General features: G+C 42.9%; 3 protein-coding genes across 5 annotated transcripts; 2 read left to right on the forward strand and 1 right to left on the reverse strand.

Moving 5' to 3' along the window:
- The first annotated feature begins 14151 nt into the window (after window positions 1-14151).
- Window positions 14152-78680, forward strand: LOC124134154 (inactive polypeptide N-acetylgalactosaminyltransferase-like protein 5). 2 transcript variants are annotated; one of them, XM_048403711.1, is made up of 11 exons: window positions 14152-14277; window positions 26681-28701; window positions 49576-49742; window positions 66891-67068; window positions 67621-67824; window positions 69719-69836; window positions 71240-71425; window positions 71712-71846; window positions 73266-73370; window positions 75692-75826; window positions 77383-78680. In XM_048403711.1, exons 2-11 carry the CDS (start codon window positions 28367-28369, stop codon window positions 77569-77571), a joined length of 1752 nt encoding a protein of 583 aa, XP_048259668.1. In that variant the 5' UTR covers window positions 14152-14277; window positions 26681-28366; the 3' UTR covers window positions 77572-78680. The 2 variants fall into 2 exon arrangements, with proteins under 2 accessions (XP_048259668.1, XP_048259667.1); XM_048403710.1 differs by lacking the exon at window positions 14152-14277 and having other exon boundaries at window positions 26538-28701.
- Window positions 78681-85599: 6919 nt separating this feature from the next.
- Window positions 85600-88273, reverse strand: LOC124134157 (zinc transporter ZIP1-like). The gene has a single exon (XM_046498836.2). The coding sequence runs from the start codon at window positions 88059-88061 to the stop codon at window positions 86991-86993; it is 1071 nt and encodes a 356-aa protein (XP_046354792.1). The 5' UTR covers window positions 88062-88273; the 3' UTR covers window positions 85600-86990.
- A 1166-nt stretch (window positions 88274-89439) lies between these two features.
- Window positions 89440-119761, forward strand: LOC124134156 (BTB/POZ domain-containing protein 3-like). Of its 2 annotated transcripts, none has more exons than XM_046498835.2 (3): window positions 89440-89523; window positions 108774-109109; window positions 109683-119761. In XM_046498835.2, the coding sequence occupies exons 2-3, from the start codon at window positions 108799-108801 to the stop codon at window positions 110725-110727; spliced, it is 1356 nt and encodes a 451-aa protein (XP_046354791.1). In that variant the 5' UTR covers window positions 89440-89523; window positions 108774-108798; the 3' UTR covers window positions 110728-119761. The 2 variants fall into 2 exon arrangements, with proteins under 2 accessions (XP_046354791.1, XP_048259674.1); XM_048403717.1 differs by having other exon boundaries at window positions 89468-89762.
- Window positions 119762-144179: the final 24418 nt, after the last annotated feature.

Here is a 144179-nt window from a genome sequence, read left to right on the forward strand (position 1 = left end):
ACGTGGAAGAGAGTGCGCGGCAGTCAATGTAGTCTCAACATACAGTCTGAACACTGCCTTCCTGCCGTGGTTATATGATGTGGGTAGGGCGGGTTTATTTCTTGCTGGCACATCTGGCAAATCGGAAAAGCCTGAAAACGTGAAAAGGAAAAGCTGTAAAGCAGTTTCACGTTCAACCCCTGTTGTTCTTACTATTGAACTGCACACTTGAGGGAAGTCGGCATGAAGAGGTTCACTGGACCAGACTCACGCGCCATAAATATCTCACCAGCATGCAGCCCTTTATCAATGTGTTGTAGCATCCAGTCCTGGTATAAACTCCACTTAAACAATCACTAAATCAATCGCATGATTTCAGGCCAGCGAACATATAAAGTAAGTCAAATGTGTACCTAAAGATGCCAGGGAGGTTGTTAACATTCGGCGTGGATGAAAGCTATATTATGCAAACACATTCATCGTTTTCCTGGGTCAACATTGTGATGCATGTACAGACTCGGTCAAAGCTGTACAAATCCTGTCAAACATTATGTACATACTTAATCAAACATACGCAAGCCGAGTCAAACATTATATACCGATTTAGTCAAACACGTACAAACCGATTCAGAAATAATGTACAAACTCAGTCAACATGCATACATGCACACACACACAGACACACACACTAACACAGACAGACAGACAGACAGACAGACAGACACACACACACACACACACACACAGACTATTATTAATGACAAAACTTGTGTTACTTAATTTGATTCACATGTCTGTTTTGTCTACAAAGCTGACCGATGGTTGCCTTTCATGAGTGGCCGACGCCGTGACCAGGCGTGCTCGGTGCTGCCGGGCTCCTAATGGCCTCTGAGATCCAGTAATCAGCGGAAATGACAAAACGGCCACTTCCCGTCATCATGTACTCTGGTTTAATAGACGTGGACTCCCCAATGGTGGGGCGCTGAGAGAGTCCCTGTACAGATACAAGTTCTCATAAACACATGTGGCAATAATACACCTACTCATTAAATACTCATACACTATATACGCGAATCACATGAAACAACACTTTGGGGGAAAGTTTCATTATTATAAACTCAGCAAATGAAAACTGGATCTCAAACAAAATATATTTACGAACGCTGTTTTCGTGATTTCCATGAGTTAATACTGGTTAATACTCGAACCCCTCTCCTCTTGTCCGTCAGTGAAACACTCTCTGTCAGTCAGTGAAACACTCTCTGTCAGTCAGTGAAACACTCTCTGTCAGTCAGTGAAACACTCTCTGTCAGTCAGTGAAACACTCTGTGTCAGTCAGGGAAACACTCTCTGTCAGTCAGTGAAACACTCTCTGTCAGTCAGTGAAACACTCTCTGTCAGTCAGTGAAACACTCTCTGTCAGTCAGGGAAACACTCTCTTTCAGTCAGTGAAACACTCTCTGTCAGTCAGGAAAACACTCTCTGTCAGTCAGTGAAACACTCTCTGTCAGTCAGTGAAACACTCTCTGTCAGTCAGTGAAACACTCTCTGTCAGTCAGTGAAACACTCTCTGTCAGTCAGGGAAACACTCTCTGTCAGTCAGGGAAACACTCTCTGTCAGTCAGTGAAACACTCTCTGTCAGTCAGGGAAACACTCTCTGTCAGTCAGGGAAACACTCTCTGTCAGTCAGGGAAACACTCTCTGTCAGTCAGTGAAACACTCTCTGTCAGTCAGGGAAACACTCTCTGTCAGTCAGGAAAACACTCTCTGTCAGTCAGGAAAACACTCTCTGTCAGTCAGGGAAACACTCTCTGTCAGTCAGGGAAACACTCTCTGTCAGTCAGTGAAACACTCTCTGTCCGTCAGGGAAACACTCTCTGTCAGTCAGGGAAACACTCTCTGTCAGTCAGGGAAACACTCTCTGTCAGTCAGTGAAACACTCTCTGTCAGTCAGGGAAACACTCTCTGTCAGTCAGTGAAACACTCTCTGTCAGTCAGTGAAACACTCTCTGTCCGTCAGGGAAACACTCTCTGTCAGTCAGGGAAACACTCTCTGTCCGTCAGGGAAACACTCTCTGTCAGTCAGGGAAACACTCTCTGTCAGTCAGGGAAACACTCTCTGTCAGTCAGGGAAACACTCTCTGTCAGTCAGTGAAACACTCTCTGTCAGTCAGGGAAACACTCTCTGTCAGTCAGGGAAACACTCTCTGTCAGTCAGGGAAACACTCTCTGTAAGTCAGGGAAACACTCTCTGTCAGTCAGTGAAACACTCTCTGTCCGTCAGTGAAACACTCTCTGTCAGTCAGGGAAACACTCTCTGTCAGTCAGGGAAACACCCTCTGTCAGTCAGGGAAACACTCTTGTCAGTCAGTGAAACACTCTCTGTCAGTCAGGGAAACACTCTCTGTCAGTCAGGGAAACACTCTCTGTCAGTCAGGGAAACACTCTCTGTCAGTCAGGGAAACACTTTTGTCAGTCAGTGAAACACTCTCTGTCCGTCAGTGAAACACTCTCTGTCAGTCAGGGAAACACTCTCTGTCAGTCAGGGAAACACTCTCTGTCAGTCAGTGAAACACTCTCTGTCAGTCAGGGAAACACTCTCTGTCAGTCAGGGAAACACCCTCTGTCAGTCAGGGAAACACTCTCTGTCAGTCAGTGAAACACTCTCTGTCAGTCAGGGAAACACTCTCTGTCAGTCAGGGAAACACTCTCTTTCAGTCAGTGAAACACTCTCTGTCAGTCAGTGAAACACTCTCTGTCAGTCCGTGAAACACTCTCTGTCAGTCCGTGAAACACTCTCTGTCCGTCAGTGAAACACTCTCTGTCAGTCAGGGAAACACTCTCTGTCAGTCAGGGAAACACCCTCTGTCAGTCAGGGAAACACTCTCTGTCAGTCAGGGAAACACCCTCTGTCAGTCAGGGAAACACCCTCTGTCAGTCAGGGAAACACTCTCTGTCAGTCAGTGAAACACTCTCTGTCAGTCAGTGAAACACTCTCTGTCAGTCAGTGAAACACTCTCTGTCAGTCAGGGAAACACTCTCTGTCAGTCAGTGAAACACTCTCTGTCAGTCAGTGAAACATTCTCTGTCAGTCAGTGAAACACTCTCTGTCAGTCAGTGAAACACTCTCTGTCAGTCAGGGAAACACTCTCTGTCAGTCAGTGAAACACTCTCTGTCCGTCAGTGAAACACTCTCTGTCAGTCAGGGAAACACTCTCTGTCCGTCAGGGAAACACTCTCTGTCAGTCAGGGAAACACTCTCTGTCAGTCAGGGAAACACTCTCTGTCAGTCAGGGAAACACTCTCTGTCAGTCAGTGAAACACTCTCTGTCAGTCAGGGAAACACTCTCTGTCAGTCAGTGAAACACTCTCTGTCAGTCAGGGAAACACTCTCTGTCAGTCAGTGAAACACTCTCTGTCAGTCAGTGAAACACTCTCTGTCAGTCAGGGAAACACTCTCTGTCCGTCAGGGGAACACTCTCTGTCAGTCAGGGGAACACTCTCTGTCAGTCAGTGAAACACTCTCTGTCAGTCAGGGAAACACTCTCTGTCAGTCAGTGAAACACTCTCTGTCAGTCAGGGAAACACTCTCTGTCAGTCAGGGAAACACCCTCTGTCAGTCAGGGAAACACTCTCTGTCAGTCAGTGAAACACTCTCTGTCAGTCAGGGAAACACTCTCTGTCAGTCAGGGAAACACTCTCTTTCAGTCAGTGAAACACTCTCTGTCAGTCAGTGAAACACTCTCTGTCAGTCCGTGAAACACTCTCTGTCAGTCCGTGAAACACTCTCTGTCCGTCAGTGAAACACTCTCTGTCAGTCAGGGAAACACTCTCTGTCAGTCAGGGAAACACCCTCTGTCAGTCAGGGAAACACTCTCTGTCAGTCAGGGAAACACTCTCTGTCAGTCAGGGAAACACCCTCTGTCAGTCAGGGAAACACTCTCTGTCAGTCAGTGAAACACTCTCTGTCAGTCAGTGAAACACTCTCTGTCAGTCAGTGAAACACTCTCTGTCAGTCAGGGAAACACTCTCTGTCAGTCAGTGAAACACTCTCTGTCAGTCAGTGAAACATTCTCTGTCAGTCAGTGAAACACTCTCTGTCAGTCAGTGAAACACTCTCTGTCAGTCAGGGAAACACTCTCTGTCAGTCAGTGAAACACTCTCTGTCCGTCAGTGAAACACTCTCTGTCAGTCAGGGAAACACTCTCTGTCCGTCAGGGAAACACTCTCTGTCAGTCAGGGAAACACTCTCTGTCAGTCAGGGAAACACTCTCTGTCAGTCAGGGAAACACTCTCTGTCAGTCAGTGAAACACTCTCTGTCAGTCAGGGAAACACTCTCTGTCAGTCAGTGAAACAGTCTCTGTCAGTCAGGGAAACACTCTCTGTCAGTCAGTGAAACACTCTCTGTCAGTCAGTGAAACACTCTCTGTCAGTCAGTGAAACACTCTCTGTCAGTCAGTGAAACACTCTCTGTCAGTCAGGGAAACACTCTCTGTCAGTCAGTGAAACACTCTCTGTCAGTCAGTGAAACGCTCTCTGTCAGTCAGTGAAACACTCTCTGTCAGTCAGTGAAACACTCTCTGTCAGTCAGTGAAACACTCTCTGTCAGTCAGGGAAACACTCTCTGTCAGTCAGTGAAACACTCTCTGTCAGTCAGGGAAACACTCTCTGTCAGTCAGTGAAACGCTCTCTGTCAGTCAGGGAAACACTCTCTGTCAGTCAGGGAAACACTCTCTGTCAGTCAGTGAAACACTCTCTGTCAGTCAGTGAAACACTCTCTGTCAGTCAGTGAAACACTCTCTGTCAGTCAGTGAAACACTCTCTGTCAGTCAGGGAAACACTCTCTGTCAGTCCGTGAAACACTCTCTGTCAGTCAGTGAAACGCTCTCTGTCAGTAAGGGAAACACTCTCTGTCAGTCAGTGAAACACTCTCTGTCAGTCAGGGAAACACTCTCTGTCAGTCAGGGAAACACTCTCTGTCAGTCAGGGAAACACTCTCTGTCAGTCAGTGAAACGCTCTCTGTCAGTAAGGGAAACACTCTCTGTCAGTCAGTGAAACACTCTCTGTCAGTCAGGGAAACACTCTCTGTCAGTCAGGGAAACACTCTCTGTCAGTCAGGGAAACACTCTCTGTCAGTCAGTGAAACACTCTCTGTCAGTCAGTGAAACATTCTCTGTCAGTCAGTGAAACACTCTCTGTCAGTCAGGGAAACACTCTCTGTCAGTCAGTGAAACGCTCTCTGTCAGTAAGGGAAACACTCTCTGTCAGTCAGTGAAACACTCTCTGTCAGTCAGGGAAACACTCTCTGTCAGTCAGTGAAACACTCTCTGTCAGTCAGGGAAACACTCTCTGTCAGTCAGGGAAACACTCTCTGTCAGTCAGAGAAACACTCTCTGTCAGTCAGGGAAACACTCTCTGTCAGTCAGTGAAACACTCTCTGTCAGTCAGGGAAACACTCTCTGTCAGTCAGGGAAACACCCTCTGTCAGTCAGGGAAACACTCTCTGTCAGTCAGTGAAACACTCTCTGTCAGTCAGGGAAACACTCTCTGTCAGTCAGGGAAACACTCTCTTTCAGTCAGTGAAACACTCTCTGTCAGTCAGTGAAACACTCTCTGTCAGTCCGTGAAACACTCTCTGTCAGTCCGTGAAACACTCTCTGTCCGTCAGTGAAACACTCTCTGTCAGTCAGGGAAACACTCTCTGTCAGTCAGGGAAACACCCTCTGTCAGTCAGGGAAACACTCTCTGTCAGTCAGGGAAACACCCTCTGTCAGTCAGGGAAACACCCTCTGTCAGTCAGGGAAACACTCTCTGTCAGTCAGTGAAACACTCTCTGTCAGTCAGTGAAACACTCTCTGTCAGTCAGTGAAACACTCTCTGTCAGTCAGGGAAACACTCTCTGTCAGTCAGTGAAACACTCTCTGTCAGTCAGTGAAACATTCTCTGTCAGTCAGTGAAACACTCTCTGTCAGTCAGTGAAACACTCTCTGTCAGTCAGGGAAACACTCTCTGTCAGTCAGTGAAACACTCTCTGTCCGTCAGTGAAACACTCTCTGTCAGTCAGGGAAACACTCTCTGTCCGTCAGGGAAACACTCTCTGTCAGTCAGGGAAACACTCTCTGTCAGTCAGGGAAACACTCTCTGTCAGTCAGGGAAACACTCTCTGTCAGTCAGTGAAACACTCTCTGTCAGTCAGGGAAACACTCTCTGTCAGTCAGTGAAACACTCTCTGTCAGTCAGGGAAACACTCTCTGTCAGTCAGTGAAACACTCTCTGTCAGTCAGTGAAACACTCTCTGTCAGTCAGGGAAACACTCTCTGTCCGTCAGGGGAACACTCTCTGTCAGTCAGGGGAACACTCTCTGTCAGTCAGTGAAACACTCTCTGTCAGTCAGGGAAACACTCTCTGTCAGTCAGTGAAACACTCTCTGTCAGTCAGGGAAACACTCTCTGTCAGTCAGGGAAACACCCTCTGTCAGTCAGGGAAACACTCTCTGTCAGTCAGTGAAACACTCTCTGTCAGTCAGGGAAACACTCTCTGTCAGTCAGGGAAACACTCTCTTTCAGTCAGTGAAACACTCTCTGTCAGTCAGTGAAACACTCTCTGTCAGTCCGTGAAACACTCTCTGTCAGTCCGTGAAACACTCTCTGTCCGTCAGTGAAACACTCTCTGTCAGTCAGGGAAACACTCTCTGTCAGTCAGGGAAACACCCTCTGTCAGTCAGGGAAACACTCTCTGTCAGTCAGGGAAACACTCTCTGTCAGTCAGGGAAACACCCTCTGTCAGTCAGGGAAACACTCTCTGTCAGTCAGTGAAACACTCTCTGTCAGTCAGTGAAACACTCTCTGTCAGTCAGTGAAACACTCTCTGTCAGTCAGGGAAACACTCTCTGTCAGTCAGTGAAACACTCTCTGTCAGTCAGTGAAACATTCTCTGTCAGTCAGTGAAACACTCTCTGTCAGTCAGTGAAACACTCTCTGTCAGTCAGGGAAACACTCTCTGTCAGTCAGTGAAACACTCTCTGTCCGTCAGTGAAACACTCTCTGTCAGTCAGGGAAACACTCTCTGTCCGTCAGGGAAACACTCTCTGTCAGTCAGGGAAACACTCTCTGTCAGTCAGGGAAACACTCTCTGTCAGTCAGGGAAACACTCTCTGTCAGTCAGTGAAACACTCTCTGTCAGTCAGGGAAACACTCTCTGTCAGTCAGTGAAACAGTCTCTGTCAGTCAGGGAAACACTCTCTGTCAGTCAGTGAAACACTCTCTGTCAGTCAGTGAAACACTCTCTGTCAGTCAGTGAAACACTCTCTGTCAGTCAGTGAAACACTCTCTGTCAGTCAGGGAAACACTCTCTGTCAGTCAGTGAAACACTCTCTGTCAGTCAGTGAAACGCTCTCTGTCAGTCAGTGAAACACTCTCTGTCAGTCAGTGAAACACTCTCTGTCAGTCAGTGAAACACTCTCTGTCAGTCAGGGAAACACTCTCTGTCAGTCAGTGAAACACTCTCTGTCAGTCAGGGAAACACTCTCTGTCAGTCAGTGAAACGCTCTCTGTCAGTCAGGGAAACACTCTCTGTCAGTCAGGGAAACACTCTCTGTCAGTCAGTGAAACACTCTCTGTCAGTCAGTGAAACACTCTCTGTCAGTCAGTGAAACACTCTCTGTCAGTCAGTGAAACACTCTCTGTCAGTCAGGGAAACACTCTCTGTCAGTCCGTGAAACACTCTCTGTCAGTCAGTGAAACGCTCTCTGTCAGTAAGGGAAACACTCTCTGTCAGTCAGTGAAACACTCTCTGTCAGTCAGGGAAACACTCTCTGTCAGTCAGGGAAACACTCTCTGTCAGTCAGGGAAACACTCTCTGTCAGTCAGTGAAACGCTCTCTGTCAGTAAGGGAAACACTCTCTGTCAGTCAGTGAAACACTCTCTGTCAGTCAGGGAAACACTCTCTGTCAGTCAGGGAAACACTCTCTGTCAGTCAGGGAAACACTCTCTGTCAGTCAGTGAAACACTCTCTGTCAGTCAGTGAAACATTCTCTGTCAGTCAGTGAAACACTCTCTGTCAGTCAGGGAAACACTCTCTGTCAGTCAGTGAAACGCTCTCTGTCAGTAAGGGAAACACTCTCTGTCAGTCAGTGAAACACTCTCTGTCAGTCAGTGAAACACTCTCTGTCAGTCAGGGAAACACTCTCTGTCAGTCAGTGAAACACTCTCTGTCAGTCAGTGAAACACTCTCTGTCAGTCAGGGAAACACTCTCTGTCAGTCAGGGAAACACTCTCTTTCAGTCAGTGAAACACTCTCTGTCAGTCAGTGAAACACTCTCTGTCAGTCCGTGAAACACTCTCTGTCAGTCCGTGAAACACTCTCTGTCCGTCAGTGAAACACTCTCTGTCAGTCAGGGAAACACTCTCTGTCAGTCAGGGAAACACCCTCTGTCAGTCAGGGAAACACTCTCTGTCAGTCAGGGAAACACTCTCTGTCAGTCAGGGAAACACCCTCTGTCAGTCAGGGAAACACTCTCTGTCAGTCAGTGAAACACTCTCTGTCAGTCAGTGAAACACTCTCTGTCAGTCAGTGAAACACTCTCTGTCAGTCAGGGAAACACTCTCTGTCAGTCAGTGAAACACTCTCTGTCAGTCAGTGAAACATTCTCTGTCAGTCAGTGAAACACTCTCTGTCAGTCAGTGAAACACTCTCTGTCAGTCAGGGAAACACTCTCTGTCAGTCAGTGAAACACTCTCTGTCCGTCAGTGAAACACTCTCTGTCAGTCAGGGAAACACTCTCTGTCCGTCAGGGAAACACTCTCTGTCAGTCAGGGAAACACTCTCTGTCAGTCAGGGAAACACTCTCTGTCAGTCAGGGAAACACTCTCTGTCAGTCAGTGAAACACTCTCTGTCAGTCAGGGAAACACTCTCTGTCAGTCAGTGAAACAGTCTCTGTCAGTCAGGGAAACACTCTCTGTCAGTCAGTGAAACACTCTCTGTCAGTCAGTGAAACACTCTCTGTCAGTCAGTGAAACACTCTCTGTCAGTCAGTGAAACACTCTCTGTCAGTCAGGGAAACACTCTCTGTCAGTCAGTGAAACACTCTCTGTCAGTCAGTGAAACGCTCTCTGTCAGTCAGTGAAACACTCTCTGTCAGTCAGGGAAACACTCTCTGTCAGTCAGGGAAACACCCTCTGTCAGTCAGGGAAACACTCTCTGTCAGTCAGTGAAACACTCTCTGTCAGTCAGGGAAACACTCTCTGTCAGTCAGGGAAACACTCTCTTTCAGTCAGTGAAACACTCTCTGTCAGTCAGTGAAACACTCTCTGTCAGTCCGTGAAACACTCTCTGTCAGTCCGTGAAACACTCTCTGTCCGTCAGTGAAACACTCTCTGTCAGTCAGGGAAACACTCTCTGTCAGTCAGGGAAACACCCTCTGTCAGTCAGGGAAACACTCTCTGTCAGTCAGGGAAACACTCTCTGTCAGTCAGGGAAACACCCTCTGTCAGTCAGGGAAACACTCTCTGTCAGTCAGTGAAACACTCTCTGTCAGTCAGTGAAACACTCTCTGTCAGTCAGTGAAACACTCTCTGTCAGTCAGGGAAACACTCTCTGTCAGTCAGTGAAACACTCTCTGTCAGTCAGTGAAACATTCTCTGTCAGTCAGTGAAACACTCTCTGTCAGTCAGTGAAACACTCTCTGTCAGTCAGGGAAACACTCTCTGTCAGTCAGTGAAACACTCTCTGTCCGTCAGTGAAACACTCTCTGTCAGTCAGGGAAACACTCTCTGTCCGTCAGGGAAACACTCTCTGTCAGTCAGGGAAACACTCTCTGTCAGTCAGGGAAACACTCTCTGTCAGTCAGGGAAACACTCTCTGTCAGTCAGTGAAACACTCTCTGTCAGTCAGGGAAACACTCTCTGTCAGTCAGTGAAACAGTCTCTGTCAGTCAGGGAAACACTCTCTGTCAGTCAGTGAAACACTCTCTGTCAGTCAGTGAAACACTCTCTGTCAGTCAGTGAAACACTCTCTGTCAGTCAGTGAAACACTCTCTGTCAGTCAGGGAAACACTCTCTGTCAGTCAGTGAAACACTCTCTGTCAGTCAGTGAAACGCTCTCTGTCAGTCAGTGAAACACTCTCTGTCAGTCAGTGAAACACTCTCTGTCAGTCAGTGAAACACTCTCTGTCAGTCAGGGAAACACTCTCTGTCAGTCAGTGAAACACTCTCTGTCAGTCAGGGAAACACTCTCTGTCAGTCAGTGAAACGCTCTCTGTCAGTCAGGGAAACACTCTCTGTCAGTCAGGGAAACACTCTCTGTCAGTCAGTGAAACACTCTCTGTCAGTCAGTGAAACACTCTCTGTCAGTCAGTGAAACACTCTCTGTCAGTCAGTGAAACACTCTCTGTCAGTCAGGGAAACACTCTCTGTCAGTCCGTGAAACACTCTCTGTCAGTCAGTGAAACGCTCTCTGTCAGTAAGGGAAACACTCTCTGTCAGTCAGTGAAACACTCTCTGTCAGTCAGGGAAACACTCTCTGTCAGTCAGGGAAACACTCTCTGTCAGTCAGGGAAACACTCTCTGTCAGTCAGTGAAACGCTCTCTGTCAGTAAGGGAAACACTCTCTGTCAGTCAGTGAAACACTCTCTGTCAGTCAGGGAAACACTCTCTGTCAGTCAGGGAAACACTCTCTGTCAGTCAGGGAAACACTCTCTGTCAGTCAGTGAAACACTCTCTGTCAGTCAGTGAAACATTCTCTGTCAGTCAGTGAAACACTCTCTGTCAGTCAGGGAAACACTCTCTGTCAGTCAGTGAAACGCTCTCTGTCAGTAAGGGAAACACTCTCTGTCAGTCAGTGAAACACTCTCTGTCAGTCAGGGAAACACTCTCTGTCAGTCAGTGAAACACTCTCTGTCAGTCAGGGAAACACTCTCTGTCAGTCAGGGAAACACTCTCTGTCAGTCAGAGAAACACTCTCTGTCAGTCAGGGAAACACTCTCTGTCAGTCAGTGAAACACTCTCTGTCAGTCAGTGAAACACTCTCTGTCAGTCAGGGAAACACTCTCTGTCAGTCAGGGAAACACTCTCTGTCAGTCAGGGAAACACTCTCTGTCAGTGGAGTATACAATAGTACAGGTTGAATACGCCATGTTTATTGTGGGACATTAGAGCAGAACCAGACGAATGCTTATGTTGGTTGATTGTATAATTAACTGTGTCCACTTGAATTACGCTGATGAATGACACAAGTACAATGTTGTGTCTTGTTGTAAAATGTTGTGTCACGTTGTGAAATGTTTGGTCGCGTTATACAATGTTGTGACACATTGTACAATGTTGTGTCACGCTGTAAGATGTTATGTCTTGTACTATGTTGTATAATGTATATATATGTTTATTCATGTATAGGAGGCCATAGGCCCATGTACATTTCAGTTATATATAGTAACACACAATTGAGGCAATTTACATTGAAAACAATACTAAGGGTCCAGTATTAGGTCTTTGTACGTAATGATAGAGCTTCCTTCACACACTTAGCTACATTTCTGAGTAAACAGTCATTTTGGCTATTTAAGAGATTGCTAAAAGTATTAATACATGGATTGTTATAGAATCTTACAGGAATATACTTTTGTCTTAATGATGCGTAAAACGGGCAGACAAACACAAAATGGACTTCGTCCTCAATACAACCATTGTTACATAGCCGACAAAAGCGTTGTGAATAAACAATATCCTCTCTTCTGTCCAGATTACTCCGTATAGGCAATTCACCTAATCTCAACAGGCACAGCATAAGACTATGGTCTCTATTTCTGAAAGCTGTAACATAATATTCCAGATCCAATAATATCTTGACGTGTGAATAATACCTTAATTTACAAGACTCATAAATGTTCTTCTGTATTCTGTATTCTCCAACAAACGCTGTCTAAACAGCTGCAAGAAACACTTAACATCACCAATATTCTGTTCGTGCCTCACATAACCAAATCCATAAATGTCGACTAAATATTTAACATGAGTTGCCCAAGTAATTCTACCACATTCATCCAGCTCCTCCATTAACAAATAACACTGTGTCATGCTGTACAATGTTGTGCCATGTTGTACAGTATTGTATTACGTTGTACAACGTTAATTCATATTTGTGCAATGTTGTGTCATGTTGTATGATATTGAACCATGTAAGTGCAAGGCTGTGTCATGTTATACAAGGTTGTGTCATATCGTACAATGTTGTATTATGTTGAATCATACTTGTGCAAGGTCATGTTTACAATGTTGTATTACGTTTTACAATGTTGAATCATACTTTTACAATGTTGTGTCATGTTGTACAATGTTGTGTCATGCTGTACAATGTTGTACAATGTTGTGTCATGCTGTACAATGTTGTGTCATGTTGTACGATGTTGTGGCATGTTGTACAATGGTTTGTCATGTTGTACAATGTTGTGTCATGCTGTACAATGTTGTACAATGTTGTGTCATGCTGTACAATGTTGTTCCATGTTGTACAATGTTGTGTCATGCTGTACAATGTTGTACAATATTGTGTCATGCTGTACAATGTTGTGTCATGTTGTACGTTGTTGTGTCATGCTGTACAATGTTGTGCCATGTTGTACAGTATTGTATTACGTTGTACAACGTTAATTCATATTTGTGCAATGTTGTGTCATGTTGTATGATATTGAACCATGTTAGTGCAAGGCTGTGTCATGTTATACAATGTTGTGTCATGTCGTACTATGTTGTATTATGTTGAATCATACTTGTGCAAGGTCATGTTTACAATGTTGTATTACGTTTTACAATGTTGAATCATACTTTTACAATGTTGTGTCATGTTGTGTCATGTTGTGTCATGCTGTACAATGTTGTACAATGTTGTGTCATGCTGTACAATGTTGTGTCATGTTGTACGATGTTGTGTCATGTTGTACAATGGTTTGTCATGTTGTACAATGTTGTGTCATGCTGTACAATGTTGTACAATGTTGTGTCATGCTGTACAATGTTGTTCCATGTTGTACAATGTTGTGTCATGCTGTACAATGTTGTACAATATTGTGTCATGCTGTACAATGTTGTGTCATGTTGTACGATGTTGTGTCATGCTGTACAATGTTGTGCCATGTTGTACAGTATTGTATTACGTTGTACAACGTTAATTCATATTTGTGCAATGTTGTGTCATGTTGTATGATATTGAACCATGTTAGTGCAAGGCTGTGTCATGTTATACAATGTTGTGTCATGTCGTACTATGTTGTATTACGTTGAATCATACTTGTGCAAGGTCATGTTTACAATATTGTATTACGTTTTACAATGTTGAATCATACTTTTACAATGTTGTGTCATGTTGTACAATGTTGTGTCATGCTGTACAATGTTGTACAATGTTGTGTCATGCTGTACAATGTTGTGTCATGTTGTACGATGTTGTACGATGTTGTGTCACGTTGTAAAATGTTATCCACGTTTGTGTAATGTTGTGTCATGTTCTACAATGTTGTGTCATGCTGTACAATGTTGTACAATGTTGTGTCACGTACAATGTTCAACCATGCTAGTGCAAGGTTGTGTCATGCTGTACAATGTTGTGTCATGTTGTACGATGTTGTACAATGTTGTGTCACGTACAATGTTCAACCATGCTAGTGCAAGGTTGTGTCATGCTAGTGCAATGTTGTGTCATGTTGCACAATATTGAGTCATGCTGTACGATGTTGTACAATGTTGATTCATGTTTGTGCAAGGTTGTGTCATGTTGCACAATATTGAGTCATGCTGTACGATGTTGTACAATGTTGATTCATGTTTGTGCAAGGTTGTGTCATGTTGTACAATGTTGAATCATGCTTGTGTCGTATTATTCTGCCCATGTTTCCAGTGAAGCTGACGTCAGTGCAGTGTAATGGGTCAGCGATCAAACGCACAGTCGGAAATCCTGCCTAATTGCTTGTCTTTCACATTGTCCCAAGTCTCTCAGTCACTCTTACATTGTTAATAAGGTTCATGAAGGAACCCAAGCAAGCGTGTCAACATCATCACGGGCTCGGCGTCAAGAAGCGAGGAGAAGCATGCAGCGCCATTACGACATGACTTCCCTGAAGATGTAGGAGTTAATCAATACAGGGCGGGTACGCTGGGAGGGAAGGAGGGAGCTAGGGCGGGGAGGAACACTGCTCCACACACCGCCCGGCGTAGGTCCATGGCGGCGCTATTGATCTCAAGACGTTCTCAGACTCATGCCTGCTCATGCAGCCTCGGGTGGTTTCACAGCGTCCAGTCTGCGAGGTAGGTGTACTACAAGATGTTCTATGTTAGGAGTGGCCGGGGTCAGTTGATGCCTGTCCTAGGATGTTGTTATGTAGCGTACTTTCGACTGGTTGTTGTTAAACGGTGGGGTGTTTACTTCAGACATCAGTAAGTTGAGATGAACACTCCGCTGCACGTTATCACACTCCCGACGAATGTCGTACACCCGCCATAAACACCAAGTCAACACAAGCCGTTAGGATGACATCGTCACTGTGTCAGTGTGGCGTAACATTGAGATGGCATCGCCTTTACAACACTGTGTCAGAATGGCGTAATATGCAAATGACATCACCTTTACAACACCGTCACTGTGTCAGAGAGCCGTCACACTGAGATGACATCTCCTTCGCAAAGCTGTCACTGTGTCAGAGTGGCGTTACATGCAAATGACATCACCTTTACAACACCGTCGCTGTGTCAGAGTGGCGTAACGTTGAGATGACATCGCCTTTACAACACCGTCGCTGTGTCAGAGAGCCGTCACACTGAGATGACATCGCCCTTTCAACGCTGTCACTGTGTCAGAGTGACGTAATGGCGTAATGTTGAGATGACATCGCCTTCATAAAACTGTCACCGTGTCAGAGCGACATAACATTGAGATGACATCGCCTTTACAACACCATCACCGTGTCAGAGTAGCGTAACATTCAGATAACATCTTTACAACACTGTGTCAGAGCGACATAACATTCAGATGATATCACCTTTACACCACTATGTCAGAGTGGCGTAGCGTTGAGATGACATCACCATTAACAACACCATCACTGTGTCAGAATGGTGTAACATTGAGATGGCATCCCCTTCACAACAGCATTACTATGTCAGAATGGTGTAACATTGAGATGGCATCCCCTTCACAACAGCATTACTATGTCAGAGTGGCGTAATATTGAGATGACATCGCCTTCACAACACTGTGTCAGAGCGACATAACATTGAGATGACATCGCCTTTACAACACCATCACCGTGTCAGAGTAGCGTAACATTCAGATGACATCTTTACAACACTGTGTCAGAGCGACATAACATTCAGATGATATCACCTTTACACCACTATGTCAGAGTGGCGTAGCGTTGAGATGACATCACCATTAACAACACCATCACTGTGTCAGAATGGTGTAACATTGAGATGGCATCCCCTTCACAACAGCATTACTATGTCAGAATGGTGTAACATTGAGATGGCATCCCCTTCACAACAGCATTACTATGTCAGAGTGGCGTAATATTGAGATGACATCGCCTTCACAACACTGTGTCAAAGTGGCGTAACATTGAGATGACATTGCCTTTACAACACCGTCACTGTGTCAGAGTGGCGTACCACTGAGATGACATCGCCTTTACAACACCGTCACTGTGTCAGAGTGGCGTACCACTGAGATGACATCACCTTCACAACACCGTCAATGTGTCAGAGTGGCGTACCACTGAGATGACATCACCTTCACAACACCGTCACTGTGTCAGAGTGGCGTACCACTGAGATGACATCACCTTCACAACACCGTCATTGTGTCAGAGTGGCGTACCACTGAGATGACATCACCTTCACAACACCGTCATTGTGTCAGAGTGGCGTACCACTGAGATGACATCACCTTCACAACACCGTCATTGTGTCAGAGTGGCGTACCACTGAGATGACATCGCCTTCACAACACCGTCATTGTGTCAGAGTGGCGTACCATTGAGATGACATCGCCTTCACAACACCGTCATTGTGTCAGAGCGGCGTACCACTGAGATGACATCGCTTTTACAACACTCACTGTGTGTGAGGTGGTATGTGTGATGTGAAGTGATGTGTACTAGATGTGTGTGAGGTGTGTAATAAGGTGAAATGTGTGATGTGTGTGCGGTAGTGTGTGTGAGGTGAAGTGTGTGCGTTGGTGTGAGTGAGGTGAGGTGTGTGTGGTGATGTGTGTTTGATGTGTGTAAGGTGAGGTGTGTGTGGTGATGTATTTGATGTGTGTGCGGTTGTGTGTGTGTGGTGATGTATGTGAGGTGATGTGAAGTGATGTGTATTAGATGTGTATGAGGTGTTTAAGGTGATGTATGTGATGTGTGTGCGGTGGTGAGTGTGGTGATGTGTGTTTGGTGTGGGTGAGGTGTGTGTGGTGATGTGTGTTTGGTGAGTGTGAGGTGAGGTGTGTGTGGTGATGTGGGTTTGGTGTGTTTGAGGTGAGGTGTGTGTGGTGATGTGTGTTTGATGTGTGTGAGGTGAGGTGTATACGGTTAGGTGTGTAGGGTGATGTATGTTTTATGTGTGTGAGGTGATGGGTGTCAGATAAAGTGTGTGCGGTGGTGTATGTGATGTGTGTGCGGTGGCGTATGTGATGTGTGTGCGGTGGTGTGTGTGAGGTGATGGGTGTTAGATATAGTGTGTGAGGTGGTGTGTGTGTGATGTGTGTGCGGTGGTGTGTATACGGTTGGATGTGTGGGGTGATGTGTGTTTGATGTGTGTGAGGTGGGATGTGTCAGGTGATGGGTGTTAGATAAAGTGTGTGAGGTGGTGTATGTGATGTGTGTGCGGTGGCGTGTGTAAGGTGAGGTGTTTGAAGTGAGGTGCATTTGATTTGTGTGTGATGAGGCGTGTGAGGTGATGTGTGAGGTGAGGTGTGTGAGTTGAGGTGTGTTTGATGTGTGTGAGCTATATTAGTCAGCTAATTGGGTGAGCTGATGTGTTGAAAACCCAGCCGACACCCTCCGATCCCAATGGCGAGATGTGCTCCATATCCCTGGACAAGGATACGCTGTCCATTAGCCGCTGTACTCGGCACCTCATAATCTATTGATTAGATAGAAACTGAACATACTCGTGAATTAATCTAAGTCTGCGACATTGATTTCTTTCCAGCAACTGCGGGGCTGTTATTCCAGGGCTGTAGTAGATTAAGGGTGTCCTGTATCTGCCGCACATCTGCGCTCCAGACATTGCGTGATGACGTGCGTCATCCTAAGCCACACTGGAATAATATTGTACGACCGTATTTATCAAGCCTAATTGAGTCAAAGATTCCAGTGAGTTTTCTCTTCAAACTGGTCGGTAATTGTTAACAACATTCGATTGACTGAGTGTACTTCGTGGCAAATAATAGCTCAAGTCAGAGAATAAGTATATACACCAGACCTTTCAACTCGGCGTGTACATATACACTAGTCAGGGACTGACCTACGTACACCGGGCCTTTCGCCTATTAAAGCGACAAAAGCATTTCCATAATTATAGGAAATTATGGGAAATCAGTGAAAATGAATTGGTTCTTTGGCCATGATTGAACGATATCAGATCAGGAATATATCTAAAGCCTAAGTTCCCGTGTTCTGATTTTGCCAATCTGAGCACAAATTCTGATCCATATATGTAACCATATCTCCGTCCATCACTTTCAGGGACACATTCCCCTCGAATCAAGGACTGAATTTTGTCATGTGGGATAGTGTTATACAAAATGGAAAAGTGTTTAATTATAAAGACGTCAGAGCATAATCTACACATACAGACCTTTAAACTTGGTATTGACTGATTGATTGGTTTATTCAGTAGAAAGGCCAAAGGCCCTTTTAGAAAGATCATTGAAAAAATTAGACAGTGACAGATGGCAAAATTACCAAGACATTGTTCTTAAAGTATGAGCTTCCTATACATATTTAGCACAGTTAATGAGTATGAGCTTATCCAACAGCCAACAAATATTCATATTTTGATTACATTATAATAAGTAAATAATACTGAGGTTAGTATTTCTTATGGTACAAAAATACGGACAAACTACTAAGAAACGATTGGGTACAAAATTTCTACCTGAACGTACTATCAAACCAATTCTTGGAGAGTTGCGTCCTTTGGGCACGCCAGAAACCTATGATTGTGGGTTCGAATCCCGGTTCGCTCCGATTATGTTTCTAGGTTTGTTAGCACCATACCCGTGCTCGTGGGTTTCACCGAAGGGTAAACGCCTGACACCTGCATAACTTCGGGCTTTTCTCCCACATTAAACTGACACGCCGTGATATAACTGGAAAACTGTTTAAAGTGGTGTTAAACACAACTCACTCACTCACTCAAAGAACTGATCTTTTCGTGTTCGTCCAACATTCGAGACTACTTAGGGAGTGGCGCACAAAGAAGGATAATGAAATATGTGTATGCCCAACATTATTTAAAATTTGTTTCATAAAGTGTAACCATGGGTACGTATTCGCATTTAAGCCACTGTCTTATACAATATGGGATAATCTGGGAGGACCATTTCCAAAAGAAAGCTGATGCCGAGAAGATATAACAAACTCAAATATTAAAAAGGTTCTCGGCCCAGTTCACCATAGACCGTAATGTGTGGTGTTGAACTGCTGAGACCGGCTCATTTAATTTAGAAGACTTGGCTGCCCCCTCTTCCAATTTGTTTTTTTGCGTTGTTTACGTTGAGTTTCCACGTTGTACAATAATCATAAAATGTAACAAGAGTATTCTGTAGTCCCTGGTGCGTTTCATCGAAAAGAACGATGCCATCAGCATAAAGAAAGATGATACACTGAAACCAAAATAGAATATTCGAGATATTAGAGTTATCAGCACAATTAATGTCAATGTTAATCCATCGTCAGCCTTTAGATATCAATGTCATTTAAAAATATTGAAAATAGCAACGGTGACAAGTTCTCTCCCTGCCTGACACCCGTGCAACGAGGGAAGTAGTTTGACGACATATTGTTGCTTGTGTCAGTGATTTTATATTGCTATACATATGTTCACTGAAGTTACCTACAATACCACTTTTATGCATTTTGGACGAAAGTCCTACCCTCCAAAACAGTGTCGATAACCTTCGTAAAATAAATAAATGCACAATACCATTTCTTTTTCGAAAATCTTAAAATATGTATTTAAGACCAAAATGTTACCAACAGTCATAAGCCTGTTTCGAAAACCCCTGGGGACAAGATACCATTATCATCTAGAACATTTCTTATGGCGTCTGTTTTCTGAATTTTGGTAAATAATTTTCCAAAACAACATGATGTATTGTGAGTCCTCTGCAGGATATCCTGACACATGATGTATTGTGGGGCCCCTGCTAGATGTCCTGACACATGATGTATTGTGTGTCCTCTGTGTCCTGACACATGATGTATTGTGGGGCCCCTGCTAGATGTCCTGACACATGATGTATTGTTGGGCCCCTGCTAGATGTCCTGACACATGATGTATTGTGGGGCCCCTGCTAGATGTCCTGACACATGATTTATAGTGGGGCCCCTGCTAGATGTCCTGACACATGATGTATTGTGGGGCCCCTGCTAGATGTCCTGACACATGATGCATTGTGGGTCCTCTGCTAGATGTCCTGACACATGATGCATTGTGTGTCCTCTGTGTCCTGACACATGATGCATTGTGTGTCCTCTGTGTCCTGACACATGATGTATTGTGAGTCCTCTGTGTCCTGACACATGAGGTATTGTGGGTCCTCTGCTAGATGTCCTGACACATGATGCATTGTTGGGCCCCTGCTAGATGTCCTGACACATGATGTATTGTGGGTCCTTTGTGTCCCGACACATGATGCATTGTTGATCCCCTGCTAGATGTCCTGACACATGATGTATTTTGGGTCATCTGTGTCCTGATACATGATGCATTGTGGGTCATCTGCTAGATGTACTGACACATGATGCATTGTGGGTCCTCTGTGTCCTGACACATGATGCATTGGGGGTCCTCTGTGTCCTGACACATGATACATTGTGGGTCCTCTGTGTCCTGACACATGATGTATTGTGGGTCCTCTGCTAGATGCCCTGACACATGATCTATTGTGGGTCCTTTGTGTCCCGACACATGATGTATTGTTGGTCCCCTGCTAGATGTCCTGACACATGATGTATTGTGGGTCATCTGTGTCCTGATACATGATGCATTGTGGGTCATCTGCTAGATGTACTGACACATGATGCATTGTGGGTCCTCTGTGTCCTGACACATGATGCATTGTGGGTCCTCTGTATCCTGACACATGGTGTATTGTGGGTCCTCTGCTAGATGTTATGACACATGATGCATTGTGGGTCCTCTGCTAGCTGTCATGACACATGATGTATTGTGTGTCCCCTGCCAGATGTCCCGACACATGATGCATTGTGTGTCCTCTGTGTCCTGACACATGGTGTATTGTCGGTCCTCTGCTAGATGTTATGACACATGATGCATTGTGGGTCCTCTGCTGGATGTCCTGACACATGATGTATTGTGGGTCATCAGCAGGATTCCTGACACATGATGTATTGTGGGTCGCCTGCTAGATGTCCTGACACATGATGTATTGTGGGTCCTCTGCTAGATGTCCTGACACATGATGCATTGAAGGTCCTCTGTGTCCTGATACATGATGCATTGTGGGTCCCCTGCTAGATGTCCTGACACATGATGTATTGTGGGTCATCTGTGTTCTGTCACATGATGCATTGTGGGTCCTCTGCTAGATGTCCTGTCACATGATGCATTGTGGGTCCTCTGCTGGATGTCCCGACACATGATGCATTGTGGGTCCTCTGCTAGATGTCATGACACATGATGCATTGTGGGTCCTCTGCTTGATGGCATGACACATGTTGCATTGTGGGTCCTCTGCTTGATCTCATGACACATGATATTTTGTGTGTCCTCTGTGTCCTGACACATGATGCATTGTGGGTCCTCTGCTTGATGTCCTGCCACATGATGCATTGTGGGTCTTCTGTTTGATGTCATGACACATGATGCATTGTGGGTCCTCTGTTTGATGTCATGACACATGATGCATTGTGGGTCCTCTGCTTGATGTCATGACACATGATGCATTGTGGGTCCTCTGCTTGATGTCATGGCACATGATGCATTGTGGGTCCTCTGCTAGATGTCATGACACATGATGCATTGTGGGTCCTCTGCTTGATGGCATGACACATGATGCATTGTCGGTCCTCTGCTTGATCTCATGACACATGATGTTTTGTGTGTACTCTGTGTCCTGACACATGATGCATTGTGGGTCAACTGCTTGATGTCCTGCCACATGATGCATTGTGGGTCTTCTGCTTGTTGTCATGACACATGGTGCATTGTGGGTCCTCTGCTAGATGTCATGACACATGATGCATTGTGGGTCCTCTGCTAGATGTCTTGACACATGATGCATTGTGGGTCCTCTGCTAGATGTCCTGACACATGATGCATTGTGGGTCCTCTGCTGGATGTCCTGACTCATGATGCATTGTGGGTCCTCTGCTAGATGTACTGACAAATGATGCATTGTGGGTCCTCTGCTGGATGTCCTGACACATGATGCATTGTGGGTCCTCTGCTAGATGTACTGACACATGATGCATTGTGGGTCCTCTGCTAGATGTACTGACACATGATGCATTGTGGGTCATCTGTGACCTGACACATGATGCATTGTGGGTCCTCTGCTAGATGTCCTGTCACATGATGCATTGTGGGTCCTCTGCTAGATGTACTGTCACATGATGCATTGTGGGTCCTCTGCTAGATGTCCTGACACATGATGCATTGTGGGTCCTCTGCTGGATGTCCTGACACATGATGCATTGTGGGTCCTCTGCTAGATGTCCTGACACATGATGCATTGTGGGTCCTCTGCTAGATGTCTTGACACATGATGCATTGTGGGTCATCTGTGTCCTGACACATTATGTATTGTGGGTCCTCTGCTTGATGTCCTGACATATGATGCATTGTTGGTTCTCTGCAGAATATCCTGATACATGATGTATTGTGGGTCCTCTGTGTTCTGACGCATGATGTATTGTGGGCCCTCTGTGTTCTTTCACATGATGTATTGTTGGTCCTCTGCTGGATGTCCTGACACATGCTGTATTATGGGTCCTCTGTGTCCTGACACATGATGCATTATGGGTCCTCTGCTAGATGTCCTGACACATGATGTATTGTGGGTCCTCTGTGTCCTGATACATGATGCATTGTGGGTCCTCTGCTAGATGTACTTACACATGAATTATTGTGGGTCCTCTACTGGATGCCCTGACACATGATGCATTGTGGGTTCTCTGCAGAATATCCTGACACATGATGTATTGTGGGTCCTCTGTGTCCTGACAAATGAGGTATTGTGCGTCCTCCGTGTCCTGACACATGCTGTATTGTGGGTTATCTGCTGGATGTCCAGACACAAGATGTATTGTTGGTCATCTATGTCCCGACACATGATGTATTGTCGGTCCTCTGTTAGATCTCCTGACACATGAAGGATTGTCGGTCCTCTGTTTGATGTCATGACACATGATGCATTGTGGGTCCTCTGCTTGATGTCACGACACATGATGCATTGTGGGTCCTCTGCTTGATGTCATGACACATGATGCATTGTGGGTCCTCTGCTAGATGTCATGACACATGATGCATTGTGGGTCAACTGCTAGATGTCATGACACATGATGCATTGTGGGTCCTCTGCTTGATGGCATGACACATGTTGCATTGTGGGTCCTCTGCTTGATCTTATGACACATGATGTTTTGTGTGTCCTCTGTGTCCTGACACATGATGCATTGTGGGTCCTCTGCTTGATGTCCTGCCACATGATGCATTGTGGGTCTTCTGTTTGATGTCATGACACATGATGCATTGTGGGTCCTCTGCTTGATGTCATGACACATGATGCATTGTGGGTCCTCTGCTTGATGTCATGACACATGATGCATTGTGGGTCCTCTGCTTGATGTCATGGCACATGATGCATTGTGGGTCCTCTGCTAGATGTCATGACACATGATGCATTGTGGGTCCTCTGCTTGATCTCATGACACATGATGTTTTGTGTGTCCTCTGTGTCCTGACACATGATGCATTGTGGGTCAACTGCTTGATGTCCTGCCACATGATGCATTGTGGGTCTTCTGCTTGATGTCATGACACATGGTGCATTGTGGGTCCTCTGCTAGATGTCATGACACATGATGCATTGTGGGTCCTCTGCTAGATGTCTTGACACATGATGCATTGTGGGTCCTCTGCTTGATGTCATGACACATGATGCATTGTGGGTCCTCTGCTAGATGTCTTGACACATGATGTACTACGGGTCCTCCTTTCAAACAATACGTTGTGTCAGGGTGCAGGGGTGTGTTGCAGGGTGCAGGGGTATGTTGCAGGGTGCAGGGGTATGTTGCAGGTTGCATGTGTATGGTGCTGGTGTGTGTTGCAGTGTGCATGTGTATGGTGCCGTGGTATGTTGCAGCGGTGTGTTGCTGAGTGCAGGTGCAGGTGTATGGTGATGGGGTGAGTTGCAGGGTACAGGGGTATGTTGCAGGGTGGAGGCTTATGGTGCTGTGGTGTTTTGCAGGGTGCAGTTGTATGGTGCAGGGTACAGGGGTATGTTGCAGGGGTGTGTTGCAGGCTGCAGGGGTAACTTGCAGGGTACAGGGGTGTGTTGCAGGTTACAGGGGTATGTTGCAGGGTGCATGTGTATGGTGCTGGGTGTGTTGCAGGGTGCATGTGTATGGTGTTGGGGTATGTTGCAGCGGTGTGTTGCTGGGTGCAGGTGCAGGTGTATGGTGATGGGGGGTGTTGCAGGATACAGGGGTATGTTGCAGGTTACAGGGGTATGTTGCAGGTTACAGGGGTATGTTGCAGGGTCCAGGGGTATGTTGCAGGGGTGTGTTGCTAGGTTGAGGTGTTTGGTGCTTTGGTGTGTTGCAGGGTGCAGGATTTTGTTGCTGGGAGCGGCTGTATGGTGATGGAGTCTTTTGCAGGATACAGGGGTATGTTGCAGGGTGGAGGCTTATGGTGCTGTGGTGTTTTGCAGGGTGCAGTTGTATGGTGATGGGTGTGTTGCAGGGTGCAGGTGTATGGTGATAGGTGTGTTGCAGGGTGCAGGTGTATGGTGCTAGGGTGTGTTGCAGGGTGCAGGTGTATCTTGCAGGGGTGTGTTGCAGGCTGGAGGTGTATCTTGCAAGGATGTGTTGCAGGGTGCAGGTGTATGTTGCTGGGGTGTGTTGGAGGGTTGAGGTGTATGGTACTGGGGTGTGTTGCAGGGTGGAGGTGTAGCTTGCAGGGGTGTGTTGTAGGGTGGAGGTGTATGGCGCTGGGTGTGTTGCAGGCTGGAGGTGTATGTTGGTGGGGTGTGTTGCAGTTGTGCGTCGCAGGGTACAGGGGTATGTTGCAAGGGTGTGTTGCAGGGTGCAGCTGTATGGTGCTGGGGTGTGTTGCAGGGTGCAGGTGTATGGTGATGGGTGTGTTGCAGGGTACAGGTGTATGGAAATGGGTGTGTTGCAGGGTGCAGGGGTATGTTCCAGGGTGAGTTGCAGGGTGGAGGTGTATCTTGCAGGGGTGTGTTTGCAGGGTGCAGGTGTATGGTGATGGGTGTGTTGCAGGTGCAGGGGTATGTTGCAGGGTGTGTTGCAGGGTGCAGATGTAGGGTTGCAGGGTACATGGGTATGTTGAAGGGGTGTGTTGCTGGGTGCAGGTGTATGGTGCTGGGGTGTGTTGCAGTGTGCAGGTGTATGGTGATGGTTGTGTTGCAGGGAGCAGGGGTATGTTGCAGGGTGGAGGTGTATCTTGCAGGGGTGCGTTGCAGGGTGCAGGTGTATGGTGATGGGTGTGTAAAAGGGTGCAGGTGTATGGTGCTTGTGTGTGTTGCAGGGTGGAGGTGTATGGTAAAGGGGTGTGTTGCATGGTGGAGGTGTATCTTGTAGGAGTGTGTTGCAGTATGGAGGTGTATGTTGCAGGGGTGTGTTGCAGGGTGCAGGTGTATGTTGCTGGGGTGTGTTGGAGGGTGGAGGTATACGGTACTGGGGTGTATTGCAGGGTGGAGGTGTACCTTGCAGGGGTGTGTTGCAGGGTACAGGGGTATTTTGCAAGGGTGTGTTGCAGGGTGCAGGTGTATTGTGCTGGGGCGTGTTGCAGGGTGCAGGTGTATGGTAATGGGTGTGTTGCAGGGTGCAGCTGTATGGTGCTGGGGTGTGTTGCAGGGTGGAGCTGTATAATGCTTGGATGTGTTGCAATGTGCATGTGTATGGTGCTGGGGCGTGTTGCAGGGTGCAGGTGTATCGTGCGGGGGGAGGGGGGCGGGTGTTGCAGGTAGCAGGTAGAAAGTGAAGGGGGAGGGTGCAGGGTGCAGAGGTATGTTGCAGGGTGCAGGAGTTTGGTTCTTAGGTGTGTTGCAGGGTGCAGGTGTATGGTGCCGGGGTGTGTTGCAAGGTGCAGGTGTATTGTGGTAGGGTGTGTTGCAGGGTGCAGGTGTATGGTGCTGGGGTGTGTTGCAGGGTGCAGGTGTAAAGTGCAGGGTACAGGTGTATGGTGCTGGGGTGTGTTGCAGGGTACAGGTGTAAAGTGTAGGGGTAGGGTGTAGGGTGCAGGGGTAGGTCGGAGGGGTATGCTGGCGGGTGCAGATGTATGGGGCAGGGGTATGTCAGTGGGGTATGTTGGAGCGTGCAGGTGTGTGGGGCAGGGGTATGTCAGTGGGGTATGTCAGTGGGGTATGTTGCAGCGTGCAGGTGTGTGGGGCAGGGGTATGTCAGTGGGGTATGTTGCAGTGTGCAGGTGTGTGGGGCAGGGGTATGTTGGCGGGTGCAGGTGTATGGGGCAGGGGTATGTCAGTGGGATATGTTGGAGCGTGCAGGTGTATGGGGCAGGGGTGTGTCAGTGGGGTATGTTGCAGCGTGCAGGTGTATGGGGCAGGGGTATGTCGGAGAGGTATGTTGGAGCGTGCAGGTGTGTGGGGCAGGGGTATGTCAGTGGGTTATGTTGCAGGGTGCAGGTGTAAAGTGCAGGGTGCAGGGTGCAGGTGTACGGTGCTGGGGTGTGTTGCAGGGTGCAGGTGTAAAGTGCAGGGTGCAGGTGTATGGTGCTGGGGTGTGTTGCATGGTACAGGTGTATGGGGCAGGGGTATGTTGAAGCGTGCAGGTGTATGGGGCAGGGGTATGCCAGTGGGGTATGTTGCAGGGTGCAGGAGTATGATTTAGGGGTATGAAATACTCAACTGTACACAGGGATTTGAAGTCCGAGGCCAGTATTATTTACGTTAGTGATTTTTTTAAACGTTACTTTGAACAAAATGTTCAGTTCTACCACGACGCGTTAGCTCGATTTTTGGGGAAATCCCAATTTCATACATGTGATCATAGTTTTCTGGCGCGCCCAAGGGACGCAACTCTACATAATGAATTGCATCCCCTTCGTTGACTGGGCCACCCTTGTGTCTCGTTGAAGTAATACAGGCGAATAGAGGCTCAGGTAAACGGGACGAGCGTAAACCTGTGTTTACTGACAGTATCTGTGTAGTGTTGAGGTCATTTTATAAAGGTCTGATAACAGATACAAGAGGATTTGTGTACCTTTACAGATAATACCTCGAGGGTAGAGGGTGACGAGCCGGGAGCCTGAACGACGACCCCACTACATCCTTCCCCTGGGAACGCGTGCAGATACCGTGAGACTTGGGCGTCGATGAGATCTCAGTGGAAGTGGCTCGGCGACAGGAGACAGTCACGTTGTCACCAATCATCTTTTAATAAGGGATCAATGTCACTCGTGTTTGGCTAGTTAGGGGACGCTACAGGTGATGCCTGGCGACGATTGCAAGAGGGTCGCGCTATCCAGTTTCACAAAAGCAGCTTTCGTGGTGGCACTTGTGTGAGATGTGGTCGGTGTACGTGCAAGTATATCTCAGCAAGGAGCAAGCTTGAACCCGTGACGTAACGCTTCAATAGATTGAAAACGTCAATCGGCTCGCAGAGCGGCTTACAGGTATATGGGCGGACTGTGTAAAGTGACCGGGATGGTATCGTGAGTCGGTCTGTGCCGGGCGATTATCTTACTGTCCCTAATCTGGAGACGGGAATTTAAGGATAGGGCATACCACAGTGAAGACTCGTGAAGCGGAACGGTTGTGTGTGTGGAGCGGCATAATAGTGACAGACATACTACTGCATGTATCTCGGCATGCCATTGTGTCGCCAGGGCTGCTTCCGGCTTGGTGTGAAGTTTGATCAGCGTTATATCGAGGTGTAGGAGAAATCGGTGGGTGTTGTGCTTGTCCTTGCTACAGCCGGGCTGTTGACACTGACAGACTCGTGTTGTTGGCACTGTTCTCAAAGTATTCTGTCAGTTTGTCGTAACTACATTTGTCGGTATCCATTCGACGCTGCCTTGTGAGTACGTGTTCCGAGCGCTTGAAAAACCACACGGACCTCGTCTAAAGTGAAATGTACACAGGGAGCTAAGTCCCAGTGAGCTAGCTGTAGCCAAGGTAAACGGGGACTTCCGCATTAGGCTGTCCGATACTCCCTCGGGTAGGTTGTGGAGGAGCGCCGACAACCGTCTCCCTACTGGCTTCTCACCCCCTCGCCACACTGATCACCGCGCGTTACCGAGCGCCATTGATTGTATTACCTGGATTTGTGGACGGCTGATTGAAGGTGCAACCGACGCGGGATGTCCCACAGGTGGGTCGGAGGAGGGTACTCGCAGTGATGCCTGCTTCAGCGTCATGCTGCATGACGACGTGCCACAGTGTCGTTGTCGTCGTCGGAAAGTGTGGAGCTTCACGTGAGGCTGAATTCTAATTAAACGTTACTGGAATTGTTCAACGTGTGGCTGACATGGGCAAGAGATACACTCGGTGGAATCAATACCTGAACACATGTAGGACTGCCCACTCGGGAGGTACGTCAGGTTAGCGCCCGCCTCGCCTTTCATGTTTAAATCCAGAACAGAATCAGACAAAAGGTTTAATCACGTCTGTTAAATTACTTTACGTGTATAAATATTGGATGTGTCGCTGACACGTTCACAATTGAGGGAGAAATTTGTCAGGAACACTTTATGTGTGTGGGAATAACGAGTGATACATATTGGAATCGGCCGTTCTGATGAAATGACGAATGATGTCAGTGGTTGTCTTGATATACCTGTGTTGAACAATGACATGTTCACATGAGACTTCAACTAGTGGCGTAGGAAGAACACATACACAGACACTTGGTGACTGCGATGAAAGCACGTGGATCTCTGTCCATAGACATTGATAATGCGTATTCACCTCCGATACGGTCTGCTGCTGGGGACGGTGTTTGTTTTGCTGGTTGTGGGGAAGATATACCACTTCGTCAGTACAACTACTCACCGGACAGACAGCCTCAAGAGAGTGTACATCAACCATGGACACCCAAAGGACGACAATGCTTTAATTACGAAATATGGTACGAATGACCTTCGACTGGCAGGGGAGCTGGGGAGGGGCGTTGTCCTTGCACCCGAGGAAAAGCGACGGGCGGAGTGGGCGATGAAGAAATACCGGCTGAACGTCTACGCCAGTGACATCATTCCCCTCAACAGACTTGTCCCGGACTCAAGGCCAGTCGGGTAGGTAGCATCTGTGTACACCTGTGATATCATGTATGTAAGTCGTGCATGTCATCCACGTTCATCTCTTGTTTACAACGCCATTATCCGAGACATTCTTGTTACATAATCGTCTGGGCGGAGAACCCTTTGTGGGGTGCTGGGCCTGCTCGGGTCGTTGTGTTGTTCAGGTCGTGGGTTCCCATGGTTACACGGGCGATACACCATCATGTTTCAATAATACTGTAGTAAAATAGGTTTTGCTATAAGGCGGGGACGACTGTCCCCGACTGGGTCAGTGTCGAGAAACAGACCCGAACCAGTTGTGTGGAAAATAGGCACTTTAACTACTGAGCTACAGCAATGGAACCTTCTGCTGGAGTGTTACAAGGTATACAGGACGGGGAGGGATTGCCGCAGTTTCCACACTAAACTATCGTTAGCGTAATTGATTTGTAACAAACTGTTATATTCAGCCTCCACCACAACATAAAGACGATGCGGCTGAATGACATTGTTTCCCGATAGCTTCATGCTACCATGGTTACAGAGTGGCGCCCCTTAGCTATTAATAGACCGGTTGGTTGTGGATTGGTCTGGGTATACTTCAGATTGTTTCATAAAACCGAAACACCATGACACACCGTGACATCCCATGACACACCGTGACATCCCGTGACACACCGTGACATCCCGTGACATCTCGTGACACAACTAAAACAGCTTCACAGCAGCGTCAGAACCAACTCGATCTGGAAGCTGGAACTGCCTTCTGTTGCGCTGGGCGCCACGATTCGCTTTGCAGAGTTGCGCCCCTTGGGCACGCCAGACACCTATGATTATGGATTCGAATCCCGGTTCGCCTCGATTGTGTTTCTAGGTTTGTCAGCACCATACCCATGCTCGTGGGTTTCACTGGTAAGTGGTAAAAGTCTGAGACCTGCATCATTTCTGGCTTTCCTCCCACATTAAGCTGATACGCCGCGATATAACCGGAATACTGTTAAAAGCGGCGTTAAACTCAACTCAAGAGAAAGAGAAAGAGTGTGTCACTGCCGCAGTTCGCTGTGTAGAATGCATCCATCCCCCTAGGCTCGTCACAAAACTATGATCGTAGGGTCGAATCCCAGGTTTGTCAGCTCCGTATCCATGCTCGTGGGTTTCACCAAAGTGGTATACGTCAGAGACCTGCATCACTAGCTTTCCTCCCACTTCAAGAATAGGTGTTCGGCAACCCTTTGCTTGTCATAAAAGGTGACTATGCTTGTCGTAAGAGACGACGAACGGGATCGGGTGGTCAGGTTCGCTGACTTGGTTGATGCATGTCACTGTATCCCAATTGCATATATCAATTCTCATGATGTCAATCACTTGATGGTGTTGTCCAGAAGCGATTATTTACAGACCGCCGTCATGTAGCTGGAATATTGCTGATAGCGGCGTTAAGCTACAAACAACAGACAAACAAACCCACATCAAACTGCCATGCCGCAAGATATAGGGAATACCGTGCAAACCACCCTCACTCACTCAACCATACAGCGATAGTCACCTTACATTCAGGGTTACATCAGATGTGATAATTGCACCCGATTGGGGGACTAAAGCCACGCATACCACAGCGCGGACGCCCGACTACGTAGCTGGGAATTGTCAGTACTTGCTGCTGCTTGATGGCCAGTGGTAGTAGCATCAACAACCGCTAACTTGCAGCCTAGCACAGGAGAATGGCGTTAAACGAATTAGTGAAATGAGTGTCGGTTTGTCAGGGCGGTCAATAACTGACGCGATGTTAAGGATGTGTCTATCCCATTTCAGGGTGATCAATGAGCCCATGTGTCCTTCTCGGGCCAGTGTGTGCTATATTCCCATATAGGTGTACACAGTGACCCTCTATTGTCAGTGTGTGCTATATTCCCATATAGGTGTACACAGTGACCCTCTATTGTCAGTGTGTGCTATATTCCCATACAGGTGTACACAGTGACCCTCTATTGTCAGTGTGTGCTATATTCCCATATAGGTGTACACAGTGACCCTCTATTGTCAGTGTGTGCTATATTCCCATACAGGTGTACACAGTGACCCTCTATTGTCAGTGTGTGCTATATTCCCATACAGGTGTACACAGTGACCCTCTATTGTCAGTGTGTGCTATATTCCCATATAGGTGTACACAGTGACCCTCTATTGACAGTGTGTGCTATATTCCCATATAGGTGTACACAGTGACCCTCTATTGTCAGTGTGTGCTATATTCCCATATAGGTGTACACAGTGACCCTCTATTGTCAGTGTGGTATATATTCCCATATAGGTGTACACAGTGACCCTCTATTGTCAGTGTGTGCTATATTCCCATATAGGTGTACACAGTGACCCTCTATTGTCAGTGTGTTCAATATTCCCATACAGGTGTACACAGTGACCCTCTATTGTCAGTGTGTGCTATATTCCCATATAGGTGTACACAGTGACCCTCTATTGTCAGTGTGTGCTATATTCCCATATAGGTGCACACAGTAACCCTCTATTGCCAGTGTGTGCTATATTCCCATATACGTGTACACAGTGACCCTTTATTGTCAGTATGTGCTATATTCCCATATAGGTGCACACAGTGACCCTCTATTGCCAGTGTGTTCAATATTCCCATATAGGTGTACACAGTGACCCTCTATTGTCAGTGTGTGCTATATTCCCATACAGGTGTACACAGTGACCCTCTATTGTCAGTGTGTACTATATTCCCATATAGGTGTACACAGTGACCCTCTATTGTCAGTGTGTGCTATATTCCCATATAGGTGTACACAGTGACCCTCTTTTGTCAGTGTGTTCAATATTCCCATATAGGTGTACACAGTGACCCTCTATTGCCAGTGTGTTCAATATTCCCATGTAGGTGTACACAGTGACCCTCTATTGTCAGTGTGTGCTATATTCCCATATAGGTGTACACAGTGACCCTCTATTGTCAGTGTGTGCTATATTCCCATATAGGTGTACACAGTGACCCTCTATTGTCAGTGTGTTCAATATTCCCATATAGGTGTACACAGTGACCCTCTATTGCCAGCGTGTGCTATATTCCCATATAGGTGTACACAGTGACCCTCTATTGTCAGTGTGGTATATATTCCCATATAGGTGCACACAGTGACCCTCTATTGTGAATGTGTTCAATATTCCCATATAGGTGTACACAGTGACCCTCTATTGTCAGTGTGTGCTATATTCCCATATAGGTGTACACAGTGACCCTCTATTGTCAGTGTGTGCAATATTCCCATATAGGTGTACACAGTGACCCTCTATTGCCAGTGTGTGCTATGTTCCCATATAGGTGTACACAGTGACCCTCTATTGTCAGTGTGTACTATATTCCCATATAGGTGTACACAGTGACCCTCTATTGTCAGTGTGTGCTATATTCCCATATAGGTGTACACAGTGACCCTCTTTTGTCAGTGTGTTCAATATTCCCATATAGGTGTACACAGTGACCCTCTATTGCCAGTGTGTTCAATATTCCCATGTAGGTGTACACAGTGACCCTCTATTGTCAGTGTGTGCTATATTCCCATATAGGTGCACACAGTGACCCTCTATTGTCAGTGTGTGCTATATTCCCATATAGGTGTACACAGTGACCCTCTATTGTCAGTGTGTTCAATATTCCCATATAGGTGTACACAGTGACCCTCTATTGCCAGCGTGTTCTATATTCCCATATAGGTGTACACAGTGACCCTCTATTGTCAGTGTGGTATATATTCCCATATAGGTGCACACAGTGACCCTCTATTGTCAGTGTGTTCAATATTCCCATATAGGTGTACACAGTGACCCTCTATTGTCAGTGTGTGCTATATTCCCATATAGGTGTACACAGTGACCCTCTATTGTCAGTGTGTGCTATATTCCCATATAGGTGTACACAGTGACCCTCTATTGCCAGTGTGTGCTATATTCCCATATAGGTGTACACATTGACCCTCTATTGTCAGTGTGTGCTATATTCCCATATAGGTGTACACAGTGACCCTCTATTGTCAGTGCGTGCTATATTCCCATATAGGTGTACACATTGACCCTCTATTGCCAGTGTGTGCTATATTCCCATATAGGTGTACACAGTGACCCTCTATTGTCAGTATGTGCTATATTCCCATATAGGTGTACACATTGACCCTCTATTGTCAGTGTGTGCTATATTCCCATATAGGTGTACACAGTGACCCTCTATTGTCAGTGTGTGCTATATTCACATATAGGTGTACACAGTGACCCTCTATTGCCATTGCTCGTCACGATATGGCTGAAATATTGCCGATGTGACGTAAAGCACTACCTCACTCACTCTATTGCCAGTGTGTGCTATATTCCCATATAGGTGTACACAGTGACCCTCTATTGTCAGTGTGTGCTATATTCCCATATAGGTGTACACAGTGACCCTCTATTGCCAGTGTGTGCTATGTTCCAATATAGGTGTACACAGTGACCCTCTATTGTCAGTGTGTGCTATATTCCCATACAGGTGTACACATTGACCCTCTATTGCCAGTGTGTGCTATATTCCCATATAGGTGTACACAGTGACCCTCTATTGTCAGTGTGTGCTATATTCCCATATAGGTGTACACAGTGACCCTCTATTGTCAGTGTGTGCTATATTCCCATATAGGTGTACACAGTGACCCTCCATTGTCAGTGTGTGCTATATTCCCATATAGGTGTACACAGTGACCCTCTATTGCCAGTGTGTGCTATATTCCCATATAGGTGTACACAGTGACCCTCTATTGTCAGTGTGTGCTATATTCCCATACAGGTGTACACATTGACCCTCTATTGTCAGTGTGTGCTATATTCCCATATAGGTGTACACAGTGACCCTCTATTGCCAGTGTGTGCTATATTCCCATATAGGTGTACACAGTGACCCTCTATTGTCAGTGTGTGCTATATTCACATATAGGTGTACACATTGACCCTCTATTGTCAGTGTGTGCTACATTCCCATATAGGTGTACACAGTGACCCTCTATTGTCAGTGTGTGCTATATTCCCATACAGGTGTACACATTGACCCTCTATTGTCAGTGTGTGCTATATTCCCATATAGGTGTACACAGTGACCCTCTATTGCCAGTGTGTGCTATATTCCCATATATGTGTACACAGTGACCCTCTATTGCCAGTGTGTGCTATATTCCTATACGGGTGTACACAGTGACTCTCTATTGCCAGTGTGTGCTTTATTCCCATATAGGTGTACACAGTGACCCTCTGTTGTCAGTGTGTGCTATATTCCCATATAGGTGTACACAGTGACCATCTATTGTCAGTGTGTGCTATACTCCCATATGGGTGTACACAGTGACCCTATACTGTCAGTGTGTGCTATATTCCCATATAGGTGTACACAGTGACCCTCTATTGTCAGTGTGTGCTATATTCCCATACAGGTATACACAGTGACCCTCTGATGCCAGTGTGTGCTATACTCCCATATGGGTGTACACAGTGACCCTATACTGTCAGTGTGTGCTATATTCCCATATAGGTGTACACAGTGACCCTCTATTGTCAGTGTGTGTTATATTCCCATACAGGTATACACAGTGACCCTCTGATGCCAGTGTGTGCTATATTCCCATATAGGTGTACACAGTGACCCTCTATTGTCAGTGTGTGCTATATTCCCATACAGGTGTACACAGTGACCCTCTATTGTCAGTGTGTGCTATATTACCATATAGGTGTACACAGTGACCCTCTATTGTCACTGTGGTATATATTCCCATATAGGGGTACTCAGTGACCCTCTATTGTCAGTGTGTGCTATATTCCCATATAGGTGTACACATTGACCCTCTATTGTCAGTGTGTGCTATATTCCCATACAGGTGTACACAGTGACCCTCTATTGTCAGTGTGTTCAATATTCCCATACAGGTGTACACAGTGACCCTCTATTGTCAGTGTGTGCTATATTCCCATATAGGTGTACACAGTGACCCTCTATTGTCAGTGTGTGCTATGTTATTTGTTATATCAGTCAGTGCGAAAGATACCGTCAGATATCAGTGAACATTGTGTAAATGTTCCCGGCATATATCAGTATCTGTATTGTAAATGTTACGTCAGATATCAGTAAACACCGTCATGCTGCATCGTAACATGAACAAGCAATCAGCAATAGCATTACCAAAAGACCAACAAAATAATAAAACTTAAAAAAACCTACTTTATTTCACTGCATATGCACAGGAAAAGACTTTATGGTTTTAATCTATGACTCGCAGCAAACCATCGTCTGATATTTCAAGAATGTTTTACAAATACAAAGCATAAATTGTGATCCGATTTCCCATTAACATACTGTAAACACTTCCACGTGCCCACGTAATGCGATATTATTGAAAGCAATGGCTGGAAGCCGGACACTTCTTATCAATAGTTAATGGCGTATGTCCCTAACACGCCGGCGGCGAGAGTCGTGCCACATGCCAGCAAGCAACCCGCCGTGTCGGAGGAATGAAAACAGAAGCAATGTTCAACGTTCAGCACTCACATGTCAACACAGGTCAACACGAACATGATAATCATGTTCAAAAGACATTTTTTCGTTTACATGTCTATCATTCTGTGAACTGCTCTTGGATATGTAGACTCGGTCGGCCAATGTTGTGTCTTTGTCTCTCACATCCTTCCGCCCCGACATTACCGCCCCGACACTACCGCCCCGACACTACCGCCCCGACATTACCGCCCCGACATTACCGCCCCGTCATTACCGCCCCGACACTACCGCCCCGACATTACCGCCCCGACCTTACCGCCCCGACATTACCGCCCCGACATAACCGCCCCGACATTACCGCCCCGTCATTACCGCCCCGACACTACCGCCCCGACATTACCGCCCCGACATTACCGCCCCGACACTACCACCCCGACATTACCGCCACGACATTACCTCCCCGACATTACCGCCCCGACACTACCGCCCCGACACTACCGCCCCGACATTACCGCCCCGACATTACCGCCCCGACACTACCGCCCCGACATTACCGCCCCGACATTACCGCCCCGACATTACCGCCCCGACACTTCCGCCCCGACATTACCGCCCCGACATTACCGCCCCGACACTACCGCCCCGACATTACCGCCCCGCTCAGGAACCGAAAACAATGTTTGATATCCACCCATTCGCCACCGGTAGATGTAACATCCACTCTGCATATATATTTATATTTTGTTATAAACTCTCTACACGGTTACAACAATCCCTGATGTCACGAGTTTATATGTATATGCACAATGTTAAAACTATTGGCATCTAATATCGTGTTACATGTGTAACGGCCAAGGTTGTTTTCCCAAAATGTCTTTCCGGCTAACTGCCACTGTAAACCTGAGCACGGGATGGGAAACACATCGTAAAGAGGATGATCTGAGACTCGTGAAGTGCCAGTGTTACCCGCTCAGCTGGGCGAACTGGGCCAGGCGCTGCAAGAGTCCGAACACACTCACCGGGAAACTGATATGGCCCACAGCACGCCGTGTAACGAGTGTTTGACCAATTGTGGTGGTATGACCCGTTGATGATCAAGTCATCTCCAACGTTCATATTTTGACTACATACCCCTGTCGTCTTTCTGTTCTGGGGATGTCATGTTCCACCTGGTCCTTCCTTTTCCTCAACCATCCATAACCATCACTCGATACCTTATATTTCAGACACGCAGGCGGTGAAACAGCTGGTACAATGTGCGCGTTGAAAACATAATTATCGACAATGCTGTTTGTGATTTTGACGTTCACAAATATCAGAAGGACGTCATTAACGTACATATCAACACGACCCTCCGTGTCCGGCTGCATTACGCCTACGCCAATATGACCTGTATCAAAACGGAGAAACAGCAGTCAAACTTGACGAGTTTATGTGTGATATATGACAGTTTGCATGCACGTGTTTCACACACACACATTAAAAAGTTGAACACGCAGTCGGGAGGTGTTCCGCGATAAGGTGGACGAAGGGGTGCGCTTCGCTCCACATCGGAATTATATGTAGTATTACATTGATTCAGGCTCTTAAGCTGTCTTAAAACACTGCTCTCCTCCAACACTGTAAAACCTGTATGTCTCATGATGACATCATATTTTGCTTGGATTTTTATTGTTACTTAAATAATCTTTAGTTTATTTGCAGAAGATATTAGAATATAAGTGATGAGAGAACGTGACTTTGGCATTTTGAACTGTTGTCTACATATCCAGGTGAGCCACATTGGTGTGGCACTATTCACTGACGGGATTCCGGAGTAGAACTGGTACCCAGGGCACATTGTCCTAGAATTGGTACCTAGAGCCTCACTGTCCAAGAATTGGTACCCAGAGCTCATTGTCCAAGCATTGGTACCCAGAGCTCATTGTCATGGAATTGGTACCCAGAGCCCCTTTGTCATGGAATTGATTCCCAGAACCCCATTGGCCAAGATTTGGTACCCAGAACCCCAATGTCCTAGAATTGGTACCCACAGCCCCATTGTCCAAGAATGTGTAACCAGAGCCCCATGACGTCCCCCGAGACTATTATTGTCAGCTTATCGTCCTGCTCCTATCATGGATGGTAATGTTCTATAGAATGACACTCTGGATCATGACGCTCTGAATGATGATGCTCTGGATAATGAAAATCTCCATAATGACACCCTGGATGATGACGCTCTGGATAATGAAACTCTCCATAATGACACCCTGGATGATGACGCTGTGGATAATGAAACTCTCCATAATGACACCCTGGATGATGACGCTGTGGATAATGAAACTCTCCATAATGACACCCTGGATGATGACGCTCTGGATAATGAAACTCTCCATAATGACACCCTGGATGATGACGCTGTGGATAATGAAACTCTCCATAATGACACCCTGGATGATGACGCTGTGGATAATGAAACTCTCCATAATGACACCCTGGATGATGACGCTCTGGATAATGAAATTCTCCATAATGACACCCTGGATGATGACGCTGTGGATAATGAAACTCTCCATATTGACACCCTGGATGATGACGCTCTGGATAATGAAACTCTCCATAATGACGCTCTGGATGATGACGCTGTGGATAATGAAACTCTCCATAATGACACCCTGGATGATGACGCTCTGGATAATGAAACTCTCCATAATGATGCTCTGAATGATGACGCTGTGGATAATGAAACTCTCCATAATGACACCCTGGATGATGACGCTCTGGATAATGAAACTCTCCATAATGACACCCTGGATGATGACGCTGTGGATAATGAAACTCTCCATAATGACACCCTGGATGATGACGCTCTGGATAATGAAACTCTCCATAATGACACCCTGGATGATGACGCTGTGGATAATGAAACTCTCCATAATGACACCCTGGATGATGACGCTCTGGATAATGAAACTCTCCATAATGATGCTCTGGATGATGACGCTGTGGATAATGAAACTCTCCATAATGACGCTCTGGATGATGACGCTCTGGATAATGAAACTCTGGATGATGACGCTCTGGATAATGAAACTCTCCATAATGATGCTCTGAATGATGACGCTGTGGATAATGAAACTCTCCATAATGACACCCTGGATGATGACGCTCTGGATAATGAAACTCTCCATAATGACACCCTGGATGATGACGCTGTGGATAATGAAACTCTCCATAATGACACCCTGGATGATGACGCTCTGGATAATGAAACTCTCCATAATGATGCTCTGGATGATGACGCTGTGGATAATGAAACTCTCCATAATGACGCTCTGGATGATGACGCTCTGGATAATGAAACTCTGGATGATGACGCTCTGGATAATGAAACTCTCCATAATGATGCTCTGAATGATGACGCTGTGGATAATGAAACTCTCCATAATGACACCCTGGATGATGACGCTCTGGATAATGAAACTCCCCATAATGACACCCTGGATGATGACGCTGTGGATAATGAAACTCTCCATAATGACACCCTGGATGATGACGCTCTGGATAATGAAACTCTCCATAATGACGCTCTGGATGATGACGCTGTGGATAATGAAACTCTCCATAATGACACCCTGGATGATGACGCTCTGGATAATGAAACTCTCCATAATGATGCTCTGGATGATGACGCTGTGGATAATGAAACTCTCCATAATGACACCCTGGATGATGACGCTCTGGATAATGAAACTCTCCATAATGACACCCTGGATGATGACGCTGTGGATAATGAAACTCTCCATAATGACACCCTGGATGATGACGCTCTGGATAATGAAACTCTCCATAATGATGCTCTGGATGATGACGCTCTGGATAATGAAACTCTCCATAATGACGCTCTGGATGATGACGCTCTGGATAATGAAACTCTGGATGATGACGACGCTCTGGATAATGAAACTCTCGATAGTGACGCTCTGGATGATGACGCTCTGGATAATGAAACTCTCAATAATGAAGCTCTAGATAATGAAATTCTCCGTTATGACGCTCTGGATAATGATACTCTTCATATTGACGCTCTGGATGATGACGCTCTCGATAGTGAAACTATCCATGATGACGCTCTGGATAATGAAACTCTCCATAATGACGCTCTGGATAATGAAACTCTCCATAATGACGCTCTGGGTAATGGCGCTCTGGATAGTGAAACTCTCCATAATTGACACTCTGGATGGCGACACTGTAGAAGGTAACACTCTGGTTGGGGACGCTCTGGATGGCGACACTGTGGAAGGTAACACTGTGGTTGGGGACGCTCTGGATGATGACACTGTGGAAGGTAACACTGTGGTTGGGGACGCTCTGGATGGCGACACTGTGGAAGGTAACACTGTGGTTGGGGACGCTCTGGATGATGACACTGCGGATGGTAACACTGTGGTTGGGGACAATGCAAATGGGGATACCTTGGATTGTGACAATGTGTCCATTTCGAATTTAACTTAATTGATCAAATATAACCCAATTCCATTTGTCCAACGCATCGAAGCCGCCAGGCTGATTATCGGGATAGATGGGGATGTAACAGACGTGTGGAGCTTTAGGCTGCCCTCCCATCATTCCTTCCCAGAAGTAAACATGCCATGCTTTGATCCCTATTGATGTTTCACCGATTGCCAATCTGGTTATGCCCACGAACATCCGCGTTATCTGTTTTCGAAGTCGTTTCTTGTTCCGTTCGTGATTTACGAGAGCTGGGAATAATAATTTAATATCACTTGGTGATATTGCGTTCGTAAATCCGAAACCATTCTCAGCTTTACTAAAGTTGCACAGATTGTCTCATTTTCAGCGTCGTCTTATTGAGAAATGTGTAATTAAGCCGGGTGTATGTGTTCGCTGCTTGATTATAAGACAGTCGTGACCCCCACTACCTGTCTGAGTGTTCCATCTCATGCATACAATCAGAAATACATTTATTAAACACAAACTGTTTAATGCGATAAACATAAGGAAAATGTACATGATGTAAAGTCATAATCAAGACACAAACAGAGAGCAAGTTAATAATTTGTACTTGCGAACATACGGAATCGTATGTTTGCTTTCAATAATATCGTCTCCCCTAAAGAGAAATCGCAAATAATGCTAGGGGGATGCTATCTACAGATCGTGCCGCGATGCAAGGAGGGGGCGGAGTTCGCTGCGCGTGTAAACATTGACAGTGGTTGTGTTGGTAAACAATGGAGGGATGTTTATTGTCGTGTTTAGCTACAGCCTATTGTTCATATTCTAATATTGTCCCACCCCGCGGAGTTGACGAACTTTCTGGCAATACAATGAGTCGTGCACATAAAACCTCTTGCCCCTCCCGACCACGATATTGACCCTGATAATCAAGTCAGTACCTACCGTCCACTCTGGCTGTTGTATAGGGGGTCATGTTTAACGCCACTGTCAGCAATATTACAGCTATATGACGGCGGTCTGTAAATAATCGAGTCAGGGCCCTGTTCCACAAAGCGATCGTAGCGCTGAGACGATCGCGACTCCCATACTATATCATAGACTTACGGTAGTCTTAGCGCTAAGACGATCGTGACTCCCATACTATAACATAGACTTACGGTAGTCTTAGCGCAAAGATCGCTCTATGGAACAGGGCCCTGGACCAGAGAATCCAGTGATTGACATCATGAGCATCGATCCACGCTACTGGGATACGACGACATGCCACAACCAAGTCAACAAGCTTGACCACCCGATTCCGTTAGTCGCCTCTTACGACAAGCATAGTCACATTTTATGACAAGCATGGGTTGCTGAAGACCTATTCTATCCCTGATCTTCACGGGTCTGTTCCATGTGGGTCTCTGCTACAGCGCCGTGTTGGTCTATGCTACAGTGCTGTTTGGGTCTATGCTACAGTGCCATGTGGGTCTATGCTACGGCGCGTTTGGGTCTATGCTAAATTGCCATGTGGGTCAATGCTACAGCGCCGTGTGGGTCTACTACGGCGCGTGTGGGTCTATGCTACGGCGCCGTGTGGGTCAATGCTACAGCGCCGTGTGGTTCTACTACGGCGCGTGTGGGTCTATGCTACGGCGCCGTGTGGGTCTATGCTACAGCGCTGTGTGGGACTATGCTACAGCACCTGTGGGTTTATGCTACGGCACGTATGGGTCTATGCCACAGTGTCATGTGGGTCTATGCTACGGCGCCGTGTGGGTCTATGCTACAGCGCTGTGTGGGACTATGCTACAGCACCTGTGGGTTTATGCTACGGCACGTATGGGTCTATGCCACAGTGTCATGTGGGTCTATGCTACGGCGCCGTGTGGGTCTATTCTACGGCGCTGTATGGGACTATGCTTCAGCACCATTTGGGTTTATGCTACGGCACGTATGGGTCTATGCCACAGTGTCACGTGGGTCTATGCTACGGCGCCATGTGGGTGTATGCTACAGCGTCATGTGGGTGTATGCTACATTGCCATGTGTGTCGATGCAACAGCGCCGTGTGGGTCTATGCTACAGCACCATGTGGGTCTATGCTACGGCGCGTGTGGGTCTATGCTACGGCGCCGTGTGGGTCTATGCTACGGCGCGTGTGGGTCTATGTTACGGCGCGTGTGGGTCTATGCTACAGCACCATGTTGGTCTATGCTACGGCGCGTGTGGGTCTATGCTACGGCGCGTGTGGGTCTATGCTACGGCGCCGTGTGGGTCTATGCTACGGCGCGTGTGGGCGTGTGAAACCAACCATCCACTGCAAAGAATATCTATCACTTGTAAGTAGCATATATCACTGATGACGTGACAAGATACCATGGTCCCGGTGCTCTATGTCCACGACGCGGTGTCAGACTAGTCATAGGACCCTCAGTGTGGGTCTTATTTAGATTATTTAGGGGAGAGGGTAGGGGGGTATGGCTTGACTCAAATAGAGGTGGATTTACACTTGCACGTATTCAACACCAAAATGGCCGAGGAAACGTAGTACAGGGCACGCAAATATTTCACCGTGATAATAGTATTACTTTAGAATTTTCAGTCGCAGTGTATTTCTACGTTCCCCTGTCTATACTGTATAACCGTTTAACGATTATGTCACCACCATTTTCTCTTTATCATCGTTCCCTCGATCTGATGTCTGACAGGTGGACAATCCCCATTATACAAGTGTATCTTGTTGATTAGATTCAACCCAACCGTTACGATCAGAATTAATAGGACGGATAGAAAGAGTCAACCAACTTCAGTTAGTAAAAGCGACATTAGTGTCAATTGAAGCGATACGCGGGGTAAGCTATCTTGGCATGACTTGGTGCAGATGGGTGTTGATATACGACAATTTTATCCAACAATTTGAAAACAGCAAAGATTGAAATATTGCCCTATGACCAGTTGTGCTCCAGGCGGAGCTTACATCAAGGTTAATACAATACGCGATGCTGTGTCGCTGTCAGGAGGTAGCAGTATAGTGGACTGGCTGGCTGGCTGACAACGGGGTATATTTCCCCAGTTACGTTCTTCACGTAGCGGGATAGGCATGAAAAATGATCACAACGTGTTAAGATCGGTACATGTGGGTGCGATGGAAACGTGTATGTTGTATGTATGAAAGCATGATATGTATGTAGCGTGCTCGGACGTTTGGGGGTAAATCAGCCACAGGAGCTTCGCGAAACTGATTGTAGGACAGTGTCTCTACACAATGCTCACCAACTGAGATATGTGAGCCAGTTTGTTCTCAAGTCCAGTGTAAGCAAACATGGCTGTATCTGCCACCAGCCCTCGCCTGCATGGCCTTTGAAGACCGCATTCTTAACCAGTGGTAATCAGACTAGTTCGCAGCAGAGCGTTGAGGGAATTACGCGTTTGCTCGCATCTTACACCGTCCTGTTGATTGACACTTTAGTGAGATGTGCTACTACAGCGGTCATACCCCACTTGTCAGATACCCAATTTGTGAGACACCCCCTTTGTTAGACAGTGGGGTAGAGATGGCTTGTCAAAACATATGAGATTTACCTTGACCAGCCCTAATAGACGTCATTATTTGTTTGATCTTAATTATACAGAGCATTTAACGTTTTAAATTAATGGGAAAATAATTGATCTGATTGGCTACAATAGGATTATATAGTGGTTTTTCTCTCTCCGCATATCTACCACCCACCTCCCAGTTATAGTGGCCCGTGAAGATCCGGGGTAGAATAGGTCTTCAGCAACCAATGCTTGCCGTAAAAGGCGACTATGCTTGTCGTAAAAGGCGACTAACAGGATCGGGTGGTCAGGCTCGCTGACTTGGTTGATGCATGTCGTCAATCCCAATTGCGTGGATTGATGCTCATGATATTAATCACTGGATTGTCTGGTCCAGACTCGATTATTTACAGACCGCCGTCATATAGCTGGAATATTGCTGAGTGCGGCGTTAAACAACCAACCAACCAACCCAGTCCTAGTTGTGAATACAACTATTGTTGTCCTGGGATGATAGGGCGGTCATGCCAATCCAGCAAGGGGACGCGACTTCTTCCTGACTTTCCCAAACCCAGGGAGGTTCCTTCGTGAATACTTCGACTATGTCCTGAGTGATTAGATATTGTAAGCAAGTGGCACCTGGGTCAGTGTTCTACTGTAATCTATATCCCGGGGAACGCAGTGCTGTTGACAGTGTCCAGGTTACTGTAGTATTTCCACAGGAGGTCAAAAGTGACCCAGTCGTTTCCGTCTCCGCAATACGCTGTGCCTAGTTCCGTCTCCAGGGTGCCGTTGTACAAAACAACCATAGCGCTATGACTGTTGTACGTCTATGTTAAGGTATGGGAGTAACGATCAGCTTAGCACTAAAATTAAGATCGCTTTGTTCAATGGTACCCTGGGCGTGCCAGAAACGTGTGATAGTTCAAACCCGTGACTAGGTGTCTGGGTTTGTCAGCACCAGACCCTCGCTCGTGGTTGTCGCTCAACTGGTAAACGTCTGAGACCTGGATCACTTTCCGCTGTGATATAACTGAAATACTGTTTCAGGGGCGAACAACGCTCCTACGAATTAGACAATCCCTCGGCTCTAGTTCGGTATGGAGAAAAGTACAAAGAGCTAAGAGGCTTTTGTTTCTCTGTGAATATTAGAAACGTTTTGTACAGCATTCGATTTAAACTTGTATTGCAAGCTCACATGAAGCTAAGGTTGACGCGAGATCATGTGATGTGCTCCGTCTGTCCCTTGTAAACTGGACTCTTTACTGTTTACAGGGCGTATTATGGGTATTGGCGGCGTAAGGCACTCCAGCAAAGTCTTTTAACATACTCTCACAGTATTCAGACCCCATCTAAGCAGAGTCGCTATGACGATCACGTATGTCACACCTGTTTCTCAGCCATTCAGGATCATTAAGAAGTCTGTGATGCACTTATATGGCCTGTGCACAACAACGGGTGCCACGACTCCTGTGAGCGTATCTTCACTGATGACAACTGAGTCGTGCTGGAAGGCGGGTCACTCGTGTACGTGATATCAGCAATAGTTCGATAACAATAATTTCCCAAAAAATGTTATGTGATCCGTGTATTATCTTAATACTTATTCTTAATCAAACAGATTATAAAACAGTTTAGCAGAAAGTCAGTTAACCTAATATCACTATTTCTCTAAATTTGAAAATACGGCAGTTGGTAAATATGTATATTGATGTACTGGCTACATTGCCAGGTTATACCATCCAGATAAGGACTTGCAGTGGCGATATCGAGTCATTCGCAAATGTGTACGTGATAGCTATCAACAACAACAACCTTTGTTTCACTCCAAGGGACCACCAGCTGTCGTACGTGATCAATACAAATATATTTATAACATGACACAGCAAGATGACAAGTCTATAAACACAATGAGTTCATTCTTCTTGCATAAACTGTACCGTTTAGAATATTTTTCGGAAAAAGACATTGAGCTCTACAGATGATGTTACTAGTGTTACACTGTTTCAGCAAATATGTTATGCAGTAACAGTAAGTGACCTTGTTGGCCATCATATCAATTGTTTTTAAGGGTAATTAAGACCAATGAAGTATTTATCTGTGTGGACATGTTGACCCAGTTATTGCCAAAGTAAAATAAATACAAAGGATCTGTCTTCAACTAAAGTGAGTATTCAGGAATACGATGAACTTCGGTAACTTTATGATAGCAGATATGCTTTGGTGTTCAATAGTTCAGCAAACTTACAGATGTTTTACCAATCGTAAACATATTTATCAACCAAAATGGCTCGGTTGTTGGATAGCGATCTACAACGGAACAGGTGGTGGAAGTCGTCACCAAGTGCATTTGTATCACGGTGTACAATAGCGGTGTGCGCGAGGTATACCCGCCCATCTCCCTATTGGCTCAATTGGCAACCCCCACTTCTCCATGACTGGATAAACTGAAGGCGGAGGGTTTTCTCACGTTGAAATAAAATGGACGCTTTGTAATAATCATCAGAGAAATGAAACATATACGTAAGACCACAGTTACTAAACATACTTTTGATATGATTAAGTTGTAGAAAGGGCGTACCCTTTATTTTCTTGTGATTTATCATTTATTTAAGATAAATGACGCGAAGTTATGTTTTGTGTTGTGAAGGCTGCATCAGTTTAACCAATAACTTATCATTCTTTCTGCGATTTTAACACTTCGCGATTCTGGCCCGAGTTCGCCATATACCATGAAGCTTGGCGTGGACCGTCATATACCTTCAGTTAGTGTAAGAATTGTCAAGTGAACCTTTTAGATTATTTCGGTGTTATGAACGCCTCATATTTCAGAACCATATAGTAAAATAGGGACAACAAATGTATCAAACATTTCGATAAGGCAACCTAGTGGTAAATGTAAATTTCTGGCACGTTTTAATAGACTCATTGTAGCTTCCTGCCGATTTCAGCAATATGAACATAAGTATTCATTTTTAACGGGATAAATAATTATAGCTGTCACTACCGTCCATCGGATACTAGCCGAAGTTATATTTGTCTTTACATCTGGACCTAACCCAGAGATGACTATTTTCGTTTTTCTATGTTAACGTCTAGTTTCCAGTCATTACATTGCTTAAGAAACGTATTGAGTGTATCCTGTAGCTGGTGTCTGCTTTCTCTAAACAGTACTGTTTCACCAGCCTATAGAAGTAAAATGGGTTTGATAAAAACTAACGATTCATACCCGTTATAGTATTCTAAATGAATTCTGTCACAATTAGTATCAATATGATATTGTTCTAATCATTTAAGTATACAGCAAATAAGAGTGGTGACTGATGTTCTCCTTGTCTAACGCCATATAAGCAAGGGAAAAATCGGACATATTATCATTTATCATCACACAGGATTTAATCATTCTGTACATATTTGTGATAAGATCATATATTTTTGCCTTTAACCACGTGTCCAAGCGTTTTGGTTCGAAACCCAACTCTCCATATTTTGTCGAGCGCCTGAGAAGAATTACTTAACGCACAATACAGTTTCTTGGACTTTTGAGATTGGAATAAAGTTTGCAGAATAAACAGATTATCTATTGCATAGAACACCTGTCGAAATCCAGCCTGTATATGAGAAATCTTATTATATTGTTTATAATACATACTTGTAAGACGTTTCCGAGCAACTAAAACTAGAAGTTGGCCTGTATGAGCTGGGCTCAGTGCAGTCGCCCTATCTTTTGTACATAGGCCTAATTATTCCAGTTAGCCAAATATCTGGTAGTATGCCAGTGGTAAAAATAAAGTTAAAAAATTCAATGTAGAAAGGTAATGATTTTGAAACGGAAGAAATTAAATATTCATTGTAAAGCAGTCTAGTCCAGAAGACTTCCTCGTGTTTAATCCCTTAATGGCTGTCAGTATTTCTGTCTCTGCAATGCCACTATTCAAAACCTCATCATTAAAATCTGGGACGTCTTCTTCATCGGGGAACAAGTGGCCGCCCGTCTCCTCACCATTGCTGTTAATCTTCTTACACTATTCGTAGAATGTGCTTAAATGGACCTTGCTATTTTGTTTATCTCAGGGTTTGTTTTTTAGTAACACCCAATACTCTTTTGGGGATGTTTTCAAATTTTCTCTAAGTGGATTTTATTTTCAGTCTATGTTTACGAAAGTATTAATACAGTCTTCTTTTATACTCTTTACTTGTTTTACGATACATATATCTATTGTAATTACATTTATTCCATGTATAAATATTTTTTGTCTTGAAAATCCTTCTCCGAGACTGCTTACAGTCATTGCCAAATCAACGGTTATGATCACGCCTGTGCGTTTTACTACGAGTAGTATTGTTAACCTTGTATGGAGAAGTCCCAAATGTTCACGTACACGAAGGGCGAGCGCAAGATCATTGGCTACCTGACTGACAACAGTAGCTGGGTCACCCTGACCCCCCCCGTGGTGTCTTTGTAAGCTCACAAAGGAGCTTTACTTTAGCCGTATCCATACTATTGGGAGGTGAGGTGGGTTTAACGTCGCGTCCAAGATTATTGCACTTATATAGCGCGCATGCGTGCGTAGCTGCTTGTACTGGTCCGGACTGACGCCGATATATTGTGCTAGCTTACTGAGAAACCGTGCAACAGTTTAACATGAATACCCAACTCAGATCGTTATACTGACTCCGAGGCGACCAGTCCTTGTTTTATCCCCTTTATGCCGAGCGCCAGACAGGGTAACAACAAGTGCCATCTTGTAACGTCTTTTGTTATGACGCAGCCTGGCATCAAACCCCGGACCTTTCGCTCTCCAGGCGGACGCTCTACCACTAGACCACGGGGGCGGTCTATGTTATCTACGAAGACAGATGATTAACACGACCATTGATCAAAATTTTGTTTAACCTCGGTTTTCGTTTACCGTTAATCCCGCAGCTGCCTGTTGTTAACATTACCCTTGGTTACATGATCACATGTGACTTGTATACCGAGACCAAGGGACACAGGGCAATGAATAGGATCACATGTGACTTGTATACCGAGACCAAGGGACACAGGGCAATGAATAGGATCACATGTGACTTGTATACCGAGACCAAGGGATACAGGGCAATGAATAGGATCACATGTGACTTGTATACCGAGACCAAGGGACACAGGGCAATGAATAGGATCACATGTGACTTGTATACCGAGACCAAGGGGCACAGGGCAATGAATAGGATCACATGTGACTTGTATACCGAGACCAAGGGACACAGGGAAATGAATAGGATCACATGTGACTTGTATACCGAGACCAAGGGACACAGGGCAATGAATAGGATCACATGTGACTTGTATACCGAGACCAAGGGACACAGGGCAATGAATAGGATCACATGTGACTTGTATACCGAGACCAAGGGACACAGGGCAATGAATAGGATCACATGTGACTTGTATACCGAGACCAAGGGACAACAGCAAATTTGTAAATAGAGGTAAACTCTCAGCAGAAAAAAGGACATAATCAATTATACGGGTATTGGTGACCCACTTTCCTATCTTTTCCAATTCGTCTATGACATATAAATAAATTACATCTTTTACAAATATCAGCCAGGTTGTGATGTGTCTATGTTCTCTTACAAAGATCATCTCGCACTAACTCAGGACCAAGTTCATCTCTCATCATATCAACATCTAAATCAAGCCCATTGTGGTTGTCAAATGTGCAATAATCTTTAAGAAGTCTTGTTCTGATCTTAACGTCACCGATCAGCATGACCAGGTCACGTCCATACAGCATGTGCACAACACTGTTTTGAATGTCCTGGACTATATCTTCATATGAATACTTGGGTGACCCAGAGAGCACATACACAACTCCCAGGTCGAGATCACGAGGCAAGTCAAATGGAGATCCTGACAACTTTACCCACAAAACACAGTCCATTTCACTTTCAATCACAGTTATGTGATCTGCATATTCATTTTCCACTGCTATTCATATTCCTCCAGATCTCCTTTGAAATTTGAATCTGCTATGTATGAAAAGTTTATAATTATCAAGTAGTATTTCATCCACAGTATCTGTCTTGGTTTCTTTCAGACCTAAAAGATCATATTTATCCAGAAAATCTTGAAAATCTGGACACTGTTATGTTAATGTGCCTTGTGGTTATTTCTATGTCGCTGTTCACAAGTAGATGTTTCAGTTGTAAGTTCCTGATCACCTCATGCTCCTCCCTATCTCAAGCCTGGTCTGGCTGGAACCTTAGGCAGTGTGGACAGCTCGGGGACTGTATGGAGGGGGTGTAGACGCAGGATACAGGGAGTTATTCACATATACCTTATCTCTCTGGTTAGTTTTCCTTCCTTTACGATGCCGATGTCGTTTTCCCAGGTGCCAGAGCATGACATACCCGGATGATCTCCCCACGACAAGTATTGTGATCCCCTTCCACAACGAGTGGCCCTCTATCCTGCTGAGAACCGTCTACAGCATCATCAACAGGACGCCCAGCCGCCTGCTGAAGGAGATCATCCTCGTCGACGACGAGAGCGACTTAGGTGAGTATCAGAGACTGAACACCAGTTCAACACGGCTGGTATACACTCTACATATAGCATAATCTAGTTGTAGCAGGACTATAGCAAGAAAAATAGTAGGGGTATAGCCGGATATAATAAGAGTACAAAAAGATAATTACCTGAGTACAGCAGGATATAACAGGGGTATAACAGGAATATAGCAGGGATATAATGGGAGTATAACGTATATTACACGAGTACAAGATAATGTTATTGCAGGGCATTCAACTCCCCCGCCATATGTGATGCCTCACAGCTGCATAATTATGATGTTACGGAGGTATGGAATTATGATTTAATGCATGCAAATTAAATATTAGAAAGTGTGGCTTGACTGTACTGCACGGAGGTCCTGCAAAGGTCCTGAGTGAAAGGCCTGAAGCTGCATGATTGTATTTGCCATAAATGAGACAAGGTTGGTGTACAAACAAATACAAAGTACTATTTATAACGGGTCTTTCTCAGTACAGATGCTCCATTTGCGTAGGGTAGCTGTATTGTTTTGAAAAAAGTATATCGTATGACAAGACAGCATTTTTTGGACAAAAATATTTATGTGGAAAAAGAATCAAAACTGCCAACAATAATGGCAGATGCACATGTTCAAATAACATATAATCACATTGTGTTTGCACTTTGCAAAACGAAGCATTGGTTATTATAATGTAAATGCAGATAATAACAAGGGTTCCATATGCCAAAATAATTCGTACACAATGGGAGGTATTTTTTACACAAAAATTAACATCCCGTGCAAATAGGTTACCGGTTGTGAGGTCAGACGTCAACATGGTTTTACCAACTGGTATTTTCTTTGAGGTGTTGGAAGTAGACAACAATTATTCATTTCATGAAAGTTTACAGTTTCAATCTTGAATTATGATTTGAATGTCTCTTAAATATCTTTTCAGACAGTAAATTTCAATGCTGCAATATAGGTATATGTATCTGTAACTGATACATATTATTTAAAATACCATTATGATAATATCCATGAAACTTTTGATAATCTGCATTGTTACATAGAAATTCGCGTTCAACTTGCCAAGTAAGCATCCCCTTCCTACAAGATGTTAAGTGAATGTAACACCCTGCAGCACATACATATTTCCTATGGAGTATCGTGAATATTCATAATGGCAAATATATATAAATCGTTAATAGGTTAATTAAAAAAGCCATAATCTTTTTAGTTTAAAGTAAATGTATATTACTTAAGGAAAATCGTCACACTATAGATGTATCAATGTTTAGACAAGTGTGGGCGGAATGGTTTGTTTTACCTGTGTATTTTATGGTTTTGTTGGCGGAACAATGGTGTCTGAAGGCTGCACCAGGTGATCGTTTGTAGGGGCCGGCCATTTGAAACTCATATGCGTCTGTCTGGGTTAGGGTGTGTCTTCTGTTCTATTAATAAAGCCTGACATTATCTGTATGTTCTATTGATCGAAATTATTAACACCATGAAGGAATATTAGGAGTAATGTAATTATATACTCAGTATAATACTATATTTGTTGTGGTTCCGATTTCGTAAAAGGGGAGAAAACCTAGACATATCTGCATTCAGTGATTTTGCAAGAGAAAACTGATCACAGGACATTTTCATGAGTTTTAAAGGGCATTCTTCTACATTATAACCAAATTGAAATATATCTTCAGAGAATATTTTGGATGCTAATCAGTCAATGTCCAAGAAAAGGAATCTATGTGGAAACCTGGGTATCAATATCCATAGTTGTGTGGGAATATTTTAGTTACACATACACAAATGCTAGAATGTGTTTTCGTGAGCCACAGCAAGTTCACACCACGACATGACGGATACGGAGTTACAATGGCTTAAAGGTAAGCAGTAGTTTTTCGTATCAAATGTGTCACGTTATACAAAACAATACATTTCTAAGAAGTGACCGTGTCAATCGAAAAATTAGTCCTTGAGCAAGAAATGGCATGGGCATATTGAATTAATGAATAAATAGTCAGATGCATTAATTAGCTACATAAAGATGTAGCGTGTCTTAATGCTGGAAACAAATTGCATTAATATTTCATGCTCATACTTTGTATGTTTCGTTTCTGTAACTACGTTGTTTTAAATTTCAATAAACCAAAATGGCGAAATACATGTTATAAAATTAAAGTAACCTCTACCTTTCCCCGCCTTCAGGGCGGGCTTCATAACATGATATGTCTTATACGGAATGTTAACATCATGTACAGCCTGATGGTGAAGTGTACAACTAGACGCTTTAAAAATATTTACCCGTATTTTAATAATGATGACTCCGTCAATAGAATCCGACCTCGGCAATGTCGGACAAGCCCATTTTATGCTGAAGCGGGTATTTCGAGCATATTCTTACACTCCTCACGTCGATTACCTGCACCTCTTCTCCCAGTGACGATTGTCATATGTCTCCCGCTTTGGGATGCGATCGTTCGGCCATCTATGTTGCTCAGCTACACCTATAGGCAACAACTCACTAGACATGCCCGTCTCAAAAATAACGTCGTCCAATATACGACGTCATGAAGTTGCGAGCGAATATTCGAATCTCCAAAAATGACGTCATTATGGAACATTGCTTTATCGAAATAAACCACACTTCGTCTTTTTTCTTTACGATTTATCGCATAGTTACGCGGTAAATCGCAAAGAACAATGAAGAGAGAGGCGTGGTTTATTTCACGATAAAACGTTGTTCTTTTATGGCGTCATTTCTAAATATTCGAACATACGCTCACAGCTTGATGACGTCATAAATTGGAAGACGTTAAGTTTGAGAGGGTAGAGAGTTATCCTACATAGGTGTATCTTGGTAACACACATAAACACAATGGGCGAAAGATCGCATCCAAAAGTGGGCGAGATATTTCAATCTGATTTTGGAGAAAAGTTACAGATAGTCGACGCGAGAATGGTCAGAATATTCAGGAAATACCACACTTACTCACCTGTTCATCAAATGGACCTGTCCGTTATTGTCGAGATGGGATTGTATTCAGGGATTCACCCTCATTTAAATACGGATAAATATTTTTAAAGCTTCAAATCTTTTTATCATCCTTAGAGATGTTGTAATTAATGTTGATATGTTGTGTATAGTACTCGTGGTCGTTGTTTATCGTTCAATAAACACTGCATGGAGAATAAATCACTCGGTCCTGCGCCCCTCATAGTTTATTCTCCCCGCAGTATTTTATTGTATGATAAACAACTCCCTCTCGTCGTTCATTTTTTAAAATAAGAGGAGTATAGCAGGGATATAATATGATCTTGAAGTGAGATTGACAAATCAGAGAGCAGACATACTGAACCCACAGGAGCCCGAATACCGTCAGTAAAAATCCAAGATGGTTGTTACTGGCCTACTATGAGACTGTATACCGTCAGTAGCAGCCATTTTGGATTTTCCAACACCAGCCTCACATATGTCACATGACTATTCTGGTACAGAATTTCGTTATTCGACACTGTTTTGTGTTTTAATATCATTAATTGTGATGTGAAAAGACATTAATTTTTAAAGAATTTACTTTCTTGACTTTATTTATAAAAACTATTACACGCTTACAACGGAGATCACAGAGTAAAAAATAGCAACGCCATATAACAGCCAATGACGTCACATAGCAATAGTATAGATAGCAGCCCGTCGTTAGGGAAAAGCGGACTGCCATCAAGTTACAATGGCCCGCACATTTCTGATAAAATGGGGCACTTTTATGATAATTCTATCCATTTTAGCTTTAATACTTGTTTAAATGCACATTTAGTGCATTATATATTCCATTGTTAACCTTTATGTTTACATTAAAGCGTTGTATCGGTAACATATATGTGCGGGTCCTGTCGTTTATACCGGTTGTAAGCGTCAGGTTTTCATTATGACATGACATGTGCGATGTAGGAACCAAAAACAATAAACTTTTCAGCATAATAAATTCGTTATGGTGTCTTTAATTGCCGTATACCGTGTTATATTAGGTTAGCAGAAAATATTTTACTGCTAACTTAATATGACACCGTATAAGGCACCATAACTAATAATATTATAGTCGTAAAACAGTATATTAATATTACAAGGATACAACGAAAGTGTAACAGTATATTACAAGGATACAATGAGAGTGTAACAGTATATTACAATGATACAATGAGAGTGTAACAGTATATAACAGTGTTATAACAGGAATACAACAGATTATTACAGTGGTATAACAGGAATACAACAGATTATTACGGTGGTATAACAGGAATACAACAGATTATTACAGTGGTATAACAGGAATACAACAGATTATTACAGTGGTATAACAGGAAACCAACAGATTATTACAGTGGTATAACAAGAATATGACATATAATAACAGTGGAATAACAGGAATATAATAGATTATTACAGTGGTATAACAGGAATATAAAAGATTACTGCAGTGGTATAACAGGAATACAACAGATTATTACAGTGGTATAACAAGAATATGACATATAATAACAGTGGAATAACACGAATATAATAGATTATTACAGTGGTATAACAGGAATATAATAGATTACTGCAGTGGTATAACAGGAATACAACAGATTATTACAGTGGTATAACAGGAATATGACATATAATAACAGTGGAATAACAGGAATATAATAGATTATAACAGTGGTATAACAGGAATATAATAGATTACTGCTGTGGTATAACAGGAATACAACAGATTATTACAGTGTTATAACAGGAATATGACAGATAATAACAGTGGAATAACAGGAATATAATAGATTATTACAGTGGTATAACAGGAATACAACAGATTATTACAGTGTTATAACAGGAATATGACAGATAATAACAGTTGAATAACAGGAATATAATAGATTATTACAGTGGTATAACAGGAATATAATAGATTACTGCAGTGGTATAACAGGAATACAACAGATTATAACAGTGGTATAACAAGAATATGACAGATAATAACAGTGGAATAACAGGAATATAATAGATTATAACAGTGGTATAACAGGAATATAATAGATTACTGCAGTGGTATAACAGGAATACAACAGATTATAACAGTGGTATAACAGGAATATGACAGATAATAACCGTGGAATAACAGGAATATGACAGATAATAACAGTGGTATAATAGAAATATAACAGATTTTAACAGTGGTGTAACAGTGGTGTAACAGACATTAACAGCTATATACCAGCGGTCTGTAAATAATCGAGACTGGACCAGACAATCCAATGATTGATATCATGAGCATCGATCCATGCAATTGGGATCGATGACATGCATCAACCAAGTCAGCGAGCCTGACCACCCGATCCCGACCTACCGATCCCGTTAGTCGCCTCTTACGACAAGCATAGTCGCCTTTTACGGCAAGCATGAGTTGCTTAAGACCTATTCCACCCGGGAATGGTATAACAGGAATATAACAGATTTTTACTGTGGTATGACAATAGTATTGCAGCGGTATGGCAGCAAGGAGTAAGGTCAGGACACAGTCGTGGAATAGCGGGGCGATGTCGGTGGTGTTATGAACCAGGGAGACTATATACCTGACACAAAAGCATAACTCTAATGCAGAATTTCTGCATCAAGTTAGTACCACTGTTCAGAAGGCAGACTCGCGGCTAAAGTGTTTGCTGAACATAACGAGAATTTCCTGACCTCAGAAATAAGTATCATGTAGAATAAGCGTGCGAGAGAACCCTTCACAACCAGTGTCGTGCAGATCGGTCACTGACTGTAGCTGCTGATATTTGACAATAGCCCCAGATTAGAGAACGTGAGGAAGCCTTCTCGTTTTATGTCGGACTTTTTATCGGCGATAACGACAAGGTCAAGGTACCAAATATAAATACAATAAATAAATAGATCTTTGAAAGGCATTTAGAAGTGATACACAAAAGGAAGGGGATTTATGGATGTCAACTTCTTTATAATGAGGAACACAGCGTTTCAGGAGTAAGCATATGCTCAGAAAGAAGTAGACATCCATAAGTTCTCTTCCTTATGTCTATCACTTATAAATGCCTTTCAAAGACTTGATCTACAGTCAGTGTTAAATGCGGGATAAACCCGTTCCCGCGACCTGCTATTTCGATTGCGAAAACATTATGTTGACATATATTAGTCAAACTAGGACAAATAGCGCCGAGTGTGGAGCGTTGCTCGTGACAAATACACGGCTGTGTTCTCAGATATTGATATGGTAGAATTCGGTTAAGGAGAAAGGTATGTTGTCTAAACGGGTTAATAGTTATTAAAGTACCATCGATACTTTACTAGACTGCATTTAGTCATGCATTTAGCATGCGACCACATTGAGTCGAACTGTCAGCGAATGTCAAATGACTTAACCAGTCCAACAATGCTTGCGTCTTGGAAGACATGAACATAGTATAGGAGTAAGTTTTAGTTCACTAGCGTACCACCAGGGGGCACCACACTCTAGACAAATACAGTACATGACGCGGGATACTTGACATCTCGTAAATCTACTTGTTCTATTTGTACAAGGCGTTAGATCATTATAAATCAGTTGATAAATGTTGGACCGACGTATATATCACCGTTTGCATTTTGCAAAACATTAAGGAGGACATCGATATGAATTACTCTGCACACAATTATACCGGTCATCCATGTGAATTACTCTGCACAACATTATACAGGACATCCATGTGAATTACTCTGCACACAATTATACCGGTCATCCATGTGAATTACTCTGCATAACATTATACCGGTCATCCATGTGAATTACTCTGCACAACATTATACCGGTCATCCATGTGAATTACTCTGCACAACATTATACCGGTCATCCATGTGAATTACTCTGCACAACATTATACCGGTCATCCATGTGAATTACTCTGCATAACATTATACCGGTCATCCATGTGAATTACTCTGCACAACATTATACAGGTCATCCATGTGAATTACTCTGCACAACATTATACAGGTCATCCATGTGAATTACTCTGCACACAATTATACCGGTCATCCATGTGAATTACTCTGCATAACATTATACCGGTCATCCATGTGAATTACTCTGCACACAATTATACCGGTCATCCATGTGAATTACTCTGCACAACATTATACCGGTCATCCATGTGAATTACTCTGCACAACATTATACCGGTCATCCATGTGAATTACTCTGCACACAATTATACCGGTCATCCATGTGAATTACTCTGCACACAATTATACCGGTCATCCATGTGAATTACTCTGCATAACATTATACAGGTCATCCATGTGAATTAATATGCACACAATTATACCGGTCATCCATGTGAATTACTCTGCATAACATTATACAAGACATCCATGTGAATTAATATGCACACAATTATACCGGTCATCCATGTGAATTACTCTGCACACAATTATACCGGTCATCCATGTGAATTACTCTGCACACAATTATACCGGTCATCCATGTGAATTACTCTGCACAACATTATACCGGTCATCCATGTGAATTACTCTGCACAACATTATACAGGACATCCATATGAATTACTCTGCACAACATTATACCGGTCATCCATGTGAATTACTCTGCACACAATTATACCGGTCATCCATGTGAATTACTCTGCACACAATTATACCGGTCATCCATGTGAATTACTCTGCACAACATTATACCGGTCATCCATGTGAATTACTCTGCACAACATTATACCGGTCATCCATGTGAATTACTCTGCACACAATTATACAGGACATCCATATGAATTACTCTGCACACAATTATACCGGTCATCCATGTGAATTACTCTGCACAACATTATACCGGTCATCCATGTGAATTACTCTGCACACAATTATACAGGACATCCATATGAATTACTCTGCACACAATTATACAGGACATCCATATGAATTACTCTGCACAACATTATACCGGTCATCCATGTGAGTTACTCTGCACAACATTATACCGGTCATCCATGTGAATTACTCTGCATAACATTATACAGGACATCCATATGAATTACTCTGCACAACATTATACCGGTCATCCATGTGAATTACTCTGCACACAATTATACCGGTCATCCATGTGAATTACTCTGCACAACATTATACCGGTCATCCATGTGAATTACTCTGCATAACATTATACAGGACATCCATGTGAATTACTCTGCACACAATTATACCGGTCATCCATGTGAATTACTCTGCACAACATTATACCGGTCATCCATGTGAATTACTCTGCATAACATTATACAGGACATCCATGTGAATTACTCTGCACACAATTATACCGGTCATCCATGTGAATTACTCTGCACACAATTATACCGGTCATCCATGTGAATTACTCTGCACAACATTATACAGGACATCCATGTGAATTACTCTGCACAACATTATACAGGACATCCATGTGAATTACTCTGCACAACATTATACCGGTCATCCATGTGAATTACTCTGCACAACATTATACAGGTCATCCATGTGAGTTACTCTGCACACAATTATACCGGTCATCCATGTGAATTACTCTGCACAACATTATACCGGTCATCCATGTGAATTACTCTGCACACAATTATACCGGTCATCCATGTGAATTACTCTGCACAACATTATACAGGACATCCATGTGAATTACTCTGCACAACATTATACAGGACATCCATGTGAATTACTCTGCACAACATTATACCGGTCATCCATGTGAATTACTCTGCACAACATTATACAGGTCATCCATGTGAGTTACTCTGCACACAATTATACCGGTCATCCATGTGAATTACTCTGCACAACATTATACCGGTCATCCATGTGAATTACTCTGCACACAATTATACCGGTCATCCATGTGAATTACTCTGCACAACATTATACAGGACATCCATATGAATTACTCTGCACAACATTATACCGGTCATCCATGTGAATTACTCTGCACACAATTATACCGGTCATCCATGTGAATTACTCTGCACACAATTATACCGGTCATCCATGTGAATTACTCTGCACAACATTATACCGGTCATCCATGTGAATTACTCTGCATAACATTATACAGGACATCCATATGAATTACTCTGCACAACATTATACCGGTCATCCATGTGAATTACTCTGCACACAATTATACCGGTCATCCATGTGAATTACTCTGCACAACATTATACCGGTCATCCATGTGAATTACTCTGCATAACATTATACAGGACATCCATGTGAATTACTCTGCACACAATTATACCGGTCATCCATGTGAATTACTCTGCACAACATTATACCGGTCATCCATGTGAATTACTCTGCATAACATTATACAGGACATCCATGTGAATTACTCTGCACACAATTATACCGGTCATCCATGTGAATTACTCTGCACACAATTATACCGGTCATCCATGTGAATTACTCTGCACAACATTATACAGGACATCCATGTGAATTACTCTGCACAACATTATACAGGACATCCATATGAGTTACTCTGCACACAATTATACCGGTCATCCATGTGAATTACTCTGCACAACATTATACCGGTCATCCATGTGAATTACTCTGCACACAATTATACCGGTCATCCATGTGAATTACTCTGCACAACATTATACAGGACATCCATATGAATTACTCTGCACAACATTATACCGGTCATCCATGTGAATTACTCTGCACACAATTATACCGGTCATCCATGTGAATTACTCTGCACACAATTATACCGGTCATCCATGTGAATTACTCTGCACACAATTATACCGGTCATCCATGTGAATTACTCTGCACAACATTATACCGGTCATCCATGTGAATTACTCTGCATAACATTATACAGGACATCCATATGAATTACTCTGCACAACATTATACCGGTCATCCATGTGAATTACTCTGCACACAATTATACCGGTCATCCATGTGAATTACTCTGCACAACATTATACCGGTCATCCATGTGAATTACTCTGCATAACATTATACAGGACATCCATGTGAATTACTCTGCACACAATTATACCGGTCATCCATGTGAATTACTCTGCACAACATTATACCGGTCATCCATGTGAATTACTCTGCATAACATTATACAGGACATCCATGTGAATTACTCTGCACACAATTATACCGGTCATCCATGTGAATTACTCTGCACACAATTATACCGGTCATCCATGTGAATTACTCTGCACACAATTATACCGGTCATCCATGTGAATTACTCTGCACAACATTATACCGGTCATCCATGTGAATTACTCTGCATAACATTATACAGGACATCCATATGAATTACTCTGCACAACATTATACCGGTCATCCATGTGAATTACTCTGCACACAATTATACCGGTCATCCATGTGAATTACTCTGCACAACATTATACCGGTCATCCATGTGAATTACTCTGCACAACATTATACAGGACATCCATATGAATTACTCTGCATAACATTATACCGGTCATCCATGTGAATTACTCTGCACACAATTATACCGGTCATCCATGTGAATTACTCTGCACAACATTATACCGGTCATCCATGTGAATTACTCTGCACAACATTATACAGGACATCCATATGAATTACTCTGCACAACATTATACAGGACATCCATATGAATTACTCTGCACACAATTATACCGGTCATCCATGTGAATTACTCTGCACAACATTATACAGGACATCCATGTGAATTAATATGCACAACATTATACAGGTCATCCATGTGAATTACTCTGCACAACATTATACCGGTCATCCATGTGAATTACTCTGCACAACATTATACAGGACATCCATATGAATTACTCTGCACACAATTATACCGATCATCCATGTGAATTACTCTGCACACAATTATACCGGTCATCCATGTGAATTACTCTGCACACAATTATACCGGTCATCCATGTGAATTACTCTGCACAACATTATACAGGACATCCATATGAATTACTCTGCACACAATTATACCGGTCATCCATGTGAATTACTCTGCACAACATTATACAGGACATCCATATGAATTACTCTGCACACAATTATACCGGTCATCCATGTGAATTACTCTGCACACAATTATACCGGTCATCCATGTGAATTACTCTGCACAACATTATACCGGTCATCCATGTGAATTACTCTGAACACAATTATACCGGTCATCCATGTGAATTACTCTGCACAACATTATACAGGACATCCATATGAATTACTCTGCACACAATTATACCGGTCATCCATGTGAATTACTCTGCACACAATTATACCGGTCATCCATGTGAATTACTCTGCACAACATTATACAGGTCATCCATGTGAATTACTCTGCACACAATTATACCGGTCATCCATGTGAATTACTCTGCACAACATTATACAGGTCATCCATGTGAATTAATATGCACAACATTATACAGGTCATCCATGTGAATTACTCTGCACAACATTATACAGGACATCCATAGGAATAACTCTGCACAACATTATACAGGTCATCCACGTGAATTACTCTGAACAACATTATACAGGACATCCATGTGAATTACTCTGCGCAACATTATACAGGACATCCATGTGAATTACTCTGCATAACATTATACAAGACATCCATGTGAATTACTCTGCGCAACATTATACAGGACATCCATGTGAATTACTCTGCACACCATTATACAAGACATCCATGTGAATTACTCTGCACAACATTATACACGCCACTATGTGAATTACTCTGCACACCATTATACAGGACATCCATGTGAATTACTCTGCATAACATTATACAGGACATCCATATGAATTACTCTGCACAACATTATACAAGACATCCATGTGAATTACTCTGCGCAACATTATACAGGACATCCATGTGAATTACTCTGCACACCATTATACAGGACATCCATGTGAATTACTCTGCATAACATTATACAGGACATCCATATGAGTTACTCTGCACAACATTATACAAGACATCCATGTGAATGACTCTGCACAACATTATACAGGACATCCATATGAATTACTCTGCAGAACATTATACAATACATCCATATGAATTACTCTGCATAACATTATACAGGACATCCATATGAATTACTCTGCATAACATTATACAGGACATCCGTGTAAATTACTCTGCATAACATTATACAGGACATCCATATGAATTACTCTGCATAACATTATTTAGGACATCCATGTGAATTACTCTGCACAACATTATACAGGACATCCATGTGAATTACTCTGCACAACATTATACAGGACATCCATGTGAATTATTCTCCACAACATTATACAAGACATCCATGTGAATTACTCTGCCCAACATTATACAAGACATCCATGTAAATCACTCTGCACAACATTATACAGGACATCCATGTGAATTAATATGCACACCATTATACAGGACATCCATGTGAATTACTCTGCACACCATTATACAAGACATCCATATGAATTACTCTGCACAACATTATACAGGACATCCTTGTGAATTAATATGCACACCATTATACAAGACATCCATATGAATTACTCTGCACAACATTATACAGGACATCCTTGTGAATTACTCTGCACAACATTATACAAGACATCCATGTGAAATACTCTGCAGAACATTATATAGGACATCCATGTGAATTTCTCTGCACAACATTATACAGGACATCCATGTGAATTACTCTGCACACCATTAAACAAGACATCCATGTGAATTACTCTGCACAACATTATACAAGACATCCATGTGAATTACTCTGCCCAACATTATACAGGACATCCATGTGAATTAATCTGCACAACATTATACAAGACATCCACATGAACTACTCTGCACAACATTATACAGGACATCCATGTGAATTACTCTGCACAACATTATACAGGACATCCATGTGAATTACTCTGCACACCTTTATACAAGACTTCCATGTGAATTACTCTGCATAACATTATACAAGACATCCATGTGAATTACTCTGCACAACATTATACAAGACATCCATGTGAATTACTCTGCACAACATTTTACAGGACATCCATGTGAATTACTCTGCACACCATTATACAAGAAATCCATGTGAATTACTCTGCACAACATTATACAGGACATCCATGTGAATTACTCTGCACAACATTATACAGGACATCCATGTGAATTACTCTGCACAACATTATACAGGACATCCATGTGAATTACTCTGCACAACATTATACAAGACATCCATGTGAATTAATATGCACAACATTACACAGGACATCCATGTAAATTACTCTGCACACCTTTATACAAGACATCCATGTGAATTACTCTGCACACCATTATACAAGACATCCATGTGAATTACTCTGCACACCATTATACAAGACACCCATGTGAATTACTCTGCACACCATTATACAAGACATCCATGTGAATTTCTCTGCACAACATTATACAGGACATCCATGTGAATTACTCTGTACAACATTATACAGGACATCCATGTGAATTAATATGCACAACATTACACAAGACATCCATGTGAATTACTCTGCACACCTTTAGACAAGACATCCATGTGAATTACTCTGCACACCATTATACAAGACATCCATGTGAATTACTCTGCACACCATTATACAAGACATCCATGTGAATTTCTCTGCACAACATTATACAAAACATCCATGTGAATTAATATGCACAACATTACACAGGACATCCATGTGAATTACTCTGCACACCTTTATACAAGACATCCATGTGAATTACTCTGCACACCATTATACAAGACATCCATGTGAATTACTCTGCACACCATTATACAAGACATCCATGTGAATTTCTCTGCACAACATTATACAGGACATCCATGTGAATTACTCTGCACAACATTATACAGGACATCCATATGAATTAATATGCACAACATTATACAGGACATCCATGTGAATTACTCTGCACACCTTTATACAAGACATCCATGTGAATTACTCTGCACACCATTATGCAAGACATCCATGTGAATTACTCTGCACACCATTATACAGGACATCCATGTGAATTACTCTCCATAACATTATACAAGACATCCATTTGAACTACTCTGCACACCATTATACAAGACATCCTTGTGAATTACTCTGCACAACATTATACAAGACATCCATGTAAATCACTCTGCACAACATTATACAGGACATCCATGTGAATTTCTCTGCACAACATTATACAGGACATCCATGTGAATTAATATGCATAACATTACACAGGACATCCATGTGAATTACTCTGCACAACATTATAGAAGAAATCCATGTGAATTACTCTGCACAACATTATACAGGACATCCATGTGAATTACTCTGCACAACATTATACAGGACATCCATGTGAATTACTCTGCACAACATTATACAGGACATCCATGTGAATTTCTCTGCACAACATTATACATGACATCCATGTGAATTAATATGCACAACATTACACAGGACATCCATGTGAATTACTCTGCACACCATTATACAAGACATCCATGTGAATTACTCTGCACACCATTATACAAGACATCCATGTGAATTACTCTGCACAACATTATACAAGACATCCTTGTGAATTACTCTGCACAACATTATACAAGACTTCCATGTAAATCACTCTGCACAACATTATACAAGACATCCATGTGAATTACTCTGCACAACATTATACAGGACATCCATGTGAATACTCTGCACAACATTATACAGGACATCCATGTGAATTACTCTGCACACCATTATACAAGACATCCATGTGAATTACTCTGCACAACATTATACAGGACATCCATGTGAATTACTCTGCACAACATTATACAGGACATCCATGTGAATTACTCTGCACAACATTATACAGGATATCCATGTGAATTAATATGCACACCATTATACAGGACATCCATGTGAATTACTCTGCACACCATTATACAAGACATCCATATGAATTACTCTGCACAACATTATACAGGACATCCATGTAAATTAATATGCACAACATTATACAAGACATCCATGTGAATTACTCTGCACACCATTATACAAGACATCCATATGAATTACTCTGCACAACATTATACAGGACATCCATGTGAATAAATATGCACAACATTATACAAGACATCCATGTGAATTACTCTGCACAACATTATACAGGACATCCATGTGAATTTCTCTGCACAACATTATACAGGACATCCATGTGAATTACTCTGCACACCTTTATACAAGACATCCATGTGAATTACTCTGCACACCATTATACAAGACATCCATGTGAAATACTCTGCACAACATTATACAAGACATCCATTTAAATCACTCTGCACACCATTATATAGGACATCCATGTGAATTACTCTGCACACCATTATACAGGACATCAATGTGAATTAATATGCACAACATTATACAAGACATCCATATGAATTACTCTGCACAACATTATACAGGACATCCATGTGAATTACTCTGCACAACATTATACAGGACATCCATGTGAATTACTCTGCACAACATTATACAGGACATCCATGTGAATTACTCTGCACACCATTATACAAGACATCCATGTGAATTACTCTGCACAACATTATACAGGACATCCATGTGAATTTCTCTGCACAACATTATACAAGACATCCATGTGAATTACTCTGCACAACATTATACAGGACATCCATGTGAATTTCTCTGCACAACATTATACAGGACATCCATGTGAATAAATATGCACAACATTACACAGGACATCCATGTGAATTACTCTGCACACCTTTATACAAGACATCGATGTTAATTACTCTGCACAACATTATAAAGGACATCCATGTGAATTACTCTTCAGAACATTATACAGGACATCCATGTGAATTACTCTGCACAGCATTGTACAGGACATCCATGTGAATTACTCTGCACAACATTATACATGACATCCATGTGAATTACTCTTCACAACATTATACAGGACATCCATATGAATTACTCTGCACAACATTATACAAGACATTAAAATGAATATCTCTGCACAACATTATACAAGACATCGATATTACTCTGCAGAATATTATACAGAACATCGATATGAATTATTCTGCACAACATGCCACTAATTGTTTTCAAGATTCTATTCAAAAAGCACACAACCAGGAAGCTGTTTTTTGCATGCATGTTGTTTTCAAGATATAGTAGAAAAACGTCCGAGCAGAGTTGCTTGCGGCGGGGCATGGTTAAACTCAAACAGGCCTTCATTGATCGCAGGGTACTGCAAACTCAGTTGTCGTTGAAATAAATTCGTACTATGCCGCCACTTGTTGACTGACTCACGGGTTTTGCGACAACTCACAAATTTGTTGGCAGGGTATTTTATTAAGGGCGCGTTTTTTTCTGTACAACGAGAATGCCGCAGCGAGGTGTTTACATCTTTTGTGTATTTAACGGGGAATGAAACATAATCCAGAGCCTTGAAATGTCCCTTCAATCCCCTCGACTAGTAGAGTCTCTTCAAGGACAAGCACCTACATAATGGAGTGTTTGTCGACATGGGTAATGCATGACGGATGATGTCTCGAGGCGAGTTACAGGATTTGTGGGAATAACTATAATTCATAATTTATCGTTTAGTCAATCTGACCACTTGTGACTGAGGCGTTTGTTTATTCTCCACGCACCTGGACGATGTCATCTGTATGTTACGGAAGTGTTGGTTTCTCAAGCTACGAACGTCAACGCGTTGGGGGTGAGAAGAGGTGTTCAAGCATGCTTGTCGTACAAGGCGACGATGCTTGTCGTAACTAACGGGATCGGATGGTCAGGCTCGTTGACTTGATTGTTGCATGTCATCGTATCCCAATTACATGGATCGATGCTGATGCTGAAACCACTGGATTGCCTGGTCCAAACTCGATTATTTACAGACCGCCGTCATATAGCTGGAATATTTCTGAATGCGGCGTTAAACAACAAACAAACAAACATATTGGTCCTCGAGGCTTGTTGCGGGTTAATGTGTCTCGATATCAATTACCACGTGCTGTTGCAGCTGAACTGAAGGAGGAACTGGACAAATACATCAAGACTCACCTGGAGAAGCGAGGCGTCAAGCTGATCCGCCTTCCCCAGAGAGTCGGTCTGATCAAGGCGCGGCTGGAAGGATTCAAGTACGTCACGGGGGAGGTTGTATCCTTCTTCGACAGCCACATGGAGGTGAACGTCGACTGGTACGACACTCTCAGTAACCCTTTTAAAACATTCACTCACTTATAGACTGCGCAACACTGACTCCACACTGCTGTCGTGATTTAGCTGTTATATAGCCGACTGCGATCTGTTGGAGCCATGACTTCCATGTTAAGATGTGAGGTATATATGTCACGGCTCAAGTGAACCAGCCACACGTGTCTCTACGCACGTGCTGTTTCCCAACTGCTTCTTATTGACAAATTTAAAGCTGTCTTAAAACCCAAATTACTCACTCTTACTACTGAACCAGTGAAGACCCGGTTAGAAAAGGTCTTCAGCAACCCATTTTGCTATGCTTGTCGTAAGAGGCGACTAACGGGATCGGGTGGTCAGGCTTGCTGACTTGGTTAATGCATGTCATCGTAACCCAGTTTCCTGGATCGATGCTGATGCTGAAACCACTGGATTGTCTGGTCCAGGCTCGATTATTTACAGACCGCCGTCATACAGCTGGTACATTGCTGATAGCGGTGTTATACAACACACAAGCACTCGTACTAACCAAGGTGTGATGACTTCTTCCTCCACAGGCTCCAGCCTCTCCTGGTGGAGATCAAGAGGAATCGGTCCACGGTCGCTATGGGGCACCTCGACTACATCAAGGCAGATACCCTACAGTACGACTTCGAGCCCGGCTACAAGACGAGATACGGCTTCGACTGGCGACTCGTCTTCTTTGAAACCTACTTCCGCAAGAACCAGCAGGAGCCCAAGTCAGAGACAGAATCTCTACCGTGGGTTCTGCAGACATATACACTGAACCGCAAAAGAAACGTCACCATGGACAGATATATGAGAAACCTTATTTGTCCAAACACCGTAAACATACTTTGAGACATATTAAAAAGATAAAACTTGGCAAAACTGATCATCAAGATTGTAATGAAAGTGTCAAATGTTCTTAAAGTGAAACACAACACTAGTCTCTGAGAAAATGGCATCACAAGTCAGTATCTTGTGTGTCCGCCATGTGCATTGATGACTGCCGTGCAACGTCGACACACGGAATGGATGAGGCGGTTGATGAAAGCCATAGGCCCTTGAGCCCATACTCCGAGGAACGCCTGACGCAGTTCAGCTGCAGTTGTCGGCCTTGGTCGGACGTCATTGAGTCGTCTTTGAATCTCCTACCACAGGTGCTCAATGGGATTTAAAATCGGGACTGAGGGCAGGCCATTCTGCTGGAGGAAGTCTCTTGTTGCTCTCGCAGTGTGGGCACGGGCGTTATCATGCCGAATCTCGTGGTTGCGGCAACGTGCCAAATGAGGTATGGCGTGTGGTCTCAAGACTTGATCAATGTACCGAGCTGCTGTGACAGCATTGCCTCTCACTGGACCGATGTTCTGGAAGACCACAGGGCCGACCCTCTGTACAAGACCAATTCCACCCCATACCATGGTACACGGACCACCCCACGAGTCTCTCTCAACAAAACAAGCATCCGAGTAACGTTCCCCACGGCGTCGCAAGACTCTCTGCCATCTGTTGTTGAGATACAGTAACGGCTCTCCTCTGAGAAAGGGACTCTTTTCCACTGCTGGTGGCGCCAATGTTGGCCCTGTGTTGCCGACTGAAGTCGGTCCCGGCGATGACGTGGTGTTAGAATGGGTCCTCGGTGTGGCCTGAGACAGTGGAGGTGTCTGCTCGTCAATCGTCGACGCACGGTGTCCGCACTAATGTGTCGCTGGTGTGTCCCCATGGTCTGTCGAGCAGTTTCCGCAGCGGTAACAAAGCGATCTTGAAGATGCTTTAGCACAATCTGACGATCCTGACGTCGGGTAGTGACCCCTGGTCCTCCACTACTTGGTCGGTCCTCTGTAGTGTTGGTGGTCTGGTACCGTTCCTGGAGCATTGGCTACTTGCCGGGCGGTTTGTCCAGCTTGCAATCATCCAAGGACTTGGCGTCGCTGAATTTTGTCAATCTTGGCATGTGGTAGCAATTCAATAACGAATGAATGTTATCCGATCTGGGTGGACTTTTATAGTGCAAGAAATGGGGGAACGCATGTGCATTTCAATTTGCACGGAACTCACGTGCATCGGGTTACCATGGTCGTTGCCGTGATGCATTTGGGCGATTGTCATCTGCTTTGTTTTTTATCATCAAATTTCATTTTTCCGGACAAGGTAATGTTAAATTTTAGAAACTTTGACAAAAATGACCCAGATATTAAAATGACAACTTTTCATGCAATGTTACTTGGGTGACCTTTCTTTTGCGGTTCAGTATATATATACGCTCAACTTGTTCCTTTGCGAACACTGGGGAAGGATGGGGCGGTGGTCTCTGACATCGCAGTTCTCTGTGAAGGGTTACGTACCTTTGCCGCACCAGGATGCGCTGGTTGTAGATTTGATTAATGACTGAACCACATGGTCTGTCAGCACTGCTTGTGAGTTTCACCGAAGTGGTAAATGTCTGCGACCTGTGTCACCTTTGCACACAAAGATCACATGCCATTGCTGCAGTATCAATAGGATCGAGTTTGATCTCATTTGGAAAAATAAACAATGGCAATAACTGAAAAATGAAGGATAGATGCATTGTAGCGCAGGGGGACATATATGTATTAACCAAGCACATTACCTTAATATGCCCTTCCTTGATTTGCGCTTTGTGTGCTGCAGAGGTGTCGTGATGGTGGGGCCGGCGTTTGCTGTCGATGCCGACTACTTCCGTGAGATCGGAACATACGACAGCGGCATGGAAATCTGGGGCGGAGAGAACATCGAACTGGCATGGAGGGTGAGTGAGCCAGGATGCAGCAATTGGACGGACTGAACTGTCTATGAGGGTGAGAGAGGCAGGATATGGCAGTTGGACGGATTGAACTGTCTTTGAGGGTGAGAGAGGCAGAATAGGGCAATTGGACGGACTGAACTGTCTTTGAGGGTGAGAGAGGCAGGATATGGCAGTTGGACGGACTGAACTGTCTTTGAGGGTGAGAGAGGCAGGATAGGGCAGTTGGACGGACTGAACTGTCTTTGAGGGTGAGAGAGGCAGGATAGGGCAGTTGGACGGACTGAACTGTCTTTGAGGGTGAGAGAGGCAGGATAGGGCAGTTGGACGGACTGAACTGTCTTTGAGGGTGAGAGAGGCAGGATATGGCAATTGGACGGACTGAACTGTCTTTGAGGGTGAGAGAGGCAGGATATGGCAGTTGGACGGACTGAACTGTCTTTGAGGGTGAGAGAGGCAGGATAGGGCAGTTGGACGGACTGAACTGTCTTTGAGGGTGAGAGAGGCAGGATATGGCAATTGGACGGACTGAACTGTCTTTGGGGTGAGAGAGAGGCAGGATAGGGCAATTGGACGGACTGAACTGTCTTTGAGGGTGAGAGAGGCAGGATAGGGCAATTGGACGGACTGAACTGTCTTTGAGGGGGAGTGAGGCAGGATTAGTGAATTAGACGGTGTAGAACTGATCTGGTGGGTAAGTTGGTCAAGGCTCGGCTTTGGATTCTGTTTTGAGGAACGAAATGGGATATCTGTTGGGAGTAGAGAGTATGTTACATTTCTGAGATGTAAGGGATCCTACTAAGATGTTATAAGGGTTCTACTGAGATGTAAAGGGTCCTTCTAAGATGTAAGGGATGTACTAAGATGTAAGGGTTCTACAAATGTGTAAAAGGTTCTACTAAGATGTAAGGGGTTCTACTAAGATGTAAGGGTCCTACTAAGATGTAAGGGTCCTACTAAGATGTAAGGGTCCTACTTAGATGTAAGGGTCCTACTGAGATGGAAAGATTCTACTTAGATGTAAGGGTCCTACTAAGATGTACATATTCTTCTAAGATGTAAGGGTCATACCAATATATAAGGGGTCCTACTAGGATGTAAGGGGTTCTACTAGGATGTAAGGGGTTCTACTAGGATGTAAGGGTCCTACTAAGATTTAAGGGTCCTACTAAGATGGAAGGGTCCTAATAAGATGGAAGGGTTCTACTAACATGTTAGGATTGTACTAAGATGTAAGGGTTCTTCTAAGATGCATTTATCTACGTTGTATTGAGGATAGGGGCACACTGAGGTGATAGAGGGGCACACTGAGGTGATGGAAGTCTACGTTCAGATAATCTGAGCCTGATACCAGGAGTCCATGATTGTCCACACAGACACACCTGTTCATGCCCCTCCCTCTCTCACAGGTATGGCTTTGTGGGGGGCAGCTGCTTCACAGTCCCTGTTCCAAGATCGGCCACATCGCCCGCTCCCAGCCCTACTCCTTCCCTGCAGGGCGCTACCAGACGGAGATGCACAACTACAAGCGGGCAGTGGAGGTGTGGATGGGCGACTACAAGAAATACGTGTACGAATACTTCCCCGCCATGAAGGTAAGGAATGGTTTAGGAGACCAGAGCATTGTAGTAATGCATTGCATATTCCTCTTGCCGCTCACGCACAATGTTTATTTTTTATTTTTGACAAAAGAACATGGGCGACGAAATATTTGGCATGAGTGTATCCCGTCTTAGGTATACTTTACACCTGAAAATAACTGTTTGAAGAAAACTTCTTAAAAATGTTGGTTAATACTATTGTCTGCTGAGATTCTAAAAATGTGTTGTTTTGGTAGTCTTCCTGCAACCCCAACTATACATGAATGTGCTTTGTTGACAGAACCTTGACGCCGGGGATTTGAGCGAGCGCGTTAAACTACGACAGAGGCTCAAGTGTCGAGATTTTGGATGGTTCCTCGACAACGTATGGCCGGAGCTGTTTGCTTACGGGGAGGACGTTTTCGCCTGGGGAGGGGTGAGTAGTTGTTGGGGGTGATTGGGGTCGGGGGGTCGGGACTGATGATTGGGGTCGGAAGATTGGGACTGGTGACTGGGGTCGACCCTGGTGATGGGGGTCGGGGGTTCGGGCCTGGTGATGAGGGTCGGGGGATCGGGCCTGGTGATGAGGGTCGGGGGATCGGGGCTGGGGCTGGGGCTGGGGCTGGGGTTCGGGGTTTCGGGCCTGGTGATGAGGGTCGGGGGTTCGGGCCTGGTGATGAGGGTCGGCTAGTCGGGACTGGTGATGGGGGTCGGGGGGTCGGGCCTGGTGATGGGGGTCGGGGGATCGGGCCTGGTGATGGGGGTCGGGGGATCGGGCCTGGTGATGAGGGTCGGGGGTTCGGGCCTGGTGATGGGGGTCGGGGGTTCGGGCCTGGTGATGGGGGTCGGCGAGATCGGGACTGGTGATGGGGGTCGGGGGTTCGGGCCTGGTGATGGGGGTCGGGGGATCGGGCCTGGTGATGGGGGTCGGGGGATCGGGCCTGGTGATGAGGGTCGGGGGTTCGGGCCTGGTGATGGGGGTCGGGGGTTCGGGCCTGGTGATGGGGGTCGGGGGATCGGGCCTGGTGATGGGGGTCGGGGGTTCGGGCCTGGTGATGGGGGTCGGGGGATCGGGCCTGGTGATGGGGGTCGGGGGTTCGGGCCTGGTGATGGGGGTCGGGGGTTCGGGCCTGGTGATGGGGGTCGGCTAGTCGGGACTGGTGATTGGGGTCGGGGGATCGGGCCTGGTGATGGGGGTCGGGGGATCGGGCCTGGTGATGGGGGTCGGGGGTTCGGGCCTGGTGATGGGGGTCGGCGAGATCGGGACTGGTGATGGGGGTCGGCGAGATCGGGACTGGTGATGGGGGTCGGACCTGGTGATGGGGGTCGGGCCTGGTGATGAGGGTCGAGAGATCGGGACTTGTGATTGGGGTCGGGACTGGTGATTGGGGTCGGGCCTGGTGATGGGGGTCGGGCCTGGTGATGGGGGTCGGGGGGTCGGGCCTGGGGATTGGGGTCGGGGATTGGGGACTGGTGATAGGGGCCATGGGATCGGGCCTGGTGATAGGGTTCGGTGAGGTCAGTGTAGACGCTGTGGGTGAGGCAGGCTTGGGCGTTGATATATGGGGGTCATGCTTAAACGTATGGAGAAATATCATATCATATTTGTGTATTATCTGTGGGATTTATACATGTGTGACACAAACTACGCGATAGGCAACTTATCTCAATACCAGCTGAAGCTGTCAACTCCGGCCAGACCCTGATCTACTTGTTTGACCCGTCAGATACAGTCGAATCTGATTTAAACGGAGACCCCGCTGAAGACAGCTAGACGGTGTGTCAAACCTATTTTTAATATATGTCATCTGTGAGTTCTTTTGGAGCAACGCTAATGAATCGGTTTATTGTACAGATCGAGAACCCCGACCTGAGGATGTGCCTGGACAATGACGAGTACTTGTTCCAAGCGCCCAACCCGCTCACCATCAAGCCCTGTACACACAGCCTCCCGGCGCAGGTGAGTCAAGGCATTAATGGGCGTGTCCCGGAAGTGTACTTGTTGTCCCATCTGACAGATGACGGGAGATGCGCGATCTTTGTTAAGCCTTAAAATCGGATTGTAATGAGATTGGTCGCGTCATTGTTGTATGGTGGCATTAAGGCATACAGCCATAGTGATGCTCACTCAACCACGTGTGACTATCCGTTCCTGTTGAGTAAGACTGTCGGTCACATCACAACCCTCCATACTTGGTTCGTGTCTCGCAACGTAATGTGAAAAAGGAAGCATTAGGGCACTCAGAGTAGTCTCCCTTGATAACAAAGCGATCCCGACAGCCTGCTGCATTGGCGTGGAAACAGGTGTACTTTTGCACTTTGGTTGTTGATTAGTGTTTTTTTTATAGCTGGTGTATACAGTGTCATTCAGGCTTGTTGATACAGGTGTATTTGAGACGAGGAGCGTTGTATTGCAACACTTAATCAATTAAACTTGGCACGATTGCAATGTGAGTAGACACTGACTTGTTTGTGTTGTTATTGTCACACAGACCAGTCGAGATATTCCACAACAACTTTTGCCTTAATTGGGAACAAATATGCGTGCCACGAAGTGCTTCCTCGCGCCGGCAAATGTATCTTTGCAGCTAATGTTGTTGGGCGTGTTGGCTGTTCAGGTTTGTCGACACGAGAGCACTTATTTAGCTGATTTCAAATTAGGAAAATAACTGTCATCGCAAAGAACGTTACCACATCGCTTGTTACTCAGTATGTGATAAAATGCAAACGTCTCGCAAGTGCAATAAAGTATTTCAAGCGGACGAAACAACATTGGGCCACCGAGGTTATACGCCACGTCTTATGTGAAATCGGGAGTGTCGCGAGTTTCCACGAGACGTGCTACATGACAGGTTGAAAGAGTTGTGAAAGTCTAATCAACGATTAAGACACCATGGTCCGTGTGATCGAACCTTTTTAAACCATGTCCAACATTTATAGCACCTAAAATGCTTAAAAAAAAACATTGTTTAGTTAAAGTTTTTTTTCTAAATGTGTGAGTCGACATTCGTGATTCGCGTGCAGTGTGTACCCCCAGCCTTCCGCACGTGCACCTCGCGTTTTGCCGACTCGTTTATGAAATGCATGACCCGGGCAAGTATACTTTTCATTTTCGTCAAACGCGAGCTCATTTAACAATCACCTCAACTACTTGCCCATGTTGATGGGCCTATTATTATCCGCAAACATAGCCCTAATCAAGATAATAGACAATATTTTGAGTCAATTCAGTCGATCAGTTTTTTGTTTACCGAGGCCATATGACCCATATTACATACGTGTATCTCATGCAGTTATATAACATTGCACATGCATCATGCTACTTGATAACATTACATTTCCGCTCTAATTTTAAATATCAGATAATAATTTTCTCTTCTATCTGTTCGTTTCGTTGACAGAAAAGCTACCAAACAACAAGTACATACAAATACTACAATGCATAGAGTGACATTCTGTATAATTCTGCATAAAACCCATACAAGGTTTGCATAAAAGTTCACAGTTCATAAACGGGTAAACAATTTGTTCTGATGTATGTAAAGTTACTTAGCCTTCCTTGCGGACTTCGCGGGTTCGAATCCCGCTTGCGACACACGTTTCACATAAAATTGTTCTATCATCAAGGTAAATAATAGGGGGGAAAATTTCCGTCATTGCCAAGTGGTGTTTAACTAACAATTTATTTTGTTAGAGCAAAGACAATGGAGACATGGTTTAACTATTTGCATCTTCCTGAGGCAAGGGAGTTAGCTGACTATAAAAGTCCAGTTTCCACCCTTGCCGAACTAGGCTGGAATATTGAGTTGGCTGGACTAACGAGTCTATGCATAGTCCAATCAAAATCGGCATCCGGTTCATTGCAGGATTTGCAAAGCATGTGTACCGACAACTTAGCGTCAACTGATATTTTCCAGATGTTTCCATGTTTTTTAATCAAGGTGCTTACATGATTTGATGCACTTCGCAAAGTAAGACCCGCTTTATAACAAATTGAATATAGATCTTGAGAGATCTCGATCAGATCGTCTTAACTGTGCGATGCCATTTTATTTGAGTCAAATGCAAGTGATATGAGAGGTGGAATCTGATTGGTCAATGGGAGGGACTTGTAAGGGACATAACTCGTAATGGTCACTGGTGGCGCTTCAATCGAGCCCAGAAATTCCAGCCTAGTTCGGCAATGGTGGCAACTGGACTTTTGGAGTTCGTTAACTCCCTTGTCTCGGGGGGATGAACTAGTTGTCAAGTGGGTTGTGGCTGACGTTGACGTTGTTGCAGGGTTTCTCGTGGACGCACGGGCGACAGCTGCGGACCACCCTGCAGTGTGTCGTCGTGCTGACGGAGGAGATGGACGTGGTGCCGTTCCTGCAGGACTGTATCGAGGGCCCCAGGGAGACGTGGGACTACATACTGGTGAGACGCCATGCAACACACCGACAACAGTCGACAGCAGTGTGCTGACTGGGAAAAGAAATACATGTAGAAATAGGTGCAGGATTAAGTGAGGACCAGTATCTGAAACTGAGCAGAAGGGTTCACTGAGGTCAAAACAGCAGAGGTTGTATTTTGCTGTGCGCGGCCCAGTCTCGGCGGCGGAGAGTAACAAGTTGGTTTAGCCTTTATATTGTAGACTTGCACAAGTCTCTAAGGCAATAATTATTAGTTTACATCATAGATTTGTAAATAATAAGAACAAGTTGTCCCTTTAAGAGACTGGAGTCCTTAGACTGTCCACACATCTAGAATTGCCTATTAGGAGGATAGAATTACTGCACATCCATGAACTTTTCATTCATATGGCACAATAGGCTTGTAAGGATAACCGACTCTGGGTATTGTCATGACGACTAGTGCCGGTGGCTCCTTGTGGGGCTTCCGGGTTAGGATTGGTCTGAGTGGATTGGGAGGTCAGTCTCGGTGACTTTTTTCCGCCAGATATGCCGATGGCGTGGGACGTTGTACAAATTTTGTTTTCTGGCCCAGACTCGTTTATATTTACTGGCTGCTGTCATATATGTAGTGCCGGGCTTCTAGTACTTCATGACTTTCGTAAAGTCCTACTAAAATGGCTGTTATTTCAAAATTATACAAAGTTAGAACAGCAATGTGTTTTTACATGTCCAGCGAAAATCTACAACAAATCTTTTTGAACATGCTTTTATCTGCTACGACGGAGAAACGTGTGTAATCGGTGATGTTACAACAGTATTTGTATAAAGGTTGTATATCATCCTTTACACAGTCTCTCATAACTTCCTCAGGAATGGCCCATGTTGTGTAATCTGTCTGTCTGTCTGTCAGTCCCATGCATGTAATGATTGCGCATGCCACTGGTCTGCCTGGTTGAGACTGGATTAGTTACAGGCATAAGACAAAGATGGAATGTCAAACTGCGACTTTAAAAACATTCATTCATTTATTCCAAACAGTGTTGTCCATATGTCTGTGTTCCCCGTTGTGTATGTGTGTCTATGTTCACTGTTGTGTTTGTATTTCTGCGTTTACTGTTGTGTCTGTGTTCACTATTCTGTCTGCATGCCTGTGTTCCCTGTTGTGTATGTGTGTCTATGTTCCCTGTTGTGTCTGTGTTCACTATTCTGTCTGCATGCCTGTGTTCCATGTTGTGTATGTGTGTCTATGTTCACTGTTGTGTTTGTGTGTCTATGTTCCCTGTTGTGTCTGTGTTCACTATTCTGTCTGCATGCCTGTGTTCCATGTTGTGTATGTGTGTCTGTGTTCACTGTTGTGTCTGTGTTCACTATTCTGTCTGCATGCCTGTGTTCCCTGTTGTGTCTGTGTTCACTATTCTGTCTGCATGCCTGTGTTCCCTGTTGTGTCTGTGTTCACTATTCTGTCTGCATGCCTGTGTTCCCTGTTGTGTCTGTGTTCACTATTCTGTCTGCATGCCTGTTTTCCCTGTTGTGTCTGTGTTCACTTTACTGTCTGCATGCCTGTGTTCCCTGTTGCAGGACGGGATGTTGAAGCATGAGAAGACTGGGCTCTGTCTGGAGGTGATGACTGGTCCGAGGCTGACCCTTCAGAAGTGTGACCACAACAATAAGGGTCAGAAGTGGAGGTTTTCACAGCATGACCCCTCTTTCAAAGACCGGGCGAGAGCGGCAGCCAACATCACTCTTAACAAAGAGGTTAAATTGTGAGAGAAAATAATACTCAGTTGTGTCAGGCCATGCATAAGCCAGTGGAGACGTGTGGGCAGCGCTAGGTGTTGTACGTTGTGCTGGGGCGAGCATGGCGCGCACAGACGTGGCCAAGTGCTCCAGTCTCACGTCTAGCAGTACAGTAGCGGACGGAAGTCGGGATCATGGGTTGGACAGTCACACAAGGGGCTGCGTTTTTCGACACAGTCCCTATATAATGGCGTCAAATATTCCACAGGCGCACCGAGAACTGCGGGTCGGGGGCCGAGACGCCATTGTTAGATATCATCGCCGTGTATATACACATCAGAAATCATTTGGCTGTGCCGCGAGTGTTGCGGCCTCAGAGCACCGCCGTGTACCTGGACGTGAGACATTTATGTGGGAACTGCTCATTAAATTATGTGGGGTAAACATTTTTGTTCACCTGGGTTGAAGATGAACACAGTTAATTACTCGAACTTTTCAGACAGAAACCTCCGTGAATACGTCGCATCAAACATATCATGTGACTAGATCACGTGGTTCATGATCAGGTCATGTGAATGTCATGGCGAATGTCATGGTGCTATACACGAAGTGCTTTACTACCCCTGGATTCTAAACGAAGAGACACCTGGAAGTCAATGTATCGTGTTTCTACAACGAGCACCTGGGCAGATGATTCCGACACTAAACTTCATGAAATATTGACATGGCCATGAAGAATCACTGCTAGTATTTCATCCTAACATGTTTGTGATCCGTTTTCGGATATCACTGAGCTCTAATCAGCTTGCCATGAGCAAATGCATTGAACGCCAAACAGCCCTTGTGCCTGTCTAGTTTTGTTGCACATTCAGTACAATGGCTATGCCAGTCCCTCTCTGACGCCATGTCGGGTTCACATCAGGCAGGCCAGTAAATCGCCATTCAAGTCCCAATTCCAGTCTGTTTCTGTTGTGGCCATACAGCCGATGTGTATAGGTCTCCCTGACGTGATGTCGTGATATAGCTGCAATATTGCTGACCATAGGTTGTCGTGATATAGCTGCAATATTGCTGACCATAGGTTGCCGTGATATAGCTGGAATATTGCTGACCATAGGTCGCCGTGATATAGCTGGAATATTGCTGGCCATAGGTCGCCGTGATATAGCTGGAATATTGCTGACCATAGGTTGCCGTGATATAGCTGGAATATTGCTGACTACAGGTTGCCGTGATATAGCTGAAATATAGATGACCATAGGTTGTCGTGATATAGCTGGAATATTGCTGACTACAGGTTGCCGTGATATAGCTGAAATATAGCTGACCATAGGTTGTCGTGATATAGCTGGAATATTGCTGACTACAGGTTGTCGTGATATAGCTGGAATATTGCTGACTACAGGTTGCCGTGATATAGCTGAAATATAGCTGACCATAGGTTGTCGTGATATAGCTGGAATATTGCTGACTACAGGTTACCTCGATAAAGATGATATATTGCTGACAAAAGGTTGCCGTGATATACCTGGAATATTGCTGCCTATAGGTCTCCTTGATACAGCTGTAATATTGCTGACTACAGGTTGCCGTGATATAGATATAGTATTCCTGACTGGCAAGTCCCCTGAAAAGAACTCCCCTCAGATATTTTGCTTAATTCGTGTTAACAACAATATTTCTGGTTTTGGTGTTGTTGAAGCTTCAATGGACGACTGCGTGAACAATGAGGGAATGGGTTCAGTAATCACGGGTCAGGTGTATATGTATATTAATATGTGGGGTATGTTTCTTTGTAACCAGGTTTTACATATATAGGCATCTTATCGAGGCAAAAGAGTTGGGTGGATGGAGTGGGGAATTAACATACTCAACTGCATGTGCCGTCAGATCCTTCTACATTCCTTTTATTGTTTTGGGAGTTTTACTTTTTAAGACATTTCACATTCCCCTTAAAGGTTAATTGGCACTTAGTGTACTCTTAATTTTCACTGAATGCACACTAAATGTACACTGGTACAGATATCTGCAAACAAGCCTGACCTGCTCAGTAATTCAGCGATCTTTGCCGCAATCACAGACCAGTTGTGCAAGGCTACTATGTATTTTTATCACAATGTTTTACGGTCATTTGATTATAGAATTAAGATATATAGATTTATCAGATATACATCGGTTTACATGTTTATAATTATACAATACTTTACATGTGTTTTTTTCGTTTTTGTTGTTTTAACATATGATCATGACTGAAAATAAAACAAAGATTAATAACTTGTTGTTTTATTGTCGTACTCTGAACCATCAAATAAATGTTACCTGAATAGTTTGTACACAAAGGGTGCCATATATCTACTTTGGAATACCTGAATCAATATGGATGAACACGGGCAGACAACTCTGGAATTGTTCTCCTTGGGAATACCCGAATCAATATGGATGAACACGGGCAGACAACTCTGGAATTGTTCTCCTTGGGAATACCTGAATCAATAGGGCAGATAACTCTGACATTGCAAAACCTTCGGCCGACAACGACATCGCTTGATATTGTATTTACGACTAGTTCAATGATTTGCTGCTACTAACAATTAATACAAATTTTTACAAATATATTTACAACAGTTATAACGCCACTAATGTTATTTATCACTATGCTGTTATGGGGCAGCATATTATACGTTGATATTGTTAGTGGCAGCAAATGAAACTGGTGCGGATAGGGTTTTCTTTATCCCCCACTGCAGCTGAAGTCGAGTAAAACTGAGAGTTATCACGATCCCTGGGGTCCTTAAATTATGTGTATCTTTATAATGCGCCAGATGCACAGCTGAAAGTACTCTCAAGGCCTGTGAGGCAGGCACGTCACCATTCACTGCTCTGCTGGGCGAATAGAGACACTTTTCGAACAAAATGAGAAAGGACACACTGCTGAGTCTCAAATACCATCTAAATATACCCCCGAAACCCCACGTACCGTATCGTCACGATATGGCTGAAATACTGTCGATATGACGTTTAATCTTAACTCACTCACTCACTCACTCACTCACTCACTCTGAGTCCTTAAAAACCTTCTAAATATTCCCTCCCCAAGTCCAGCGTACCACACTGTTGAGTCCCGAATACTCTCTAAATGTACCCCCGAAATCCTGCATACCACACTGTTGAGTCCTGAATACACTCTAAATGTACCCCCGAAACACCCGCGTACCACACTGCTGAGTAACGAATAACCTCTAAATGTACCCCCGAAATCCCGCGTACCTCACTGCTGAGTCCCGAATACCCTCTAAATGTACCCCCGAAATCCCGCGTACCTCACTGCTGAGTCCCGAATACCCTCTAAATGTACCCCCGAAATCCCGTGTATCACTGTCTCCCTCTAATTATTGTGGTAAACAGGCAGAAATACATCTAAAACTGCACAACAAGCAAAATATCGAGAATTTTAAGACATACTAGGTCAAATAAGAGATAAGAGAAAATATCAGTTTAGACTTCAAATTCATATTGCACAGTTAACCATTGATTAGCACTAAAATACAAAAAAAAGGAAATATATGATATTGAAATATGTACATACGAAAATAAGACACTTACTAATATAACAACGAGTAAAAACGTAGATAATCGAACACTATCACAGTGACGAAAAGGAATGGAATTTTAAAGTATACTGAACAACAAAATGTCCCGTGACATTGTATAAGATTTAATGCCAAGTTATGTTTTTTACCAAATCTGAAACAATTTCGGTTTGCAACAGATAAAAGACTCCTGTAAGTGTTCAAATGGTTTAGTTTGCCATACTGACTTTAGAAAATCCGTGATTTCATAACACACATGAACATGCCAAAATGTCAATTTACAAATCAATAGCGTGTGTGTCCACCTCTGGTTGCGATGCAAGCGACGCATCTTCGTCTCATTGAATTGACCAGTTCTGTGGGATATCTGTCCATATCAGCTGGAGCATGTTTCGAAGTTCCTGGAGTGTCTGTGGAATACGTGGTTGACGTCGAAGGCGCCGATCCATCTCATCCCACATGTGCTCGATTGGTGAGAGATCAGGGGAGCGAGCCGGCCAGGGGATGACATTCACGTTGTTTTGTTGACGAGAATCCTGAACAAGTCGAGCTATATGAGGCCGGGCGTTGTCATGTTGAAAGGTAATGCCAGGGCCATGACGACGCAAAAACGGTAGAACAACTGGGCCGATGATCTCGTCGCGGTAACGCTGTTTATCGAGATTTCCCTCCACCTCTATCAAACGGGTCTTCTGTCTTGCTGTAATCCCACCCCATACCATAACGCTGCCGCCTCTGAACCGATCATCTTCCATGATACAATGATTGACGTAACGTTCACCTCGACGTCGATACTCGAATCCGTCCATCGTTGTGGCTGAGGTGAAAACGAGACTCGTCAGTGAATAGAACTTGTCCCCAGTGCATGGCCGTCTAGCGTAGACGCTGTCTGCACCACTGTAAACGTGCTTGACGATGGTTTCCTGTCAAAATGGGACGTCTGGTGGGTCTTCTGGCGAAAATCCCTGCACATCTGAGTCGACGACGTACGGTTTGTGAAGATATTCGTCGAAGGCCAGGGATGCTTCTTGCAGTCACTGTTGCTGGCTGGAATCGATTTCGTAGGAGTGTTGTTCGAATCCAGTTGTCTTGTCGATTCCTGCCACTCTGAGGATGGTCTCTGACTGCATTCGTCTGTTGCCAACGTTGCCATAAACACCAAATGGTGTTTCTGTGGACGTTAACTTGTCTTGCAACATCACGTTGACTCGATCCTGCTTCAAGCATACCAATGGGCTCGCAGACGCTCATTTTCGGACAGGCGTGGCATTTCGTAATGTTGAATAATGAATGTGGAATTTTGCTGTTTTTCTGAGTGGTTGTTGTCAGCACGATGCTAAACAATGCATATGGAATCCCGTTAACGCACCTGTTTTCATACCCATTCTTTGGTAGTGAAATGCATGGGGCTTGCATAAAAGTCAACTTTTGCAGGGAATGGATGCTTTTCTGTAGCAGTTGCGTTTTTGTGACTTGATTCCATACATGTACTACAATATTGAAAACCAAACTTTATACACTGTAGATATCGCTGCAATGAAATTACATCACAATGCTTTGCAGACCATTGTGACGTCACTGGCTACCATGACGTCACAATCAAATGACATCACTAATGGCTCTGCTACTGAAGCTGTTTTCAGTACTTTTTACACTAAAGATACTGCTAATTACTGTCCACAAATTGAAAAAGTTGAAAGAATGATGTTGGATGATAAATAAAATCTCACCCTCGTGTCTTTTGATATCAAATATATCAACACTCGTTGATAAAAGTGTCAAAAATCCTCGGCAAGCCTCGGAATTTTTCCACTTTTATCAACTCGTGTTGATATATTTGATATCAAAAGACACTCGGGTGAGATTCTCTATATATCACAGCAAGAGTTAACTTTAATAAAAGCGATAATGACAGGCTAAGATTTGTGTACAGCGAACTGATAAAATGTATCAATCACATAAACATTTAAAAGACTAATATTTGCTGGTATGACTTATTTCCGGGCCCTGTTTGTTTTCAGCATCGGCATGCGCAGTCGGCGGCCAGAAGGTTGAAACTGATATTCGGAATGAAGAAAATGACTGCTGTCATTTTATTACGCACGTTTTTGACAACTTGCTGCTCATACATATCGCCCATGTGTTGAAATTGTGTAAGTGAGAGTTTGCTTAGGGTTTTTAAATTTTATGAAATTTAGATTTATTGGAAAAGACTTGCTCCCATACCAGCAGTTAAAATTAAAAGCTAAAATGCTTTGAAAACAGGTTCTATAAAACTGAGAGAATATTGCATTATCAAATTAAAAATACCTAAGACGCCGAAAGAAATACAATTGCTTTTGGCACTTTTTATATGAATATGCTCCGTGTCAGCATTCCAAGTGAGTTTCGAATCAATAATGGCACCAAGATACTTATATTGTTCAACCATGTCAATATTTTCGTATTCATTAACCACTGGCAGAATGTCAGTCTGCTTTTTTCTGAGATCTAAAATCCCTTTGTCATTTTAACATTCAGAGAAAGATAATTACCCTTGCAGTATTTGACACATTTTGAAATTTGGTAGCGATAATCAATTTCAGACCGCTTTATAATTCCGGCCAGCGCTGGGTCACCTGCAAACTTCACGGTTAAACGAGTGTTTAAATTACTGATACAGTCATTTGTGCAGGAAACAAATAAAACAGGAGAGAGCACACATCATTGAGGGGCACCCGTAGGTGTAAAGGTCACAGATGATTTGATGCCATTTACAGTCACTGGCTGTGGTTTGTTTACAAGAAAAGATTCTATCCATTTAATAATTGTTGAATTACAAGACATCCAATTTATGTTTGTGCATAATCAATTGAGGCTGTATGGTAGTAAAAGCAGGGGAGAAGTCAGCAATCAACATTCGTACAAATGAATTCATTTGGAAGTTTCAAAATATTTACATATAAATATATATATATATATTTCACGCCATTCTTTTAACACCAGCCCACATATATTGTCAGGACCTTTAGCTTTGCAGACTGTAGTGTCAACGCGAGCGTTGAACACATTCAACTGTTGGCAAAGTTCAAGTTACAAGTTATATGCAACACTTATTTCTGCTCGTTTCTTATCTGTGTCAATCACTGTCTTAACGCCCTTCCAAGCCCGTCGAGGATCACAATCAGGAAACGGTCTTTCTTTTTTTGACGTGTATTGTTTACATTTTTCCGTGGCACATGATATTTCTTTCTGAACAGTTGCAACCTTCAACTTGTCCCCAGCACAAACAGCCCTTTCCTTTTCATTTAGTACTTTTGTTATCCACGTCTTATTGTTCAGAAAGATCTTGACAGTTTGAAGGCACAAAACAGTCAACTCTAAAGTTATGTAATGAGTGACAACATCAATCAGTTCCACAAGGTCTGTGCTCCAATTCACGAATACGTCCCAAGCAAGGCACCCTTTCATTGATAAAGAGAATGTAGTGTCAGAGATTTCACCGATCTTAATGTTGGTTTGGCGGATTTTAACTTTTGCGTGTAGGAAGGCGCTAAATAGACTGTATTTGGATCAGATGTTTCCGGCGGAGCTTTAGCCTAAGATTTGAAAGCGTCCTTGACATTGCCATAACAGCGTCCTTGACATTGCCATAACAGGTCAGTCGTCCTACCTTTCCGTGCCGGTCTTGTTACATACTGACTGTAAGCAGGCAATGTGTTCTTGAGACTGCAGTCATTACAATCCCCAAGAATACATTTTGGTTCATTAACAGCATGGTCACCAAGTTAATCCCCATGTTATGAATGTTTATAAATGACGTCAGCAGCCCTGTTGTTGTTAACGTCAGGAGGCACAACACAACACTGAAACAGAGAGTAGCTCCACCTCTTCGGTACACACCATGTCCCTCGCTATAAATGCTTACACCACCTTGTGTAAACAAACACCACCTCCGATAGGTTTTCCTGTTATGTTGACGTCTGCATCAGTAGTGAATGGCGTTCCGAAACCATCAATTTCGAGGCTAGAGTTCTCTATGGCGGCGTTTAACCAAGTTTCATTGAAACAAAGTAGGCAGCTTTCTCGGAATTCAGACATGAACTTCACACAGGCTTCCAGTTCGTGACGTTGACGCCTTATAAGAGAACGCGCATTTGTCATCAAAATAGTAGGTAATGGAGGTCTGGTTTTGCGTGATCTTATTCTTCACATCTGAGTACACATCTCTTACCTCGTTTACAGGCTCAAGTCTGCCCTGTCGTCCTGTGTACACTCCGGGGGTAGTTCCATACGTAAGTCAGTGACATTAGTGAATCCACGGAGCTGTGGTAGCGGTTCCCTTCCGTAGCGTATGGCGGTAAAGTAACGGTCCAGTTTTGTGTTGTGACAGTTTCTAAAAGGCTAGCTGTACCTTTATGAGAGCGAGACCCATGTCTGGCTTCACACTTGCGTTTCCACTTGGGAATGTTTGCGTAACAATAGAAAGTTATTGAGAATGTCCGATTTATTGCCATCCAGAGACATTATTATGATGCTTCAGACAGAAAGTAATCAAAATGTAAATCGTTACTGTTCAGATGGGGTATTGGTTCTCTTTGGGAAAGCCAGTGGATTGTCATCCTCAAGCGTTTTTTTCAGAATTTATGTCGTGTCTGAATATTTAGTCATGAACAGGATTGGTATTCTGGAAAAGGATAGTGAATCTTTATCTTGTCCTGTATTCAAGGTATCGTTTGGTACGGAGCTGTACCTTAGCTGTGTGAACGTCAATACTTTTAGAATGGTTGACATGGGTTCTTTTTCATTAGCTATGCGTTGAAATTAAGAGATACGCTAATATCCCAGAAGATAATATTGTGTTTGAAATGCTGGGTATGTAAAGGACGAATATCACTTTTTGTCTGGTCGTAACAAGCTGCGGGTGGATTACTTACCAAAGAAATATTATGAATATGCAACCAAACAAAAATGTAATCATATCATTATGTCTGCAACTGATCTATCTATCTATATTTATCGAGCGATGTCACATCGAAGTACATTATTGTCAGAACAATTAGATCTGAGGACATCAGGTCCATTGTAAAACAAATATAACCATGGGCCGATGGCCTTCACTTACGAGTGCGTGAGTGAGTATGGTTTTACGCCGCTTTTAGCAATATTTCAGCAAAATCACGACGGGGGACACCAGAAATGGGCTTCACACATTGTACCCATGTGGGGAATCGAACCCAGGTCTTCGGTGTGACACTTTGGAACAAAACTGAATCGAACACTAGAATACTGTGCTAATACTAGAATCGAGTTGGGATGTTCCTCTTTACATCCTTGTGGAACAGACGCATCAGTTTCTGTTTTAAACAGTGTTATTTAGAGTTCTATATCTGTAGTTGTTGACACAGTCCACACTGATAACGTCACAATCAGTCAACTCTCACTGGCGATAGCTCCAGGTCTCGGCGGTGATAGCTCTGCAACATGATGCAGATGTCGGCCATTGACGGGCTGTTCATGTAACGCTGCTCCAAAATGAAGAAAGCGATATATGGGTCATGTATAATAAAAAAAATCACTGGCCGCCAAAATAGTGATATATCCCCGAGAAAGTACCCCACACAGTGTCACACTGGTAGTGTCCCTGTGGATGACTCACCGAAACAAGGAGATTAATCTGCTCTATGCTGGCTAATTGTCCATAGTCCATGTTATTTTGAGTCATATGTATGAATTAATAATGCGGGTGTTTATTAGATTCCTACCCACGATAACAGGATACTGGCCCGCCTAAGGGACGCAACACTGCACAGCGTATTGAACGTGTCCCAACAAGGTGACTATTAACGAGACTTATTATGCATGAAATGTTCCATTCGGTTACCCGTCACTTATAAGAAACCGCAAACCGGCAACACAGCTAAATCCTACAATGACCAGCATCAGTTTGATTAAGTGTCGTTTTCCGGACAGATCAGCCTGCAGACACTCGAAAAACGTGACAAACATGAAGGTCCCAGTAGCCAGCGACTGGAGGAACCCCGCGGCATATGCTTGACCCTCAGTACTCAATCTGCTCTCCGTTAGGGCGGTACCCACGCCGGCCCCAAGGGGCGCTACAGTAGAGAAGAAGATGAGATAAAACAAAGCTGAGCGGGGGTTTTTGGTGTGGGACTCAACAAAACTTAGACCGAGGCTGAACGCGACCAGAGCTTTGTGGAAGCTCATGGCCACCAGCAATGTCCACATTAAGTTAGTACTCGTCTGTATACCTATCACAAAGCCATCGAACACGGTGTGTAGAGACAATGCTATGAACAGAACAAACGACCGGAAGCCGCTCATGTCGACCGGCTGTGGTTGACCGGAAGTAGTGTCCTGCACCGTCACCTTGATATCAGCGACCCCGCTGTCCTCTACGGGATCCGTGTTCGTCACGTTCACATCGTCACTGGAGTTGTTCAAGTCTCTGTTGATATCGCGTGACGTCAGACAGCTCTCGGTGCTGCCGTCCGATTCCCCTACAGATCCGTAGCGAATGTATTGAGGAATACTGGAATCTCTTTTGGTGATTTCCTGGGCATGTGAATTCTTACTGTAATTGACTGTGAGTGTGGTGTTGGATTCCACGGAGGACTCTTTACACATTTTCAGAAGGTTCTCCGTCACGTACATAACCAGGAACCCGATTCCAACACACGCCTCGGTCACAGGGTACGTCACGTCCGGGAAGGCACGTGTCATGGCTCCACGTGCCCCGGGAAGGAGATGCACAAGACAAGTGGCTAGGAATATTCCCCCGGCGAAACTCTGCAGTAAAAGTATGTTGTCGCTTGCAAACGTTTTCTTCTGTAAGAGCTTGCGAAGCAAGACGTAGGGCAGGACTGCACCGAGGAAGGTGACGAGGAATATGACACCTATTGATATAATCTTCACATACAAAGTTTCCATGGTGTACGTGTAACGTCAGCGTAAAGTCCGTCTAGACACAGGACTCCTCCCTGCTTTGGGTGGCGTCTACTAGGGATTGTTCAGGCCACAGGTTGTCCAGAATCCAAGTGTGGTACCTTCCACCAACTCGCGTCAATGTCCACCGATCAGGTGCAGCTGTTTGATGTGATGGTGTCAGTGTGCCGCCCCCTCCGTATCCACGTCACGTGATGCAGTATCTCCCTTATCACTGAAGCCTGTCTGTCCCACTCTCATCATCACACCCTGAATGTGTCACTATGAACGTGACACGTACACTTAAGATAACACAGATATCGATTATCTCAATTACGTTAGTTTGTTGTTCAGTCTTGTGTTATGGATATTGCACTGTTGGGAAATGCCTGATTACGGGTTGTCTCCCTTCCAAGGCGTGTTGTCGGCATGTTTTCCTCTGGCAGATTTAATATTTCAAAACTAAATGAAAATACAAACCTCAACATTCCAATGCGACGCCGTTCTGCACAGTGGTCTGTGACGTCACGTGCTGGGTCACTTGTGTCCGCGTTAGCACTAAGTCCAACAGGCCAATTCCGCACAGTAAGACTTTGGGTCCAGGGCCCCGTTCCACAAAGCGATCGCAGCGCTACGACTGTCGTAAGCCTATGTTGAAGAATGGAAGTTTCGATCATCTTAGCACTACGATCGCCTTGAGGCAGAGTGTGTTCCTGTGTTCATAAGTAGCTTACTGCAGCCTTTTAAGTTGGTTTAGTTTAACGCTGCACTTGAAAGTGTATCAACTGTTATTATTTGCCATCACGTCAGTTTGATGTGTGGGGAGCTAATTAGAATATTTAGTTTGGCATTAGTATTTGATTGGAATCCGAATTATCCGCCAACACGAAATGGACAGAAACACAACTCACATTACAATATCTATATAGAGTTTCAAACATCATGACATGCATTGAACATAAGAAAGTAGAAGATGGCTTATTAAAAACTGAAATAGCTCAATCCCAATCGATTTTATGCATATTAAATATCATGTACAAAAAAACATACTCCATATTTCGTTTTTTTACAAGATGTACATTGAAAGTATACAAAGTCTTTAAAATCTAATCTAATCAGAACCGCTAGCAATGTTGCAGGGTAGTCAGTACTTTCAATCCGTCACCAAATATGTATATTCTAGTATTGTTTTATATTATTGATAATTCTACTGAGGCTACAGCGACACTTGGGAACCTCGGAGTGATAAAGCACTTACGCATCTTCCATCATGCACATCCCATTCGCAGTAAACCCAATGTCAGCTTTCAACCACGGACCTAGCGGAACCTGGGGCGCACTGCTGAAAAATCGATATGATTGGTTGCAGATTTGGACCACGTGACCATCATGTGACATGCCCAGTGCTGACTTCCAGGACACGAGATAGGAGCACGATGCCGGCCAGATATAATTACTGGTCTGAAAGGTATTTCTTGGCTTTCATCATCCCCTGTAATTACAGAATGTGTAGGAATCAGACAACTATGGCTGGCGTGCTCAGGCTGAGGGTTAGATCCCCACTTGTAGCACAGGCCTAGTTATTGTTGTTTGCCAATCCGGTGGCTTCCTGGTAGTCTGGTTATCGATCTAAGTCCATTTACAGATCTGTTGGAATTCACTCGCCCCTCTATACCACTAGCTCCCCCAGACACCGTCAACACCTAGGTAAGACGTACTGTAGTTGTGTCGTCATTCAACGTTCTACCACCATGATTCATTGTATATTGTAATGAACTAGCTGTTGTATCATCGATATCTTGCCGCATGGCGGTCTCCTGTTTGACGGCCGTGTTACCAGTGACTATATAGTACCAGCCGCCACACGGAGCAGTGATGTGAGTCATATTACAGTTTCAGGATGATTACAATCACATTGTCACAACACCATCCATGTCGTCTTCTCTTATATATTTGTTGCTACCTGTGTCGTATTCTTGTGCTCCATATAGATTGATTGAAAGGATGCACACATGGATTCGCCAAGGTTCGTCTTCAGTGTCAAGTCACGAGGGACGTGCTTGATATTCGTATTACACCACAGTGCAATGTCTTATAATGACATACGAGGGGAACTATACACACACCACACGCACCATCTCAACAGGTGCCGTTGGTAGCGTATTGCAAGCATTCATTATTTTGATCAGTTTACGGGTTTTCGCACCTTTGCATGCGGAATGCTCTCAGCATGTACCAAATACCAAAGTCTCAAATCATGCATGCTTCAGTTTTTACGGAATGTCTTTTCCCCCTAAGTAATAACTAATTAGATATCATTCTAATGGCAAAACGATACTTTGTATATACAATGTGCTGAAAACATATGGAAACAGAATAAGGCGTTCAAAAATTATATTTTTCCTACGCTGTTGTATTTCTTTACAATGTGCATATATTTGCATTCAACCCTTTCTACAATAATCGATTACGTTGACGACTGAGGATACCTAGCAGCAGATGAGACGCGGACGTGGCCGCGGGGTGAGTCATACCGTGCGTGTGTCACACTAGACAGCAGATTCCGTGCAGGGCGCACATACAGGTCGTGCTCGGAGAACCGACCATGATACGCTGCACTTAAACACACACAGACATGTATCCCAGGCCACACACTAAGACAAACAAGCATTTCTCCCTGGTCTTACACTGAAACACAGATATGTCTCCCAGATCTTACACTATCACACAGACATGTCTTCCTGGTCCTACACAAACACATACATGTCTCCCTGGTCCTACACAAACACATACATGTCTCCCTGGTCCTACACAAACACATACAGACATTTCTCCCTGTCCCACACTTACCCACACAGACATGTATTCCTGGTCCCACACTTGCCAACACAGACATGTCTTCCTGCTCCTACACTAACACACACAGACATGTCTTCCTGCTCCATCACTGACACACACAAACATGTCTTACTGCTCCTACACTAACACACACGGACATGTCTTACTGCTCCTACACTAACACACACGGACATGTCTTACTGCTCCTACACTAACACACACGGACATGTCTTACTGCTTCATCACTGACACACACAGACATGTCTTGCTGCTCCCACACTGACACACACAAACATGTCTTCCTGCTCCTACACTAACACACACAGACATGTCTTACTGCTCCTACACTAACACACACGGACATGTCTTACTGCTCCCACACTAACACACACAGACATGTCTTCCTGCTCCTACACTAACACACACAGACATGTCTTACTGCTCCTACACTAACACACACAGACATGTCTTCCTGCTCCTACACTAACACACACAGACATGTCTTACTGCTCCTACACTAACACACACGGACATGTCTTACTACTCCTACACTAACACACACGGACATGTCTTACTGCTCCTACACCAACACAGACGGACATGTCTTACTGCTCCTACACTAACACACACAGACATGTCTTACTGCTCCTACACTAACACACACGGACATGTCTTCCTGCTCCCACACTAACACACACGGACATGTCTTACTGCTCCTACACTAACACACCATGACATGTCTCCCTGGTCCTACACCAACACAGACGGACATGTCTTACTGCTCCTACACTAACACACACGGACATGTCTTCCTGCTCCCACACTAACACACACGGACATGTCTTACTGCTCCTACACTAACACACACGGACATGTCTCCCTGCTCCCACACTGACACACACGGACATGTCTTACTGCTCCTACACTAACACACACGGACATGTCTTACTGCTCCTACACTAACACACACGGACATGTCTTCCTGCTCCCACACTGACACACACGGACATGTCTTACTGCTCCTACACTAACACACACGGACATGTCTTACTGCTCCTACACTAACACACACGGACATGTCTTCCTGCTCCCACACTAACACACACGGACATGTCTTACTGCTTCATCACTGACACACACAGACATGTCTTACTGTTCCTACACTAACACACACGGACATGTCTTACTGCTTCATCACTGACACACACAGACATGTCTTACTGCTCCTACACTAACACACACGGACATGTCTTACTGCTCCTACACTAACACACACGGACATGTCTTACTGCTCCTACACTAACACACACAGACATGTCTTACTGCTCCTACACTAACACACACAGACATGTGTCCCTGTTCCACACTAACACACACGGACATGTCTTACTGCTTCATCACTGACACACACAGACATGTCTTACTGCTCCTACACTAACACACACGGACATGTCTCCCTGGTCCTACACCAACACAGACGGACATGTCTTACTGCTCCTACACTAACACACACGGACATGTCTTCCTGCTCCCACACTAACACACACGGACATGTCTTACTGCTTCATCACTGACACACACAGACATGTCTTACTGCTCCTACACTAACACACACGGACATGTCTTACTGCTCCTACACTAACACACACGGACATGTCTTACTGCTTCATCACTGACACACACAGACATGTCTTACTGCTCCTACACTAACACACACGGACATGTCTTACTGCTCCTACACTAACACACACGGACATGTCTTACTGCTCCTACACTAACACACACAGACATGTCTTACTGCTCCTACACTAACACACACAGACATGTGTCCCTGTTCCACACTAACACACACGGACATGTCTTACTGCTTCATCACTGACACACACAGACATGTCTTACTGCTCCTACACTAACACACACAGACATGTGTCCCTGTTCCACACTAACACACACGGACATGTCTTACTGCTTCATCACTGACACACACGGACATGTCTTACTGCTCCTACACTAACACACACAGACATGTGTCCCTGTTCCACACTAACACACACGGACATGTCTCCCTGCTCCTACACTAACACACACGGACATGTCTTACTGCTTCATCACTGACACACACAGACATGTCTTACTGCTCCTACACTAACACACATAGACATGTGTCCCTGTTCCACACTAACACACACGGACATGTCTCCCTGCTCCTACACTAACACACACGGACATGTCTTACTGCTTCATCACTGACACACACAGACATGTCTTACTGCTCCTACACTAACACACACGGACATGTCTTACTGCTTCATCACTGACACACACAGACATGTCTTACTGCTCCTACACTAACACACACGGACATGTCTTACTGCTCCTACACTAACACACACGGACATGTCTTACTGCTCCTACACTAACACACACAGACATGTCTTACTGCTCCTACACTAACACACACAGACATGTGTCCCTGTTCCACACTAACACACACGGACATGTCTTACTGCTTCATCACTGACACACACAGACATGTCTTACTGCTCCTACACTAACACACACAGACATGTGTCCCTGTTCCACACTAACACACACGGACATGTCTTACTGCTTCATCACTGACACACACAGACATGTCTTACTGCTCCTACACTAACACACACGGACATGTCTTACTGCTCCTACACTAACACACACGGACATGTCTTACTGCTCCTACACTAACACACACAGACATGTCTTACTGCTCCTACACTAACACACACGGACATGTCTTACTGCTTCATCACTGACACACACAGACATGTCTTACTGCTCCTACACTAACACACACGGACATGTCTTACTGCTCCTACACTAACACACACAGACATGTCTTACTGCTCCTACACTAACACACACGGACATGTCTTACTGCTTCATCACTGACACACACAGACATGTCTTACTGCTCCTACACTAACACACACAGACATGTGTCCCTGTTCCACACTAACACACACGGACATGTCTTACTGCTCCTACACTAACACACACGGACATGTCTTACTGCTTCATCACTGACACACACAGACATGTCTTACTGCTCCTACACTAACACACACAGACATGTGTCCCTGTTCCACACTAACACACACGGACATGTCTCCCTGCTCCTACACTAACACACACGGACATGTCTTACTGCTTCATCACTGACACACACAGACATGTCTTACTGCTCCTACACTAACACACACAGACATGTGTCCCTGTTCCACACTGACACACACAGACATGTCTTACTGCTCCTACACTAACACACACGGACATGTCTTACTGCTCCTACACTAACACACACGGACATGTCTTACTGCTCCTACACTAACACACACAGACATGTCTTACTGTTCCTACACTAACACACACAGACATGTGTCCCTGTTCCACACTAACACACACGGACATGTCTTACTGCTTCATCACTGACACACACAGACATGTCTTCCTGGTCCTACACTAACACACACGGACATGTCTCCCTGCTCCTACACTAACACACACGGACATGTCTTACTGCTCCTACACTAACACACACGGACATGTCTCCCTGCTCCTACACTAACACACACGGACATGTCTTACTGCTCCCACACTGACACACACAGACATGTCTCCCTGCTCCTACACTAACACACACAGACATGTCTTACTGCTCCTACACTAACACACACGGACATGTCTTACTGCTTCATCACTGACACACACAGACATGTCTTACTGCTCCTACACTAACACACACGGACATGTCTTACTGCTCCTACACTAACACACACGGACATGTCTTACTGCTCCTACACTAACACACACAGACATGTCTTACTGCTCCTACACTAACACACACGGACATGTCTTACTGCTTCATCACTGACACACACAGACATGTCTTACTGCTCCTACACTAACACACACGGACATGTGTCCCTGTTCCACACTAACACACACGGACATGTCTTACTGCTCCTACACTAACACACACGGACATGTCTTACTGCTTCATCACTGACACACACAGACATGTCTTACTGCTCCTACACTAACACACACAGACATGTGTCCCTGTTCCACACTAACACACACGGACATGTCTCCCTGCTCCTACACTAACACACACGGACATGTCTTACTGCTTCATCACTGACACACACAGACATGTCTTACTGCTCCTACACTAACACACACAGACATGTGTCCCTGTTCCACACTGACACACACAGACATGTCTTACTGCTCCTACACTAACACACACGGACATGTCTTACTGCTCCTACACTAACACACACGGACATGTCTTACTGCTCCTACACTAACACACACAGACATGTCTTACTGTTCCTACACTAACACACACAGACATGTGTCCCTGTTCCACACTAACACACACGGACATGTCTTACTGCTTCATCACTGACACACACAGACATGTCTTCCTGGTCCTACACTAACACACACGGACATGTCTCCCTGCTCCTACACTAACACACACGGACATGTCTTACTGCTCCTACACTAACACACACGGACATGTCTCCCTGCTCCTACACTCACACACACGGACATGTCTTACTGCTCCCACACTGACACACACAGACATGTCTCCCTGCTCCTACACTAACACACACAGACATGTCTTACTGCTCCTACACTAACACACACGGACATGTCTTACTGCTTCATCACTGACACACACAGACATGTCTTACTGCTCCTACACTAACACACACGGACATGTCTTACTGCTCCTACACTAACACACACGGACATGTCTTACTGCTTCATCACTGACACACACAGACATGTCTTACTGCTCCTACACTAACACACACGGACATGTCTCCCTGCTCCTACACTAACACACACAGACATGTCTTACTGCTCCTACACTAACACACACGGACATGTCTTACTGCTCCTACACTAACACACACAGACATGTCTTACTGCTCCTACACTAACACACACGGACATGTCTCCCTGCTCCTACACTAACACACACAGACATGTCTTACTGCTCCTACACTAACACACACGGACATGTCTTACTGCTTCATCACTGACACACACAGACATGTCTTACTGCTCCTACACTAACACACACGGACATGTCTTACTGCTCCTACACTAACACACACGGACATGTCTCCCTGCTCCTACACTAACACACACGGACATGTCTTACTGCTTCATCACTGACACACACAGACATGTCTTACTGCTCCTACACTAACACACACGGAAATGTCTTACTGCTCCTACACTAACACACACGGACATGTCTTACTGCTCCTACACTAACACACACGGACATGTCTTACTGCTTCATCACTGACACACACAGACATGTCTTACTGCTCCTACACTAACACACACGGACATGTCTCCCTGCTCCTACACTAACACACACAGACATGTCTTACTGCTCCTACACTAACACACACGGACATGTCTTACTGCTCCTACACTAACACACACAGACATGTCTTACTGCTCCTACACTAACACACACGGACATGTCTCCCTGCTCCTACACTAACACACACAGACATGTCTTACTGCTCCTACACTAACACACACGGACATGTCTTACTGCTTCATCACTGACACACACAGACATGTCTTACTGCTCCTACACTAACACACACGGACATGTCTTACTGCTCCTACACTAACACACACAGACATGTCTTACTGCTCCTACACTAACACACACGGACATGTCTTACTGCTCCTACACTAACACACACAGACATGTCTTACTTCTCCTACACTAACACACACGGACATGTCTTACTGCTTCATCACTGACACACACAGACATGTCTTATTGCTCCTACACTAACACACACGGACATGTCTTACTGCTCCTACACTAACACACACGGACATGTCTTACTGCTCCTACACTAACACACACAGACATGTCTTACTGCTCCTACACTAACACACACAGACATGTCTTACTGCTCCTACACTAACACACACGGACATGTCTTACTGCTTCATCACTGACACACACAGACATGTCTTACTGCTCCTACACTAACACACACGGACATGTCTTACTGCTCCTACACTAACACACACGGACATGTCTTACTGCTTCATCACTGACACACACAGACATGTCTTACTGCTCCTACACTAACACACACGGACATGTCTTACTGCTTCATCACTGACACACACGGACATGTCTTACTGCTTCATCACTGACACACACAGACATGTCTTACTGCTCCTACACTAACACACACGGACATGTCTCCCTGGGTCTACACAAACACACAGAGACATGTCTTCCTGCTTCATCACTGACACACACAAACATGTGTCCCTGTTCCACACTTACACACACAAACATGTGTCCCTGTTCAACACTTACACAGACATTTCTCCTTGGCTCTACACGAACACACACAGACATGTCTCCCTCCCCCTACACTTACACAGACAGAAATGTGTCCCTGTTCCACACTAACACACACAGACATGTCTCCCTGCTCCTACACTAACACACACAGAAATGTGTCCCTGTTCCACACTAACACACACGGACATGTCTCCTTGGCTCTACACTTACACACACAAACATGTGTCCCTGTTCCACACTAACACACACAGACATGTCTTACTGCTTCATCACTGAAACACACAAACATGTGTCCCTGTTCCACACTTACACACACAAACATGTGTCCCTGTTCAACACTTACACAGACATGTCTCCTTGGCTCTACACGAACACACACAGACATGTCTCTCTCCTCCTACACTTACACAGACAGAAATTTGTCCCTGTTCCACACTAACACACACAGACATGTCTCCTTGGCTCTACACGAACACACACAGACATGTCTCCCCGCTCCTACACTAACACAGACAGAAATGTGTCCCTGTTCCACACTAACACACACAGACATGCCTCCCTGGTCCTACACTTACACACACAGACATGTGTCCCTGGTCCTACACGAACACACACAGACATGTCTTCCTGCTCCTACACGAACACACACAGACCTGTCTCCCTGCTCCTACACTTACACACAAAGACATGTCTCCCTGGTCCTACACTTACAAACACGGACATGTCTCCCTGCTCCTACACGAACACACACAGACCTGTCTCCCTGCTCCTACACTTACACACACAGACATGTCTCCCTGTTCCACACTAACACACACGGATAAGTCTCCCTGGTCCTACACGAACACACACAGACATGTCTTCCTGCTCCTACACTTACACACACGGACATGTCTCCCTGTTCCACACTAACACACACAGACATGTCTCCTTGGCTCTACACGAACACACACAGACATGTCTCCCTGCTCCTACACTAACACAGACAGAAATGTGTCCCTGTTCCACACTAACACACACAGACATGCCTCCCTGGTCCTACACTTACACACACAGACATGTGTCCCTGGTCCTACACGAACACACACAGACATGTCTTAGTGCTCCTACACGAACACACACAGACCTGTCTCTCTGCTCCTACACTTACACACAAAGACATGTCTCCCTGGTCCTACACTTACACACACGGACATGTCTCCCTGGTCCTACACGAACACACACAGACCTGTCTCCCTGCTCCTACACTTACACACACAGACATGTCTCCCTGTTCCACACTAACACACACGGACAAGTCTCCCTGGTCCTACACGAACACACACAGACATGTCTTCCTTATCCTACACTAACACACACGGACATGTCTTCCTGCTCCAACACTGACACACACAAACATGTCTCCCTGTTCCACACTAACACACACAGACATGTCTCCCTGGTCCTACACGAACACACACAGACATGTCTTCCTGCTCCCACACTGACACACACAAACATGTCTCCCCGGTCCTACACTAACACACACAGACATGTCTTACTGTTCCTACACTAACACACACAGACATGTGTCCCTGTTCCACACTAACACACACGGACATGTCTTACTGCTTCATCACTGACACACACAGACATGTCTTCCTGGTCCTACACTAACACACACGGACATGTCTCCCTGCTCCTACACTAACACACACGGACATGTCTTACTGCTCCTACACTAACACACACGGACATGTCTCCCTGCTCCTACACTCACACACACGGACATGTCTTACTGCTCCCACACTGACACACACAGACATGTCTCCCTGCTCCTACACTAACACACACAGACATGTCTTACTGCTCCTACACTAACACACACGGACATGTCTTACTGCTTCATCACTGACACACACAGACATGTCTTACTGCTCCTACACTAACACACACGGACATGTCTTACTGCTCCTACACTAACACACACGGACATGTCTTACTGCTTCATCACTGACACACACAGACATGTCTTACTGCTCCTACACTAACACACACGGACATGTCTCCCTGCTCCTACACTAACACACACAGACATGTCTTACTGCTCCTACACTAACACACACGGACATGTCTTACTGCTCCTACACTAACACACACAGACATGTCTTACTGCTCCTACACTAACACACACGGACATGTCTCCCTGCTCCTACACTAACACACACAGACATGTCTTACTGCTCCTACACTAACACACACGGACATGTCTTACTGCTTCATCACTGACACACACAGACATGTCTTACTGCTCCTACACTAACACACACGGACATGTCTTACTGCTCCTACACTAACACACACGGACATGTCTCCCTGCTCCTACACTAACACACACGGACATGTCTTACTGCTTCATCACTGACACACACAGACATGTCTTACTGCTCCTACACTAACACACACGGAAATGTCTTACTGCTCCTACACTAACACACACGGACATGTCTTACTGCTCCTACACTAACACACACGGACATGTCTTACTGCTTCATCACTGACACACACAGACATGTCTTACTGCTCCTACACTAACACACACGGACATGTCTCCCTGCTCCTACACTAACACACACAGACATGTCTTACTGCTCCTACACTAACACACACGGACATGTCTTACTGCTCCTACACTAACACACACAGACATGTCTTACTGCTCCTACACTAACACACACGGACATGTCTCCCTGCTCCTACACTAACACACACAGACATGTCTTACTGCTCCTACACTAACACACACGGACATGTCTTACTGCTTCATCACTGACACACACAGACATGTCTTACTGCTCCTACACTAACACACACGGACATGTCTTACTGCTCCTACACTAACACACACAGACATGTCTTACTGCTCCTACACTAACACACACGGACATGTCTTACTGCTCCTACACTAACACACACAGACATGTCTTACTGCTCCTACACTAACACACACGGACATGTCTTACTGCTTCATCACTGACACACACAGACATGTCTTATTGCTCCTACACTAACACACACGGACATGTCTTACTGCTCCTACACTAACACACACGGACATGTCTTACTGCTCCTACACTAACACACACAGACATGTCTTACTGCTCCTACACTAACACACACAGACATGTCTTACTGCTCCTACACTAACACACACGGACATGTCTTACTGCTTCATCACTGACACACACAGACATGTCTTACTGCTCCTACACTAACACACACGGACATGTCTTACTGCTCCTACACTAACACACACGGACATGTCTTACTGCTTCATCACTGACACACACAGACATGTCTTACTGCTCCTACACTAACACACACGGACATGTCTTACTGCTTCATCACTGACACACACGGACATGTCTTACTGCTTCATCACTGACACACACAGACATGTCTTACTGCTCCTACACTAACACACACGGACATGTCTCCCTGGGTCTACACAAACACACAGAGACATGTCTTCCTGCTTCATCACTGACACACACAAACATGTGTCCCTGTTCCACACTTACACACACAAACATGTGTCCCTGTTCAACACTTACACAGACATTTCTCCTTGGCTCTACACGAACACACACAGACATGTCTCCCTCCCCCTACACTTACACAGACAGAAATGTGTCCCTGTTCCACACTAACACACACAGACATGTCTCCCTGCTCCTACACTAACACACACAGAAATGTGTCCCTGTTCCACACTAACACACACGGACATGTCTTACTGCTTCATCACTGACACACACAGACATGTCTTACTGCTCCTACACTAACACACACGGACATGTCTTACTGCTCCTACACTAACACACACGGACATGTCTTACTGCTTCATCACTGACACACACAGACATGTCTTACTGCTCCTACACTAACACACACGGACATGTCTTACTGCTTCATCACTGACACACACGGACATGTCTTACTGCTTCATCACTGACACACACAGACATGTCTTACTGCTCCTACACTAACACACACGGACATGTCTCCCTGGGTCTACACAAACACACAGAGACATGTCTTCCTGCTTCATCACTGACACACACAAACATGTGTCCCTGTTCCACACTTACACACACAAACATGTGTCCCTGTTCAACACTTACACAGACATTTCTCCTTGGCTCTACACGAACACACACAGACATGTCTCCCTCCCCCTACACTTACACAGACAGAAATGTGTCCCTGTTCCACACTAACACACACAGACATGTCTCCCTGCTCCTACACTAACACACACAGAAATGTGTCCCTGTTCCACACTAACACACACGGACATGTCTCCTTGGCTCTACACTTACACACACAAACATGTGTCCCTGTTCCACACTAACACACACAGACATGTCTTACTGCTTCATCACTGAAACACACAAACATGTGTCCCTGTTCCACACTTACACACACAAACATGTGTCCCTGTTCAACACTTACACAGACATGTCTCCTTGGCTCTACACGAACACACACAGACATGTCTCTCTCCTCCTACACTTACACAGACAGAAATTTGTCCCTGTTCCACACTAACACACACAGACATGTCTCCTTGGCTCTACACGAACACACACAGACATGTCTCCCCGCTCCTACACTAACACAGACAGAAATGTGTCCCTGTTCCACACTAACACACACAGACATGCCTCCCTGGTCCTACACTTACACACACAGACATGTGTCCCTGGTCCTACACGAACACACACAGACATGTCTTCCTGCTCCTACACGAACACACACAGACCTGTCTCCCTGCTCCTACACTTACACACAAAGACATGTCTCCCTGGTCCTACACTTACAAACACGGACATGTCTCCCTGGTCCTACACGAACACACACAGACCTGTCTCCCTGCTCCTACACTTACACACACAGACATGTCTCCCTGTTCCACACTAACACACACGGATAAGTCTCCCTGGTCCTACACGAACACACACAGACATGTCTTCCTGCTCCTACACTTACACACACGGACATGTCTCCCTGTTCCACACTAACACACACAGACATGTCTCCTTGGCTCTACACGAACACACACAGACATGTCTCCCTGCTCCTACACTAACACAGACAGAAATGTGTCCCTGTTCCACACTAACACACACAGACATGCCTCCCTGGTCCTACACTTACACACACAGACATGTGTCCCTGGTCCTACACGAACACACACAGACATGTCTTAGTGCTCCTACACGAACACACACAGACCTGTCTCTCTGCTCCTACACTTACACACAAAGACATGTCTCCCTGGTCCTACACTTACACACACGGACATGTCTCCCTGGTCCTACACGAACACACACAGACCTGTCTCCCTGCTCCTACACTTACACACACAGACATGTCTCCCTGTTCCACACTAACACACACGGACAAGTCTCCCTGGTCCTACACGAACACACACAGACATGTCTTCCTTATCCTACACTAACACACACGGACATGTCTTCCTGCTCCAACACTGACACACACAAACATGTCTCCCTGTTCCACACTAACACACACAGACATGTCTCCCTGGTCCTACACGAACACACACAGACATGTCTTCCTGCTCCCACACTGACACACACAAACATGTCTCCCCGGTCCTACACTAACACACACAGACATGTCTTCCTGCTCCCACACTAACACACACGGACATGTCTTACTGCTCCTACACTAACACACACGGACATGTCTTCCTGCTCCCACACTAACACACACGGACATGTCTTACTGCTCCTACACTAACACACACAGACATGTCTTCCTGCTCTTACACTTACACACACAGACATGTCTTACTGCTCCTACACTAACACACACAGACATGTCTTCCTGCTCCTACACTAACACACACAGACATGTCTTCCTGTTCCTACACTGACACACGGACATGTCTTACTGCTCCTACACTAACACACACGGACATGTCTTACCGCTCCTACACTCACACACACAGACATGTCTTACTGCTCCTACACTTTCAAACATGGACATGTCTTCCTGCTCCTACACTAACACACACAGACATGTCTTACTGCTCCGACACTAACACACACGGACATGTCTTACTGCTCCCACAGTAACACACACAGACATGTCTTGCTGCTCCTACACTAACACACACGAACATGTCTTACTGCTCCTACACTTACACACACGGATATGTCTTACTGTTCCCACACTAACACACACGGACATGTCTTACTGCTCCCACACTAACACACACGGACATGTCTTCCTGCTCCTACACTTACACACACGGACATGTCTTACTGCTCCCACACTAACACACACGGACATGTCTTACTGCTCCTACACTTACACACACGGACATGTCTTACTGCTCCCACACTAACACACACGGACATGTTTTACTGCTCCTACACCAACACAGACAGAGACATGTCTCCCTGGTCCTACACTTACACACACAGACCTGTCTTCCTGCTCCTACACTTACACACACAGACCTGTCTTCCTGCTCCTACACTTACACACACAGACATGTCTCCCTGCTCAATCACTGATTCACACGGACATGTCTTAGTGCTCCATCACTGATACACACGGACATGTCTTACTGCTCCAACACTTACACACACAGACATGTCTTACTGCTCCTACACTAACACACACGGACATGTCTTCCTTCTCCTACACTTACACACACAGACATGTCTCCCTGTTCCACACTAACACACAAAGACATGTCTTACTGCTCCTACACTAACACACACAGACATGTCTTCCTGGTCCTACACTTACACACACAACCATGTGTCCCTGTTCCACACTAACACAAACAGACATGTCTCCCTGGGTCTATACTTACACACACAGACATGTCTTCCTGCTGCTACACTTACACACACGAACATGTCTTACTGCTCCTACACTAACACACACAGACATGTCTTACTGCTCCTACACTAACACACACAAACATGTCTTCCTGCTCCCACACTTACACACACGTACATGTCTTACTGCTCCCACACTAACACACACAGACATGTCTTACTGCTTCTACACTAACCCACACAAACATGTCTTCCTGCTCCCACACTTACACACACGGACATGTCTTACTGTTCCCACACTAACACACACAGACATGTGTTTCTGCTCCTACACTAACACACACGAACATGTCTTACTGCTCCTACACTTACACACACGGATATGTCTTACTGCTCCCACACTAACACACACGGACATGTCTTACTGCTCCCACACTAACACACACAGACATGTCTTACTGCTCCTACACTTACACACACGGACATGTCTTACTGCTCCCACACTAACACACACGGACATGTCTTACTGCTCCTACACTTACACACACGGACATGTCTTACTGCTCCCACACTAACACACACAGACATGTTTTACTGCTCCTACACCAACACAGACAAAGACATGTCTCCCTGGTCCTACACTAACACACACAGACGTGTCTTCCTGCTCCTACACTTACACACACGGACATGTCTCCCTGCTCCATCACTGATACACACGGACATGTCTTAGTGCTCCATCACTGATACACACGGACATGTCTTACTGCTCCAACACTTACACACACAGACATGTCTTACTGCTCCTACACTAACACACACGGACATGTCTTCCTTCTCCTACACTTACACACACAGAGATGTCTCCCTGTTCCACACTAACACACACGGACATGTCTTACTGCTCCTACACTTACACACACAGACATGTCTTCCTGGTCCTACACTAACACACACAGACATGTCATCCTGCTCCTACACTAACACACACAGACATGTCTTGCTGCTCCTACACTAACACACACAGACATGTCTTCCTGCTCCTACACTTACACACACAACCATGTGTCCCTGTTCCACACTAACACAAACAGACATGTCTCCCTGGGTCTATACTTACACACACAGACATGTCTCCCTGGTCCGACACTTGTCCACTGATATGCCTCCATGGTCCTGTACTGACACACACAGACATGTCTCCCCTTGATCTATAATGACACACAGAGACATTTCTCTCTGGTCCTATACTGACACACATAGACAGATCTCCTGGTCTACTGACACACCGATAGGTCGCACACACACGCACACACACACACACACACACACACGCACACACACACACACACACACACACACACACACACACACACACACACACACACACACACACACACACACACACACACACACACACACACACACACACACACACACACACACACACACACACACACACACACACACACACACTGGTTGCTGGTTGAATCCTGGTAACGGTGGCAGTTTAAGAAGATTCATACAACCTTTGCTTTCGCTTGTATTTCACCTTTTGCACATCCCAAAGGCACTGTATGATATTGTGCCTGAATAATGGCTTTCAATTCATACAGTGTTCGAATAATTACATAAGTAAGCAATCTGCTCACCACACGCCTACAGGACACGAGGGGAGGCTTCCAGATGAATGACGGCCTTCTGAATAATTTTAACTCAAGAACATGCAGATGTACGCGGGGTTACTACGTGTCATTTGACCGAGACTAAACTATTTCCAACGTTTCTCTTCGATTTCAGTGCATACTATAAACATGCTCAAGTGAGGTTCCATAGCAGTCGGGGTAGGACCATTTCTGGTGTCCCCCGTTGTGATTTTGCCGGAATAATGCACAAGTGGTGTAAAACCATACTCACTCACTCATTAAATAGCAGTCAACACAGGGATGTTAGGGATCACTTGATTGTGTCATTTGGCACACAGTCAACTGTTTAATAAACTGTTAAAATAAGACACCAGTAAATCAAATTTATAGGTACCACTAACATTGTGGAATGAATTGTACAGGTGAATGGGAGCTGGCATGAGTCATTTATTAAGCTGAAGTAAAGACGTATCGGTGATACTTTCCCTTACCTCCACATGGAAAGACAGACACTACTGTACCAAGAGTGCGGAATGGTATATAAAAAACGTTGGAAATTTCAAAATTGTAAAAATTCCAAAAAAGTAAGAGATATGTCTTTCTAGTAACAGTTTCTTATTAGTAATGAACGAATTGGGAACACATTACAACCGGTAGTGAAGGAGGACAGTAGCTTTTGGGCGATGTGGGAAAGATTGGAAATTTCAAAGTTGACGGTTTTTTATCAGTAGTGCGTAATACCGCCACGAATTGTCGAACATTAATTCCACCATCACACTCAAGAATGCTTGATTCTGATTTGTTAAAAAGAGGTTTCCTTATTGCTACGGAAACCCCTTTTAAAAATATTCAGCCTTTTCACACAAAAGAACGTGTGTTTCAAGACATCGAGAGTCTACATATCGATTCATAAAAAAATGGCTGCCGATCGATCACCCACAGGAACTGTAAAAGGTTTCAATATTTCCTCTATTGCACGTTCGGTCTCAACTACAATCCAGGCCTGATGTCTGTGACGCATAGAACGGATATCATGCTGTCTATGACGAATAGAACGGGTATGATGTTGTCTATGACGTATAGAACGGGTATCATGTTGCCTATGACGTATGGAAGGGGTGTGGTGTTGTCTTTGACGTATAGAAGGGGTATGATGTTGTCTATGACGTATGGAAGGGGTATGATGTTGTCTGTGACGTATGGAAGGGGTATGATGTTGTCTTTGACATATGGAACGGGTATGATGTTGTCTATGACGTATGGAAGGGGTATGATGTTGTCTCTGACGTATGGAAGGGGTATGATGTTGTCTATGACGTATGGAAGGGGTATGATGTTGTCTGTGACATATGGAAGGGGTATGATGTTGTCTATGACGTATGGAAGGGGTATGATGTTGTCTGTGACATATGGAAGGGGTATGATGTTGTCTATGACGTATGGGAGGGGTATGATGTTGTCTATGACGAATGGAAGGGGTATGATGTTGTCTGTGACGTATGGAAGGGGTAAGATGTTGTCTGTGACGTATGGAAGGGGTATGATGTTGTCTTTGACATATGGAACGGGTATGATGTTGTATATGACGTATGGAAGGGGTATGATGTTGTCTATGACGTATAGAACGGGTATGATGTTGCCTATGATGTATGGAACGGGTATGATGTTGCCTATGACGTATGGAAAGGGTATGATGTTGTCTGTGACGTATGGAACGGGTATGATGTTGTCTATGACGTATAGAAAGGGTATGATGTTTTCTGTGACGCATGGAAGGGGTATGATGTTGCCTATGACGTATGGAAGGGGTATGATGTTGTCTGTGACGTATGGAAGGGGTATGATGTTGTCTGACGTATGGCAGGGGTATGATGTTGTCTATGACGTATAGAACGGGTATGATGTTTTCTGTGACGTATGGAAGGGGTATGATGTTGCCTATGACGTATGGAACGGGTATGATGTTGTCTGTGACGTATGGAAGGGGAATGATGTTGTCTATGACGTATGGAAGGGGAATGATGTTGTCTATGACGTATAGAACGGGTATGATGTTGCCTATGACGTATGGAAGGGGTATGATGTTGTCTGACGTATGGCAGGGGTATGATGTTGTCTATGACGTATGGAAGGGGGATGATGTTGTCTTTGACATATGGAAGGGGTGTGATGTTGTCTATGACGTATGGGAGGGGTATGATGTTGTCTATGACGTATGGAAGGGGTATGATGTTGTCTATGACGTATAGAACGGGTATGAAGTTGCCTATGACGTATGGAAGGGGTATGATGTTGTCTATGACGTATAGAACGGGTATGATGTTGCCTATGACGTATGGAAGGGGTATGATGTTGTCTATGACGTATGGAAGGGGTATGATGTTGTCTTTGTCGTATGGAAGGGGGATGATGTTGTCTATGACATATGGAACGGTTATGATGTTGTCTGTGACAAGTGTTATGTTCACGGGAGTGAAATATCAAGTGTTACGTTCACAGCAGTGAAATATCAAGTGTTATGTTCACTGCAACGGCATATCAAGTGTCATGTTCACTGCCATAAAAATATCTCAGTGCAGTATACAATAAATGAGTTCATGTGACGTTGTATAAAGGCGTTGTTTATGACGTGGCATGCCGTGTTGTGTGTAGCGTTGTTTATGATCTTGTACATGACGTTGTGTATGACGTGTGTGGCCGTGCATACCGTGTATGGCTGTGAATATAGCGTTGCGTATGACGTTGTGTATGACGTATATATGTTTATGTGACGTTGTATATGGTGTTGTTTATGACGTTGCGTATGACGTCGTTTATGACGTTGCATAACATGTTATTTCTATTGGATATGGAAAGAATGTTTGTCTCTTTATGTGTATATATGATGTTGTGTATGACGTGTTTGACCGTTCAAATGGCGTTGTGTATGCGTAATGTATGGTGTTATTCGTTCTTCTTCTAGAGTGGCTGCCGATGACAGCTGAACCATGTCAACACCGTCGCCGTCCAAGTCTACACAAGCATCGCACAAAACACGACGTCGTCACAAGTCGGGATACGTAGACGACTGGCAGTCGGGCAAAGACTTCTCGGAAACCAATCTTCACATGTTGGAGAGCGAGTCCCTCACTGACCTCAGCTTCCGGGTTGGCGAGGAACGCGAGACCGTCAAAGCACATAAATATATCTTAGTGAGTCGCAGCTGTGTATTCAACCGGATGTTGTGTGGTCCGATGCCCGAGAAGAAGGAGGTGGAGATCCCAGACATTGACCCCGCTATATTCAGGAGTCTCATCAGGTAATGCAACAGACTTATCAGGATGGAACATTGGAGCGCGTTGTCCATCTCTTGTTCAACATTCATGGCAAAATACGCATATGGTTTCCTTTAAAACATGTGTATTGAATTGCATTTGACTTGTTGAAGATGTCTTAGCAGATAGGAATAGTTACAGCTCCAGTGACTAGACAGGTAACCCACTCACTCGCCTTGTGTGTACCATTGCTACATTTTGTTCATACAGTGGTCCCCGGGCTAGCTTCACACTGGAACTGACCGAGACATGGAGCAGTTACATTTTACACTTCAATTGTATCTAGTCAAATAATGACATATAAAACGTTCTACTTGGAAGCCTTAACGATATCTTAATTTTATATTCACACAAAGTTTATTTTACATGAGTATCAATTCTTCAGACTGTATTATCTGGCTGTCGTGGTTGCTAAAAATAGTTTATTCATTCCCTAAACATGGCGTGTTCGTAGGTCATCTGGCGTGTGCTGTATTTGACTTATACTTATACACCTGTACATCATACCACAGGAAACAGTCCACTCCGTCATTCTTTATATACATATTTTTCTCCAGGTTCTTGTACACGAATGACGTCACCATCACACCAGACAACGTCATTGGTTTGTTGTACTCCTCCAAGAAGTACAATGTCAGGAGTCTGGAGCAGCGGTGCCTCCAGTTCTGCGAGATGTCTCTCACTGCTGACAACGCTTGCACAATCCTGCAGCAGGCGTGTCTGTTTGACGAGGATGGACTTCAGGAGAAGGCTATGGACGTCATCAAGCGAGAGGCAAAGCAGGTTCTCCAATCCGAGAGCTTTCTGGAACTGAGTCACGAGTGTCTGGACAGGATCCTGGCTAACGATGACCTCAAGGCGGAAGAGGACCTCATCTTCGGTGCTGCCCTCCAATGGGCGGAGGCCGAATGTAAGCGACAAGAAAGGGCAGTAACTCCCGCCGAAAAGCGATGTGTATTAGGTCAGTCATTGTATCTTGTAAGATTCCCGTTAATGAGCCAGAAACTATTTGTCGAGAAGGCTAGAGGTGCGGGAGTGTTAACAGACAGTGAAAAAGTCAAAATATTGGAACATTTTACCTTGACGGAACTCCCTGTCGAACCATTCTGCACAAAGAAAAGGAACTCATTGAAGCCTATTCGCTCTATCGAAAGATTCGGATCTCGCGGCAGGTGGACGGGAGCCAACCCAGTGACGGATGCCATCACGGTGTCATGCAGCAAAACCGTCAAGCTGCTGACATTTCTGTTGTTCGCGCCAACCAGATCCGGAAGCGGAACACTCTCCGTACTCATCTCCATAGAGGACAAGGAGCAGAAAGTGATCCTGCACCACTGCTGCGACCGCGAGATCTCCACCGGAGACGATCAGTTCAAGGTCATGCTGCCTGCGTCTATCCTCCTCCACCCTGACACCAACTACAGCGTCAGTGTCACCATCAAGGGACCCAGCAGGTACTGGGGCATCATGAACGGCTTTTCAGAGGTGCACGATGCAGACGGGGACGTGACGTGGAAGATTTCCCACAACTCGAATAGTTCCTTTTATAACAGCGTCACAGAAGGGTACATCTCTGGAATGCACTTCATAGTGGAGCCGTGACGGGGCAGCGTGGAAGTGATGCGTCAGTACTATCATTTACACATACAATGATATTACATATGTGGTCATTTGACAAACACTTCCCTTTGTAATGTAACTAAAAGTTGTCACGCCGCTTTACTCTGAGCAGTGTTGCTGATTGGTCATTCATTGAATCTGGACTACACCAGTTTATTTTGTGTCGTGTTAATATCTCGACCAGCTTTGCCTCCAATTGTGTTCAGTGTGTGGGACAATCAAGGAAACCAGGTTGATATTACAAGAGTGACTGAACTCCCTTGTGGGTGCATGGGTCGTCCCATGGCACGGCTGACTCCCTTGTGGGTGCATGGGTCGTCCCATGGCACGGTTACTCCCTTGTGGGTGCATGGGTCGTCCCATGGCACGGCTGACTCCCGTGTATACTCACATGCTATGCATGTCATGTAGGCAGGGCGGGATGCTGTGATACAGCATCGCAACGGTAAGCGTTTATGCAATCATTTAATTGTTTTATATTTTTTTCTCTTTTACGATATATTTTATGGTTTTATTTTTCCGCAGGGAATATTTTGCGGGTGATGACTGTTTTCCTGCTTATATCTGCTACAATTTGTGGTTGCGTGTCTTTGTGTGATGCTGATGTGCAGAACACGATTGCTCTATGTTGCGCTGCCTGTGAAGCCTTTACAAACGTACACAGCGCTAACGGTATATATGTTACACTTTATAGCGGTATATATGTTACACTATATATCGATATATACGTTACACTATATAACGGTATGTATGTTACACTATATAACGGTAGATATATTACACTATATGACGGTATATATGTCACAAGCAATGTCTAAAGTCAGTGAGTTTGTAAAATGAACAATTCACTCAGTCACTTTACAGATTGACTAAAATAATTCATTTTACAAATTGACTGAAACATGAGATGATAGTTTGATAGAAAGACTGGCAATTTAATAAAATGTCCTCGGTTATCAAAGATTCTGGTGAGTAGAGATAAGCATGCAGGCGCGTACAACAGATTCATTAGTATAGTAGAAGCCATTGACATAATCTACTTGGATTTCTTACTGGATTAAGTTTGTGACTCTCATTACTGATGTTTAGAGACTTTCCTTGGTGATGTTTAGAGACTTTCCTTGGTGATGTTTAGAGACTTTCCTTGGTGATGTTTAGTGACTCTCCTTAGTGGTGTTTAGAGACTTTCCTTATGTTTAGTGACTCTCCTTAGTGGTGTTTAGATACTTTCCTTATGTTTAGATACTTTCCTTATGTTTAGTGACTCTCCTTAGTGGTGTTTAGATACTTTCCTTATGTTTAGTGACTCTCCTTAGTAGAGTGTAGTGACTTTCCTTGGTGATGTTTAGTGACTCTCCTTAGTGGTGTTTAGAGACTTTCCTTATGTTTAGTGACTCTCCTTAGTGGTGTTTAGATACTTTCCTTATGTTTAGTGACTCTCCTTAGTAGAGTGTAGTAACTTTCCTTAGTGATGTTTAGTGACTCTCCTTAGTGGTGTTTAGATACTTTCCTTATGTTTAGTGACTCTCCTTAGTAGAGTGTAGTGACTTTCCTTGGTGATGTTTAGTGACTCTCCTAAGTGGTGTTTAGAGACTTTCCTTATGTTTAGTGACTCTCCTTAGTGGTGTTTAGATACTTTCCTTATGTTTAGTGACTCTCCTTAGTAGAGTGTAGTGACTTTCCTTAGTGATGTTTAGTGACTCTCCTTAGTGGTGTTTAGAGACTTTCCTTATGTTTAGTGACTTTCCTTATGTTTAGTGACTCTCCTTAGTGGTGTTTAGATACTTTCCTTATGTTTAGTGACTCTCCTTAGTAGAGTGTAGTGACTTTCCTTGGTGATGTTTAGTGACTCTCCTTAGTGGTGTTTAGAGACTTTCCTTATGTTTAGTGACTCTCCTTAGTGGTGTTTAGATACTTTCCTTATGTTTAGTGACTCTCCTTAGTAGAGTGTAGTGACTTTCCTTAGTGATGTTTAGTGACTCTCCTTAGTGGTGTTTAGAGACTTTCCTTATGTTTAGTGACTTTCCTTATGTTTAGTGACTCTCCTTAGTGGTGTTTAGATACTTTCCTTATGTTTAGTGACTCTCCTTAGTAGAGTGTAGTGACTTTCCTTGGTGATGTTTAGTGACTCTCCTTAGTGGTGTTTAGAGACTTTCCTTATGTTTAGTGACTCTCCTTAGTGGTGTTTAGATACTTTCCTTATGTTTAGTGACTCTCCTTAGTAGAGTGTAGTGACTTTCCTTAGTGATGTTTAGTGACTTTCCTGAGTGTTTCTTAGAGACTATCCTGAGTGTTGTTTAGAGTCTATCCTGGGTGATGTTTGGAGACTATTCTGGGTGATGTTTAGAGACTCTCCCGAGTGATGTTTAGACACTCACCTGAATGATGTTTAGAGACTATCCTATCCAGAGTTATATTTAGTGTCTCTCCTGAGTGATGTTTAGTGACTCTGCTTGGTAGTTACTAGTATACTTGATGACTGGGAGTTATAGCACGTCAGCATCTCCACCGATCATCCTCATGTTTCAGTCATTTCACAGATTGACTGTAACAATAATGCATGTGAACACATCTTCCCAGTGTAATATCCACTTGAATTCGAGAGCCAGTTTATGTTATACAGGTCTTTGACCTTCTCATGACTGAAGTGCGATTATTTAGTTCCTGTTTCAAAGATAATTATTTTTCTCTCATGGTGTCCTTCCTTGGAAGCAGCATTATTTTATCAAAGGTGAGATATATGTTTCTTATGACTGTATATACTCATTACAAAGCCAAAACATGAATTCAGTTAGGACCTATTCCATGATATTTTTATGATTCATGTACCATTATTTAGTCCTATTGTTGGTTTATTTGAAAGGATACGTAGCCACGTGAAGCAGCAGTTAGACTCACATGTCCGGCGTATAACCCACTTGGGCTACGTCTGCCTTAGCGTTAGATTTTTATATTTAGTTCCGACATTGTAACTGTTGTCCTCGAAAAGCCATTGCTTCGCCATAACATACCCGCCTCATGACGCTGTTCGTGAAAACATCGACATTAGAACGCATGTACATGACGCTGCCAAAAACCTTTGCTTGAAGATATTGAATGTCGTGTGGATGTCTGTAGCTGGGCGGAGGTCGTTATCAGTGCGTCCATCCCGTGCCGTGTGTTACACGCAAGCACACTCATACATTCTGTTCACTCACAACACATTACATACACACCAACATATAGAGAGACACCATCAAGCATCAACATATAGAGAGACACAATCAAGCACCTACATATAGCGTGACACCATCAAGCACCAACATATAGAGAGACACCATCAAGCACCAACATATAGAGAGACACCATCAAGCACCAACATATAGAGAGACACCATCAAGCACCTACATATAGCGTGACACCATCAAGCACCAACATATAGAGAGACACCATCAAGCATCAACATATAGAGAGACACAATCAAGCACCTACATATAGCGTGACACCATCAAGCAGCAAGATGTACAGAGACAACATCAAGCACCAACATATAGCGTGACACCATCAAGCACCAACATATAGAGAGACACCATCAAGCACCAACATATAGAGAGACACCATCAAGCAGCAAGATGTACAGAGACACCATCAGGCACCAACATATAGCGCGACACCATCAAGCACCAACATATAGCGTGACACCGTCAAGCACCAACATATAGAGAGACACCATCAGGCACCAACATATGGAGACACCATCAAGCACCTACATATAGATAGACACCATCAATCACCAACATATAGCGTGACACCATCAAGCACCAACATATAGAGAGACACAATCAAGCACTAACATATAGCGGAACACCATCAAGCACCAACATATAGAGAGACACCATCAAGCACCAACATATAGCGTGACACCATCAAGCACCAACATATAGAAAGACACCATCAAGCACCAACATATAGAGAGACACAATCAAGCACCTACATATAGCGTGACACCATCAAGCACCAACATATAGAGAGACACCATCAAGCACAAACATATAGAGAAACACCATCACGCACCAACATATAGAGAGACACCATCACGCACCAACATATAGCGTGACACCATCAAGCACCAACATATAGAGAGACACCATCAAGCACCAACATATAGAGAGACACAATCAAGCACCAACATATAGCGTGACACCATCAAGCACCAACATATAGAGAGACACCATCAAGCACCAACATATAGAGAGACACCATCAATCACCAACATATAGCGTGACAACATCAAGCACCAACACATAGCGTGACACCGTCAAGCACCAACATATATCGTGACACCATCAAGCCTCAACCTATAGCGCAACACCATCAAGCACCAACATATAGAGAGACACCATCAAGCACCAACATATAGAGAGACACCATCAAGCACAGACATACAAGAGAGACACCATCAAGCACCAACATATAGAGAGACACCATCAAGCACCAACATATAGCGTGACACCATCATGCACCAACATAAAGAGAGACACCATCAAGCACCAACATATAGAGAGACACCAGCAATCACCAACATATAGCGTGACACCATCAAGCACCAACATATAGAGAGACACCATCAAGCACCAACATATAGCGTGACACCATCAAGCACCAACATATAGCGTGACGCCATCAAGCACCAACATATAGAGAGACACCATCAAGCACCAACATTTAGCGTGACACCATCAAGCACCAACCTATAGTGTGACACCATCAAGCACCAACATATAGCGTGACACCATCAAGTACCAACATATAGAGAGACACCATCAAGCACCAACATATAGAGAGACACCAGCAATCACAAACATATAGAGAGACACCATCAAGCACCGACATACAAGAGAGACACCATCAAGCACCAACATATAGAGAGACACCAGCAAACACTAACATATAGCGTGACACCATCAAGCACCTACATATAGCATGACACCATCAAGCACCAACATATAGAGAGACACCATCAAGCACCAACATATAGCGTGACACCATCAAGCACCTACACATAGTGTGACATCGTCAAGCACCAACATATAGCGTGACATCATCAAGCCTCAACCTATAGCGCAACACCATCAAGCACCAACATATAGAGAGACACCATCAAGCACCAACATATAGCGTGACACCATCAAGCCTCAACCTATAGCGCAACACCATCAAGCACCAACATATAGAGAGACACCATCAAGCACCGACATACAAGAGAGACACCATCAAGCACCAACATATAGAATGACACCATCAAGTACCAACATATATAGAGAGACACCATCAAGCACCAACATATAACGTGACACCATCAAGCACCAACATATAGCGTGACACCATCAAGCCTCAACATATAGCGCAACACCATGAAGCACCAACATATAGAGAGACACCATCAAGCACCAACATATAGCGTGACACCATCAAGCACCAACATATAGCGTGACACTATCAAGCACCAACATATAGAGAGACACCATCAAGCACCAACATATAGAGAGACACCATCAAGCACCAACATATAGAATGACACCATCAAGCACCAACATATAGAGTGACACAATCAAGCACCAACATATAGAGAGACCCCATCAAGCACCAACATATAGAGAGACACCAATCAAGCACCAACATGTAGAGAGACACCATCAAGCACCAACATATAGCATGACACCATCAAGCACCAACATATAGAACGACACCATCACGCTCCAACATATAGAGAAACACCATAAAGCACCAACATAAAGAGAGACACCATCAAGCACCAACATATAGAGAGACACCATCAAGCACAACATATAGAATGACACCATCACGCTCCAACATATAGAGAGACCCCATCAAGCACCAACATATAGAGAGACACCAATCATGCACCGACATATAGCGTGACACCATCACGCACCGACATATAGAATGACACCATCAAGCACCAACATATAGAATGACACCATCACGCACCGACATATAGAATGACACCATCACGCACCGACATATAGAATGACACCATCACGCACCGACATATAGAATGACACCATCACGCACCGACATATAGAATGACACCATCACGCACCGACATATAGAATGACACCATCAAGCACCGACATATAGAATGACACCATCACGCACCGACATATAGAATGACACCATCACGCACCGACATATAGAATGACACCATCACGCACCGACATATAGAATGACACCATCACGCACCGACATATAGAATGACACCATCACGCACCGACATATAGAGAGACACCATCACGCACCCACATATAGAATGACACCATCACGCACCGACATATAGCCGCACCGCCTGGTACTTCACCGACATATAGAATGACACCATCACGCACCGACATATAGCCGCACCGCCTGGTACTTCACCGACATATAGAATGACACCATCACGCACCGACATATAGCCGCACCGCCTGGTACTTCACCGACATATAGAATGACACCATCACGCACTGACATATAGCCGCACCGCCTGGTACTTCACCGACATATAGAATGACACCATCACGCACCGACATATAGCCGCACCGCCTGGTACTTCACCGACATATAGAATGACACCATCACGCACTGACATATAGCCGCACCGCCTGGTACTTCACCCACAAGAGTAACACAATCAAGTGAAGCAGTTTCCTATGCAAGACTGAAAGCCATCAATTATTCATCTGTGGTTTGCTAGACTTCAGCGTGGTGGTTTAGATAATGCGTATATTTATAATGATAATGTTTCCTGATGTTTCCTGACAATGCCAAGGCACTGCCCCGACACTGTGTACTGTTATACAGTACGCACACTACCAGGAAACATGTTGCCAGTGTGTACTGTCATGAGGTTGTCACACTTCCAGCCACCCAGCTCAGATCCTGTGCACTGTTACCCTGTGGAGTGTTGGTGCTTTGTTGTTGTGTGTGGTAAGCTTTTACTATTAAATGACATAACGTATTTGCTGCTGAATGATGCAAATATTTACACTCACTCCTCTAAGTCAAAAGACTACCCACAGCAAATAAGCGTAGGTTTCCGTTTTCCGCGAACCTTCCGGATATCTTCCGGAAACAAAATGCACCCCAAATTCTTCACATTTTTAAAGGTTTCCGGAAGGTATCCGGACCGGATTCTAAGTGGGAAGTTATGAAAACAGAAACCTACACTTTTTTTGTTGTGACCATAACTCGAGCTGTATGATATCAACCGTTAACAGACAGTTTACCAAAGGAGGGGGTGGGATCAGGGTCCTTTTTGACTCACTGGGAATTTAATATAAATTTTGCGGAAAACTTTGTAATAATGGTGTGAAAGTCATGTTCAAATGGTTGACTGGCCTTTGTTTTTTCTAACAATTCCAAGTGTTTACTTTGGCATTTTTAAAAACACCAGAATAGTTACAAGGAACCTCCAAGGATGAACTTTGCCCTGCCACGGGAGATCTGACCATGAACAAGTCCATGACCCTTCACCAATGACTCTACTGTTAACGTTGTTATCTACTTCTCTTGAAACAATCAGCTCGGGTCACCTTCTTGCTCATGTTCAAGTATTTCAAAAATGCTTACTGACAACTTCTAAATGCAGCTTAGTCGTGTGTATACATTTAGTTCCAAGACATGCGTAAGTTAAAATGAGCAAAGTCTATCTCATTCATACACATCTGATAGCCAGGAAAAACGTACAACTTTGTGAATAACTACTTCTGGTTTATTGCGACGTTTCGATGTAGATTCTTACGCCGTTATGCAGCTATATGCAATAAACCAGTCGTTGTGTTCCACGTTGCACGTTTTTCATACCTATTTTGCCAACTTTTGAAGATGTGCCCTCATGTTGTCATGTCCTCACAATATCGTGATATGAAATTGTAATTAATAGAATTTGTTTACATATTCGATATCTTAAGGTACAGTTAAAGGAATTTACGACATAAGCTGCTGATCACAGCTAGACTTGTGGTATACATGCATATGCCGGTGAAGGGTATTGCGTGATGAAAGGGCGCATGAGTCACAATTGAGACCAAGTTTCCATAGAATGGCAATTTTTGTGTACTAAGATATATGTGTCTTTTTACGATGAAAATTTATATTTATCCTGACATCGTTACATCCTCGATTACCAAGGGTATTATATCACCATTCTATTATTATTATTATTATTATTAACCTGTTTTGAGGCCGATTCAATGAACTTAACGCTAGGAATAGCCGTTCAGTCAAGTGACACACGTGAGCGAGAGTAATTCTCTGGGAGGCTACACTGTTCGGACTAATTTCAATGGGAGGCTAAACTGGTGAGCGTAATGAAGAGGCTGACATCAACTGGTATGACGCGAGGCTAGGGGAGGGGACAGAGTATTTAACATGATAATGCTCTGGGCAATCGAGGATGGCATCATTACGATAGAAGTTGCACTGTTATTTGCCTAGATATATATAATGTTGTACCCACATGTAGACTACTCTGTGTTACGATATTATACAGATTTATTTTACATATCACTATGAGCACCTATTTCCATATCAGATGCCATGTTACAAGCAGGAGGTATGTAATATCAAACATCCCGCCTGGAAGAGTATCTGTGTTGGCTGTAGAGAAATATATATTTTCTTCAACACTCTAATTACCCTATAATTAATAATTAGAATGAGCAAATTAACCCTTTATATAACAGGTGCAGAATGTTTAATAAGCAGAAGTGTTAATGATGAATGTGTAACTCAATACTTGCTGATTTCTGGAATGTATTTAAGCTTCTAGTGACAAGATGAGGCCAAAACACAATTAGGTTCTACCTCATACTGTGAATATTCTGACTTCGGAGCATCCTTAAACTTGGGGATGCATCAGCATCAGTGTAGCTCATTTTTGTATCGTCAGATGTGGCTCACGTGACCGTCACGTGACCGACTACTGTGACTAACCGCACTTTTATCTTATGCGGGGAAATAAAGGCTTTTAATGTCTCATGTGTGTGGCTTCTCGGTCATCCCAGAGTGCATACATTCTGGTGCAGGCTTGCCCCCAACAAGGACAACACCCAAATACAACGAGAGTGGACATCTTCCTAAGGACAGGACTCTGACAGCGAGTGAGTGAATGTTGTTTAACGCCGCCGGTTGTAATGTGCCAACTGTGTCACAACCGAGTTTTATCAGGTACAGACAACCATCGATAGCATCAACACATACAGCATCAACACATACAGCATCAACACATACAGCATCAACACATACAGCATCAACACATACAGCATCAACACATACAGCATCAACACATACAGCATCAACACATACAGCGTCAACACATACAGCGTCAACACATACAGCATCAACACATACAGCATCAACACATACAGCGTCAACAACATACAGCATCAACACATACAGCATCAACACATACAGCATCAACAACATACAGCATCCACACATACAGCGTCAACACATACAGCGTCAACACATACAGCATCAACACATACAGCGTCAACACATACAGCATCAACACATACAGCGTCAACACATACAGCATCAACAAATACAGCATCAACACATACAGCATCAACACATACAGCATCAACACGTACAGCATCGCATCAACACATACAGCATCAACACATACAGCATCAACACATACAGCATCGACACATACAGCGTCAACACATACAGCATCAACACATACAGCGTCAACACATACAGCATCAACACATACAGCGTCAACACATACAGCATCAACACATACAGCATCAACACATACAGCATCAACACATACAGCGTCAACACATACAGCATCAACACATACAGCGTCAACACATACAGCGTCAACACATACAGCATCAACACATACAGCATCAACACATACAGCGTCAACACATACAGCATCAACACATACAGCATCAACACATACAGCATCAACACATACAGCATCAACACATACAGCATCAACACATACAGCATCAACACATACAGCGTCAACACATACAGCGTCAACACATACAGCATCAACACATACAGCATCAACACATACAGCGTCAACAACATACAGCATCAACACATACAGCATCAACACATACAGCATCAACAACATACAGCATCCACACATACAGCGTCAACACATACAGCGTCAACACATACAGCATCAACACATACAGCGTCAACACATACAGCATCAACACATACAGCGTCAACACATACAGCATCAACAAATACAGCATCAACACATACAGCATCAACACATACAGCATCAACACGTACAGCATCGCATCAACACATACAGCATCAACACATACAGCATCAACACATACAGCATCGACACATACAGCGTCAACACATACAGCATCAACACATACAGCGTCAACACATACAGCATCAACACATACAGCGTCAACACATACAGCATCAACACATACAGCATCAACACATACAGCATCAACACATACAGCGTCAACACATACAGCATCAACACATACAGCGTCAACACATACAGCGTCAACACATACAGCATCAACACATACAGCATCAACACATACAGCGTCAACACATACAGCATCAACACATACAGCATCAACACATACAGCATCAACACATACAGCATCAACACATACAGCATCAACACATACAGCATCAACACATACAGCATCAACACATACAGCGTCAACACATACAGCGTCAACACATACAGCATCAACACATACAGCATCAACACATACAGCGTCAACAACATACAGCATCAACACATACAGCATCAACACATACAGCATCAACAACATACAGCATCCACACATACAGCGTCAACACATACAGCGTCAACACATACAGCATCAACACATACAGCGTCAACACATACAGCATCAACACATACAGCGTCAACACATACAGCATCAACAAATACAGCATCAACACATACAGCATCAACACATACAGCATCAACACGTACAGCATCGCATCAACACATACAGCATCAACACATACAGCATCAACACATACAGCATCGACACATACAGCGTCAACACATACAGCATCAACACATACAGCGTCAACACATACAGCATCAACACATACAGCGTCAACACATACAGCATCAACACATACAGCATCAACACATACAGCATCAACACATACAGCGTCAACACATACAGCATCAACACATACAGCGTCAACACATACAGCGTCAACACATACAGCATCAACACATACAGCATCAACACATACAGCGTCAACACATACAGCATCAACACATACAGCATCAACACATACAGCATCAACACATACAGCATCAACACATACAGCATCAACACATACATCGTCAACACATACAGCATCAACACATACAGCATCAACACATACAGCGTCAACACATACAGCGTCAACACATACAGCATCAACACATACAGTGTCAACACATACAGCGTCAACACATACAGCATCAACACATACAGCATCAACACATACAGCGTCAACACATACAGCATCAACACATACAGCATCAACACATACAGCGTCAACACATACAGCGTCAACACATACAGCGTCAACACATACAGCATCAACACATACAGCGTCAACACATACAGCATCAACACATACAGCGTCAACACATACAGCATCAACACATACAGCATCAACACATACAGCGTCAACACATACAGCATCAACACATACAGCATCAACACATACAGCATCAACACATACAGCATCAACACATACAGCATCAACACATACAGCATCAACACATACAGCATCAACACATACAGCGTCAACACATACAGCGTCAACACATACTGGGTACTGGGGACGCATTAGGCGCAGCACGGGGTGTTGGAGATCCATTCCGCACGGGGCCCGGGAATGCAACAAATAGTTTTTGTCGTCCCCATGGTAAAATTAGTAAAACAAATAAGATTTGAGCTTCTATCCTTTACTGAGGTAAATAGTGGCCTTCTCCATAGTAGCAGATCATCTCACCAACGTCTGGTTTAGAGGCATGTTGAACTGACCAAACGTCAGGCGCTAGACCGAACAGGGTTGTCTCCCTTACTCCTTCCACAATAACATTACCCAGCGATACAGCCACATCTAACCATGTTGTTACGTGTCGATACCCAAATTGAAACAATATGTTAACCCATAAATATGTAAGTAAAAGAACTTAGTGTAAACCAACAAACAACCAACAAATGGTATATATTAACAAATAAATTACAAAATTCACTAAATTTTCAACCAATACAAAATACTGCACAGCAATTACAATGGCACTACACAATGGAGTGGTAGTACAATATTCGTTTGCTTGTTGTTTAACGCCGCACTCAGCAATATTCCAGCTATATGACGGCGGTCTGTAAATAAACGAGTCTGAACCAGACAATCCAGTGATAGACACCACGAGCATCGGTTCACGCAATTGGGATACGATGACATGCATCAACCAAGTCAGCGAGCCTGACCACCCGATCCCGTTAATCGCCTCTTACGACAAGCATAGTCGTCTTTTACGGCAAGCATCGGTTGCTGAAGACCTATTCTACTCCGGATCTTCACGGGTCGAACAATATTCAATGGAATATATAATATTATGGCAGTGACCAGTATCAAATACAAAAATACAGTGGTCATAGCAAAAGACAGTGATAATAATATATATTCACCCAGCGGCGACAGTGTTCAAGCTTCCGAGATGGTCAAGGCAGGGAATCAGGGATGATGAGCGAGTTATGTAAACACGCTCTTGTCCTACTATATATACAATCTAACACGCTACTGGAAATTTCTATAAAGTACTCTCACAAGTCTAACGGTACTACAACATTAAAGACGTTCCCATAACATGCAATCACCTTCCGCGGTATACCGGACCTGAAGTGTACACACCACACTAGCATCTAAGCATAGGAACTTCCTGACGACTGATCACTGCCCAAACACAATGCAATGAGCGTCTACCGATTCCCAACAGAAACAATCAAAGACAGCTACAATCACTGTTAAATAATAAAATGCACTGCCATATAAGACAACCAAGGGGTTCCCCGACCTCGTCCCCCATGCCTTCTCCGTGGCCTAGTGGAAACAGCGTCTATCCGGAGATCGGAAGCTACGCGGTTCGATACCCGAATATCAAAATGCGATAAAACGTGGTACCTGTTGTTACCCTGTCTGGCGCTGGGAAATTTAGGGACTGGTCGGTTTGGAGTATGCTGTGCCTGAGTTAAACTTCTACATAGTGTCTCATTGAGCTAGCATAAAAAAACAGCCAAATCTGGATGGGCACAATCAGACACACACGACAACTATTATTCCATATTACCTACACACTCGGATACATTATGTAGCAATAGGTAGAATATCAGTACCTACATATTCGGATACACATGTAGCTATGTATGGTATATTATTATCTGCATACTCGGATACACATGTAGCTATGTATAGTATATCATTATCTGCATACTCGGATACACATGTAGCTATATGTAGAATATCATTATCTGCATACTCGGGTACACATGTTGCTATATGTAGAATATCATTATCTGCGTAGATGGATACACATGTAGCTATATGTAGAATATCATTGTCTGCATACTCGGATACACATGTAGCTATATGTAGAATAACATTATCTGCATACTCGGATACACATGTAGCTATATTTAGAATATCATTATCTGCGTAGATGGATACACATGTAGCTATGTATAGAATATCATTATCTGCATACTCGGATACACATGTAGCTATATGTAGAATATCATTATCTGCATACTCGGGTACACATGTTGCTATATGTAGAATATCATTATCTACATACTCGGATACACATGTAGCTATATGTAGAATATCATTATCTGCATACTCGGATACACATGTTGCTATATGTAGAATATCATTATCTGCATACTCGGGTACACATGTAGCTATATGTAGAATATCATTATCTGCATACTCGGGTACACATGTTGCTATATGTAGAATATCATTATCTGCATACTCGGGTACACATGTTGCTATATGTAGAATATCATTATCTGCATACTCGGATACACATGTAGCTATATGTAGAATATCATTATCTGCGTAGATGGATACACATGTAGCTATATGTAGAATATCATTGTCTGCATACTCGGATACACATGTAGCCATATGTAGAATATCATTATCTGCATATTCGGATACACATGTAGCAATGTATAGTATATCATTATCTGCATACTCGGATACACATGTAGCTATATGTAGAATATCATTATCTGCATACTCGGGTACACATGTAGCTATATGTAGAATATCATTATCTGCATACTCGGGTACACATGTAGCTATATGTAGAATATCATTATCTGCATACTCGGATACACATGTAGCTATATATAGTATATCATTATCTGCATACTCGGATACACATGTAGCTATATGTAGAATATCATTATCTGCATACTCGGATACACATGTAGCTATGTATAGTATATCATTATCTGCATACTCGGATACACATGTAGCTATATGTAGAATATCATTATCTGCATACTCGGGTACACATGTAGCTATATGTAGAATATCATTATCTGAATACTCGGATACACATGTAGCTATATGTAGAATATCATTATCTGCATACTCGGGTACACATGTAGCTATGTATAGTATATCATTATCTGCATACTCGGATACACATGTAGCTATATGTAGAATATCATTATCTGCATACTCGGGTACACATGTAGCCATATGTAGAATATCATTATCTGCATACTCGGATACACATGTAGCTATGTATAGTATATCATTATCAGCATACTCGGATACACATGTAGCTATATGTAGAATATCATTATCTGCATACTCGGGTACACATGTAGCTATGTATAGTATATCATTATCTGCATACTCGGATACACATGTAGCTATATGTAGAATATCATTATCTGCATACTCGGGTACACATGTAGCTATATGTAGAATATCATTATCTGCATACTCGGGTACACATGTAGCTATATGTAGAATATCATTATCTGCATACTCGGATACACATGTAGCTATATGTAGAATAACATTATCTGCATACTCGGATACACATGTTGCTATATGTAGAATATCATTATCTGCGTAGATGGATACACATGTAGCTATGTGTAGAATATCATTGTCTGCATACTCGGATACACATGAAGCTATATGTAGAATAACATTATCTGCATACTCGGATACACATGTAGCTATATGTAGAATATCATTATGTGCGTAGATGGATACACATGTAGCTATGTATAGAATATCATTATCTGCATACTCGGATACACATGTAGCTATATGTAGAATATCATTATCTGCATACTCGGGTACACATGTAGCTATGTATAGTATATCATTATCTGCATACTCGGATACACATGTAGCTATATGTAGAATATCATTATCTGCATACTCGGGTACACATGTTGCTATATGTAGAATATCATTATCTACATACTCGGATACACATGTAGCTATATGTAGAATATCATTATCTGCATACTCGGATACACATGTTGCTATATGTAGAATATCATTATCTGCATACTCGGGTACACATGTAGCTATATGTAGAATATCATTATCTGCATACTCGGGTACACATGTTGCTATATGTAGAATATCATTATCTGCATACTCGGATACACATGTAGCTATATGTAGAATATCATTATCTTCATACTCGGGTACACATGTAGCTATATGTAGAATATCATTATCTGCATACTCGGGTACACATGTTGCTATATGTAGAATATCATTATCTGCATACTCGGGTACACATGTTGCTATATGTAGAATATCATTATCTGCATACTCGGATACACATGTAGCTATATGTAGAATATCATTATCTGCGTAGATGGATACACATGTAGCTATATGTAGAATATCATTGTCTGCATACTCGGATACACATGTAGCCATATGTAGAATATCATTATCTGCATATTCAGATACACATGTAGCAATGTATAGTATATCATTATCTGCATACTCGGATACACATGTAGCTATATGTAGAATATCATTATCTGCATACTCGGGTACACATGTAGCTATATGTAGAATATCATTATCTGCATACTCGGATACACATGTAGCTATATATAGTATATCATTATCTGCATACTCGGATACACATGTAGCTATATGTAGAATATCATTATCTGCATACTCGGATACACATGTAGCTATGTATAGTATATCATTATCTGCATACTCGGATACACATGTAGCTATATGTAAAATATCATTATCTGCATACTCGGGTACACATGTAGCTATATGTAGAATATCATTATCTGCATACTCGGATACACATGTAGCTATATGTAGAATATCATTATCTGCATACTCGGGTACACATGTAGCTATGTATAGTATATCATTATCTGCATACTCGGATACACATGTAGCTATATGTAGAATATCATTATCTGCATACTCGGGTACACATGTAGCCATATGTAGAATATCATTATCTGCATACTCGGATACACATGTAGCTATGTATAGTATATCATTATCAGCATACTCGGATACACATGTAGCTATATGTAGAGTATCATTATCTGCATACTCGGGTACACATGTAGCTATGTATAGTATATCATTATCTGCATACTCGGATACACATGTAGCTATATGTAGAATATCATTATCTGCATACTCGGGTACACATGTAGCTATATGTAGAATATCATTATCTGCATACTCGGGTACACATGTAGCTATATGTAGAATATCATTATCTGCATACTCGGATACACATGTAGTTATATGTAGAATAGCATTATCTGCATACTCGGATACACATGTAGCTATCTATAGTATATCATTATCTGCATACTCGGATACACATGTAGCTATATGTAGAATATCATTATCTGCATACTCGGGTACACATGTAGCTATGTATAGTATATCATTATCTGCATACTCGGGTACACATGTTGCTATATGTAGAATATCATTATCTGCATACTCGGATACACATGTAGCTATGTATAGTATATCATTATCTGCATACTCGGATACACATGTAGCTATATGTAGAATATCATTATCTGCATACTCGGATACACATGTAGCTATGTATAGTATATCATTATCTGCATACTCGGATACACATGTAGCTATATGTAGAATAACATTATCTGCATACTCGGATACACATGTAGCTATATGTAAAATATCATTATCTGCATACTCGGGTACACATGTAGCTATATGTAGAATATCATTATCTGCATACTCGGATACACATGTAGCTATGTGTAGAATATCATTATCTGCATACTCGGATACACATGTAGCTATGTATAGTATATCATTATCTGCATACTCGGATACACATGTAGCTATATGTAGAATATCATTATCTGCATACTCGGGTACACATGTAGCTATATGTAGAATATCATTATCTGCATACTCGGATACACATGTTGCTATATGTAGAATATCATTATCTGCATACTCGGGTACACATGTTGCTATATGTAGAATATCATTATCTGCATACTCGGATACACATGTAGCTATATGTAGAATATCATTATCTGCGTAGATGGATACACATGTAGCTATATGTAGAATATCATTGTCTGCATACTCGGATACACATGTAGCCATATGTAGAATATCATTATCTGCATATTCGGATACACATGTAGCAATGTATAGTATATCATTATCTGCATACTCGGATACACATGTAGCTATATGTAGAATATCATTATCTGCATACTCGGGTACACATGTAGCTATATGTAGAATATCATTATCTGCATACTCGGATACACATGTAGCTATATATAGTATATCATTATCTGCATACTCGGATACACATGTAGCTATATGTAGAATATCATTATCTGCATACTCGGATACACATGTAGCTATGTATAGTATATCATTATCTGCATACTCGGATACACATGTAGCTATATGTAGAATATCATTATCTGCATACTCGGGTACACATGTAGCTATATGTAGAATATCATTATCTGCATACTCGGATACACATGTAGCTATATGTAGAATATCATTATCTGCATACTCGGGTACACATGTAGCTATGTATAGTATATCATTATCTGCATACTCGGATACACATGTAGCTATATGTAGAATATCATTATCTGCATACTCGGGTACACATGTAGCCATATGTAGAATATCATTATCTGCATACTCGGATACAGATGTAGCTATGTATAGTATATCATTATCAGCATACTCGGATACACATGTAGCTATATGTAGAATATCATTATCTGCATACTCGGGTACACATGTAGCTATGAATAGTATATCATTATCTGCATACTCGGATACACATGTAGCTATATGTAGAATATCATTATCTGCATACTCGGATACACATGTAGCTATATGTAAAATATCATTATCTGCATACTCGGGTACACATGTAGCTATATGTAGAATATCATTATCTGCATACTCGGATACACATGTAGCTATGTGTAGAATATCATTATCTGCATACTCGGATACACATGTAGCTATGTATAGTATATCATTATCTGCATACTCGGATACACATGTAGCTATATGTAGAATATCATTATCTGCATACTCGGGTACACATGTAGCTATATGTAGAATATCATTATCTGCATACTCGGATACACATGTTGCTATATGTAGAATATCATTATCTGCATACTCGGGTACACATGTTGCTATATGTAGAATATCATTATCTGCATACTCGGGTACACATGTAGCTATATGTAGAATATCATTATCTGCATACTCGGGTACACATGTTGCTATATGTAGAATATCATTATCTGCATACTCGGATACACATGTAGCTATATGTAGAATATCATTATCTTCATACTCGGGTACACATGTAGCTATATGTAGAATATCATTATCTGCATACTCGGGTACACATGTTGCTATATGTAGAATATCATTATCTGCATACTCGGGTACACATGTTGCTATATGTAGAATATCATTATCTGCATACTCGGATACACATGTAGCTATATGTAGAATATCATTATCTGCGTAGATGGATACACATGTAGCTATATGTAGAATATCATTGTCTGCATACTCGGATACACATGTAGCCATATGTAGAATATCATTATCTGCATATTCAGATACACATGTAGCAATGTATAGTATATCATTATCTGCATACTCGGATACACATGTAGCTATATGTAGAATATCATTATCTGCATACTCGGGTACACATGTAGCTATATGTAGAATATCATTATCTGCATACTCGGATACACATGTAGCTATATATAGTATATCATTATCTGCATACTCGGATACACATGTAGCTATATGTAGAATATCATTATCTGCATACTCGGATACACATGTAGCTATGTATAGTATATCATTATCTGCATACTCGGATACACATGTAGCTATATGTAAAATATCATTATCTGCATACTCGGGTACACATGTAGCTATATGTAGAATATCATTATCTGCATACTCGGATACACATGTAGCTATATGTAGAATATCATTATCTGCATACTCGGGTACACATGTAGCTATGTATAGTATATCATTATCTGCATACTCGGATACACATGTAGCTATATGTAGAATATCATTATCTGCATACTCGGGTACACATGTAGCCATATGTAGAATATCATTATCTGCATACTCGGATACACATGTAGCTATGTATAGTATATCATTATCAGCATACTCGGATACACATGTAGCTATATGTAGAGTATCATTATCTGCATACTCGGGTACACATGTAGCTATGTATAGTATATCATTATCTGCATACTCGGATACACATGTAGCTATATGTAGAATATCATTATCTGCATACTCGGGTACACATGTAGCTATATGTAGAATATCATTATCTGCATACTCGGGTACACATGTAGCTATATGTAGAATATCATTATCTGCATACTCGGATACACATGTAGTTATATGTAGAATAGCATTATCTGCATACTCGGATACACATGTAGCTATCTATAGTATATCATTATCTGCATACTCGGATACACATGTAGCTATATGTAGAATATCATTATCTGCATACTCGGGTACACATGTAGCTATGTATAGTATATCATTATCTGCATACTCGGGTACACATGTTGCTATATGTAGAATATCATTATCTGCATACTCGGATACACATGTAGCTATGTATAGTATATCATTATCTGCATACTCGGATACACATGTAGCTATATGTAGAATATCATTATCTGCATACTCGGATACACATGTAGCTATGTATAGTATATCATTATCTGCATACTCGGATACACATGTAGCTATATGTAGAATAACATTATCTGCATACTCGGATACACATGTAGCTATATGTAAAATATCATTATCTGCATACTCGGGTACACATGTAGCTATATGTAGAATATCATTATCTGCATACTCGGATACACATGTAGCTATGTGTAGAATATCATTATCTGCATACTCGGATACACATGTAGCTATGTATAGTATATCATTATCTGCATACTCGGATACACATGTAGCTATATGTAGAATATCATTATCTGCATACTCGGGTACACATGTAGCTATATGTAGAATATCATTATCTGCATACTCGGATACACATGTTGCTATATGTAGAATATCATTATCTGCATACTCGGGTACACATGTTGCTATATGTAGAATATCATTATCTGCATACTCGGATACACATGTAGCTATATGTAGAATATCATTATCTGCGTAGATGGATACACATGTAGCTATATGTAGAATATCATTGTCTGCATACTCGGATACACATGTAGCCATATGTAGAATATCATTATCTGCATATTCGGATACACATGTAGCAATGTATAGTATATCATTATCTGCATACTCGGATACACATGTAGCTATATGTAGAATATCATTATCTGCATACTCGGGTACACATGTAGCTATATGTAGAATATCATTATCTGCATACTCGGATACACATGTAGCTATATATAGTATATCATTATCTGCATACTCGGATACACATGTAGCTATATGTAGAATATCATTATCTGCATACTCGGATACACATGTAGCTATGTATAGTATATCATTATCTGCATACTCGGATACACATGTAGCTATATGTAGAATATCATTATCTGCATACTCGGGTACACATGTAGCTATATGTAGAATATCATTATCTGCATACTCGGATACACATGTAGCTATATGTAGAATATCATTATCTGCATACTCGGGTACACATGTAGCTATGTATAGTATATCATTATCTGCATACTCGGATACACATGTAGCTATATGTAGAATATCATTATCTGCATACTCGGGTACACATGTAGCCATATGTAGAATATCATTATCTGCATACTCGGATACAGATGTAGCTATGTATAGTATATCATTATCAGCATACTCGGATACACATGTAGCTATATGTAGAATATCATTATCTGCATACTCGGGTACACATGTAGCTATGAATAGTATATCATTATCTGCATACTCGGATACACATGTAGCTATATGTAGAATATCATTATCTGCATACTCGGGTACACATGTAGCTATATGTAGAATATCATTATCTGCATACTCGGGTACACATGTAGCTATATGTAGAATATCATTATCTGCATACTCGGATACACATGTAGCTATATGTAGAATAACATTATCTGCATACTCGGATACACATGTTGCTATATGTAGAATATCATTATCTGCGTAGATGGATACACATGTAGCTATGTGTAGAATATCATTGTCTGCATACTCGGATACACATGTAGCTATATGTAGAATAACATTATCTGCATACTCGGATACACATGTAGCTATATGTAGAATATCATTATGTGCGTAGATGGATACACATGTAGCTATGTATAGAATATCATTATCTGCATACTCGGATACACATGTAGCTATATGTAGAATATCATTATCTGCATACTCGGGTACACATGTAGCTATGTATAGTATATCATTATCTGCATACTCGGATACACATGTAGCTATATGTAGAATATCATTATCTGCATACTCGGGTACACATGTTGCTATATGTAGAATATCATTATCTACATACTCGGATACACATGTAGCTATATGTAGAATATCATTATCTGCATACTCGGATACACATGTTGCTATATGTAGAATATCATTATCTGCATACTCGGGTACACATGTAGCTATATGTAGAATATCATTATCTGCATACTCGGGTACACATGTAGCTATATGTAGAATATCATTATCTGCATACTCGGATACACATGTAGTTATATGTAGAATAGCATTATCTGCATACTCGGATACACATGTAGCTATCTATAGTATATCATTATCTGCATACTCGGATACACATGTAGCTATATGTAGAATATCATTATCTGCATACTCGGGTACACATGTAGCTATGTATAGTATATCATTATCTGCATACTCGGGTACACATGTTGCTATATGTAGAATATCATTATCTGCATACTCGGATATACATGTAGCTATGTATAGTATATCATTATCTGCATACTCGGATACACATGTAGCTATATGTAGAATATCATTATCTGCATACTCGGATACACATGTAGCTATGTATAGTATATCATTATCTGCATAATCGGATACACATGTAGCTATATGTAGAATAACATTATCTGCATACTCGGATACACATGTAGCTATATGTAAAATATCATTATCTGCATACTCGGGTACACATGTAGCTATATGTAGAATATCATTATCTGCATACTCGGATACACATGTAGCTATATGTTGAATATCATTATCTGCATACTCGGGTACACATGTAGCTATGTATAGTATATCATTATCTGCATACTCGGATACACATGTAGCTATATGTAGAATATCATTATCTGCATACTCGGGTACACATGTAGCTATATGTAGAATATCATTATCTGCATACTCGGATACACATGTAGCTATGTATAGTATATCATTATCAGCATACTCGGATACACATGTAGCTATATGTAGAATATCATTATCTGCATACTCGGGTACACATGTAGCTATGTATAGTATATCATTATCTGCATACTCGGATACACATGTAGCTATATGTAGAATAACATTATCTGCATACTCGGATACACATGTAGCTATATGTAGAATATCATTATCTGCATACTCGGATACACATGTAGCTATATGTAAAATATCATTATCTGCATACTCGGGTACACATGTAGCTATATGTAGAATATCATTATCTGCATACTCGGATACACATGTAGCTATATGTAGAATATCATTATCTGCATACTCGGGTACACATGTAGCTATATGTAGAATATCATTATCTGCATACTCGGGTACACATGTAGCTATATGTAGAATATCATTATGTGCGTAGATGGATACACATGTAGCTATGTATAGAATATCATTATCTGCATACTCGGATACACATGTAGCTATATGTAGAATATCATTATCTGCATACTCGGGTACACATGTAGCTATATATAGTATATCATTATCTGCATACTCGGATACACATGTAGCTATATGTAGAATATCATTATCTGCATACTCGGATACACATGTAGCTATGTATAGTATATCATTATCTGCATACTCGGGTACACATGTAGCTATATGTAGAATATCATTATCTGCATACTCGGATACACATGTAGCTATATGTAGAATATCATTATCTGCGTAGATGGATACACATGTAGCTATATGTAGAATATCATTGTCTGCATACTCGGATACACATGTAGCCATATGTAGAATATCATTATCTGCATATTCAGATACACATGTAGCAATGTATAGTATATCATTATCTGCATACTCGGATACACATGTAGCTATATGTAGAATATCATTATCTGCATACTCGGGTACACATGTAGCTATATGTAGAATATCATTATCTGCATACTCGGGTACACATGTAGCTATATATAGTATATCATTATCTGCATACTCGGATACACATGTAGCTACATGTAGGATATCATTATCTGCATACTCGGATACACATGTAGCTATGTATAGTATATCATTATCTGCATACTCGGATACACATGTAGCTATATGTAAAATATCATTATCTGCATACTCGGATACACATGTAGCTATATGTAGAATATCATTATCTGCATACTCGGATACACATGTAGCTATATGTAGAATATCATTATCTGCATACTCGGGTACACATGTAGCTATGTATAGTATATCATTATCTGCATACTCGGATACACATGTAGCTATATGTAGAATATCATTATCTGCATACTCGGGTACACATGTAGCCATATGTAGAATATCATTATCTGCATACTCGGATACACATGTAGCTATGTATAGTATATCATTATCAGCATACTTGGATACACATGTAGCTATATGTAGAATATCATTATCTGCATACTCGGGTACACATGTAGCTATGTATAGTATATCATTATCTGCATACTCGGATACACATGTAGCTATATGTAGAATATCATTATCTGCATACTCGGGTACACATGTAGCTATATGTAGAATAGCATTATCTGCATACTCGGGTACACATGTAGCTATATGTAGAATATCATTATCTGCATACTCGGATACACATGTAGTTATATGTAGAATAGCATTATCTGCATACTCGGATACACATGTAGCTATCTATAGTATATCATTATCTGCATACTCGGAAACACATGTAGCTATATGTAGAATATCATTATCTGCATACTCGGGTACACATGTAGCTATGTATAGTATATCATTATCTGCATACTCGGGTACACATGTTGCTATATGTAGAATATCATTATCTGCATACTCGGATACACATGTAGCTATGTATAGTATATCATTATCTGCATACTCGGATACACATGTAGCTATATGTAGAATATCATTATCTGCATACTCGGATACACATGTAGCTATGTATAGTATATCATTATCTGCATACTCGGATACACATGTAGCTATATGTAGAATAACATTATCTGCATACTCGGATACACATGTAGCTATATGTAAAATATCATTATCTGCATACTCGGGTACACATGTAGCTATGTATAGTATATCATTATCTGCATACTCCGGTACACATGTAGCTATGTATAGTATATCATTATCTGCATACTCGGATACACATGTAGCTATATGTAGAATATCATTATCTGCATACTCGGGTACACATGTAGCTATATGTAGAATATCATTATCTGCATACTCGGATACACATGTAGCTATGTATAGTATATCATTATCAGCATACTCGGATACACATGTAGCTATATGTAGAATATCATTATCTGCATACTCGGGTACACATGTAGCTATGTATAGTATATCATTATCTGCATACTCGGATACACATGTAGCTATATGTAGAATATCATTATCTGCATACTCGGGTACACATGTAGCTATATGTAGAATATCATTATCTGCATACTCGGGTACACATGTAGCTATATGTAGAATATCATTATCTGCACACTCGGATACACATGTAGCTATATGTAGAATAACATTATCTGCATACTCAGATACACATGTAGCTATATGTAGAATATCATTATCTGCATACTCGGATACACATGTAGCTATATGTAAAATATCATTATCTGCATACTCGGGTACACATGTAGCTATATGTAGAATATCATTATCTGCATACTCGGATACACATATAGCTATATGTAGAATATCATTATCTGCATACTCGGGTACACATGTAGCTATGTATAGTATATCATTATCTGCATACTCGGATACACATGTAGCTATATGTAGAATATCATTATCTGCATACTCGGGTACACATGTAGCTATATGTAGAATATCATTATCTGCATACTCGGATACACATGTAGCTATGTATAGTATATCATTATCAGCATACTCGGATACACATGTAGCTATATGTAGAATATCATTATCTGCATACTCGGGTACACATGTAGCTATGTATAGTATATCATTATCTGCATACTCGGATACACATGTTGCTATATGTAGAATATCATTATCTGCATACTCGGGTACACATGTAGCTATATGTAGAATATCATTATCTGCATACTCGGATACACATGTAGCTATATGTTGAATATCATTATCTGCATACTCGGGTACACATGTAGCTATGTATAGTATATCATTATCTGCATACTCGGATACACATGTAGCTATATGTAGAATATCATTATCTGCATACTCGGGTACACATGTAGCTATATGTAGAATATCATTATCTGCATACTCGGATACACATGTAGCTATGTATAGTATATCATTATCAGCATACTCGGATACACATGTAGCTATATGTAGAATATCATTATCTGCATACTCGGGTACACATGTAGCTATGTATAGTATATCATTATCTGCATACTCGGATACACATGTAGCTATATGTAGAATAACATTATCTGCATACTCGGATACACATGTAGCTATATGTAGAATATCATTATCTGCATACTCGGATACACATGTAGCTATATGTAAAATATCATTATCTGCATACTCGGGTACACATGTAGCTATATGTAGAATATCATTATCTGCATACTCGGATACACATGTAGCTATATGTAGAATATCATTATCTGCATACTCGGATACACATGTAGCTATGTATAGTATATCATTATCTGCATACTCGGATACACATGTAGCTATATGTAGAATATCATTATCTGCATACTCGGGTACACATGTAGCTATATGTAGAATATCATTATGTGCGTAGATGGATACACATGTAGCTATGTATAGAATATCATTATCTGCATACTCGGATACACATGTAGCTATATGTAGAATATCATTATCTGCATACTCGGGTACACATGTAGCTATATATAGTATATCATTATCTGCATACTCGGATACACATGTAGCTATATGTAGAATATCATTATCTGCATACTCGGGTACACATGTTGCTATATGTAGAATATCATTATCTACATACTCGGATACACATGTAGCTATATGTAGAATATCATAATCTGCATACTCGGATACACATGTTGCTATATGTAGAATATCATTATCTGCATACTCGGGTACACATGTAGCTATATGTAGAATATCATTATCTGCATACTCGGGTACACATGTAGCTATATGTAGAATATCATTATCTGCATACTCGGGTACACATGTAGCTATATGTAGAATATCATTATCTGCATACTCGGGTACACATGTAGCTATATGTAGAATATCATTATCTGCATACTCGGGTACACATGTAGCTATATGTAGAATATCATTATCTGCATACTCGGGTACACATGTAGCTATATATAGAATATCATTATCTGCATACTCGGGTACACATGTTGCTATATGTAGAATATCATTATCTGCATACTCGGGTACACATGTTGCTATATGTAGAATATCATTATCTGCATACTCGGATACACATGTAGCTATATGTAGAATATCATTATCTGCGTAGATGGATACACATGTAGCTATATGTAGAATATCATTGTCTGCATACTCGGATACACATGTAGCCATATGTAGAATATCATTATCTGCATATTCAGATACACATGTAGCAATGTATAGTATATCATTATCTGCATACTCGGATACACATGTAGCTATATGTAGAATATCATTATCTGCATACTCGGGTACACATGTAGCTATATGTAGAATATCATTATCTGCATACTCGGGTACACATGTAGCTATATATAGTATATCATTATCTGCATACTCGGATACACATGTAGCTACATGTAGGATATCATTATCTGCATACTCGGATACACATGTAGCTATGTATAGTATATCATTATCTGCAAACTCGGATACACATGTAGCTATATGTAAAATATCATTATCTGCATACTCGGGTACACATGTAGCTATATGTAGAATATCATTATCTGCATACTCGGATACACATGTAGCTATATGTAGAATATCATTATCTGCATACTCGGGTACACATGTAGCTATGTATAGTATATCATTATCTGCATACTCGGATACACATGTAGCTATATGTAGAATATCATTATCTGCATACTCGGGTACACATGTAGCTATATGTAGAATATCATTATCTGCATACTCGGATACACATGTAGCTATGTATAGTATATCATTATCAGCATACTCGGATACACATGTAGCTATATGTAGAATATCATTATCTGCATACTCGGGTACACATGTAGCTATGTATAGTATATCATTATCTGCATACTCGGATACACATGTAGCTATATGTAGAATATCATTATCTGCATACTCGGGTACACATGTAGCTATATGTAGAATAGCATTATCTGCATACTCGGGTACACATGTAGCTATATGTAGAATATCATTATCTGCATACTCGGATACACATGTAGTTATATGTAGAATAGCATTATCTGCATACTCGGATACACATGTAGCTATCTATAGTATATCATTATCTGCATACTCGGATACACATGTAGCTATATGTAGAATATCATTATCTGCATACTCGGGTACACATGTAGCTATGTATAGTATATCATTATCTGCATACTCGGGTACACATGTTGCTATATGTAGAATATCATTATCTGCATACTCGGATACACATGTAGCTATGTATAGTATATCATTATCTGCATACTCGGATACACATGTAGCTATATGTAGAATATCATTATCTGCATACTCGGATACACATGTAGCTATGTATAGTATATCATTATCTGCATACTCGGATACACATGTAGCTATATGTAGAATAACATTATCTGCATACTCGGATACACATGTAGCTATATGTAAAATATCATTATCTGCATACTCGGGTACACATGTAGCTATGTATAGTATATCATTATCTGCATACTCCGGTACACATGTAGCTATGTATAGTATATCATTATCTGCATACTCGGATACACATGTAGCTATATGTAGAATATCATTATCTGCATACTCGGGTACACATGTAGCTATATGTAGAATATCATTATCTGCATACTCGGATACACATGTAGCTATGTATAGTATATCATTATCTGCATACTCGGATACACATGTAGCTATATGTAGAATATCATAATCTGCATACTCGGGTACACATGTAGCTATGTATAGTATATCATTATCTGCATACTCGGATACACATGTAGCTATATGTAGAATATCATTATCTGCATACTCGGGTACACATGTAGCTATATGTAGAATATCATTATCTGCATACTCGGGTACACATGTAGCTATATGTAGAATATCATTATCTGCACACTCGGATACACATGTAGCTATATGTAGAATAACATTATCTGCATACTCAGATACACATGTAGCTATATGTAGAATATCATTATCTGCATACTCGGATACACATGTAGCTATATGTAAAATATCATTATCTGCATACTCGGGTACACATGTAGCTATATGTAGAATATCATTATCTGCATACTCGGATACACATATAGCTATATGTAGAATATCATTATCTGCATACTCGGGTACACATGTAGCTATGTATAGTATATCATTATCTGCATACTCGGATACACATGTAGCTATATGTAGAATATCATTATCTGCATACTCGGGTACACATGTAGCTATATGTAGAATATCATTATCTGCATACTCGGATACACATGTAGCTATGTATAGTATATCATTATCAGCATACTCGGATACACATGTAGCTATATGTAGAATATCATTATCTGCATACTCGGGTACACATGTAGCTATGTATAGTATATCATTATCTGCATACTCGGATACACATGTTGCTATATGTAGAATATCATTATCTGCATACTCGGGTACACATGTAGCTATATGTAGAATATCATTATCTGCATACTCGGGTACACATGTAGCTATATGTAGAATATCATTATCTGCATACTCGGATACACATGTAGCTATATGTAGAATAACATTATCTGCATACTCGGATACACATGTAGCTATGTATAGTATATCATTATCTGCATACTCGGATACACATGTAGCTATGTATAGTATATCATTATCTGCATACTCGGATACACATGTAGCTATATGTAGAATATCATTATCTTCATACTCGGGTACACATGTAACTATATGTAGAATATCATTATCTGCATACTCGGGTACACATGTAGCTATATGTAGAATATCATTATCTGCATACTCGGATACACATGTAGCTATGTATAGTATATCATTATCTGCATACTCGGATACACATGTAGCTATGTATAGTATATCATTATCTGCATACTCGGATACACATGTAGCTATATGTAGAATATCATTATCTGCATACTCGGGTACACATGTAGCTATATGTAGAATATCATTATCTGCATACTCGGATACACATGTAGCTATATGTAGAATATCATTATTTGCATACTCGGATACACATGTAGCTATGTATAGTATATCATTATCTGCATACTCGGGTACACATGTTGCTATATGTAGAATATCATTATCTGCATACTCGGATACACATGTAGCTATGTATAGTATATCATTATCTGCATACTCGGGTACACATGTTGCTATATGTAGAATATCATTATCTGCATACTCGGATACACATGTAGCTATATGTAGAATATCATTATCTGCATACTCGGATACACATGTAGCTATATAGTATATCATTATCTGCATACTCGGATACACATGTTGCTATATGTAGAATATCATTATCTGCATACTCGGGTACACATGTAGCTATGTATAGTATATCATTATCTGCATACTCGGATACACATGTAGCTATATGTAGAATATCATTATCTGCATACTCGGGTACACATGTAGCTATATGTAGATTATCATTATCTGCATACTCGGATACACATGTAGCTATGTATAGTATATCATTATCTGCATACTCGGGTACACATGTAGCTATGTATAGTATATCATTATCAGCATACTCGGATACACATGAAGCTATATGTAGAATATCATTATCTGCATACTCGGATACACATGTAGCTATGTATAGTATATCATTATCTGCATACTCGGATACACATGTAGCTATTTATAGTATATCATTATCTGCATACTCGGGTACACATGTAGCTATGTATAGTATATCATTATCTGCATACTCGGATACGCATGTAGCTATATGTAGAATATCATTATCTGCATACTCGGATACACATGTAGCTATGTATAGTATATCATTATCTGCATACTCGGATACACATGTAGCTATATGTAGAATATCATTATCTGAATACTCGGGTACACATGTAGCTATATGTAGAATATCATTATCTGCATACTCGGATACACATGTAGCTATATGTAGAATATCATTATCTGCATACTCGGATACACATGTAGCTATATGTAGAATATCATTGTCTTCATACTCGGATACACATGTAGCCATATGTAGAATATCATTATCTGCATATTCGGATACACATGTAGCTATGTATAGTATATCATTATCTGCATACTCGGATACACATGTAGCTATATATAGAATATCATTATCTGCATACTCGGGTACACATGTAGCTATATGTAGAATATCATTATCTGCATACTCGGATACACATGTAGCTATGTATAGTATATCATTATCTGCATACTCGGATACACATGTAGCTATATGTATAATATCATTATCTGCATACTCGGATACACATGTAGCTATGTATAGTATTTCATTATCTGTATACTCGGATACACATGTAGCTATATGTAGAATAACATTATCTGCATACTCGGATACACATGTAGCTATATGTAGAATATCATTATCTGCATACTCGGATACACATGTAGCTATATGTAGAATATCATTATCTGCACACTCGGATACACATGTAGCTATATGTAGAATATCATTATCTGCATACTCGGGTACACACGTAGCTATGTAGAGTATATCATTATCTGCATACTCGGATACACATGTAGCTATATGTAGAATATCATTATCTGCATACTCGGGTACACATGTAGCTATATGTAGAATATCATTATCTGCATACTCGGATACACATGTAGCTATGTATAGTATATCATTATCAGCATACTCTGATACACATGTAGCTATATGTAGAATATCATTATCTGCATACTCGGGTACACATGTAGCTATGTATAGTATATCATTATCTGCATACTCGGATACACATGTAGCTATATGTAGAATATCATTATCTGCATACTCGGGTACACATGTAGCTATATGTAGAATATCATTATCTGCATACTCGGGTACACATGTAGCTATATGTAGAATATCATTATCTGCATACTCGGATACACATGTAGCTATATGTAGAATAACATTATCTGCATACTCGGATACACATGTAGCTATGTATAGTATATCATTATCTGCATACTCGGATACACATGTTGCTATATGTAGAATATCATTATCTGCATACTCGGGTACACATGTAGCTATGTATAGTATATCATTATCTGCATACTCGGGTACACATGTTGCTATATGTAGAATATCATTATCTGCATACTCGGATACACATGTAGCTATGTATAGTATATCATTATCTGCATACTCGGGTACACATGTTGCTATATGTAGAATATCATTATCTGCATACTCGGATACACATGTAGCTATATGTAGAATATCATTATCTGCATACTCGGATACACATGTAGCTATGTATAGTAAATCATTATCTGCATACTCGGATACACATGTAGCTATATGTAGAATACCATTATCTGCATACTCGGATACACATGTAGCTATGTATAGAATATGATTATCTGCATACTCGGGTACACATGTAGCTATATGTAGAATATCATTATCTGCATACTCGGGTACACATGTTGCTATATGTAGAATATCATTATCTGCATACTCGGGTACACATGTAGCTATATGTAGAATATCATTATCTGCATACTCGGGTACACATGTTGCTATATGTAGAATATCATTATCTGCGTAGATGGATACACATGTAGCTATATGTAGAATAACATTATCTGCATACTCGGATACACATGTAGCTATGTATAGTATATCATTATCTGCATACTCGGATACACATGTAGCTATATGTAGAATAACATTATCTGCATACTCGGATACACATGTAGCTATATGTAGAATATCATTATCTGCATACTCGGGTACACATGTAGCTATATGTAAATTATCATTATCTGCATACTCGGGTACACATGTTGCTATATGTAGAATATCATTATCTGCATACTCGGATACACATGTAGCTATGTATAGTATATCATTATCTGCATACTCGGATACACATGTAGCTATATGTAGAATATCATTATCTGCATACTCG

This window comes from Haliotis rufescens, unplaced genomic scaffold, assembly GCF_023055435.1.
Source record: "Haliotis rufescens isolate VD_foot unplaced genomic scaffold, xgHalRufe1.0.p SCAF_1, whole genome shotgun sequence".
Classification (NCBI taxonomy): Eukaryota; Metazoa; Mollusca; class Gastropoda; order Lepetellida; family Haliotidae; genus Haliotis; species Haliotis rufescens.

Excerpts from the sequence above, each read along its gene's own strand:
- LOC124134154 (XM_048403711.1), top strand. The coding sequence starts at position 28,367 with ATGCGTATTCACCTCCGATACGGTCTGCTGCTGGGGACGGTGTTTGTT. Across the intron at positions 28,702-49,575 it reads CCGGACTCAAGGCCAGTCGG|GTGCCAGAGCATGACATACC; the intron begins GTAGGTAGCATC and ends TCGTTTTCCCAG. Across the intron at positions 75,827-77,382 it reads AGACGTGGGACTACATACTG|GACGGGATGTTGAAGCATGA; the intron begins GTGAGACGCCAT and ends TCCCTGTTGCAG.
- LOC124134157 (XM_046498836.2), bottom strand. The coding sequence starts at position 88,061 with ATGGAAACTTTGTATGTGAAGATTATATCAATAGGTGTCATATTCCTC.
- LOC124134156 (XM_046498835.2), top strand. The coding sequence starts at position 108,799 with ATGTCAACACCGTCGCCGTCCAAGTCTACACAAGCATCGCACAAAACA. Across the intron at positions 109,110-109,682 it reads ATATTCAGGAGTCTCATCAG|GTTCTTGTACACGAATGACG; the intron begins GTAATGCAACAG and ends ATTTTTCTCCAG.